General features: G+C 57.9%; 2 protein-coding genes and 2 long non-coding RNA genes across 17 annotated transcripts in view; 1 reads left to right on the forward strand and 3 right to left on the reverse strand.

The window, feature by feature from the left end:
• Window positions 1-9,039: 9,039 nt before the first annotated feature.
• On the reverse strand, window positions 9,040-10,822 carry LOC116452546. Its single transcript, XR_004243536.1, has 2 exons — window positions 10,611-10,822; window positions 9,040-10,220 (listed from the first exon to the last, which is right to left on the reverse strand). It is a non-coding gene; the product is annotated as an uncharacterized LOC116452546 (long non-coding RNA).
• An 8,764-nt stretch (window positions 10,823-19,586) lies between these two features.
• Window positions 19,587-25,804, reverse strand: AAR2 (AAR2 splicing factor). The gene is made up of 3 exons (XM_032127132.1): window positions 24,986-25,804; window positions 23,202-23,431; window positions 19,587-20,710 (listed from the first exon to the last, which is right to left on the reverse strand). Exons 1-3 carry the CDS (start codon window positions 25,731-25,733, stop codon window positions 20,543-20,545), a joined length of 1,146 nt encoding a protein of 381 aa, XP_031983023.1. The 5' UTR covers window positions 25,734-25,804; the 3' UTR covers window positions 19,587-20,542.
• A 1,322-nt stretch (window positions 25,805-27,126) lies between these two features.
• On the reverse strand, window positions 27,127-95,159 carry EPB41L1 (erythrocyte membrane protein band 4.1 like 1). 14 transcript variants are annotated; one of them, XM_032126591.1, is made up of 27 exons: window positions 95,079-95,159; window positions 85,896-85,945; window positions 78,769-78,965; window positions 55,865-56,055; window positions 55,118-55,282; window positions 52,863-52,967; window positions 52,744-52,786; window positions 52,015-52,090; window positions 51,348-51,566; window positions 51,173-51,260; window positions 50,742-50,894; window positions 49,929-50,026; window positions 49,630-49,805; window positions 49,139-49,287; window positions 48,603-48,638; window positions 46,694-46,885; window positions 45,444-45,542; window positions 38,550-41,144; window positions 37,908-38,015; window positions 36,256-36,654; window positions 34,805-34,897; window positions 34,314-34,394; window positions 34,065-34,127; window positions 33,051-33,143; window positions 32,147-32,227; window positions 31,157-31,273; window positions 27,127-30,063 (listed from the first exon to the last, which is right to left on the reverse strand). In XM_032126591.1, the coding sequence occupies exons 4-27, from the start codon at window positions 56,036-56,038 to the stop codon at window positions 30,055-30,057; spliced, it is 5,412 nt and encodes a 1,803-aa protein (XP_031982482.1). In that variant the 5' UTR covers window positions 56,039-56,055; window positions 78,769-78,965; window positions 85,896-85,945; window positions 95,079-95,159; the 3' UTR covers window positions 27,127-30,054. The 14 variants fall into 14 exon arrangements, with proteins under 14 accessions (XP_031982482.1, XP_031982479.1, XP_031982480.1 ...); XM_032126588.1 differs by lacking the exon at window positions 78,769-78,965; XM_032126589.1 differs by lacking the exons at window positions 78,769-78,965; window positions 95,079-95,159 and adding an exon at window positions 90,348-90,446.
• Window positions 95,160-119,170: 24,011 nt separating this feature from the next.
• LOC116452539 overlaps window positions 119,171-139,129 on the forward strand; it is a 20,269-nt gene continuing 310 nt past the window's right edge. Inside the window, exons 1-3 of the long non-coding RNA XR_004243534.1 lie at window positions 119,171-119,238; window positions 135,344-135,354; window positions 138,602-138,609. This is a non-coding gene — a long non-coding RNA (uncharacterized LOC116452539). The remainder of the gene's footprint in view (window positions 119,239-135,343; window positions 135,355-138,601; window positions 138,610-139,129) is intronic.

The following is a 139,129-nucleotide window of genomic DNA, read 5'->3' on the forward strand; positions in this document are numbered from 1 at the left end:
TGTGCTGCACACACGGGAGCCGCCCTTTGTGAGCCCCTCGGGCTGCACACACAGCTCGGAGGCTGTGCCTCCTGGGGGCACAGGCAAAGCTTTCACTGGGGTGAAAATTATACCAAGTTTAACATTTTTTATATAACTTTAATCAGGAGTTTTCTTCGCCCTTGGCACGGGGGAACTGAAATTTCTTTTCAGGGCATTGGTGCGCCAGGTGAGGTCTGATGAGTTCAACAACACAGCAGACTGGGAGTAGCACAGCAGATACACAAAAGATAATGACCATTAACGACCATCAACTCCAAACATCACCCCTGGCATGGTCGTAGACACCTGGTCTGGGAAAAGAGAGATAAGAAAACCAAGAATGACAACCTAATTAACATCGAAGGCAAAGAGATTGATAACCAGTAGGAGACCAAATACTGAGAACTGCACTACGTGGGACCAGCGAACACTGAACCATTAGTTTCTACGGGCTTTGACTGTATAAGTACCTGGAAAATCTAGTAGAAGCCATGTGCCATGGAATAATTCTCTCTGCACACCTGGGCAATGTGTGGATGTGATGATTTCTGTGGTACATCCTGGCCGGAATAGAGTAATGCCTTGATTCTCTAACACTAAAAATGTTGTTGGAGGGTTTTTGTTCTTCCCGCAGTTTCAGTGACAACTGGGTGGTGACCATGGAAAAAAAAAATGGTTTACTGCTGGCACACGACAAAACCTTCCATCTCCTTCCATCTCCTTCCATCTCCTTCCATCTCTTTCCATCTCCTCCCAGTCCTGAAGTGTGGGGAGGCTGATGAGCTGAGTCTTGTTAGAGCTGGATGAGGACCCTTGCCACAATCAGAGGAGTTGTCTCATCTTTTGAAGAAGCAGTAAATGTCTTGCTACTGAAGAAGGAAAGGGAGAGGAAGAAAAAAAAATGTAAATCAAAGGTAGCTTTTCCCTTGGGAGTTTAAAAGAATCTTTGCAGGGAACAGTGGATAATAAGGAAGGTGGAACATCTTTTGCTAATGCAGGAGAGCTCTTGACCTACCCGATTCTGCTGAGGAATGAAATGAGTGAGAGCCCCAGAAGGAACATTAGATACACTGGTTATCAGTCTTGTTAAGGAAATCAGTCCATTAAATGAACACACTTGGGCAGTGAGAAGTTTCAGCAGTGCTGAGCATGCAGAGCCCTCTCCAGCGAGCTTGTGCTAATGAAATAAGGCCATTAGAGGCCCCGAGTGACCACCCTGCGCAGCTGGGTAATGTGTTTAACTGCTCCCTGCTGCGCTCACTGCACAGGCAAGGTATCTCAGAAGTCTGTGGAGCTCAGCAGACTCTCAAGTGATGCTTTTTAAATCCTGAAGTGGCTGTCTGAAAAACAAAACAAAAATACTCCCAGACAGGAGGCTGTACTTCACACAAATAGAAAAATCGAGCCCAAGGGGTCACCCAGCAATTCTGCCAGGCTCCTCTCCTCTCCCAAGGTTTGCCAGCTCATCCCTTCTCCATCCTCTCCTGCCCAGGTGCCAGGAATTCACTCCAGGGACATTTGTGGATCTCACAGAGGTGGTCAGGCAGTCCTGTGGCAGGAGCCTGTGTCACTGCCCTGCTCTGGAGCTGCTGACCACAGGTGTCCCTGGAGAGAGCCATCCATGGGCGGAGCAGGGGATCCCACCCCACAGCATGTGTGTGAGCAGCTCTCATCACTCTGAAGGGCAGAGAACTTGCCCAGAGAAGGGTTTCAGCACTGAGTGAACACATCTTAATGTGGCCCCATAAAATCCTCCATCAAACCTTATTAAAGGATAATTCACTTTCTGTCACTGGGAGCAGTCGGGCTGTGCCTGGAGGGAAATGCAGGTTCCTGCAGGACTGCAAAGCCTGCCCTGGTGCTCCATGGATCGGGCAATCCTGGGGGCTGCAGCAGCCAGCCCCTTCCACACCAGCAGGAACTGGGGCACGTGGGAAGCACCGGCTCCCAGCTGGGATGTTCAGGACAGCTCAGGACATGTCACAGCGTTCAGCCATGAGGCAGTGCTCCCAGGGATAACCCTGGATAACAATTCCTTGGAATGACTGGAGTAGGACTGTCTCCTGCTAGCTGTGCCAGCCAGGCACGAGGATCCCCTGCAGCCCAGTGCTCACACACGCGGACGAATCAGGGACACAGAGCTGTTCCTGTAGCACGCGTGCAGAAATTCCAACATCCGCCACCAAAGCTGTGAGGATGGAGCCACCCAGAGGTCCCTCTCCTGCTCTGCCAGCCCGGCTCTGCACAGCAGCAGCTTTCCCTCTCTGCAGGGAGCATTTGTTCCATCTGACCAAATTTTAACAGCAAAGCTGGATTTGCTGTTGGATGCTCCTCGTGGGAACCCTCCCCAAAAAGGCAGAACAAGCAGCCCCTCTGTCCCAGAACACAAGGAAAGGTGTTTTTGGGGAAGCAATAAGAACTCCACCATTAACAGGGCTACTCCTGGAACATTTAACCCACGAGCTTCTAGCCAGGCCAGGGAAGGGATGAGCAAACTGCACAGCAAGGGCAGAGTCCCACAGGGAACTCCTGTCCTGGCTGGCCTGGGGCACCCAACTCCTGAAAAGCAGTCATTGGGAATTCCCACCGTTTAGAATCCCAGAATGGTTTGGGTTGGAAGAGACCTTAAAGCTCATCCCATCCCACCTCCTGCCATGGCAGGGACACCTTCCACTATCCCAGGTTCCTCTAAGCCCCGTCCAACCTGGCCTTGGACACTGCCAGGGATCCAGGGGCAGCCACGGCTGCTCTGGGCACCCTGTGCCAGGGCCTCAGCACCCTCACAGGGAACAATTCCCAATTCCCAATATCCCATCCATCCTTGCCCTCTGGCAGTGGGAAGCCATTCCCCATGTCCTGTCACTACATGCCTTTGTTTAAACAAAGATAATTCCATTTAAAATAAAAAGAGAAAAAAAAATCTTCCCAGGATGAAAGAGGTCAGACTCTCAAGGAAATTCCTGTCCCCTGGAGATCCTTTCCCAACAGACATGGCCACCTTTTCGCTTGCTCAAGTGCAAAAAGAATCCTCAATTCTGCGCAGTCAAAAGAAACAGCTCTTGTTTCGTGCATCGTCTGAAACCTCCACAAATGCACATCTGCTGGGAAGGGATGTCTTTTCCAAACCCAGCTTTTCAAGAATAATATCCTTGACATATGTCTTTTCCAAATCTCTTCTCCAAACCTCTTCAGCCTCCCCTGTGCCCACAGCTATGCCCAAGTTAAGCTTTCCTGGGTACTCCAGGCTCTTCCTTGCACTTCCAGCTGCTCCTCAGCTGAGGGAGGAATCAAGGATTTTTGAATAAAAACCAATGGTGATTTCCTTTTATTTTATTTATTTATTTAGAAGCTTGAAACTTGCTTTTGTATTTACTGTAATGTATAAAAATCACAGCGATTCCTTTTCTGCTGCCCTCCCCCAAATGTGTGCAGGCACAGCCACCACAGCCAGGGATGAGAAGCAGCTTTTGCTTTTAAAAACCAACAAATGTGGCTAAACCTGCCCTTGGAGGAGGAAAAAACACTAAAAATGCTGAAACCTTTAGTATAGAACTATGTCCCGTTTTGGGGAGCCCCGCACATGCCATGGGCAACCAGTGCCCCCCAACCTCCAGCCCAGGGGGTTTGAGGGGCTCCAGGCTCCCTCCCCTTATTTCCCCACTCTTCACCATCACTCCTTTACAAATACCAGCTGATTTCCTGAATTCTTTAATGGCTGTGACGGGAAGAGACATAATTTTTTCCAGGCAGACACAGTGAGCAAATTGCAGAGGGGCACCGCAGGGGCATTCCCAACTGCTGGCACCTCCCTCCTTCCAGGTCAGCCTTGCCTGGCCCTTGTGAAAGAGCTGCAGCTCCCTCATCGAGGGAGGAAACATTCCAGGGTTATGGCTTCAGGGATCTGAAGGCTGGGAGACGTCTCAGCACCCCTGTTAAACATTCCCAGTTTGATCCATGCAGGACACAGGAGGCACTGCCTGCAGCCCTGGGATGGAGCCAAGGGAAGGGAGCCTCGGTTCCTTCTCCCTGGCCCTTGCTGCCTGTGGGGGGTCAGAGTGTCGCCATGGAGAATGGCTCTGTCTGGCGTGGGGCCTTGGGAGAGACAAGACAAAGAGCAGGAGGCGAAACAACTAGCAGGAGAGTTAATGGGAGATTGGGCGAGGAGATTGTAATCGGGGGTCGTTGGAGATGTAAAACCTGTAACCTTAGAAACTGAAATTCTGCAGCTGCTGAACTGTTGGTTTGTAACAGTATATAAAAATGTGCCTTGTACAATAAAATTTGGCTTTGCAAGCACCCGGTGAAGTCCGTGATCAATCAACAACAGATGGTGCCCCGTGTGAGGAGTTTATTACACGCCGATCTGCACATCCGTTGGCGAGCCCCGTGGGACTTGGAGTGCTGCTGAGAGAAGCGAGAAACCTGGCCAGCGATAATCCCTGCAAATTGTAGGTGAGCTACGGAGGATGACATGGGGCTGGGCAGTCCTCATTGGACAGCCATGTTTTTGAACTCATATTTCGTTTACTTTAAAAACATGGAAAGCCTGTACCGTCCCAATCCCTTAAAATGATGCTGCGTTGGGTGGCTTCTAACGAATCAGGGGGAGGAGGGGGAAGCAGAGGTTAAATGATTTGCTAAGAAGCTGTTTGTTAAAAACAATGCATACAGCTTGCTCAACACTCATTGTGCCTACCAAAGCAGAACGAGAAGATAGAAGACTATTGATTAAGGGGAAGAATCTTGACCAAAGATCCTGTTTTTGAGCCTAAAACTAACTTAAACCAGCCTTGAAGTTTGGACTTGGGCCAGGAACATAAAAAGCATGCGCAGGGAAGCAAGGTGAAAAGTTCAGAAGGAGGAAGACCCTTTATTTTGTCCCAGAGACCCCTGCCCACAACTACCAGACGACACTGCGCAAGCGCAACGCGGATGTAAATGACTTTTGGGCTCATTGTAATAGGAGGCGAGGGAAGGGGAGCTAGGTAACGAATATGTATAGGTGTACTGGGAAACTTAATGACTATGGAACTTGTAACCTGATAAATACCAAGCTGAATGCAGCTGTCGGCATGCATGGTTTTGGAGGAGCTATCCCCATGCGTTCCAGTGCTGGAATAAACATACCTACTTTACTACTTATTCCAGTAGTGGAGTCTTTTCCGCGTATCACTAAAGTGCCTGCACTAAACCCGAGCAGCGCCTTTACGTCAGAGGTGTGGGATGAGGTGGGAGATATACTATGGGACCACACTACGAGAGGAGATGAGGCGGCCGCTCAAATGCTGCCTGCCTGGAGGGCGATAATGGAATTAAAGCCCAGAATAAACTAACAAAGAGAAAGCTGCTGCTGGAAGCGGTTCCCCTTCCATGGAGGGGCCGGCGGCTGACACTGTGCTTTCTCCAGCCGCCCCTGTGATGTGTGGAAAAGACTCCAACTATAGCCCAACTATTTTTCAGCAATTTGTAGCATGTTTTGAGTCCAGTACGTCAATAAGTACCAGACGTGTTAACTTACCATTACATGGATGATTTTTTAATTGCAGCTGAAAGCCATCAACTCATGGAGAAAGCCCTAGCCCTTACCACAGATGCTGTAAACAAAACGGGACTGTGTATATCCCCAGAAAAAATTCAAAAGCATCCCCCTTGGCAATATTTGGGCTGGCGCATCAAGTTCCAGACCATTCATCCTCAAGCCTTGAAATTACAGACAAAAATTTCTACACTTCATGATGCACAAAAATTACTCGGGACTATCAATTGGGCACGTCCTCTATGAGGAATTTCAAATGCAGAACTTGCCCCTCTTTTTGCCTTGTTGAAAGGAGATTCTAATTTGTTGTCACCCCGCACAGTGACACAAGAGGCCGCTGAGGCCCTGCAGAAGGTCACTGAGGCTTTGCAGAAAAGGCAGGCATCTCAATATGCCCCAGAACTACCTTTTTGCCTAATCCTTTTGAATCCAGCAAAACAGCCATATGCCTTAATTTACCAATGGGATCCTTCTGCACCAGATCCCCTGCTAATTATTGAATGGGTCTTTTTACCACATCAAATGACAAAAACTATTACCACACAGCATGAAATGTTTGCCACGTTAATTATCAGAGCGTGGAACCGCCTTTTTGCTCTAGCAGGACAAGATTTTATGCAGATATGTTTGCCTGTGATTTCACCTTACTTGCAGTGGTTACTACAAAACTCAGGTGCTTTACAAATAGCTTTATGTGATTTTACAGGTCAGCTTACTTCACATCCGCATGTACACCACTTGCTGACTGTTTCATTCAACTTATTAGCCACACCGAAGCTGTCTGAAGTTCCTCTGCAAGCCCTGACAGTCTTTACTGATGGGTCAGGACTACCACATAAATCTGTGCTTCTGTGGATGGACTCAGACACCCATCAGTAGACACCAGATGTTGCTATTGTGTCAAGTTCCCCTCAAATTGCAGAACTGGCAGCTGCTGTGCGTGCTTTTGAGAGGTGGGATACTCCCTTTAATCTTATCACAGGTTCCTTTTGTGTTGCAGGAATTGTTGAAAGAGCTGAATCTGCGGTTTTGCGAGAAATTACTAACCCATTACTTTTTCCCTGTCTCCAGAAGCTTTTTTTCTTTTAGATAACCGCAAAAATCCTTACTTTGTTTTATGCATGTTTGCTCACACACAACTCTCCCAGGTTTTATTGCAGAAGGTAACCGACAAGCAGACCTTTTGACATTGCCAATAGAGATGTTACCTAATCAGTTTGCCCAAGCAAATTAAGACACTCCTTTTTCCACCAAAATGCTTCTGCCCTGCTACGATCCTTTTCACTCACATATCAACAAGCTAAAGACATTATTGCTGCATGCCCTGGCTCCCAGCGCTATCATTTTACCCCCAGCTTGCATGAAATTAACCCTCGAGGTTTGCAGAGCCTCCAATTGTGGCAAACAGATGTTACACATTTTCCTGAATTTGCTTGCTTAAAATACATCCATTCCTCCACTTTTCAGGACACATTTTCAGGAGTCCTATCTCCATCTTGCCATGCAAGGGAAGCGGCAAAGGATGCTCAATGCCGTTTCTTAGCTGCTTTTGCCTTTCTAGGTGTGCCACAACAAGTTAAAACAGATAATGGCCCTGTGGACATTTCCTATTCTTTGGCTACCTTTTTTGCCTCATGGGAAATACAGCATATCACAGGAATTCCTCACTCCCCCACAGGACAAGCCCTCATAGAACGGGCTCACAGTACACTAAAACGCTTATTGGGGCAACAGAGAGGGGGAATGAAGAGTGCAACACCTCAAGGTAGATTACACAAAGCCTTATATGTTTTTAATGTTTTAAATTGTTATTCAGATAGCAAAACTCTGCCCATAATGTGGCATTTTGGACAGAGTGCAGCAGCCACTGAAATTAAAGCCCCAGTCCTAGTAAAGGACTTGGAATCAGGCAAAGTACTTGGACCTTTCCCTGTTATTACATGGGGGAGAGGTTATGCTTGTATTTCCACAGATACAGGACCTAAGTGGATCCCTGCAAAGAACATTCGCCCATACAGAGAGAAAAGACCAACGCCACCTGAGAGTGACCAACGCGAGGACGGGGAACGCAAAAGCATCGAACACGAGCTTTGATGACCCTGGAGCGATGGTTTCACCTCCCCCTTCATGTTAGACCCACATAGACATAGAGTTTTTGCAGGTTTTAATTGCTGAAGAGGAAAGGGGGAGGTGTGGAGGTTCAGAGTGTCACCACGGAGAATGGCTCTGTCTGCTGTGGGGCCTTGGGAGAGACGGGCAGGCCGCATCTGGCAGAGGCAAGACAAAGAGCAGGAGGTGAAACAAAGAGATTGGGCGAGGAGATTGTAATCGGGGGCCGTTGGAGATGTAAAACCTGTAACCTTAGAAACTGAAGTTGTGTAGCTGCTGAACTGTTGGTTTGTAACAGTATATAAAGATGTGCCTTGTGCAGGAAAATTTGGCTTTGCAAGTACCCGGCAAAGTCCGTGTTCAATCACTGACAGCCGTCTGTCTGCAGGCCTGGCAGGAGCTGTGGCTCAGGGTTTTGGTTCCCAGTGCATGCAGCCCCTCGAGCTGCGGTGGCCAAGGGCTGCTGGAGCCCCTGCTCAGCTCCATGGCAAGGGGAAGGTGCCAACCCTGCAGGATGCAGGACATTCCTGCTGCAGCTCCTCCCTTGGGAACACACGGGCAGGGCAGGAGTGGGACCAGGGCACCCAAAGCAGCGGCTCCACGGATTTTTTCCTCCTATTGATTAACCCATTTGGAGTTCATTTGCATCGAGGCTGCCTTGCGTCATTAGCGCTGTCCTAACGAGGCCCCTGCGCAGTCAGTGCCTCCTGTGCATTAATCCCAGGCTCCAGCACAGCCCATGCTCCCTGCAGCATCCCCGTCCCTGCTCCAGCTCCACCCTGGTTTGTACCACACTTGTCTCCAGGGACAGGCTCCCAAATCCCAGCGCAAAGCAGGACAGGAGGTGCAGGATTCAGGAGTGGCTGTGGAATAGCTGAGCACACCAGGAAGGAGTGGCCAAAGGCAGCACATCCCTTTGCCAGGGCCAGGGCTGCCCCACACGCCACTCTGTGGCTGTTTGACAATTACCAGCAGTAACAGGGGTAAATTATTTCCTTTCTCAGAGAGAGGAATCAAGGAGCTCCACTCCATCTTTTTCCATATTCCAGGAGCTCGGTGCCAGCCAGTCCATCTGCAGCAGCTGGTGCAGGCCATGCCCAGCTGCCAAGGCAGTGGCAGATATAAACATTGCTCCAAACAAAGGTGGTGTGTGTCTAAGAGACCCTGAAAAACCTCTCCCTCCTGGGAGTTGTTGGAGGCACAAATGGATTTCTATTGTGTTATTTCTGAAGAAAGATAAGGGTACAACAGTAACAAACACCAGGAAAACCTAATAAAACCGGAAAAAGACTGGAACTGAACCACAGCGGACAGAGACAGGCAGAATTGCCACAGCAAAACACTGAGCAATTAAGATAAACAGAATTGTCCAATCAAAATTTATAAAGAAATAACATTTATTATGCGACCAAAATATCGGTCTCAAAAGCCACGATCGAGAAAAGCAGCCCCGAGCCTGGGGTCGGAGCTGGGTGAACACGTATAGGTCTGACCTCTATCACACCAGACCTCCCAAGTTCACGAGTGCTGCTTCGGCTGGTTCCTTCTTATACAGTTTTTGGGCAGAGTCCGAATTAATTCTATTCTTCTCGTAATTTTAGCATATTCATGAAGTTTTCTTGTCCCGAAGTTGGGCTGCGCAAAGCCTTTCCTGGGTCTGATGAATTGTCCGTCCTGGGTGATGAGTGGGCCATCTCTGGTGATGGAAGGGCCATCTCTGATGATGGATGGGCCATCTCTGGTTCCTGGAACAGTTATTTTTAGTTCCCGGAATGTGCGATTCCTTTTCAGATAAGATGTAGATATCAGAAGGTGGTGATCAAGTCGTCATGGTGTCAATGTCCCGGTGATAAGATCCAACCCCACCTAGGTGGAATCCTCACTTATTGATTAGATCTGTGAGAGAACTTCTTTCAGTGTTGTGAAATTTTTCTCTCAGCCAGGCTGGTGGAGGGATTTTGAAACTGTCTCTGCATGGTCTTATTACATTTCAGTTTTATACATAATAGCATGAATTACATACTTTATTTATAACACAATGAACAAAAATTCAACTTAGCATTGAGCAGGAAAAGAGAAAGCCCCAAGGAAGAGTTGCTGGTTCAAAAAATAATTAACCCTGAGCTGACTCCAGATTTAAAACCGCAGCACTGCCAAGCTTTCCACACCTTCCCACCTGCCCCCTTTCACCTTGTTTGCTTTTAGAGAACAAGAGCAAGAGCCCCCTGCTCACATGTGACACCACACAGATCGGTGCTGCTCGAGGGCTGCAGGCATCGCTGCCTCGCAGCTGCACAAACCCAACCTGAACTGCTGAACTACACCAGGAGTGATCCCCTGTGCCACACGGGATCATGGGCACCGATCCACCCCAAAACCGGCAGAAGTGGTCTGGCTGCTGCCTTGGCAGTGGGCAGCACGTGGTGGAAGTTACAGGGGAAGCCACGTGAGCCATTGGAGCAAAATGTGTAATTTCTCTTCCCAATAAAAAAAGGGAGTAGTGCCATGCTGTGACAGGAAGGCAGCTCCCCACAGCTTCTGACAGCCCCACAGTCTCAGACAGCTCCCCGCAACTTCAGACAGCCCCCACAGCCTCAGACAGCTCCCCACAACTTCAGACAGCCCCTCACAGCTTCAGACAGCCCCCACAACTTCAGACAGCCCCTCACAGGCTCAGACAGCCCCCACAGCCTCAGACAGCCCCCACAGCCTCGGACAGCCCCCACAACTTCAGACAGCCCCTCACAGGCTCAGACAGCCCCTCACAGGCTCAGACAGCTCCCCACAGCCTCGGACAGCCCCCCACAGCTTCAGACAGCCCCTCACAGGCTCAGACAGCCCCCACAGCCTCAGACAGCCCCCACAGCCTCAGACAGCCCCCACAACTTCAGACAGCCCCTCACAGCTTCAGACAGCCCCCACAGCCTCAGACAGCCCCCACAACTTCAGACAGCCCCTCACAGCTTCAGACAGCCCCCACAACTTCAGACAGCCCCTCACAGCCTCAGACAGCTCCCCACAGCCTCGGACAGCCCCCCACAGCTTCAGACAGCCCCTCACAGCCTCGGACAGCCCCTCACAGCCTCGGACAGCTCCCCACAGCCTCAGACAGCCCCCACAGCTTCAGACAGCCCCCCACAGCTTCAGACAGCCCCTCACAGCCTCAGACAGCCCCTCACAGCCTCGGAGAACTCTCCACAGCCTCGGACAGCCCCCCACGGCCTCGGACAGCCCCTCACAGGCTCAGACAGCCCCCACAGCCTCGGACAGCTCCCCACAGCTTCAGACAGCCCCCACAGCCTCAGGCAGCTCCCACAGCTTCAGGCAGCACATTCCACGTCTGAATTTGCAGGGTGGATGAAAGCAGCAGTCTCTGGTGTGGTGCAGGACAGCCCAGGGGCTCCACACCAGAAAACTCCCCAAGACTGAAAACTCGGATTTGTCCAACATCGCTGAGCCTGTGGGAGCAGGGAGAAGGACGGGAAGAGCAGTTTGGGGGTGGATATGCTCGCTCTGGGCTTTGCACAGTGACTGCAGGATCAGTGCAGCCATGGGGGTACCCAGCTCACTGATTCCCAAGGGATCAGCCTCACCTGGGCTGAGCAGGGCTTTGCTCCACCCCAGCCTGTGGGAGAAGCACAGCTCAGAGGCAGGAATGGTGCCAGTCTGCCCCCTGGCACAGCCGGACAGCTGGACAGCTCTCCCCAGGAGAGGAGGTGGGTGGAGCTCACGCCTCAGTGCCCCTGCACAATGCTCCTGAGCCCAATCCAGCACGGAACCAGAGCTGCAAATCCCACCTGGCTGGCTTGCAGCATTGTGCATTTACACAGTCTCTCTTTTCGCTTTTCAGTAACAACATTCATCTCAGCGGGAGGAAGGGGCAGCGTTGTCATCACCTAAGGCTTTGGAAGGGCAAGAAAATATTCCTCTATTCCATGCTGCTGCTTGCCTTTTACACATACCCTCCTTCCTGCTGACTCCCACCCTCGTCCCCCCCCAAATTTACATCCCCACCTTGTCAACATCCAACAAACTGCTTCCTATGTGCCCACTTCCCTTTTCCCTCCGAGTGTGCAGTGGGAGTGCAGTTGGATTCTGAGCATCTCCACCTGCATTTAGCTGAAGATTAGCTGCTTCGTTTCCTGCCCCACAGAGGGACAGTGGTCCCATGGCCTGGCTCCTCCCCACCTGTTCTGTGGTCTAGTAAGAGATAAAAATGAGAGATAAAGAGATATTAGGGGGCTTATAAAGAGAAGGGACATGGACATTTTATAAGGTCAGACAGTGACAGGACTGCCAGAGGGCAGGGATACATGGGATATTGGGAAAGAATTCTTGGCTGTGAGGGTGCTAAGGCCCTGGCACAGGGTGCCCAGAGAAGCTGGATCCCTGGCAGTGCCCAAGGCCAGGCTGGACGGGGCTTGGACGAACCTGGGCTAGTGGAAGGTGTCCCTGCCCATGTGTTGGGGTTTTAGTTTAGTCTGTTTTTTTCTCTGTTAAAGGAATTTTCTCCCATATGCATGTTGCTAGGGGACAAATAGCTGTACTTAAGAAAGACAAAAGGGGAGTGGGGCGGACCTGGCTACTCCTTTGTCTACACCTGGGTGTGAGTTGAGTTCGCTCTGAACGTCCGGAGAGAGAAGCTGCAGAGAAAGGAGCTGCTGCTTCTTTCTTTTTGGCCGTTCTTTCTTCCTGCTGGAAACAACGCCGGGACCCCAAAAGCCGCTTTCCCTGCCCTGCTGGAGACCGAGCTGTGGCTGCCCTGCTCCGCTGCTGCTTCGAGCTTTCGCTACGCTGTAGCCCTGCTCGCCCTGCCTGCCTGGGCCTCCGTGGGTTTTTCCCATCTGGATACATCTCGTCTGCCACCCGGGATTTGCGTTCGTCCCTGCCATTCCAGCCTGCTGTTCCTGAGAGCCCGGGATCAACTGCCCAGCGGTTTGTGAAGCCTTTGTTCCATCCCTCCCGGGATCCCAGGGCACCGGTGCCGCGTGTGTCCCGAGCTCGCTCCGGAGCGCCCCCTGCAGCCGCGGGGGAACCATCGCACCTGCCCTGCTCACCGGGAGCCGCCAGCGCCCCTGCCGGCTGCGAGCGGAACTGCACCCGAGGGGAAATAGCCTGACAGCCGAGAAGGCTGGCACTGGGTTTGTGTTTGCTGTTACTGCCAGAGTTGTTGTTGTTTTGTTTGACTGGTTATATACATATATATATATATAGTAAAGAACTGTTATTCCTATTTCCCACATCTTCGCCTAAAGGCTCTTGATTTCAAAATATAATAACTTGGAGGGAAAAGGGGTTATATCTGCCACTTCAAGGGGGGCCTCTGCCTTCCTTAGCAGACACCTGTCTTTCAAAACCGAGACAGATCTTGGCGCCCAACGTGGGGCATAAGGGCATTAAGAGATAGAGGTGAAAAAGGAATAACAGTTCCTGGATAACTTTATTTTGTGTGCTGGATATTGGAACCTTGTTAGGCAGCACTATGTGGTCTAGTTTACCCTGGTTCGGGTGGCATGTGGCCGTGGCTATATTCTTCCCCTTTGCAGCTCCTTACTTGAATATGGGTCCTCTGACTAAGGCTACCATTGCTGTTATCCAGCTTGCGTTATGGGTCGAGAAGGTGAGGAATTCATGGGTTTTTAACTTCCTCCGGAATGTGGGCACATGGATAAACAGCTATCACACACTGAGCACATGTTTTTGGGGTTATGTTAACAATGGTACCTTCTGTGAGGAAATGACACCAGGGGAAGTTTTCTCCCAACCCCTCAACCAGTTCTTTGGGCCCACCCCATCAATTTTCGAAGGGTTTAAATTCCCTCTGAATACTAACCATCTGCTGCTGATAGGCCTACTCTATTTAGCATTCAAGGATAAGTTGAGATTGGCTTGGATATCTACCCGGACACCAGCCCCAGAGACTAGAGATCCTACCCCAGAGCCTGATCCTGCCCCAGAACCTGACATGGCCCCAGAGAGTAGAGTTCCTACCCCAGAGCCTGATCCTGCCCCAGAGCCTGACACGGCCCCAGACACTAGAGATCCTACCCCAGAGCCAGAGCCTGCCACAGCCCCAGACACTAGAGATCCCGCCCCACAGACTGATACTGCCCAACAGTCCACCTCAGAAATGGACTACCCAAACTGGGTGGGGGTACTGGCAAAAGGGATGCAGGAGATGTGCCAAGAGATGGGTCAGGTGCGCCAGGGGATATGCCAGGAGATGGGTCAGGTGCGCCAGGAGATATGCCAGGAGATGGGCCAGGTGCGCAAGGAGATGTGCCAGGAGATGGGCCAGGTGCGCAAGGAGATGTGCCAGGAGATGGGCCAGGTGCGCCAGGAGATATGCCAATTGCTAAGGGAATACACCTCCTCAGCTAGTGAAAAACCCTCTCCCTGCCCCAAAGAGGGTGAGTCCGATGGTGCAGCAGTGGAACCCACGGATGTTACAACCATCCAGGCTTCAGCTGAACCACAAGGACAACCACAGCCAGCAGCAGTCGCCCCTGTGCAAAGGAGGAAGTATAAGACCAAATCAGTACGACCAGTCAATGATGATGGGCAACCAGGGCCCTCACAACCAGCAGGAGAGCCAGAGCCAGAAGTCATCACTGAGTCCCTGTCGCACGACAGTCTCCGTGCTATGCGAAACGACATTGTGCGAAGGGGGCGTGAGCCTTATACCACCTGGCTGCTTCGGGTTTGGGACCTTATGGGCACAAGTGTGCAACTGGATAGTGGTGAGGCAAGGTATCTGGGATCGTTGACCCAGGACCCAGGTGTGGACCAGATATTTGTGAGGGAGCCAGGGCCTCTCTCTCTTTGGGAGCGGCTCTTAATGAGTGTGAGAGAAAGGTTCATTCACAAAGAAAGAATGCAGGAGTATCATCATAGAATGCAGTGGAAGACACTCGAGCAAGGGATCCAACAGCTAAGAGAGGTGGCAATATTAGAGGTACTCTTTGGGAAGGATGGACAGCATGATAATGACCCCGATAAGGTCAGGTGCACAGGACAGATGATGTGGAACCTGGCAAGGCTAGGGCCATCACAATACACCACCTTCATTGCAACGATTGATGCTGACAATACCCGAGAAACAGTGGGCTCTGTTGCCAACAGGCTCAGGCATTATGACAGCATGATCAATGGCCCGCTAAAAGCTCATGTCTCTGCTGTGGTCCAGGACCTCAAAGAGGAGATGAAGGAGATGAGGGAGGAGATGAGGGAGGAGATGAGGAGGGTCAGCGTGGCACCAGTGCGAGTCACAGGCCCCCAAGTCAGAGCCCGTCGTCCCCCTGCGAGAGAGAGAGGGTACACCCCACGAGCTGAGCTGTGGTTTTTCCTGTGTGAGCATGGGGAAGACATGAGAAGGTGGGATGGGAAACCCACCTCTGCCCTGGCAGCGCGGGTGCGTGAACTCAAGGAGGGAGGCACTAACCGAGGGGGTTCCGCTAAGGTGAAGGTAGCCTCAGCCTCCCGTGACCGAGCTGCCAGGCACTACAGAAGGGAGGATGATATGTCGGATCCCCTTGAAGGTACCTCGAGCATGTACGCCCAGGGAAAGAATGATAACCAGGGCTAGAGGGGCCCTGCCTCTAGCCAGGAAGAGGCACGGGAGAACCGAGTTTTCTGGACGGTGTGGATCCGATGGCCTGGCACATCAGAGCCACAAAAATATGATGCATTGGTTGATACTGGAGCACAGTGTACTTTAATGCCATCGGGACATGTGGGGGCAGAACCTGTATCCATTGCTGGGGTGACTGGGGGATCACAGCAGTTGACCCTTTTGGAAGCTGAGGTGAGCCTGACTGGGAAGGAGTGGCAAAAGCATCCGATTGTGACCGGCCCAGAGGCCCCGTGTATTCTGGGCATAGACTTCCTCCGGAATGGCTACTACAAAGACCCAAAAGGACTCAGGTGGGCATTTGGGATTGCTGCTGTGGAGGCAGAGGGCATTAGGCAATTGAACACCCTGCCTGGACTATCTGAGAATCCTTCTGCAGTTGGGCTCCTGAAAGTGGAAGAGCAATGAGTGCCAATTGCCACCTCGACAGTGCACCGCCGGCAGTATCGGACAAATCGAGATGCTGTGATCCCCATCCACAAGATGATCCGTGAGCTGGAGAGTCAAGGGGTGGTCAGCAAGACCCACTCACCCTTCAACAGCCCCATCTGGCCTGTGCGCAAGTCTGACGGGGAATGGAGATTGACTGTGGACTATCGTGCCCTGAATGAAGTGACTCCACCGTTGAGCGCTGCCGTGCCAGACATGTTGGAGCTCCAGTACGAGCTGGAGTCCAAAGCAGCAAAGTGGTACGCCACTATTGACATTGCCAATGCATTTTTCTCCATTCCTCTGGCAGCAGAGTGCAGGCCTCAGTTTGCCTTCACCTGGAGGGGCGTGCAGTACACCTGGAATCGACTGCCCCAGGGGTGGAAGCACAGTCCCACCATCTGTCATGGACTGATCCAGACTGCACTAGAAAAGGGTGAGGCTCCAGAACATCTGCAGTACATTGATGACATCATTGTGTGGGGGAACACCGCAACCGAAGTGTTTGAGAAAGGAGAGAGAATAATTCAAATTCTCCTGCAAGCTGGTTTTGCCATCAAGAAGAGCAAGGTCAAGGGACCTGCCCGAGAGATCCAGTTCCTGGGAGTAAAGTGGCAAGATGGACGACGTCAGATTCCCATTGAGGTCATCAATAAGATCACAGCAATGTCTCCGCCGACCAACAAGAAGGAAACACAAGCTTTCCTAGGCGCCATAGGTTTCTGGAGGATGCACATTCCCGAGTACAGCCAGATCGTGAGTCCTCTCTACCTGGTTACCCGCAAGAAGAATGATTTCCACTGGGGCCCTGAACAGCAGCAGGCCTTCGCCCAGATCAAACAGGAAATTGCTCACGCCGTAGCCCTTGGCCCAGTCAGGACAGGACCAGAGGTGAAGAACGTGCTCTACTCTGCAGCCGGGAACAAGGGTCTGTCCTGGAGCCTCTGGCAGAAGGTGCCTGGTGAGACTCGGGGCCGACCACTGGGATTCTGGAGCCGAAGCTACAGAGGATCTGAAGCCAACTACACTCCCACAGAGAAGGAAATCCTGGCAGCTTATGAAGGAGTCCAGGCTGCCTCAGAAGTAATCGGCACAGAGGCACAACTCCTCCTGGCACCCCGACTACCGGTGCTGGGGTGGATGTTCAAAGGAAAGATTCCCTCCACGCATCACGCCACCGACGCTACTTGGAGCAAATGGATTGCCCTCATCACGCAGCGCGCCCGAATTAGAAACCCAAGTCGCCCTGGGATCTTGGAAATAATTACGAACTGGCCGGAAGGTGAGACTTTTGGGTTATCTTCTGAAGAAGAAGAGGAGCAGGTGACACGTGCCGAAGAAGCCCCACCATATAACGAGCTACCAGAGAGTGAAAGACAATACGCCCTCTTCACTGATGGTTCCTGCCGAATTGTAGGCGCTAGCCGGAAATGGAAAGCCGCTGTATGGAGCCCCACACGACAAGTTGCACAGGCTACTGAAGGAGAAGGTGGATCGAGCCAATTTGCTGAGCTCAAAGCTGTCCAATTAGCTCTGGACATAGCTGAAAGAGAGAAGTGGCCAAAGCTCTACCTCTACACTGATTCATGGATGGTAGCCAATGCTCTGTGGGGTTGGCTGGAAAGGTGGAATAAGGCAAACTGGCAGCGCAGAGGAAAACCAATCTGGGCTGCTGAAGAGTGGAAAGACATTGCCACTCGGGTAGAGAAGCTATCCGTGAAGGTCCGTCATGTAGATGCTCACATCCCCAAGAGCCGGGCTAATGAAGAACATCGTAACAACAAACAGGTAGATCAGGCTGCGAAAATAGAGGTGTCCCAGATAGACTTGGATTGGCAACATAAAGGAGAACTGTTCCTAGCTCGATGGGCCCATGATGCCTCAGGTCATCAGGGCAGAGATGCCACCTATAAGTGGGCACGAGACCGAGGGGTGGATCTAACCATGGACAGTATCTCCCAGGTTATCCATGATTGTGAGACATGCGCTGCGATCAAGCAGGCCAAGCGGGTGAAGCCTCTGTGGTATGGCGGGCGATGGTCCAAATACAAGTATGGGGAGGCCTGGCAGATTGATTACATCACACTGCCTCAAACCCGCCAAGGCAAGCGCTATGTGCTCACAATGGTAGAAGCCACCACTGGGTGGCTGGAGACCTACCCTGTGCCTCACGCTACTGCCCGGAACACCATCCTGGGCCTGGAAAAGCAAGTCCTTTGGAGGCATGGCACCCCTGAGAGAATCGAGTCTGACAATGGGACTCATTTCAAGAACAGCCTTATAAACACCTGGGCTAGAGAACATGGCATAGAGTGGGTGTACCACATCCCTTACCATGCACCAGCAGCTGGGAAGGTTGAGCGGTGTAATGGACTGCTTAAAACCACCTTGAAGGCACTGGGTGGGGGGACTTTCAAAAACTGGGAGATGCATTTAGCAAGAGCCACTTGGTTAGTTAACACTCGAGGTTCCACCAGCCGAGCAGGCCCTGCCCAATCTGAACCCCTACAAACAACAGACGGGGATAAGGTTCCAGTGGTGCACATGAGAGGTATGCTTGGAAAAACTGTTTGGGTAAAGTCTGCCTTGAGCAAAGACAAACCCATCCGTGGGGTTGTTTTTGCTCAGGGACCAGGTTGCACCTGGTGGGTGATGCAAAAGGATGGAGAGACCCGATGCTTACCTCAAGGGGACCTTGTTTTAGGGTGAACTACCCATGGCTCTGTACTTGTATCAGTATCAGCATGTATATTTGTATATAATTTGGGTAATGCATAGATTTATATGGTTAAAAAAGTTAAGTTTCATGTAACATGTTAGTATGGGAAAAAATTCGGGGTGGATAATGTTGGGGTTTTAGTTTAGTCTGTTTTTTTCTCTGTTAAAGGAATTTTCTCCCATATGCATGTTGCTAGGGGACAAATAGCTGTACTTAAGAAAGACAAAAGGGGAGTGGGGCGGACCTGGCTACTCCTTTGTCTACACCTGGGTGTGAGTTGAGTTCGCTCTGAACGTCCGGAGAGAGAAGCTGCAGAGAAAGGAGCTGCTGCTTCTTTCTTTTTGGCCGTTCTTTCTTCCTGCTGGAAACAACGCCGGGACCCCAAAAGCCGCTTTCCCTGCCCTGCTGGAGACCGAGCTGTGGCTGCCCTGCTCCGCTGCTGCTTCGAGCTTTCGCTACGCTGTAGCCCTGCTCGCCCTGCCTGCCTGGGCCTCCGTGGGTTTTTCCCATCTGGATACATCTCGTCTGCCACCCGGGATTTGCGTTCGTCCCTGCCATTCCAGCCTGCTGTTCCTGAGAGCCCGGGATCAACTGCCCAGCGGTTTGTGAAGCCTTTGTTCCATCCCTCCCGGGATCCCAGGGCACCGGTGCCGCGTGTGTCCCGAGCTCGCTCCGGAGCGCCCCCTGCAGCCGCGGGGGAACCATCGCACCTGCCCTGCTCACCGGGAGCCGCCAGCGCCCCTGCTGGCTGCGAGCGGAACTGCACCCGAGGGGAAATAGCCTGACAGCCGAGAAGGCTGGCACTGGGTTTGTGTTTGCTGTTACTGCCATAGTTGTTGTTGTTTTGTTTGACTGGTTATATACATATATATATATATAGTAAAGAACTGTTATTCCTATTTCCCACATCTTCGCCTAAAGGCTCTTGATTTCAAAATATAATAACTTGGAGGGAAAAGGGGTTATATCTGCCACTTCAAGGGGGGCCTCTGCCTTCCTTAGCAGACACCTGTCTTTCAAAACCGAGACACCATGGCAACAGTGACACAGGATGGTCTGAAAGGTCCTTTCCAGCCCAAACCAGTCTGGGATTCTATGATCAGCTGTCCCTACTACAGCCTTGCAAAAAGAAAATACCCATCACAATGGAAGTACAAATATATTCTTTTCTCAGCTGCTAAAAGTGCAGTTCATAATGGGAACCCGACCATCACAAACTGTTAATTTTCAGTCACTGTTTTTGAGCAAAACCATAGGATTTCCAGTTATAACAAAACAGGGGATCCAGTTCATGTGGAAATCTGATCCTTTATCTCATGCTGGCTCTGCTCTTTAACACCTGGGCGAGTACAGTCCAGTAACTATTTCCTGTCACCAAACTATCCACGTTCTTTTACACCAGGTAAAACAGTGGCAGCAGCAAATACAAAAGGGTTTAACAGAATGGGAGGAACAGGAATGAGACACTGAGGTGTTGGGTGTACGAAACTGAAGGAATTTTGCCGTGGCTTTGAGCCACCTCCCCAACAGATAAATCAGAGTGAGCACCCCACACAGCAGCGCAACAGTCGTGGTCACACCAGTGCAACACGAGCCCACAAGAGCTGAACTTCAGTTCACAGCCTGGGTTTGGGCTGCCAGAACCACTCAGTGGGCTTACACCCCTACACCACAGGTGCTCTCCAGGCAGGGCATCAGCCCCAGCCCAGCAGGAGATGGGAGCAGGGATGCAGAGGACAGCTGAGTGCAGGAGGATCTTGGCAGTGTTAGATTGAGGGCTGAACTCTGTGATATTGAAAGGTCTTTTGAAGCTTTAATGATTCTGTGACTTTGAATGTGGTGTTATGTTCTGTGAAGAGATGCTGCAGAAGGGCTGGGAAAACCCCAAGGTGTCCGAAGCAGCCACGTGGCAACACTCAAAGTCCTCCAACCTGTCTGGTCTCCTCACAAAGCTCAGCATCCTCCTGGGTTTCCCACATCTGCTTCTCCAGCAGAAAGAGGATCAGCTTCAGAAGCATCTCTTAAGAAGCTGGCAAGGTTGGAGAAGAGGAGGAAAGGGTCATTTTAAAAGCTGTTTGCTCCTGAAGGACCCTTTGTCTCAGTCCACCTGCACACCCTCAGGCAGCTCCACCACCACAGGGGCACAATCATCAGGCTCTGCCTCGAAGTCCCATTTGAATTTCTTTGTTAGGTGAGCCTTGAACTTTTCAGCCTTTTTCCTCAGAGTCTCATCCACAGCAGAGCTGCACGTGCAGGAGAACAGCACCTGAAACAATGAGCAGAGGTCAGGGAGAGCTCAGCCATGGCACCAGCTGGACATCTCCTCCCTACAAAGACACCAGGGAGCACCAGGAGAGAGCAAGGTAAGGACCTACCACCCTGGGACTACCCCAGCTTTGGGGGGACCCAACCAAAGCCCACACCACTCACCTCACAGCCTAAACCCATCCTGTGCCTTCACACCACTGAGTCAGCACCAGAAATGTCTGCACTCAGGTAAGAACTTTGACTGAAGCAGGAGTGTATTGGTAACTGAATTTGTACTGTGGAATTCTGAAATGTGCCAAAGTGTGAGCTAAGGAAAATGTCTTGGCAGAAGGAATTTAAAAAAATTAAAATACTAGTAGCCAATTTCCAGCAAGTGTTCAAAAGGCCAGTAGATAACTGAACCCTTTGTTTCCATGGGTAGAGATCTCCCAAAGCATTTTTTCATATGGTATTACCAAGTCTTTAGGATACAGAGGAAACTTGATGAAAAGGTCTTGAATGTAAGAGAGAGATGGGAGCTGTCTGGAAAAAGCCTGGTTATCCCCAGCACAGCCATTCCCTTGTGCCCAGGGTGCTGAAATCTGGAGGAACCCCTGCCGTCCATCCCCCAAACACAAACCTATTAACGTGTCCCAGATCCACAGCTTCTGCTGGCACCTCAGAGGGAAAGCATCTGTGTGAGTAACGGCACCCAGCCCCAGAGCCCAGCTCTGATCAGCCTGATTCTGCTCCTCCTGAACTTGTGATCCAGAACTAATTTCCATAAAAAGAAACCTCCTCTGGGGAAAACGCAGCCTCTTATTTGGGAGAGACCTACTGAAAGCTGGGTAAAACACTGACAGTGAGCAGCAAAGTCCGTTGCTTTGTGGATGAACATTTGCGTTTTCCTTGCTCGCTCTACTGGAAAACTGCCTCTTTCTAACAGAGCTCTTACACAGCAATGCTGCTGGTATGGAAAAATGGATTAGAAGATTATAGTTCCCACTTCTTCTCAATGAACTGCACATTAAATTAGTTATTTTACCAAGGTTTTTTTTTTTTAAGCACTGGTAGTGCTGCAGTCACTGGTGATGGTGCTCTGCTCTTCTTGCCTTGGATCAAACTCCAAAAATAAAGTTGCTGCTTCCAGAGCTGAGCAGAAGCTGCACAGACAATGCCCTCCCCCACAGCTCTGAGCATCTGCCCACGGCCAGCTGAGGCAGAGAATTCTGATGTCTGCATGAAAAGATGGGGGTAAGGAAAGGCCCAGAGCTTCCCTGGCACTACTGCGGGGAAATCCCATGGGAGCAGAGAAATGGAGAGCTCTGATTGAGGAAGGGCTCAGTCTGCAAGGCTTTTCTTTGGCACTGGGAATGTGGTGACCCCTGCCAGGGCTTGAAGGTGATCCTGACACCAGCACAGCTCCTGCTGAGGGAGTAAGACACAGACTGATGGAGCCCAGGGGTGGACAAGACTCAGGCAGCCAAAACCAGCAATAAGGGTTCCACAAATTCCCCTCAGGGGGAAAGAATGGCTGGTTGCCATATTCTGGGTACTGCTGTGAACTGACAGCACTGCTCTGAGAGTGCTGCAAACAGAGCTGGGCTGTCCAGTCCTGTAGTGGGATGGAAAAAAATCTACCAACAGAATTAAAATATAAACTAAAACCCCCCCGAGACTTGTAAGAATCCCAGTTGAAGCAATGCCTCCCCAAGCATTTTCCCCAGCAATTACACCCAAACACCTCCACCCTCCCCAAAACTACAGGAAGAACTTGGGGTTAACAAGGAGAGGAATGGAACTGCTCCCTGGGAAAGGAGAGGGCACCAAACTGAGAGCACCTGTAACACAACTGCCCACAGCTTCCTGCAGGGCTGGTTCCTGTTGCTCATCTTCATCAGAGTGTCTGCTTTGGGCTTTTTTTGGTAAAGTAAGCCAGTTTGCTGCACTGCCAGCACGGTCACCATCAGCGGGAGTAACTGGTTTCACTGGGGCTGAGCCACAGACCTGCCCCCCCGTCTCAGCAGAAGGAGCATCTTCTGCATTTTGGAATAACCATAAATTCCCTCTGGATAAGAACCTGACTACAGGAAATCCTCGGCTGTGCTAAGGAATGGAAAAGCTTCTTAAATGCTATCAGTGGCCTTAGCTCAATAACGTTCTGCTGCAGCTTCCCTGCACACTGAGCAAACCATTCCAGCTGCCCAAAAATCAGCATCATCAGTCCTTTATGCCAAAGTGTTTTGTGTTGATTTTTGTTTTTAAGAAAGAATGGCATTTTGGAAAAAATTAAACAGAAATCACATTGCACTTGCCCTGCCTCTCTTGTAGCTGTTGAGCTGAACTTCTTGCTGAATAACAGAGGGAAAAAGTGAAAGAAAATCCCTGAGTGCTAAGGCAGGCTCCCATCTCCCATGAAACTTAACTCCTTTGGCAGCTTCTTCCCTAATCTGACGCCCCTTATGCCCTCCCTGCCACTCCCACTTCTCAGGGAACAGCCACAAAGGTACCTGTAAGGTGCTGGTTAAAAAGTTGTCCTGGGAGACAATGTCCACAAAAAAGTCTGCTGGGATTTCGTTGAGCTGGTGATACAGCACGGAAATGAGGTTGATGTAAAGGTCTTGGTACTTCCCTATGGCCTCCTCTGATCGGCACAGGATGTTCAGGAGTCTTTTCCAGTGCTCAAAGGCATCATACACGTTCCCAATCAGGAAGCAGATGAAGGCAAACTGCAGCTCAGCTGTGTGGGTTCAGAAAAGGGAAACAAAACAAAGCACGTAACACTAAACAGATATCCTGGGAACGTGCCCTCCCCAAAGCTCTGCAAATGATGTACAACCCCTGGTTTGGCGTTTGCAAAGTGCATTCATATTCCAAACACTGACCCTGTGCTGCTCTCCAGCTGGAGCAAAGCAGAGCAGAATGGGGCAGGTCACCTGTGACTGTGATTATCAGCACTGGAGAGACTTTACAGACAGCAAACACCAAACCACAAGCCAAACTCAAGCCAGAGCCTGCTGTTATGCTGTGAGTGTTCAGCCTGCCTGTGCTGAGTGCCCAGAGTCACATGGGACTGCAAATGCCACTGTCCTGGATTTCTGGGAGAGGTCAGCAATGCATCAACAAGTGTGTTTGCCTTGTTGAACTAAGAGCCAGGGTTCATCGCAGTGGATGCTTGGCATCGACTGCTTTGCTACCTTTCCCTAAGGTAATTTGTTCTCTTTGCATCCTAAAGTTGTCTTTGATAATTTTGAAAAAGAATAAATTGTATAATGTTAATGTACAAAAAATGGAAAAAGGGACAAACAAAGGCTTATTCTCAACCTGGGTTCCAGCTGGGAAGCTGGGAGGGCTTCTCCCTCCATCCTGCAACAAAACAAAACCCTACTCCAGGACTTCCACAGATGCAGTATTTATTTGCATCACAGGCTGTAAAATAGGCTGGAGAGTAGTTGAGCTCCGGGAGGTCTGGTGTGCCCACAGCAGGGGTGGCACAGCCGGACACTGCCACTATCACCAGCAGCACATGGAGCACACACGGAGCTGCGCCAGGGAGGGACCGGTCACTGCACCAAGAACCGCCAGCTGGGAGGCCCAGACCCCTCCCCAACCAAACAAGAACAAGGGTCTAGGGGTGTCCATCCCCACCTGATGCACCCAGGACTCTGTAAGATCTGTCCACAAGAGGTTCACTTAACAGGTAAAGTGCCAGACACAGGGCCAACCGTGAATGCTGCTTTTGGCTTAATCTGGGGCAATCTGGGCTGCAGCACCATGTCTTCACACCAGTCATGGAACAGAATTACGGAATATCCTGAGCTGTGAGGGACCCACAGGATCATCCAGTCCAACCCCTACCCCTGCACAGGCACCCCAACAACCCCACCCTGTGCATCCCTGGGAGCGGTGTCCAAATGCTCCTGGAGCTCTGGCAGCCTCGGGGCCGTGCCCATTCCCTGGGGAGCCTGGGCAGTGCCCAGCACCCTCTGGGGGGAAGAACCTTTTCCTGATATCCACCCTAAATCTTCCCTGACAGCTCCAGCTGTTCCCTCGGGTGCTCTCCCTGCTCCCACAGAACAGAGATCGCAGCTGCCCCTCGGGAGGAGCTGCAGCCCCCGAGGAGATCTGGCCTCAGTCTCCTCCAGGCAATGGGAACGGCCCCTACGGCTGCTAAAAACTCCACAAACTTCTGTGCTGCACTGAAGAGACACCGCGGCGCGGTGTTCGCCTGCGGGAACAGGCACAGGTTCCACCCTACAGCCGTGGCTTTGCACGGCAATGAGTAGGTGCTCACCGAGCAGGCCCAGCGGCCGGCCGGGGTAGCGCTGCTCCATCACGCGCTGCAGGGCGTAGCTCAGGTCCATGCTGTGCCGGGTGATCTCCTCGGGGGTGGCCCCGTCGGGGAAGGCCTGCCGGGGCAGCTCGGAGAAGCGGATCTGGGTGCCGGCCCGCGGCCGCATGCGGGGCAGCCGGGCCAGGCCCTCGGCGTAGCTGCGGCACTCGGCGCCCAGCGGCGGCCGGCGCTGTCCGGCGCGGTCCCGCGTGTGCCGCCCCGCCGCCTCGGGCAGCACCTCGGCGAAGGCGCAGATCTGGCCGCTCTCGGGCTGCAGCTCCTCGGCCGCCGCCTCGCTGATGAAATTGCTCAGCGACACCCACTTTTTCAGCGTCTCGTAGGGGTAGGGCCCCAGGAAGGGGTCCAGCTCCCGCAGGCTGTCCCGCAGCGCCTCGCCCTGCTCGGGGGGCTCGGGCCGCACGGCCTCGCCCGCGGGGTCCCAGCGCAGCACCCGCACCTCGCGGCGCCGCAGGCTGAGGAAGCGGCCGGAGCGCGGCCCCGCGTCCCGCCCGCCGGCGCCGGCCGCGCTGCAGTGCACGAAGTGCAGCCCCGGCGGCACCATCTTCACGCCGCGGAACCGCGGCCCCACGGCCCACGCGCTGTAGTCGATGCCGAACTCGGTGCCCTCGGGCACGTCCAGCACCACCACGGCCGCGCCCTCGAAGAAGAGCTGCCGGGCCAGCTCGGGGTCCTGCCGCAGGGCCGCCATGGCCGCGCCGCTCCGAACGGCCCCGCCGCCACCGGGCACCGAGCGGCCCTGCCCGGATATCCGGGGCCGGCGGTTCCGGCACGGCGGCGGGAGGAGCTTCCGCGCCGCGCGGCCCCGCCCGACGGTGGGGAGGTGTCCGGGCTGGGCTGCCCGGACTGGCGCTGCCCCGCGGTTGCTCCCGGTTCGCTCTCTGCCCCCGCTCATCCCCGCCTCGGTCCCTTTTCCCCCTCGGCCATCCCCCGCTCCCAGCCCCCAGCCCGGCGCTGTTCCCTTTTGCCTCTCCATGGCTGGCGGCTGCTCCCCACTGGCCCATTGTCCCCAAAGCCGGTCCCCAGTCCCCCCCCCCCCCCCCCCTCCCCCCACCCCCCCCAGCTGGCTACCATTCCCCTGGGTTCCCCGTGCTCCCAGCTCCGCAGCGGGACAGGCGGACAAGAGCCCTGCCTGGGACTGATGGACCGAGAGCTCCCCCGGGATAGACACACGGGGACCCTCACCGTGACACACAGAGCCCTGAGCAGGACAGGCACTGTCCCAACACCCCGTCCTCCCTCCCGGGACAACAGACAGAGTCGTGGTCCCCAGAGAGGGGCAGTTCCCACCACTCCCCTGCATCCTGAGCATTCTCACAGCCACCTTCGCTGCCCACGCTGTGTCCGAGGCTCAGCACCTGCGACACGAAGCTGCTCCCGGCTCCACCAGCCGCAATTCCCGCCCTGGCATCTTCATCTGCCCTTGGTGGGGTGAGATCCCACCTGCAGAACTGCATCCAGCTCTGGGGTCTGCAGCACTGGAGGGACGTGGAGATGTTGGAGTGAGTCAGAAGAGGCCAGAGATACTCCGAGGGCTGGAGCCCCTCTGCTCTGAGCCAGGCTGGGAGAGCTGGGGGTGTTCACCCAGCTGGGAGAGCTGGGAGAAGGCTCCGGGAAAACCTCAGAGCCGCTTCCAGGGCCTAAAGGGGCTTCAGGAGAGCTGGAGAGGGATTTTGGACAAGGGCTTGGAGGGACAGGACACAGGGAATGGCTTCCCGCTGCCAGAGGGCAGGGCTGGATGGGATATTGGGAAGGAATTGTTCCCTGGGAGGGTGGGCAGGCCCTGGCACAGGGTGCCCAGAGCAGCTGTGGCTGCCCCTGGATCTCAGGAGGTGTCCAAGGCCAGGTTGGACATTGGGGCCGGGAGCAGCCTGGGACAGTGGAAGGTGTCCCTGCCATGGCAGGGATGGAACAGGGTGAGCTTTATATTCCCTTCCAGCCCAAACTGTTCTGGGATTCCATGATTTCTACAATCTTCTCTTTAGACAAAGCCCTGTATTTCCATGTGCAGTGCCCCTCATTCCAAGGTTCCCCCTTCATTTCTCCATCCTCTCAGTAGGAAAGAGTCCACCAAGGCCCCAGGCTGATTTAGCATCAAACACATTTATTTCACTTTTATTGAATACAAGAACAGTGAGCACACACGCATACACCACCGAGCACTGAAAAGGAGTATGACCAAAGGGGGAGAGGAAGAACAAGGGAAGAGAAAAGGAGAGTTAGTGAAGGAACAACAGAGTGTTGCAGTTGGTTGGTAAGGTGCTTCTCAAATAAAAATAAATATTATTATTATTATTATTGTTACCGTTATTATTACTCATGCAATCGCAGGCCAGGTTCAGAATGAATTTGTGGGATTGGGTAAAAACAGGCACTCGTGTCTCCCACCCCTTTCCACAGAAAGGCCCCTGGAAGAAAACAAGCAGTGGCCAGCTATCTGAAACGGAGCGCGGTGATGGGCAGGCTGGGGCTGAGCAGCAGAAAGCCACACCTCGCCAGGAGAACAAGCAGTGAGCTTTTTTTCTTTCCTTTTTTTTTTTTTTTCTCTTTTTAGTTTAAAGAAAAAAAATGTTTTGGACACTGCCACCCATGAACACGCTGAGGGAGCCAGGGGCTGCTCACTGCAAACGGAACTCACGGCAGTCCAAGCGCACAGACAGGGAGCCTAACTCTGAAAGGCTGCTCATTCCCACGGGAACCTTCGCTTCCCACACTGTGCACAGCGCCAAAGCAAGTCTGGAGGGTGCCGGTGGCCTTGGCTGGGCTGTGGAGGTGCCCAAGCCAGGTGGGCTCCCCCGAGTCTGAATTGTGCCATGTACTGGTGAACACCAGCATGGCAGGCAGACCCCAGACCCTGGCCCTCACCACCCCTGGCAGCACCACTGCTTGGCACGGCTGGCTTGGGTGCACTGGGAAAACAAAAGAGAAAAGGAGCCTCTTTGCTACTGCCTTAAGTGCTGTTAGGTTCAGGCTGTGCTCTCTGAGGGCGCGTGGCTGGAGCTGGGGAGCGGTGCTGGCACTGGCAGCAGCTCCCGTGCTCTTGCCTTCCATGCCTGCAGGAGAAACCTCTCTGCCAGGAGAAGAGACTCCCCAGGGACGCACTGGTGAGCAACTGGTGAGCAGCTGCCAGGAGCAGCTCCCTCCTGGGACAGAGAGGGTGGGAGTAGGGTCTACCTACGGCATCCTCACGGCTCGGGCGCTCCTGCTCGGGCATCCTGTGAGCCCTGGCAGGAGCTGGCAGAACGCTCCTGTCCCTGGGCACAGTCTGTGTGAGGGGTGAGAGACTAAAGGCAAAATGGTGCAGAATCATGGGCCCTTCTGTTTCTGCAGGAGCTGGAGACAATTCCGAGAAGGAAACCCATTTCTTTCCTTTCCTTTCTGGTTTTGGTTCCAAGCCTACCCGAACTGCCTGGTTCACAGTGTACGGGGCCCTGGGCTTGGCCCACGGTCCCCTTCCAAAGGCAGCCCTGGAGGGAGCCTGTGGCTGAAGGCCGAGCTGGGAGCAGCTCCACTGACACTTCCTGGGCTCTCCCGTGCAGCCTGGCCTGCTGGGGACACTGCAGGGATGGACACAGCACGGTCCCTCCACTGCCCATCCCTAGGCAGGTCGGGGGAGCACTGCCATGGCCCTGCCAGCGCTGTCCCAGCCCTTTGCCATCACACCCCGGGTAGTGGGGGAGGCAGGGCACAAACAGCCCCTCTGCCTTCGACCCTACTACAAAACTCAAGTAACTCCATTACTGGGATCCAGAAACAAAGCAAACCCACCCCACCCACCGGCACGGCTCTGCGGGCTGGAGGGGAGCCATGAGCCCTGCGGCTGCTCCCAACTCGCTCCCAGCTGATCCCGTGGCTCTGGGGGGGCTGGGAGCCCATCCTGCTTACGGCTGTCGGAGCTGGAGCCTTCGCTGCCCCTCCAGGTGACCGCTGCCCCTCCTCACCACCACACACTGCAGATCAGCCAGCAGGACATTCCTGTCGCCCTCTCCCCTTCCCCCCAACCAGCAGCAGCCGAAACCTTCCCCATTCCCTTCTTGCAGGACTCAGAGTCCCACGTGTGATCTAAGAGTCTCCAAATACACCAACCACAGTCAATCCAAGAGTTAATAATTTAAAAATGTCGGCATCGTCTGTACCAGCGCTGTTGAATTATTTCAGCATTGTTCCCTCCCTCCCCCTCCGTTATATAGAATAATATACAGAACTGAAATGCACATCCATATGAAACCCCACAGGCTGCTCGTTAGAGATGAGAAGCCATGTACATATCATTGGCTTTGTTTGAAATGAAACCCATTTCTAAATACCTTCAGAGAACAAGAGGTTGGACAAGTGCACAGAGAAGATAAGGAAGGGAAGGGGAAGAGTTAACAGAACCCCCAAAAAAATGCAAAAAACCAGCATAGAATGAGGAGAAGGGCGAAACGACACTTGTGAATTGGAAAATAACTCTAAGGTCATAACTTGAATGTTTTTCTCTCTTCTTTCCAGAGGTGGGGAATGGTTTTGCTTCTGCTTGTGGTTTTTTACTTCAGTTTGCTTACTTGCTTTGTTGCAAAGCAGTTTTCCTTTTCATTCAGTGTGCAACAAATGAACTCATGATTGTGTGTCCTTTCATGTAACATGCAAGATGGTGGCTAATTGTATTGTTACCGAGATTATTGTTATTATTATGACTTTTTAAATCTGATTTGATCACCAATCCAGGAAATTCTTCAATTTATCTGCAGAGGGTTGGCTTTGTTTGTTGGTGGTGTTGTTTGCTATTCATTTCCAGCATATAGCAGCAGTGCAAGGATGCATTTTGTTTCCTGTTTATATATATATATATATATGTATGTATGTATATATATATATAATATATTTGCTATTCCTTTTTTAAAAATTTTTGTCTCTCGCCATGAACATTGCAGCCAGGATGTCTATGTCTTGCTGACAAATCCAGCATGAAGGCTTCTTCTCCCCTGTTCTCCAGGTTGGAATACAGATGTTGGCTTCCAGGAACATGTTGGTCAAGATTCCTGTGCAAGGCAGATGGGAAGGACCAAGTCACGGAGTGCCAATCCGTGGAGGCTCCTCTTTGGATGAGGGCACTGGATAGAGACTTTGCAAACACTTGGGGCCACAGTTTGCACTTAATTAGCAGGAGCTCTGGTAATTAGCAGGAATTCAGGCACTGGCTGGTGTTGGTGCATGGGGGATGTAAGGGGGAGTTGCTGCTCCCTCCCTTTAAGCCATTCAACTAAAACTGTGGATCCTATGGGATGCAGGAATGTCTGCGCTTGTCTGTGCTGTGGGACAGGACCAGGCAGCTCCACGAGCCTCCCCTGACCCTCCCAGCTGCAGTGCTGGTTGCTTTTCCAGGCTTAAAAGCTGCCAATCAAGACCTTCATACGATAAAGAAATGGAAAATCCCAGTTCCGAGGAGCCTCTCCAGACGCACCTGCAGCCTGGCTGCCGCCAGAGCCCCCAGAACTGTCCCCTGTCCTCTCCACCCCTGTGCCCACTGCTCCCACACAGGGGTCTGGTGGCTGTGCCAACCCAGAGGAGCTGCAGCTCCTGGCTGACAGGCGCAATGGGGTCAAGCAGGGGGTTTAGTGTGGGGCAGGAGTCCCCAAGCCATGGGGAGTTGTCTGGGACTGTGACAGCTCTGGGGTGTCTGCAGGGAGGTGCAAACCTTGTGTGCTGCTGCCTGCTCCTGTGTGTGTATAAAACCTCAGCCTGGGGATCCGAGGGGGACTGAAGAAACTGTACGGTTCTTGCACAGAAATTATCATTTGTGGCAGCACTGGTCTGACACTTTGGCTTTGCAGAACCTGTAGCCAAGCTCCTCAGCCCACCCACAAACCTCAGGTGCCCTCATTCCCTCCCCAGCCCAGGGGGACGAGCAGGTCCTTTCCTTTTCACATCAAATGCCTCAGAGCTGAGCAGGACAGCAGGGTGACATGCACAGCATTGCTTTTGGTGGCATGGTGGTGGCTTCCTGACCACAACCCAGTGGCCGTGCTCAGAGCCACCATGCCAACACCTGTGGTGGTGAGACCAGAGACCATGACCTGTTACACCCCCCTTACCCAGCAGGTGTAAATCACACCTGGCAGCTTCTCCACCTACCTGAGGTTTCTTGTCCCTTTCCTCTGGAGAGGGCTCTGTTTCTCTGTACACCACAGCTTTGGTTACCAGCATGTCAGGGTGCTGGAGTTTTGCCTCTTTGATTGCTAAAGCCAGTGCCTGGAAAGCAGAAGGGTGAGAGAGAGCATTTATCCTCCCTCTCCTGTAATCCTCCCTGACTGCAGCCAGAAAGCAGCTGAGGAGGATTCCAGGGAGCACAGTGGGATTTCAGGAGGACAGGGATGCTGGGGTTCAGAGCTGAACCCACAGCAGCCTGGCAGAAGAGGCTGGAGCCCAGCATGGGAATCCAGCATGACTGGGAATTCATCCACCATTGGGAGCTCTCATGTGCTGCCTTTCTGTGCAGTTTTTCTGTACAGAGGTGCTACTGAAACCTGGGCAAAGGAAAACACTAGAAAAATCTACAGGAATTATCAAATTCATTATGATAATTCCAAAAATTATTTTAGAGCCTTTTAATTACTTTTATCTCTTTACCTTTTTTTCTTAAGCAACAAATCCCGAACGGTGAGGCCACAGGAAAATGACCTTGTGGCCCTAAAGACTTGTGCCAGTCTTTGTTATTTCATCACAAAAGTGTGTCACTCTTTGTCCTCTGACACCGAGGCAGAGGCAAAACACCACATATGGAGAGAGTCAACCTGCAGTGAGATTGTGCTGGAAGAGAGAGGTGACCTGGGTCACTGGAGTATTTCAACAGAGAAAGGGCACCTAGAAATGTGTTTATGGCTGTAAAAAAGTGATGCCATCCCGGTGTTCTGTACTGGGATGTGACCTTTGCCACGGCTTCATGGTGGGACATGGCCTGAGGGGCACTGCACCCATGGGGACCCACCCTGCTGGACAGGTTTGGGGCCTCAGGGGTCAGTTTTTGGACAAAAGGGGTAAACAGGTTCAGCCAGAGGCAGAAACATGCAGTGCTGCATCCAGAGACAGCCAGAATCAGGCAAAGCCAGGGCATCCTGCTCCTACCTGGTCCTGGTCCACATCTTCATCTCCCGTGATAATGATGCGCTTCTCTATCCGGGTCTCGGAGAACCCCCCTTTCACAGTCTGCATGAGGAGAAGGACAGCTCTCACCCCCTGTCCCAGCAGCCAGCTCCAGGCAGGGGGAACTCTGCCACAGGAGCAGGAACAGCACCAGCATCCCCTCAGCAACTGCCCTGTAGGTCAGCAGAGCTCCCACTGCCCTTGGCTCAGGGAGAGCTGTGAGACACAGCTGCCCACAGGGGGAAGGAGAAGGGCTGGGGGCAGGCACCAAGCACCCTCCTGCTGCTCAGCTCCTCACTGAGCTGCTGCTGTCTCTGTAGATAATCACAGAACCACTGAGGCTGGCAAAGCTCTCTGACATCACCAAGCCCAGCACTGACCACGTCCCCAGGTGCCACAGCTACACATCTTTGAAACCCTTCCAGGGATGGGACTCCACCACTGCCCTGGGCAGCTGTGCCAGTGCCTGACCACCCTTTCTGTGAGGGAATTTTCCCAAATATCCAATCTAAACTTCCCCTGGTGCAACTTGAGGCCATTTCCTCTCATCCTGCCCCTTGTTCCCCGGGAGAAGAGCATATATTTAATCTGGGGATGCAATGGCTGTGGGTGAGACCCTCTGCTGCAGCCTCATCTCCTTCACTTCCCACCCCTGGCCTGCCCCTGGCTGGATGCACATCCTTGGCTGTGCCTGCCTGCTGTGGTCACACGTGGCTGGATGGGCACAGCGCACGGAGCACTCTGTGGGATCTCCATTCCCATGGGACAGCGCACAGCTCCGGGCTTGTTGGAAGGAGAGGGGCCCTCTCTGCTGTACCAAGCACAATATAAATCCACCCATGCCCTAGTTCCAGTGGCTCTCAGGAAGCCCTGGAGCTGCTCTCACCTTGGTAACGTGGGTGGTGGTGGAAGTGGAGAGCGTTTCTGCAGTGGCGCTGAATATGCTGGTGAGCACCTCCTTCCCAGAGCTGCCAGAGATCTGCAGGACACGGAGTGGTGGAGTCAGGGGACATCGTGGGGGAGCCCCCAGCGCCAGCTCCCAAAGAGCCAGGACCTTCCCACTGGGATGCACCCACTCAGCCAAGCACGGGAGGGGAGAGCATGGCAAGGGAAAAAGGCACTGAGTCGTGTTTCCAACTGCACCAAGGGTTTGGGGGGGACAGGGAGAGGTTTCCACAGGTATTCCAGGCCCACAGCTGCTGGAAAGGGCCTCTGCAGTAGATAGAGAGTCTCAAGGCAGCTTTTGGCTCTTCCTCACCCTCCCTCAGAGCCACTCTAGACAGAGCTCTCAGGCTGCCTCTGTCTGTGTCCATTCCACTGTGCCTGCCAAGGGCTGGGAAGGCCGGGAAGAAAGGCTGGGAAGGATGCACTGGAACCCCAGCCCCAGTGCCAGCTCTGCTCTCCCTGCAGCACAAAGGGATGAGCCTGGGGCAGCACCTGGTGTTTGGCCAGGCTGGACTCCATCAAAACAAGGGGATGGAGTAAGAAATCCCTTTCCAGAGGAAGGGCCGTGCTGGGCAGGGTGCTTGGTGACCATGACCTCCACTGGGAGTCAGGAGACTTTGTGGGTGGCCTTGGGTGACCCTGCAGGATGCCCAGGGCTGAATGCATCTCAGCCCACTGCACCAGGGACTGGGGTGTTTTTGGGAATTATCCTCCTCAGGCAGGTGCTCAAGGTACGGAGCTGGCATAAGAAAAAGCCCACAGGTCAGGGTCTCCTGACATCTTGCTCTCCAGCCTTGTGAGCATCCTTCTGCCCGTCCCAGCACCAACACATCAGCCAGGTACCAGTGCTGGGGACATGGCACGGGGCCCTGTGGGACCAATCCCACCCAATCCCAGACCCACAGGGCTGCCTTCCCCAGCTTGGCTTGGCTGGTAGCACCACATCCCCCCTCACCGGAGACAGGGAGCGAAGGTCTGTGCTGGGAGTGGCCCCTTTGCCAGCCTTGGTGCCGTGATCCTGAAAGAAGAACAGACAGCCACGTTGGCCCAGGTGCATGGGGCAAACCCAGCAGGTGTCACCCTCCAAAGACACCCCCGGTGGGGCAGGGTCCCCCCAGCACAGCTGGCCCCGGTCACTCCTGCTGGAGCAGAGGGACCGCAGGGGACAGCGGCTCCCCACCCCTGGAGGGCCAGCCCCGCTTACTGAGGTTGCCAGCGGTGTCTCTGTGGTGCCAGCCTGGGCAGTGGTGGTGGTGTCCCTGCTCCCCGGGGTGCCTCCATCCACCTGCCAGGGCAAAGGAAACCAGGTGAGCCTGGAGGTGCCACCAGGGAGTGGGTGACACTTGCAGGAACAGTTTGGCCATATCCCTGCTGCCAGAGGAAGCCAGGGAGGGCCGTGAGGCCACAGACAGCTGTCACCCACTGCAGACGTTCCTGTGTGCCAGCACTGCCTAGTGGCATGGCAGGTGGGGCCAGAGACACTCAGAGAATATCTCTGCGTGGGCTTTAGCTTGTGTTTTGGGGACTTCAGCAAGCCAAGGGTGAGCAGAGGCCCCCAGCCACCCCACAAAGGCCCCACCCTCCCAGCACTGCTGCCAGGGACAGGCTTTGGTGGGCTGAGGCTTTGGGGAGTCAGAGCTCAGCCTCTTTGGGGCTCTGGGGAGCAGGGCCATGGGAACGGAGCCACCACGTCACCTGGGCCATGTCTGTGGTGCTGACCCGATGGGGAGCGGAGCCTTCTGCCTCGGGCTTCTTCACCGTCACAGCGTCCGCTTTTGGGGCTGAAGGCTGCAGGAGAAACAGCACAGAGTCAGCAGAGGCAGGCCCTGGGGCACGATGCCAACAGCCCTGAGTGCTCTGTCCACGGCAGGGCGCTGGGAAGAGATGACCTTTAAGGTCCCTTCCAACCCAACCACTCTGATTCTGTGCTCCTTGTGCACCAGCCGTGGCAGAGCATCCCTGCCCCGCTCCTCCGCAGGTGCCACACACAGGGTGTCCTCTGAGTGTCACACCGAGCCCTGCCTGGGCTGGGCTGCTGCCCTGGGCAGATGGGCACCACCCACAGTGCCCTGTGACCCACACACCCCAAATCAGGCCTGCTGCTCTGTCCCTGGGATTTTTTGGGTAGATTTATAGACACCATGGATGAGGACAAAATGTTCTTCAAAAGCTAAGTGAGATCTACCAGACCAGCTTCCCCCATGTGCTGCAGCCATTTTATTGTGATCTGCACCAGCTCCTGGTGGCTCTGGATACACCCGGGGTGTCGGAGCCTTGGGGAGTGGACACAGGCTGCCAGCACTGCCCTGATGCAGGAAACTGGAGCTGCCAAGGGCTCCTGCACAGGGGATGCTTCACCCGTGCTCAGTACTCCCGAGCCAACAGCGCCCTGCCCACACCGGCCCTGGAGCGGATCCCCCACGGCCACAGCACCGGACACTCCACACCAGGGTTTCCAGGCTGGCTCAGAGACAGCTCCCTGTATTTCTGCAGCTCCTTCCTGGCTTCAGGTCTGGACTAACCTCAGCAGGTCTGGACTAACCTCAGCAGCCCTGGCCAGCGCTGGGGACTTACCTGCAGGGCTGGAGGCTGCCCTGGGCTGGCTGGGCTGGAGGCGGCCCTGGCCCAGCACAGAGACAAGGCCACATGGAGCTGGGGCTGGTTCTGCTGTTCCGGCCCCTGCGTGCACTCAGCCCCACACACATGCACATGCAGTTTTGTTAGCCCTGCTGTGATCCCTCCCAGCACAGAGTGACCCTCCGTGAGCGGCTCCACGAGGCCAAGCCCTCCCGGCCCCAGCATGACCAGAGAGGTTAGTGGGCAGCACACGGCTCTGCACTACACAGACTGGTCACTGAATTCATGCAAGACACGAGGACAGCCCCGGTGGTTAGTGCCACGTGCCCTCCCTGCGGTGCGCATGCTGCCACGGGCGGGACAGCCAAACGCAGGGACTGAGAGGTGACAGTGACTTCTCCTGGTTAGCAGATGCACGAAGCACGTGACAGAGCCATGCAACACAGAACACGTGCAGGAGCAGGGGGGCAGCCAGCATGCTCCTCCAAACCCGCCGGGAGTGCCGGGCACAGGGGACACGGAGGCACGATGGCACCGGGCCAGTCCCAGTGAAGGGCGTCCCTGTGTACCTCTGGCTGGGAGACATCTGGGCTGGGCTGGGAGACCTTATCCCTGCCTTTGACATCCACTTCCAGTCCGGGAACTACTTTGTCAGTGTGCTGGAAGGAAACCAGGCCTTCGTCCTCTGTTTCGCTCTTGTCCTTGTCCAGCTCGGGCAGGCTCCGGGAGATGTCCTCAAAGGCTGTGCCGTGGAAGTCCCCGATGACGGTGAAGTCCACCTCCGCTTCCAGGCTGGAGGTCGAGCTGACCGTGATGCTGGAGCACTTGCGCTCGATGGCCAGGTGGTTGTCCTTCAGGAACACCGAGTCCTTCTCCTGATCGGGCTCCTCGTCGCCAGTGTCGCTCTCGGGGGCCCTGTGCCGGGGCGGTTTCACCCTCTCCTCGGGGCCCTCCCTCACGCCCGCTCTCTGAAGGAGACACAATCGTGGAGAGACGGGGCCCGTGAGCACCGCGGGGCAGCGCCGGCGGGGACACGGCGGGAAGGAGAAGGAGGAGGAGGAGGAGGAGGAGGAGAAGGAGGAGGAGGAGAAGAAGGAGGAGGAGGAGGAGAAGGAGGAGGAGGAGAAGGAGGAGGAGGAGAAGGAGGAGGAGGAGAAGAAGAAGGAGGAGGAAGAGGAAGGCTGCAGCAAACATCCACAGAGTAGAGTCAAACACAACTCAAGCATGGAGACCGAAACCTTTCTGACAGCAGCGGCTTTGCTGGGGGAGAGAAGGCGACTCAATTGGATTGTGCCGAAAGTTTGGTGGCAACAAATCATCTCAAAAAGGCTCGGTCACACGGAAAAAAAGCTCGGCCAGCTTGGAGGCACTTCAGTGCACTGGTGGAAGCAGATGGATGCAAAACAATGGGTCTGATAGGAGACATTCAGAAAGAGCTCAGACGCAGGGCTATCGGATGTCAGTGACTCAAAAAAAAACAAACAAGGGAAAGAAAGAGAGAAGAGTTTGAAAGGAAAGGGCCCATCAGCCAGGCACGGTGAGGGAGAAGCAAAGGAGGGTGCCAATTCCACTGAGGAGGAGTGAGCCAATTCCACTGAGCATCCTGCGGAGCATCACCCCGGGGGGAGGTGCAGCCCAACAGCTGCCCTGGGGTGAGTCTGCCCCACCGACACCACCTGCCCCTCCAGAGGCCTCAGGTGAGTCTCAGGGTGACCTGGTCAGTGTAATTGACAGCACGGCCAGAGCCAAGGGATGACCTCCCTCCATCCACTCTTCTCCAGACACGGACATACCTCTCAACTCCGCCATCGGAGGGGACGTGTCCCCTTGCCACGCTTTGCCATGAAGCCATGGGAAATCTAGACCCAGTTGTCCCTTAGGAACAGCTCAAAGCCCATGATGCCAGAGGAAACCCCACGATGCCAGAGGAAACCCCACCTCCTGGCCTCTGCTCCGAGCGTTTGCAGCCAGAGCCGTCCCCCCACGGCCGGGCTGTGCCGGCACATCCCTCCCTCAGCACGGTGGGAGGTTGAGAGGTATGGGGGAAACACAGGGTGTCCAGCAGCCCCGGAGGAACACGCCTGCAGACACGTGTGGGGGTGTGTGTCTGACCAATACATACAGAGAGCCCTGCAAGGGGAGCGGAGGAGCAGCACAGCCCTGGCCGCGGGGCGAGCGCTCGCACTGCCGGGAGAAGCACTTAGCAAAACAGCACGGAGACCTGCGAGACCACTGGAACAGCAGCCTTTACATTCTCTTCTTTCAGGCTGGATTTTACTGATGGGTCACATAAATCCTTTTCTTCCCCACTTGGTTCCTGAGATTTGCTCTGGATTAGAGAAAAGGGTTAGTCGGAAGGAAATGAACTCTGCAGGAGTGGCTCTAGTGCTCACAAGAGCGAGGGAAGCTGCTCCATCACCCGGCCACCAGCTTGCTGAAGGCAGGGCAGGGTGGGAGCTAAGCAAGAAGGGGCATCAACCAACGTAGAAAATGCAGGGGTGAAGCTGGAAGCGTGGGCACGCCGCTGCCGGGGCTGCGTGCCCGTGACAGTCCCAGCTCCTCCAGCCACCCCCCGGCGCCCTCTCCTGCTCCCGGCCATGGAGCTCGGGTGCCCCTCCTGGGTTCAGCGAGCGGCATTCTCCAGGGAGGCAAAATGTTGGGGGGGCGCAAAACAAAAGCTGATGAACCGACTGGGCAGCGGCCGCGCATGCAGCCAGTAAAGCCCGACCACACACACAGACAGAGAGGACAGGGATGCAAAGCGCCTGCTGCCAGTCAATGGATGTGTGAGGAGCCACTGGACAGGAGCAGAGCCACAGAACATGCGCACGAACGTCCTGTCCGGACGGTTCAGTGGAGTTACCACGGCCTCGGCCAGGGTGAGCTCGCAGCCGGAGTCGGGCGAGGCCAGGTCGGCACTGTCTTCTTCGTGCTCGGGGTCAGCAGAGACATTTTCCTTCAGGGAGCAAGGCTCGGAGGTGTCTCCTGAAGCAGCCCCTTGCCCGAGGGCCAAGGAGCCCACACTGGACACAGGTCCCACTGCAGGGGGTGAGGCGAGGCCGGTGCTCAAAGGCACGTCCTTTGCCAGATTTGTCCTCCCCGTGGCTGTCACCGGTGTCTCAGCTTCAGGCACACACTCCTGTCCCTCCTGGGCCTCCCTTCGCTCCACTTCACTTTGCTCAAACATCTTGATCTTGGAGGCCACGGAGGTTTCCCTGTAGCTCTCGCTGTCCTGCTGGTTTCCTGGGGCCACGGTGGCACCCCCGTGCTCCTGGGACACAGCTCCTGCCAGCCCAGCCACGCACACTGACACCCCAGGCTCTGCTGGATGTGTTCCAGCATTCGATTGTCCTGCCCCGCCTTCATTCCCCAGGGCAGAGAGCTGGCATGTCTCGCTTCCTTGGCACAATCCTGCTGCAGGGGACTGGAAGTGTGGGGCATCAGCAGCTTCTCTGGGAGGAGACTCATCCTGCGGTGGCTGCCCCAGGGCCAGGTCACTGTCCCTGCTGCTTTCTCCCACTGTCTGGCTCCCACCCTGTGGATCTTGTCCTACATTAAACTCCGAGTCCCGGTGTGGCTCTTGTGCTGTGGGATCTGCAGTGTGGAGAGGCCCTCTAGCCACGGGGCCCTCTTTGGGCACGTCTCTCAGAATGGTCTCAGTCTGGTGTTCTGCTTCTTCTGCCTTGGGGGGCAGCTCAGCCATGCCAAGGCTTTTGTCATGGGACAGTTCTTCCATCCCAGAGCCTTCATCTCTGGTCGGCTTCCCTGACCCTGAGCCCTGGAAGAGCTCTTTGATCACGGGCTTCTCCTCCTGTAGTGGCTCTTCGGTGGCAGGGACATTGCTCTGTGCTGTGACAGGGTCCATGTCCTGGGCCACCTCCCTGCTGGCCGGGTGTCTGACCTGGATCGACTCTGCTGCAGTGCCTGCGTTTTGGGGTGGTTCTCCTGTAACAGGACTTGTCCCCTGGTGGGGTTTCCATGAGGCAAATCCCAGAGTTTGGGATTGTTCTTCAGCTTCAGGATCGGTGCCCCTGGGTAGTGCCACCTCCGTGGAGGAGCTCACACCCTTGGGCATGGCCACCTCTCTGGCAGGGCTGGTGCCCAGGGACAGGTCCGTGCCCTGAGGCTCCGTGCCCGGAGACAGCTCCGCAGGGACAGGGCTGGGTTTCTGGGGAAGGGGTGGAGGGACAGGAGCACTGGGTTTGTCCCCCTCTAACCCCATGGTGTGAGCGTGGCCCTGCCGAGACCCAGCTGGTGAAGGAGGCGACTTGGGCTCTATCTCTTCCATCTGAAGAACCACTCTGGCACTTTCCTCCCTGTCACTGTCTGCTCCAACCCTTCCCGAGAGCCCCTCCAGTGCTGGGCAGATGTCTGCGGACCGTGCTGGGCTCCCTCTGTGCTCCCCAGCCCTGGGGCCATCCCCTGCCAGCCCACACGGCTTCAAGCCTCCCACTGGGCTCTGCAGCTCCGTCTCCTCTGGTCCCACCTCCCGGGAACACGGTAGGGCTTCACTTCCCGTGGGTGCTCCCCCAGGCAGCGCAGCACCAGGTGCCTTCTCTGGCTGCAGGGACAGCTCTTCCCACCCTGAGAGGGGACGTCCCCCCAGGCTGGTCCCATCACAGCCCATCCCGGGCGGCTCTGGTGCTCCGGTGGGTTTTCCAGACACTATCCTGTGTTGGTGACTTGCTGAGGAGAGGGGTTGGAACCCTTCTGCAGGTGCCATGTGCCCGGATCCCTCCCCAGATGTGTTTACTGGGGCTTCTGGTCTTTCCTCCAAGCCAAGCCACCCAGCAGTGCCCAAGACCAGGTGTGTTTTACTGTCCTTCTCCTCCCCCTCTGGATCTCCTAAGTAGATGATCCTCTGGGTTGCAGAAGTCTCTGAGCTGTCGTCGCCAGCCTTCACTTTAATTTTCAGGAGCTCTGGGGCCATGGGTGGCACTTTGGCCTCCTGCTTCCTGAAGGCTGCAGAAGCACGTTCTTTGGAGAGCACCTCACCTTCTCCCTGGCAAAGCTCTGGCTCCAAAATCTTGGTCCTTTGCCTCTCTTCAGGCTGCTGACAGGGCTTGGGCAGCCCTGGCTCCCTGGTGGCTGTGCCTTTGCCCGGCTCCTGGGGCTCCCCCTCCGCGCTCTCAGCGAGCGGATGTGCCGCCCCTGGGCTGGGCTCCCCCCTGCTTTCCTTCTCATAGAGCTCATCCTCCCACACGGACTCAAAATCCTCGGGACTAGCAATCATTTTGGCTCTCTTCCTCGTATCCGAGGCTGCAGCTGCTGGCTCTTCCTGGCCTGCCACGTCCTTGGCTTTCCCTGCCGTCACCTCCACTTTCATCAGGCTCCCACTCGTGCTCCCCTCCGAGGTCCCTGCATGTGCTTCTTCCGTCTTGGCTCTCAGAGTTTTCCTCAGAGCTACAGCTTCCAGCCTAGGGGCTTCTCTCTCTATAAATACCCAGTGCTCCGAGCCCTGTATTGCAATTGGAGCAAGAAGAGTTAAACGCATCAGACACCCCGACCCCGACTGCTGCTGGCACGAGTGGCACAGCTGGTCTGCCTGGCACAGGGCTGGCTACGTCATCGTCATCATTATCATCATCATCATTGTCATTGTTATTATTATTATTATTGTTATTATCAAAGCCAGAGTTGAGGCTCTGTACAAAGAGCCTGGAACTCATTGATAGAGAGAGGGACTGCAAGTAAGGGGCTGATGCCACACTGGGGACTGAGCCAGTGTGGCCTCTCTGGGGACAGTGCTTTGCTCTGGCTAGCGGCTCTCGGACACACCTGAGGTACCTGGGGCTGGGTTGGTGGCACAGAGTGGGAGTGAAGCTCCCAGCAGACACAGTGACAGCCACTGGGGTCTCTGCAGAGGCAGGGGCACACAGCTGGCTGCCCCCTTGTTTTCAGCTGCCTCTGGCAATTCTCAGGGCTGAGATTTCATTGGAAGCAAGGCCCTGGGTTTTGGGTAGCTTCACTCTCAGCTTCATCCATGTGCCCTAAGAATGGGTCAGGCTGCCACGAGCATGAGTAGGGAAAGAATCCACCTGAAGCCATCAGCAAGGCCCTGTCCCTTTCCTACCATATGCTGCAGCTCAGATTCCCCCAAAGGCCATCCCTCCTTTCCAGCTCATCAGGGACATCTCCTCAGAACCCAGCCATGCTGAAAACAAGTGTTGAGAAACTGTCACCTGGGAAAGGTTCCCTGTGAAGTGTAAAAGACCACGGGCTCAGCAGCAGGACCAAGCAAAGGCCACGGAGCATCCTGCAGCATGGACACAGCGAATGTCACCGTGCTGCTGGCAGAGGACACCAGGTCACTGCTGCCAGGGACACCTTGTACATCCACGTGCTCATCCTGTACGTCAGCTAAAGGCCTCAGGAGTGCCAAGGACAAAGCACTGCTAAAATCCAGCTGCTTTTGGAACAGCAGGTAGGAAATAACTCATGGGAAAAGAGTGGCAGGAGAACATCTGCACAGTGAGGCAGCTCAGCCACCCCTGGCAGCATGTGGAGAGCAGTGCTGGGGCTCCCCGTGGGACTGGCACTGCCCCTGGCACAGCCTGCCTGGCACAGCCTGCAGCAGGGGCGAGGACGGCCCTCGGGGGCACCAGGATGCACTGCAGGCCCGGGCAGGGGGCTGCCGGTCCGCTCCCAGCTCCACCCAGGACCAGTGATCCATGGAAACGTGAGCCTCGCCCCATGCCGGGGGCCGGGGGGAATGTTTAGAGCAGTTGCACCCAAAATGCACACCTAGTGTTTGATACTGGAGAAGGGGACACGGGGGGCAGAGGGGAGCAGAGCCAGAGGGAGGGAAGGGAAGATAATATTAGAGGAGAGAAAGAAAAGAGGAAAGCCAGTTACTAGTGGAAGAGCTCCCGCAAGGAAATCAGAAATCAGTGCAAGCCCCCAGCAGAAAAATGCCATTCCCAGCTGCTGCCTTCTCTGCCAGGTGCCAGAGGAAGCAGAGCTCCGTTGGCAGCTGCCCCAGGCTCTGCCAAGATCCCCTCTGCCCCCCAAAATCCCCGGGAGCCTGCAGGGAAGCACCCGGGGGCTGCGCTGGGGCACAGCCCCCAAGAGAACACCCACCCCTGAGGGCAGGGAGGCGCCAGCTCCTCGCAGTGCCAGGACATCCCCGGGGATGGGCAGCAAGGGCACCCTCCTCCTCTGGTGCCAGAGGGATCCTTGGCAGGGACTCTGCCCTGGCCAGGCAGCCCCGCTGAGCAGCCTGCAGGGTGTGCAGGAGACCTGACCCCAGCCCGAGCCTCTCCCACGGCCCCTTACCCTGCCCCAGCTGCTCCCCAGCTCCCTTCCTCCACACCTGCCTCCAGCGCAGCTTCTGTTCCTTCCCAGCCCACGGACATGGGAGCAGAGCCCGTCAGTGCCTGCCAGGGGCACGGGGCTGCGCCGTGGTCGTTCCCGGCTGGGTTTGACCCGTGCCAGCAGCACCACTGGCTGGGAGGCTCCGTGGGCTGGTGTCTGGCATTCCCTCAGCACTGCCTCCTTCTGCTCAGCAGCCAGGCTCAGCCACCACACCCTCACTTTCCTGAGGGTGCAGCAGCTTCTCTCCTGCTCCTGCCTCTGCTCCTGCTCCTGCCCTGCTGTCCCACTGCTGAACCCGTTCCCAACCAGGACAAGGATGGACATGTTGTGGGCACATGTACAAATCTCCTCAGCAAAGCCCTCTCATCCCTCTTGTGAGGCTGCAAACCAGAGTCCAGAGGAGACCTTCCCTGGGCAAAGGGAATGAGTTTCTTCAGGCTCCTCCTCTGAGTTAGGGCCCAAGAGAAATGTTGTAGATCAAAAAGTCTGAAGCCTGGAACATGTTCATCCATGACAGGACCTCTTCACCAGACAGGAAAACCCCAAAGCTTCAAATTTATTTCCAGACCAGCTCCTTCCTTCTCCTCAGACTCTTGAGATGAGCACAGCCCAGCTCAAGGGACATCCGGCTACTCCTTGGTGTGATGTGAACTCTGCTCTGGAGGGCTCAGTGCCAGCTCCAGCCGCAGCTCAGGGCAGCCCTTGTGTCTCCAGAGCCTGAGGGCTCTGGGGGATGCTTGGAGCCAATCTCTGGATACTGGGGCACATCCCCCAGGGAAGTGGGGCACTCGTGAGCCCTGCAGGTCAGTGGGCTGGAGGATGGAGCCACGGCAGAGCTGCCTCTGAAGGGATGATGCTGGGAAGGCTCTGTCCAGAGACCAGCCCTGACTTCCCGAGGGAAAAGTGACTTTCACACTTCCCTGCCGTCCCTCCCTCCCTCCGCATCTGCTCTAGGGACAGGAGCAACTGGGACACTCCTGCTGTGGCCTAGGCAGCACAAGAGACAGAAAGAAAAGGTGACAGCAGGGAGCAGAGACAGCCTCTGCCCCGCCAACGGGGGCCACAACCCCGGAGAGCCCCGGGCACGCAGGAGGCTTCTCCCCTGGGCACCCTTCAGTGCCCCTGGTGCCCTTCTCTGCTCTGGGGGAGACCCAGCTCACCTTCGGGGAAAGCACGAGCCTCAGGCAAGGATAATGAGGGGATCTGAGATGGTGGGACAATACACTCTCACAGCCGGACAGGCTCCTGGCACTGCCCAGCCCAGCGCTCCTGTCCTCCAGCAGGAGTGGGGACAGAGGGATGGAAGAGCCTGGGGTGACAGACCACGCAGCCATGGGGGCATTCTGGCAGTGATGAGAGCTCCAGGCTCTGCAGTGTGCCATCCTTGTGCCATCACCCTTTGGGGCCATGAATCTCTCATGGAGACTGTGGGCTCTGGCCTGTGGGGATATGTGGGGACATGCCAGCGCTGAGTCTCAGGCACAGATGCCTGGAGAGAAACCACTCGTGAGGCCACCTTAGCACCTGCACCCCAGCTCAGGCTGGGCACACCAAGGGCAAGACTGGCTCAAGAGATGTGTGTGCACCTCACAGCTGCTGCTTCTGCCCTCCAGCTCTGAAATACTGCAACGTGCCAGCGTGGACCAGGAGATGCTGCTGCTCTGTTGAAGGTGCCATATCCTTGCTGAAGCCCAGGCTGTGCCCAAGCCCTCCCTGACACCCATCCTGCCTCCTGGGGACTGCTTCAGCTGGCCCAGGTTCAGGCTCCTGCCTGTGCTAGTGACTTTTGCATGGACTGAGGGGCATCCATGTGGAGCACGAATGTGCCCAGCCTGTCCCCCAGCCCTCTGCCTCTGCCCCTCCCTGGGGTGCTCAGGCAGGACAAGTGTCCCAGCACCGCGTGTCCCTGGGGCCAACCACACCAGAAGCAAGGCTCAAACCCCAGCCTGCTTCTGCTCAGTGAAGGCACCACCCTCGGCTGTCCCCTGCCCTGATCTGAACCCGCACACAAGGGGTGCTGAGAGCTCACAGCCCTCACGCCGATGGAGCGTGACCTGGCTGTGCACAGGCAGGGTCCCAGGATGCCTCCAAGGATGCTTTGTCAGCGTGCCTGGGCCTAGGGAATTCCAGCTGCAGCCAGGACAGCCTGAGGCTGCTGGCACCAGGCCACCAGGCCACCCCTGCCTGGGGACCCTCAGCACTGGGCTCCAGCATGGCCCCACAGCAGCACTGGGAGCTCTCTCCAGGACCACATCCCAGAGCCCCGCAGGAACAGCCAGGGGAGAGGATTCACCAGCAGCCCTGTCCTGGGAGGAGTCCTGCCTGTCACCAGAGAGGGGACCCACCCACGGGCAGCTCTGCTCAGAGGGCACAAGACCCCTCAGCAGGCTGGAGACCCCCACGGTGAGAGTGAGGGGTGGGGGGGAGAGGGGATGGTGACAACCTCAGGAGAGGAGACAAGGCTTTTCTGCGTGAAAGACTCCATGCTTAGGGAAGCTCCATGCTCAGATGCAAAATCGTCTAAGGTGTCCTCTTCCATCATCTGTGCCAGCACGGAAACCCCAGCACCCATGGGGAGAGAGAGAGGGAGACAGAGACAGAGAGAGACAAAGAGAGAGAGAGAGAGAGAGAAAGGGAGAATTTGAGAAGGAATGAAGGAACAAAGGGTGGGTGGGTGGATGGATGGAAGGATGGATAGATAGATGGACAGAGGTCACAGCTGTGCCAGCTTTAGATGCTCCATTCATATCTCTGCACCGGATACATTCCATGGTAAAAGCAATGTGGGGGAAAGCCCCTTTTCCTCTCCCCAGCCGAGCGCTTTGCTGAGGGGCCACAGCCCCCCTGCAGCCCCCACCTCCGGGCAGGGCTGGGGGGGCCCAGCAGGAGCATGGGCACATCCCGAATTCCCTGCAGAGCCTGTGCCCTGTCCATGGCAGGGGGCAGCCAGGGCAGAGCAGCCCCACGAGTGGCACCCACCCTCCCGGGGCCACGTCCCCTGCTGCGGGCACAGCACTGGCTCAGAGCCCCACAGGGGACAGCAGGCAGGGAGGGTCCCTGGCAGGGTCAGGGCATCCAGGCTGGCAGTGGGGACACTCTTGTCGCATGCTGACTGCACAGAGCCCAGCTGTGCCACGTCCACACCCCTCCAGCACCGGGGGCTCTGTCCTGGCACCCCAACTGCAGCGCTCTCCTGTCGCCCCCGTGGTCCCAAAGGCAGTGTGCAGAATGCCCAGAAGGGAGGATGTGGGTGTGGGATGCCAGCGTGGCACCACTTATCTTCCACCTCCTCCCACCACCCAGGTTCCACTGCTGAGAGCACCACGGGGCACCTCTGCACAGGGGCCTGGTCCTGCTCTGCCAGGGACACCCCTGGGCAAGAGCTGCGCTGGCACTGCCCCACAGGCTGCCCGTGACAAGGGTGAGCAAAACCCCACCCTATGGGCCACCAGAGCCACAGCCCACCTCTCAGGTAGCCCCAAAACACCTGCAGACAAGGGCTGTTGAGTCCCCTGCCTGGGAGATCCCCCCCAGCAGTGAAAATGGTTCAAAAACTTAGAGACAACACCCCTGTCCCCAGCACGTCACTCCCACCGTGCTCCCTCAGGGCAGCACCGCAGCAGAGCCCCCGAGCTGAGGGACTCCTCCCCAACAGATCCTGATCCTCTCTGGAAGAGAAGCAGCAGAACAAACCTCAGTGGCCTTTTCAGGGGTTCCCTTTGGTGTTTCATCCTCGTGCTTGGGTGAGGAAGAGGCTGGTGAGGAAGGCAGCCTCCTGTCCCGGTCCCTGTGAACCAGTTTGCTGTTGGGCTCCTTCAGGGTCCGCTTCAGCTCATTGATGCTGGCCTGATGCTTCAGCAAAACATCCTCTGGCTTGTCTAAAAACTTGGGAAGGAGAGAGGAAGAGAGAGGTGGTTAAAGCATCAGCCAAGTCCAAAGAGATGAGCAGGGGCACTGGGAGGGTTGGCTTCACACTGGGCTGGAATTTAGCCAAATGAGGAGCGCAAATGAGGAGCACAGTGGAGCACCCTGGCCTGCAGGCCTCACTGTAGGAGAGGGAGCAGGTCTTTCACTGCAGGCAGCAGCAGAAGGGCAGCACGGGGCCGAACGTGTGTGGCATCTCCAGGGCTCTGCGTCCTCCTGGCTGGAGACAAGCTAAAGCCTCCTGGAGGGGAGAGTGGGCTCTCCCTCGGGATCAGCAAGGAATGGGGCCCTGCTGGAAGCACCAGCAGCCTGTGCTGCTCTCTGATGCCCGGCACAAAGGGAGCCCAGGCTCCGTCCCAGAAGGGCAGGCGAGCGGCATTTCCAGCAGAGCTCCTCCAGAGCAGGCCCTGACAAAGGGGTGGAGGTCCAGGGCTGGGCAGGGATGTCCAGCACGGATCCAGGCCTGGATCCCCGTGGAGCAGCCCAGGGTGGGGTGGGTCTGATCTGCTGTGGAGAGAGGACAGCTCAGAGCGCTCAGGGGAGAGGGGTCAGGTGTCGGAGCGTGGCTCGGTGAGGGCACAGGCGCCGGGGTGGCCCCCTCGTCCCGCCGCAGAGGTGGGCAAACCGGCTCCCAGTAGGAACCTGGCTTCTGCCTCCAACCCAAACCCAAAGCTCTCCTGAGGTTCAAAAGGAGGCCCATAAACACCTCCCCGGTACCTCCTCGGCAACAGAGCAGAGACCCGTGAGAGTCCCAGGAAAAGCCCCACCGAATTTTCCAGCACAGCTCAGGAGAAATCCCGCCCTGGCCCCGCATGTCCGAGCTGAGGAGGGCTCAGGTGTGCCCACCTCTGGGCTGGGCGCAGCACATGCACATGCAGTGGGCAAGCGATGAGGCGGGCGGGGGTCGGGGCTGGTGCCCACCCCTGGCGGGGCTGCACTGGGTGCTGCCAGCGTGGCCAACTCCATCCCCTGGCCGTGCTCGCTCCCGTTGGCAGCTCCAGCCGGGATCTCTGCTCACGGAGGGGAACCCCCGGGGAGCAGCCCTGGATTTGAGGCCAGGACAAATGGTTCCTGAGGGGCCACCGCAGGCACAGCTTGTGCAGGGAGGGCTCAGCCTCCCTCTCTGCTCGGCCCCTCTCAGGGCGGGCGGGCAGGCACAGGGCTGGTGCCAGTGCTGGTCCCCCTCAGGCAGCTCAGAGCCTCTTGGCCCCTGTGGGGGTGGGATGGCAGCCACAGCGTTTGGGGAGCCCCAGCCCAGCTCTCGGGGGGCTGCAGGAGAGCTGGGCAGGGGGGATGAGGCAGTTTGGGTCAGGCAGGAGCAGAGCGTGGTCGGGTGCCAGCAGGAGGATGGGACCAGCTCCACAGGAGAGGAGACACACGGCGAGGACACGGCGGGGTCAGGAACACGAGCAGAAGCCAGGTCATCCCAGTGGGCCAGGGGCTCTCCTGCCCTTGGGAGGGCTCTTGCTCACAGGTACGATCAGGACCACCTTACTTAGTGGGATAGAAGATGCCACAGCTGATCCCCAGCTGTCTGTTCCTCGGGCTCCTCCAGCACCCAACCCCCGGCCCGGTGCATCTTGTATTCCAGTAAATAGGGTGCCACATGGACTTGTTTTGGGAAGGATGGACAATATGATGCACCAATGAGGACTAAGATACTCCAGAGAGAGAATACCTCCTGCTTGTGCCTGGGGGTTGTTTCGTGCTCCGGCTGGCAGCAAAGAGAGGGTTAAAAGTAACCAGCAGGGTCAGTTGAGGGCACTTGTCACAAACACCACAGTTAAGTTGATGGGCTGGTAGGGACCCCCCTCCCCTCCCAGCATGGGGCTGAAATGGGCTGGGACAGCCCAGGGACCAGGGCAGGAAGGGGTGGGCTGTGCCCAGGCAGTGGTGGGCACTGATGTGCTCAGCCTGTCCCCATCCCCGTCCCTGTCCCAGAACCGGGCTGCTCCCAGGTCCAGCCCTGCCAGGGGATGAGCCTTGAGACCACCTGGAGGGCTCTGGGGAATCCAAGTTAAGCTGAACCCCTGTGACAGCTCCACTTCCACTGGTGGGGCCAAGAGCCACATGCCAAGAGTGCCACCAGCCTGGGGCACAGCTGACAGCGACAGGGCTGCAGGGACCCTGCCCCGAGTGACCCTTCCTGCCTGTGCCCAGGCCCTGCCTGCCGACCCCTCCACCCCCACCCTCCTCTGCCCACCTCGGCTGTACCTTCAGCTCCTTGATCTTCGTTGGGGTGGTCACCTCCTCATCCTCCGTCTCAGAGCGTCTCCTGCTGCCAAACTCACCATCCTCATCCTGCTTCTCACCCTCGGGCCCGGCGTCGTGGTTCTCGCTGACGGAGGCTGGGCGCGAGAACTCTGCCCACAGGGAATAGCCGGGTCACCCCAGCCCTGCCACCCCGCTGCTGCCCCAGCCCTGCTGCCCCTGCCAGCTCACACCTGGGGCAGATGGTCCCAGGAGTCGCAGGGCACAGGGGAGGGGGTGATGTGTCCCCAAGCTGCCTGACCCCGGCCCTGCCATGTCCCCACAGTGTGAGCTATCCCTTGGGGAGGGGACAGCCCCTGTGCCGGGGGATGCGGCTGGGGACAGCCTCCAGAAGGAAGCCTGATGCTGCTGTGACCCCGCCCAGCGAGGCCGGGCAGCTTCCCCTGGTTGCTGGCAGCAGAGCAGGGTCCCTCCCTGTCCCAGGGGGGCCGTACCTCCGTCCAGGCTGCGGGACATGGTGTAGCGTTTGCTGGAGGAGCGCTCGAAGAAGGGCGCGGGGCGGTCGATGAGGGCGCTGGCCTGGCGCGTCTGCGCCTGCGTGCGCCCGCTGTACCGAAACTTGGAGCCCATCACCAGGAAGCCCTTGGGGGGTGGCTCTGGGGACACCAGCCTAGGGGTCACAGGGGTGGGATGGTGTCAGCGAGCCCCGGTCAGGCCCCCCATGCGCACCCGCTGTGGCAGGAGCAGGAGCGTGCCTGCCTCCGGGAAAGGAGGCCTGGAGAAGGTTCCTCACCTGAAGAAGGTGTGATGCTCTATGCAGACCTTCCAGAGCCTCTTGGCCGAGCGGTGGTTGGGCAGCTTGAAGCCAATGGTGCTCTCAAACTGTTCGTACTTGGGGGAGACAGAGACAGGCTGTTACAGGCACATCCTGCCCTGGGGGACATGGCAGGACAGCACCTTGCCAAGGCCCTCGGGTTCCCCTGGCAGGAGCCATAACCGTTCAAAAAAACCCAAAAGTCTTCTTCAAATCTGTGCTGGGATGGTCCATGCCCAGCAGCATGCCCAGCAGGGTGATGGGATACACCCCACACCTCTGGCCGAAGCACTATCCTCAGCTGCAAATGGCTTTTCAGTGCAAGGTAAATTCCCTCAAGAAACAGAAAGCTTTTACAGCTGTTTTGGTCTGAGGGCATCACTCCCAGGTGTGCTGTCCTTGCCCTCCAGCCTGCTGGAACACGTGGGTGGAAATGCATTTTCCCACCATAAAAGAGCGAAAATAAAGTCTGAAAATTAATGAAAAAGCTTCCTGATTATTTTTTGTGAAGATGTGACAAAAATGGCCCTCAACCCCCATTCCTGGGCAAGCTCCCTGGCCAGCAGGGTCACGATGTCTGTCAGGGATGGGATCCCGGGGTCCTTCAGCTGCTGAAGTCACGAGAGCACATGGAAGAAAATCCATGCCACAGGAGATGTGCTCTCTTGGCCAGCATGGTCATAAACGTGGGATCCTTGGAGCAGAGGCTGGAGCCAGGTGAGGAAATCCTCACCATCAGCCCCAGTGCCTCAGGACAGGCACCTAGGGGCTGCACCAGCACCTGGCACGCACCTCCCCCGGGCGAATCTTGATGTAGAAGTTGCTCCTCTTGTAGGAAATCTTGAGGATCTTGGGCCAGGCGAAGCGGTTGATGCGCAGCCGGTCCCTGTAGATGAGGAGGCCGTTGGCGCAGACGCCCAGCATGATGTCGATGCCCTCCGAGTCCTGGCGGAGGCAAGGGGACAGGAGGGGACAGCTCAGCAGCTCAGCAAGAGCCAGCCCGGCCAGCAGTGCCACATCCTTCCTGCAGAGTGCTGTGGGGGCCTGGCTGGCAGAGGGGGCACTGAACCCCAGGCTGGTGGAGGTTGATCTCCAGAGCTTCTCTGGTGCCACCCAGAGCCAGCCAGAGCTGTGCCAGGAGCCTTCCCTGTGGGAGGAAGAGTGGGCAGGAGGCAGGAGCAGGCTGGCAAGGGGCAGCGCTCTGGCAGCCCCCAGCCCCGTACCTTGGCATGGTGCAGGTCCACCCCGTACATGGAGAGCTTCTTGGCGTTCTCCAGGAAGTGGATCTCTGCTTCCCCGGGGGTCATTCCCCTGCAGGGAGACAGAGAGGGGGACACGTGGCCGGGCGCCCCAGGGGCGTGGGGCAGCTGTCCTGTGCTGTCCCCTCCCGGGGCTCACCGGTAGGTCTTGTGCAGCTCCATGATGCGCTCCTCCAGCTCCCGCGTCTGGTTGGGGGCGAAGCGCAGCTCGCTCACGTAGTTGCCCACGTGCTCCTCGGTGTCGTGGTCACCCAGCTCGGCCTGGACGGCGTAGGAGCCCAGCAGGGCGTGGGTGACGAAGGAGCAGGGCAGGCGCCCCGTGATGATGTCGGCACGGAGCTGCAGGCACAGGTAGTATCTGCAGGAGGGGCACAGGGTCAGAGTGCAGCAGGGGAGCAGGCTGGGGCTCCCCAGGAAGGAACCTGGTGCCACCCAGGACAGGCTGAGGCTTCCTGGGAAGGTCTTTGACCCCCTGGAACAGGCTGGGGCTCCCCAGGAAGGAACCTGGTGCCCCCCAGCACAGGCTGGGGCTTCCTGGGAAGGTCTTTGACCCCTTGGAACAGGCTGGGGCTCCCCAGGAAGGAACCTGGTGCCCCCCAGGACAGGCTGGGGCTTCCTGGGAAGGTCTTTGACCCCCTGGAACAGGCTGGGGCTCCCTAGGAAGGAACCTGGTGCCCCCCAGGACAGGCTGGGGCTTCCTGGGAAGGTCTTTGACCCCCTGGAGCGGGCCGGGGCTCTCCAGGAAGGAGATTTGTGCACCCTGCAGCAGGCTGGGGCTCCCTGGGAAGGAAGCCCGTGGTCCTCACCTGGTGATGTCCTCTGTGAGCTGGGCAGGGTCTGGAGGGTAGAACTTCACGGTGAAGGCGAAGTTCCAGGGCCCACCTGGGGAAGGGAGAGAGCAGCTGAGGACAGCACCCGCAGGGCTGCACACAGGGCACAGGAGCAGTCGTGTGCCCACTGAGGATCTCGCTGCTCCCTCCAAGCCTTGCACAGGGCAGGGGCCAGGGGGCTCCAGAGGCTGCGGGGGCACAGCCCTTGGGACTCCAGCAAGGCTTGGTGAATCCTCCCCAAAGAGCTGGGGACAGCAAAGCATCACAGCTGCAGGAGCCACGAGCTCCGTGTCCCAGCTAAAGCCTCCTGTGTTCCAGAAGGTGACACCCTGGGCTACAGCTCTACTGCCACCCCAGCAAGGCAACACCACGGCAAAGGCACCCCAGGATCTGTCCCAGCAATGGCCCCTCACTCTCCCCCACCCTCCCTGTACCCCCTGCACGGGGCAGGTGGTGCCCAGAGCGGCACCAAGTCCCAGCCAGCTCTCCAGTGGCACAGACAGGGTCCTTTGTCCCCCCGCCTCTCACGAGTAAGAGAAGAGGTGGGTAACAAACAGCTGAATGAGCAACAGTGTCCCTGTCCCAGGCCAGCTGCCAAAGGTCCCCTCCAGGGCAGGTGGGGAGGTGACCTGCCACAGGACAGCCACACTGAGCCATCCAGGACACCCCAGGGCTGGGGAGGATGGACCCTCCCCGGGCACTTACTGCGGATCTGCTTCTTGATCTCCTTGGAGGGGTCCAGCCAGTTCTGGAACGAGGAGACAGCAGGTTAGGGGAGCCCCCACCTTGGAGGGGGTGGCTGCAGAGGGACCCCCCGTGCTCACCTTCTGGCTGTCCGAATCACAGAAGGTGAGGCCGAAGTAGTCCTTCTCCAGGAGGTTGAGGTGCTCGCACACCATGTCAAAGAGCACCTGGCCCCGGGCGTGTTTCTGTCGGAGACATGGACAGATGATGGTCAGCTGGTGCCTTGGGCTCCTGGACACCCTCCAGGTGACCACCAAAAGGTGCTCTCACCCAGCATGGGCTTCACCACGTTCCATCCCTGCAGCCCTGGGACCACCTGGGTGTCCCCACAGTGGTGCCAAAGGGTGTCCCGGGGCTGCAGAGATGGGGCACCACTGTGGGGACACCCAGGTGGTCCCAGAGCTGCAGGGATGGGCTCCTGGTGGCAGTGGTGGCTGGGTCCCCAAGCACAGCATGACAAATGAGCCACCAAGAGGCAGGGCCATGTGCAGTGATGGAGAGCACCCATGGTATCAACGAATCCCAGAATGGTTTGGGCTGGCAGGGACCTTAAGGATGGTCCAGTTCCACCTCCCTGCCGTGGGCAGGGACACCTTCCACTGTCCCAGGCTGCTCCAAGCCCTGTCCAACCTGGCCTTGAACTCCAGGCATAGGAAGTGGATTCCCCTGAACTCCCCTTCGTTACTGGTGGCACCAAGGCACAGGCTTGCTCATGGCCACGGAAGAACAACCCTTCCCAAGTGTGTATCTCCCCTATTTCCAGCCTGGCAGCTCCCATCTCCCCTCTCCAAGGCATCTACTTACTGAAGCACTGCCACCAGGTGCCCCCAGGATGGCAGCCCAGGGCACCAAGCAGCCCAGCCTGGGCTCCTGCTGCCCTCCAAAGTTTTTCCAGCAGCTGCCATCACCCTTCCTGGGTGTCCTCCCTCCTTCTGACCTGGATTTGAAGGCAGGGGCTCACCCACACCATGTGCTGGGGTGTCACACTGAACAGTTTGACTCTCCTGTTGGATTTTACTGAATTAAAGTTTAATTAAAGCACATGGCCAAGGCACAACTATTCCAACAGGGTCTGCCAGAAAGAAAGAAGAAATGCAGCACCAGCATTCCTACCCCAAACCTTCTCCTCTGTGTCCCAGGTGGCTTTTAAAGAGCAGCTGAGCACGTCCTTGGGTGATGTGGTGAGGGGCATTGCTCTGCTCTGCTCTGCTCTGCTCTGCCAGCACCTGTGGCCTGAGATTCTCCTGCCATCCCAGTTTGGTTGGCCAGTGCTGCGGGGAAAGCCAGGGAAAGATGACTCTGCCAGGGCTCGTGAGCCCCTGGGACACTCCGCTCCTTTCCTTCTTCAGGAAGACTTTCCTCCTGGTGCCAACCCATCTTTCCACAGCTTTGTGACCAATTTTACTGCTAAAGTGACAGCACAGGGACCAAAGGCCCTGCTCCCCTGCCATGGGCAGGGGCCAGACCCCCCAGCCAGCCTCGGGTTGCTCCTTGCTCCCATCCCCTCTGTTCATCAATCCAGGCAGCTGAGCCCTGGGGCAGGCAGGACCCACACACAGATCTGCTCTGTGCTGCCAGCAGACACCCCTGTGCCCCTGGCCACAGCCAGGGCAAAGGCCTCTGTGGCAAAGGCTCTCAGATCCCTGACGTTCAGGCTCCTGAACAACCTCAGCTTTTCATTTTTAAGCAAAACTGTCAGTCCTTAAAAATGTCCCTCCCTCCCTCCTGCCTCATGGTGCAGGTTGGAGCAGTGCTGCCTTCCCAGCCTGGGGACAGGAGACAGCAGCAAGTGCTGGAGATGGGAACAGGGGCTCCTGGCATGTCCTTCAGCTCCCTGCTGCCTTGTCCCCGTGGCAGGGCCAACACCAGCCCCAGCTCCTGAGTGAATCCTGGGTGTCCCCCAGCTGTCCTGGAAGGGAGAGGTGCCCGTGCTGATGGTGGCTGAAGCAGCCCTGCAGCATCTCCCAGTGTTCAGGTGGCCACTGCCAGCTGTGTGTCCCCTGTGTCCCTCCCTGCAGCCACTGCCAGGTGCCTGAACTGCTGGGCAGAGCTCTATCCCCAGCCATTAAGCTTCTGACTTAGACACTGTTTTCTCCTGCCAAATTTGGTTTCACTAGGCTGAAATTCCCTGCAAGGGTCTTTCTTTACAGATTTTTAATTCATTTTGAATTTTCAGCTTAAATGGCTGTTTCTGGGGGTGTTTTTTTCCCTAGGAGAGAGGTGCTACGAAGCTGTCCTAGGAAGAGTCCTGTCCTTGAGGACTCTCTGGACTGGGCAGGGTCCCAAGAGTGTCTCCTCCTTGGTGCCAGCACAGGCCCCCAAATCTGGGACTCACCTCCACCTCGCACTCATACTCGGAGGCATCGAGCAGGGTCACCCTGCACAGGGCACTCTTCACTTTCTTGGTGGTTTTCTGGGGTGACTTCTGGGTCTTGCTGGGAGTTGTTTTGTCAGAGAGTCCATCGGTCTCGCTGTAGTCCTTGTCCTCCATGTCTGTGCCCTGGAGCGGGGATGCACAGAGGGTTACCTGGCACCGCTGCCACGGGGACACAGGGCACAGGGGCAGGCTCTGCTCAGCACAGCGGGGCAGCTGCTGAGGGGCAGTCCCCAGCGCAGGCCAGTCCCACCAACCCACACTGCCAGCACAGCCCAGCTCCCTGGAAAATGGACACCCGGGGTCAGTTCAGCACCCAAATCCTCCCTGCCCAACCACCAGTGCAGCAGCTCAGCTCCCCAGCAGCTCCCCAGCCCACACCGGGCGCAGCCGGGCTCCCAGCCCCGCCCGGGCCAGCTCAGCTGGGGACACGGGACCACCGCCACCCCGTCCCCGTGCCCCGGCCAGCAGTGCCATCCCCACCCCGCTGGCACTCGGGGCTGCCCCGGCTCCTGCTGCCTGTCCTGCCCGCCAGCAGCTCTGCGGGCAGCTGGGGCAGCGGGCACAGCCCCGGCTGAGGGGCTCCTCCCGGGGATGTCCCTCTCGGGCACCGGGGACGTGCCCCCCTCAGCGGGCAGCAGCGAGCGGTGGCGCGTCCCCTCCAGCGCGGCTCCTGCCCGTGCCCCGGCCCCGGCCGTGCCCGCTCACCGGCTCCATGTGGCGGGGGTCGGGCTGTGCCCCGGGCTTCTCATTGGGGTCGGTGTCGCGGCCGGCGGGGCTGGGCGCGCCCGTGGGGCCCTGGGCGGCCGCCTCCAGCTGCTGCTGCGGAGCCTCTTCCTGCGCGTTCCTCACCTCCGAGCCGGGGCCCGTCTCCGTTGTCATGACCGCCGGTCACCGCACTGCTCACCGCCACCGGGGGAGAGACGGCAGCTGTCAGCCGCGGCTGCGGGATGCTGCCCGGGCAGCCGCCGCTGGGATGCCCTGGCTGCTCGGGGAGGCTGCGACAGGCTTGGGATGTGCCCGTCTCTGCCTCACAGGGATCCACTGCCAGCCCCCGGCTCCCTGTCTGCTCACAGATCCACTGCCAGCCCCCGGCTCCCTGTCCGTGCACAGATCCACTGCCAGCCCCAGCTCCCTGTCCGTGCACAGATCCACTGCCAGCCCCAGCTCCCTGTCCGTGCCAGGAGGTGGCTTTGCAAAGGGCTGGTGGCAGCAGCACAGAACACCAGGATTTCATACTCTGAGCTGGAGGAGGAGAGCCAGCAGTAGGGAGGGACACCGGTGACAGGGAGCCACCAGGGACAGGGACCCACCAGAGGCATGCACGGGCTCAAGCCCCATCCCTGCACTCACAGCAGGCAGTGAGGCTGCTCTGACCCCCTGCTCCCACACCCTGCACCCGCCGGGATCTGCTCTTGTGTTCTCTAGGAGTGGGAGGAAAAGCCAGGCGGTGAGTCAGGGGAAGGCTGCACTGACACAGGAAATGGCAAACACGGACAGCTCCACAGCTCGCATCCGGGCTGGCTGGTCTGCTCCCCTCTGGCCACCCCAGCAGCAGCAGCACGCTGGGTTCCCACGGCCAGCGTGGGACCCTGTGGATTCCTGCCTCCAGCCCCAGCTGCCTGCAAAACAAACCCAGGCCAGGAACAGCGAGGGGAAGGCACTTTCCAGGCTGGGATGCTCAGCAATGTGGTTTTGGAACCATTACGGTTTGGAAACCTTTTATGCCAACACAGCACAGGCTGGCAAGATGTCCCAGGAGGGTCCACGCTCCACAGGTCACGGAGCACCCTTTGGACCATCACCCACTCTCCACTCAGGCTGCTCAGGCCCTGCCAGCTCCCCACCAGGCCATGTCCAGCTGTGCAGGACCTGCTGGGATCATCCCCACCCGAGTCCGAGGGCTGTGGCTGCACAAGGGGGCTCAGTTGGAGCATCTATGACCCTGTGGTCACATCACCCACCCTGCTCACAGAGCAGCCACACCAGCAGCCCTGAGCAATGCCTGCAGATCCTGTTCCAATTCCAGACCCTGCCATGGGCAGGGACACCTTCCACTATCCCAGGCTGCTCCAAGCCCTGTCCAACCTGGCCTTGGACACTGCCAGGGATCCAGGGGCAGCCACAGCTGCTCTGGGCACCCTGTGCCAGGGCCTCACCATCCTCACAAGGAAAAGCTTCTCCCCAGTATCCCATCCAACCCTGCCCTCTGGCAGTGGGAAGCCATTCCCTGTGTCCTGTCCCTCCAGGCCTTGTCCCCAGTCCCTCTCCAGCTCTCCTGGAGCCCCTTTAGGCCCTGCAAGGGGCTCTGAGCTCTCCCTGCAGCCTCCTCTCCTCCAGGTGAGCACCCCCAGCTCTCCCAGCCTGGCTCCAGAGCAGAGGGGCTCCAGCCCTGGAGCATCTCCATGGCCTCCTCTGGACTCACTGCAGCAGCTCCAGGTCCTTCTGATGTTGTTCCCCAGGGCTGGAGGCAGCTCTGCAGGTGGGGTCTCACCTGAGTGGGGCAGAGGGGCAGAATCCCCCCTCACCCCTGCCCACGCTGTGGGGTCAGCCCAGCACAGGGTTGGTTTCTGGGCTGCCAGTGCCCATGGCTGGGTCACATCCAATTTGTCACCACCAGCACCCCCAAGTCCTTCTCGAGGGCTGCTCTCCACCCAGCAGCCCCAGCCTGTGCTGGTGTGGGGCTGCCCTGACCCAGGTGCAGGACCCTGCACTTGGCCTGGCTGAACTTCATGAGGTTCACATGAGCCCACTCCCCCAGCCTGCCCAGGACCCTCTGGATGCCCCATCCCTGGAGGATCCACGCTCAGGCTCAGCTGTGGCACCCCCGCCCTCACTGTTACAAAGCAAACCCATCCCACACCACAGCTCCTGTCCCACTGCTGCCCTTCAGGTGTCCTCAGCAGTGGGAAGATGTGAAACCTTCCCAGGAAAATGACTAAAACTGGCTCTGGGGGTGGAGGGAACGGAGAGGAGGTGACGGAGAAGACAGGGAGTCAAGCCTACGCCTTCCGCCGGATTCGCAGCCAGGAGACCCCGGGAACATTCCCCTCCCGTGCCTGTGCTGGCTGTGTGGTCACCACAGAAGCCTCAGCTCACACCCAAAGGCCCAGGATTTCACCCCCTTGTCCCAGGGCCACGTCCTCCTGGCCATGACAGGCTGGACAACCAGCCCTGAGCAGCATCGGCTCCTCCTGACAGCCCCCACTGCTCGGCCAAGGCCACCAGGAGCCTTCAGAGGTCACCAGTGGTTTGTTTTTTCCACAGAGGAAACAGGGCTGCTGTTTTTCCACTGCAAATTCAAGCAGTTGCTCGCTCCCAGCCCCAATCCCTGTGCGGATCATTCCCAAGCGCTTCCGCTCGGATCTCAGTGTGTGAATTTTTAATCAACGTGAAATCTCTAAAATGACAACTTTGGGCCAAAAACATGCTGAGCTTTTCTCTTGACATTTCTAAACTTTCTTCCAAACTCCTTTTCCCCCGCCGTGATCCCCGAGGAAATGAGGGGGTTTTTAAGGGTAGCAAGCTGGGAATTCATCCCACCTCACTTTTGCATCTTGAGCTCCAGTTCCAACCTTCTGATGGTGGAGCCTGATCCAGGGACTGGCTTCCAGCTGAAGCCAGTGAGAGCATGGCACAGCAGTGCCAGGGGGCAGAGCTCTGGGAGGGAGCCTGGCAAACGCCCAGGGACCATCTCCCTGCTCCCAGGGCAGGGAATCCCTCAGGCTCTGGCCTTGCAGCCGTGCTGGGGAGGCTCCGGTCCCTGGACGGGGTCATTGCTGGGGCCAGGAGCTGACTGAGGGAGCCAGGGCTGGCAGGGGCACGGCCCTGGGCACAGCCCCGCTCAGCTGAGCCCTGCAGCTGCACGGCCCCGATGCAGGGACCACGCTGGCACAGCCACAAGGGCCACATTCAGGAGCTGTTCCCAGCTCGCCCTGGGGCTGAGTGGGGAGGCCGGGGCTCCTCTAGCACTGCTGCTCACCCCAGTGCTGCTGCAGCCGAGGGTCAGCCCCAGCCTGGCAGCACCAAGCCCGTGGGGACGGTGGCACCAGCAGTGGGACGCTGCCACCCTCCATGGCAGCCTGGTCGCCTGGGGCTGTGGGAGGACACCAAGGCTGACATGTGGGAGGACCACCAGCACCCTCGGTGCCAGGCTGCGGGTGCTCAGCACCCTGGGGGCACCTGCAGGCTCTGTAGGGACCCGAGCAGCACTCACACTGCTCGTCCCAGCCCTTTGTCCCTCTGTCTTGCCCATGGCCTTTCCCATGGCTGCAGAAGGAGATGCTGCCCTGGAGCAGCTCTGTGCCGTGGGCAGGAGCTGTCCCTGCTGGGAAGGGGCAGCGCAGCACGGACAGGGAGCAGCGGCCATGGAGCCCTGCCCATCCCACAGCACCTTCCATGTGCAAACAGCTCCTGCTGCCCCACAGAGCCCCTGGAGTGGGGGCCATGGCTGCAGAAAGGACACAGGTCCCAGCGTGCTGCCCAAGGGACAACTTCACTGAAGCACCTGCTGTCACAGACCCGTAGAAGAGGTTTACACCCCAACTGCAGAGAACCTGATGGACACCACATCACTTAATTTCTTTCTAAACACTTCCCACAGCAGGAGCAGGACCCATCCCACTGGGCACCAGCCTTCCCACGCTGTCCCAGCCCTTCCCAGCACCCAGCCTTGCTCGTGCCTGTCCCACTGGAGCAGCTCCCGTGCTGAGGCTGTTGGAGGCAGGACACAGACCCCGAGACCCTGCCCTGTGCAGAGCAGCAGCCAAAGGGCTCCTCCTGGCACCCACAGGCCCTGGTGCCCCGTGCCCAGTTTCCAGCGAGGGCTGGGGGATGTTCTCCTCAGGGGAGAGGGCTGGAGCCAGAGGGAGCTCCAGGCTACAGAGCAGGCACGTGGGAATGGTGACTGCAAAGGAAGCCTTAGCAGGATCAGAGGCAGACCTGCTTGTCATGCCTGGAATCTCCTCCCATCATCTGCCTGCCTGCTCCTCCTCCCCTCGGTGTTTTCCTCTTCCCCTTCAAGCCGGAGTGTGGATTTCCCAGCTGCTTTGCCCCAGCACCTTCCCAGCACATCCCAGCTCCAGCCTCTGCAGTGCTGCTCTCCCAGAGCCTTCCCTTCCCTTCCCTGCAGGCTGCTCTCCCCCTCCCCTGCCCAGTCACTCCCAGCTGCCGGGAGTTTCCAAGGCTGAGCATCCTCCTTTTCGCCTGGGCTCCCCCGTACCCCCCTCACTCCCTGCAGAGGCTCTTGCCCACCCATGAGGCTTCACCTCTGGAGCATCTCGGTCACAGACAGGCAGCAGACCCTGCTGAGTGCCCAAACTGGGCTCCATAGAGATGGGTGACAACCCAGTGACAACCCTCACCCTGCCAAGGGCCCGTGGGGCTGAGGGTGGCATCGAAGCCCCCATGACACGGTGGGATCACACTGGGGGACAGATGCTGCCTCGGAGACAGACGGGCACGGGGAGCAGCCTGCGGGGGTGGCAGCGGCTGCGTGGCACGGGGCAGGGGCCAGGTACCTGCCAGCCTCCAAGCAGAACGGAGATGCTCAGCAGGGCTGTGGCACCCCGAGGGGGCAGGGGCTGAGCTGGCGGGGGACAGGAGCACAGGCAGCACCTTGCAGCCATCCTGGAAACCTGAGGGGAGCCCGGCGGGGAGTCCTGGGTACCCAGGGACACAGAAACAGCAAACAAGGAAAGCAGCCCCAGAGCCCCGGCAGCACACAGCACCCTGAGCCCCAGTGCCACTCCTGAGCCCCAGTGCCACCCCTGGGCCCTCACCCCCTGGCACAGGAAATCCCCACACAAATCCCCAAACTGCTCCGCAGTGCAGCCCAAGAGCTCTCCTGTGCTGCTCTGCAGCAGGGCCAGAGAATCATATGAGCTGTTTATGGTGAGGGGGGGATCAGAAACACAGGGCATCCCCTGCTCCTGGGGACTGAACCCTGATCTCCCCACGGGGACTGGCAGGGGCAGAGCTCTGCAGTGTCCCGAACTGTAAAAGCGCCCCGTCATAGAATCATAGAACCGCCAAGTTTGGAAAAGACCTCTAAGATCAAGTCCCACCGCCCCCATCGCCGCCAGGCTCCCGGAGCCGCATCCCACCCGGCCGTCCCCAGGCACCCGCTGCTGGCTACAGCCCGGGCCAGCAGCGGCAGCGGCGGCGGCAGCAGGGCCGAGCATCGCCCTACCTGGGTGCCAGCTCCGCCTGGCTCCGGCGCGGCTCATCCCGCCGGGCTGGCGCTGCGGCCGAGGCAGCGCTTTCTGCAGAGCCGCCCCTTCCCACGCCCCGCGCGGTGACGGACGGGCGGATGGATGGATGGATGGATGGATGGATGTGCACTGCAGCCGCAGAAGCAGGGAGCGGGGCTGCCGGGCTGCCCCCCAGGCGTGCCGGGGGCGTCCCCCGGGGGTGCCGGTGCCAGCCCCACCGCCTCCCGTGCCCGCAAACACCTGACTCATCCCGGCCGGGCGCTGCTGCCGGGATCCTTCCCCGCGCCCGCCCGGCCGGGAGGGAGAGCTCGGCTGCGCGTCTTTATGCCGAGCTGAGCTGGCACTGCCCTGCACGGCCCGGCCCCCCGTGGGTGCAACCAGCACCGCGCTGCCACCAGAGCCCGGCACCCGCTCGCCCCAGGCAGCGGCGGCTGAACAGAGGCTCTTTCATGGGCCCTGTCCGGGGTGAAGTGCCAGCGTGCCAGCCGGCACATCCCTGTCCCCGGGGCACACGTCCCCTCCTCGTGCCCCGGGAGGGACAGCCCCACGGAGCAAGCACGGGGAGGACACTGCGGGGGTGCTCGCACCCCACAACGCAACGGGGGGGTCCCCCGGAGCCCAGCGCTGACCCCGGCGGGCAGAGGGACAGGTCCTGCAGGCGGTGGGGACACCCAGAGCACAGGCAGGGGCTGGGGTATTCTGGCCAGGTGCGGGCAGCCTGCGGGAGCAGCAGTGCCCAGGCAGGACCCACCAGGTCTGGCACACGCTGATGGAGTCCCGGGCATGCCGAGCCATCGGGAACCCAAGGGGACAAAGCACAAGTCTGGGGACGTGCTGGGAGACTCCCGTCAGGCTCTGGCTGTCGGGATACAGGCACCCACTGTGTGGGTGACCATGCTGGATGCAGAGGGAGAAACCCCGCCTGCCCAGTTGCTCACCAGTATGAGCTCCCCAAGTGGTACCCATGGGTTGGGATGCTCATGGACTGTTCCCCGAGCTGAGAACATCAGCTCTGGGGGAACCAGGTGGGCAGGGATGGGGTCACAGCCCCCACAGCCCTCCCTGAGCCCTCCCCGGGGCTGGGCACCTTCACAGGGACTCACAGGGACTCCTGAGCCGCTGAACTGGGACAGCCCCGGGGGTCCCAGTCTCAAACACAGAAGCCTGCAGCCGGGAGAACCAGTAATCCCACACTTCCCAGTGAACTCGTACTCCTCCAAAATCCTTGCCTGGTCTGCACCCTCATCCAACACCTCAGCAGTGCAATCCCCACAGTTCAGGCCGGCCAGGGGCCAGTGGGGCCTGCAGCTACCCCAGATCCTGCAGCCCCCATGGGAGCACTCACCGTGCCTGGGCAGCCTCAGCATCCCCGAGGGCACTTCCAGCCCTGAATATCTCCCCGTCCCCCTCTCCAGGAGGGTGCAGCCACTGGGGCTTGGGGCTGGGGGCTACCAGTTCTTGGCTGCTCAGCATCGGTCAGGGCTGGTGTCACCCCCAGCTGTACAGAGCCCCTGGGTGGCTCCATCATGCAGCCTAGGGAAAACGAGGGCAGGAAGGGTCTTCCCTCCATCCCTGGCAGGAAGCAATGATGGACCCAGAGAAAGGGGCTCAGGCTCTGGGGTGCCAGGCTGGAAGGGACCCGGAGCATCCACTACCCACTAACTGCAGAGGGGCCTGTGGAAACTCGGCTCCAAAATCTTCATGGAAAGGGTGGTCTGGCACTGGCACAGGCTGCCCAGTGCAGTGGCGGAGTCACCATCCCTGGGGGAATTTAAAAGACATCCAGATGTGGCACTTGGGGACATGGTTGAGTGGTGGCCTTGACAGTGCAGGGTTAAGGTTTGGACTGGACACACAGAATCCCTTTCCAACCTCAGTGGCTTCATGACTGGTGAGACCCCCAGGGTGCACAAGCTACAGCTTTCAAAGGGGGTCCTGCTGGCACTTGGGCCTTGTAGCATCAGCACATTCACTGTGCCCATGGAGCACCGCACTGTGCCCTGCTGAACCCCTGCACACTGCCAGAGGCCACTGCATTGTGCTCGAGAAGTGGAACACAGGCTGGGGGAGGCTGCAGGCACCTCTGGAGGTCACCTTGCCCAGCCCCCTGCTCCGTCAGGGCCACCCAGAGCCGGCTGCCCAGGATGTGTCCAGGTGGCTTTTGAGTCTCTCCAGGGATGGAGACTCCACCACCTCCCCGGGCACCTGCACCAGTGCTCGGCCACCCTCCCAGTGCAGAAGTGTGTCCTGAGCTCGGAGGGCCCCTCCTATGTGTCAGTCTGTGCCCGTGGCCCCTAGGGCTGTCCCTGGCCCTATCCTCTTGGCACTCCATGGATGAGCTCCCACATTTTCTCTCTAAGGAGAGGCACATGAACCCCTTGGGCTGGCACAGGCCAACTCAGGCAGCACTTTGGAGGGGGAGGCAGGGCCCAAGAGACCTTCACCCATGTTCCAGTGCAGGGATGGGGCCAACAGAAGGACATCAGCCATGGTGCCACCCCCCAGAAGAGCCCCCCCGAACTGCCATGGTGACAACAGGCTCAGCGAGGACCCAGCTAATTCCTGAGTCATCCCATGGAGATGGGCCTGGGCCTGATCCTGCACCTCCTCACCCACCAAGAAACCACACCAAGACACCTCCCAGAGGAAGGAGCAGCTTGGGGACCCCACAGGTGCCCCCCCGCCCCCAAAAGTGCCCTCCAAGCAAGCACTGAGCCGAGCTCCTGCACAGGCAGTGCTGTTGGAGAGTCCTCCCTTGCTCCTGCTGACCCCGTGGCACTGTTTCCTCACATCCCTGTGGTCCCACATGGCACAGGAGGGCATTGCCTGCATCCCCCACTGCCACCCTGAGCACGATTTGGTGACTCAGGCCCACAGCAGGACACAGCTCAGTCCTGGAAGAGGTCAGGGCTGAACTGGGCTTTGGTTTTAGTTCAGTGTCCCAGGAAGTCCTCAGATCCCAGCAGGGGATACTGTGGGGGCAGAGGGCTCTCGTCCCTGCACCATCACCCTGGCAAAGCTGCCAGCCATCCTTTTGGAGGCATTTGGGAACCTGGAGGAAGGAAGAGAGCTGCTGATAGAGCCTCTGACTTCAAGCACCAACATGTTCCTCATTAAGCGGGTAGAAATAAAGCTGGGGTGGAGGGAGGGGAGGGCCGGCAAAGCCGATCCCTGCTGTGCTGGAAAGGCTGGAAAATCAATTGGAAAACACCCCCCAAACTAGCCCTGGGCACATCCCTCCCTGGACCCTGGCATGGCCACAGGGCAGGAGGGGAGTGCTGGGGGCACTGCAGCCCGGGGGGAGGAAGGGCTGGCACAACAGCGGGGACAGGGCACTGGGCCCCGGCTGCACCAGCCCCGCTCGGGGCTGGCTCTGGGCCCACGGGGCACGATGGCTCTCCCTGCTCGGGAAGGGGACTGCCTCGTGCTGGGGGACAGGAACATCCTCCCTGTGTCCCCTCCCTGAGCTCACCCCATCCCCACAGGGGAAACTGAGGCACGGGGGGCTCGGTCAGAGCAAGGCAGCCTCCCTGCCCCTCGCCCTGGCAGGGGTGTTGGCATTTGGCACCAGCCTCATCCTATACCCAGCTGCCATCTCAGGCCCCCGACAGGGAAACACCCCATTAATCCTTGAGGGTTTAAATCCTGCTGAGGGCTCATCATTCCCTGCAGCCTCCAGCCATCAGAGGCACCTCGGGCACCCCAGGCACAGCCGGTCACGGGGAGACACCGTCCCCACACGTGTCCCTGCTGCCCTCCCTGTCTGAGCACGAGAAGGGAGGATTTGGGAGGCCAGGGGCTCTGGCATGGCACAGCTGATCCACACCCACACCAGTCATTTCCCAAAACACCCCGCTTGGACCACTTGTCCCTGTCAAGGTCTGTCCTCAGCACCCACCTCAGAGCTCTCACTGGAGGCTGCTATTTGAATATTTGTGGGGTTTAGCCCAATTCCCCATTTTTGGGATGCCTGGCTCACACTTTCTGAACATCTACAGACACCAGAGTAGCCTTCCCTCTGGTTCCTCCCCACCTAACCCTCTCCCAGCCATGTTTGTCACAGAGAGGGGACCCTGTGGCTGCTCAGCCATGAGCCCCATTTCTACCACTGACAGACTGAAACAGGACCGGGACCCTGAAAAACCCCGGAGTGTCCCCAAATGAGACTAAATAACACAAGCATGTGCAACACAGCCCCCCTGCCCATGCCAGGATCCCACACCACACCAAGCAACAGGGGCAGGGGCACCGACTCATGGGCAGGACAGGAACACCAGGGAGCAGCCTGTCCTTGGGGAAGACCCACAGCTCCAAGGAGAATCCGTAGGGCAGACGAGGAGGAACCATCTGCCGTGCATGGAAACATCCCCCTGGTATCCAGGATCCCGGGATGCTGCAGGGAAGGACACAGCCCCTCTGTGGGTGCCTGGGCAGGAGAAGAAAGAGGATTTTCAGCTTTTTCCAAGGCAAGGGCAGCTCAGAAGCCTCAGGGGTGCTCAGGCCTCGCAGGCAATTATCAAAGATAAGAGACAAATGTTTTTAGGGGAAGGGATGCAAGAGGGATCAGAGAGGGGAGAAGAAAGAGCGAGTGAGCTCAGAGCTGCAGCAGGCTGGGAGCAGCACACGAGATTCCTTTATCAGCTCTGACCTTCCTTGTAGGGGACACCCCGGGACACAGAGGGGACTTGGGTGCAGAGGAGAAGGGACCTCAGTCCTGCCCCAGGGCTGAAACTGCGCTGCAGGGAACCCCCCAGCCCCACACAGGTGCCCCCAGAGCTGCCCACACCGGGGTCCTGTCACCTGCCCCCACCCCAGAGGCAGGACATGCTGTGCCATGCCCCAGGTCCCGTGGGACAGGGGTGTCCCACTGCTCCGGGAAGCCTGCAGGGCCTCCCACAGCAGCCAGGCTTGCTGCTATCTCTCCTTGTGTTTTCCAGCTTATCTTGGACAGTGCTCCAGTGCCTGGGGTCCCCACAACCCCCGGGACTCTCCCTGAAGCAAAGCTCCCCGGGAGCTGAGACAGGGAAGGACCATGGCCAGACATCGCCCCGGGGCTGCCCCACAGCAGCCTTGGCACAGATGGATGGCAGGAGGCTCAGCCTGGAACAACCTTTCCTACCCGCCTTTGGCTCCAGCTGCTGAGCAAACACTTCCCCAGTCTCCCTTCTGTACGAGCTCACAGCAGCAGCATTGGTGCCCCCACAAAGCCGGGCAGAATCCTCTGGCATCCAGGTGCCCCGACACTACAAACACCCAAACTGGGGCTGGACTGGGAACTCCTCAGTGCCTTGCAAAATGCAACCAAAGAAGCAAATCTCCCCAGGGGCTGTGCTGGCCGGGTCCAGGGCCCTGGCAGGCTCCTGCTGGGGGGAGCAACCCCTTCCCCAGAGCAGCTCCTTGTGTAGGACAAACCTCAAGGGCACAGAGGAGAGGAGCCACCAGCCCTCCCCACCCTCCGTGGAGGAGACAGGGAGGGGACAGGCCATGCCACCCAGCCTGGAGGAGCAGGAGTGGAGCTGCCCCCTGCCCACCTCGCCGAGCCCCACATCAGCTCCCCACATCCCCCAGGAGCTGGGACCCCTCAGCCCCAGTGCTGCTGCACAAGGTGAGAAGTGCCCACACCCCGTGCTGGGGAAGGGATTTACTCCCATTCCCTCCTGCTTCACAGCCTTTAGACGTTCCTGGCTGCCTCTGAGCAGCCATCAGCCCTGCCCAGGCTGCTCTCCCTGCCTGTTTGCTGCTCAGGATGTATTTATAATGGATGGCTTATCCCCATTAATGCAGCGTCACCACTGCACAGCCAACACACCCTGACCCCTCCCTCAGCCTGCACAAACCCCAAAGTCCCCGGACAGCACCCACCCCTCAACCTGAGGGTTTGAAGCTCTCAGTCCCCGAGTCCTAAAGCACACGTGTGGCTTTGCTGGGCTCCAGCTGCTGCAGGGAAACTGGAACTTGGAATTTTCCATCCTCTGAAGCATCTCACAGATACACAAAAGGACTAAAAAGGTGTCAAAGGAGATTGAACAGGAGCCAGGAATAGCATCCAGGGAAGGACCATGGCCAGACATCCCCCTTGAGCCGGTCCACAGCAGCCTTGGCAGAGATGGATGGCAAGAGGTTCAGCCTGGAACAACCTTTCCTACCCGCCTTTGGCTCTGCTCTGCTGAGCAAACACTTCCCCAGTCTGCCTTCTGTACGAGCTCACAGCAGCAGCATTGGTGCCCCCACAAAGCCGGGCAGAATCCTCTGGCATCCAGGTGCCCCGACACTACAAACACCCAAACTGGGGCTGAACTGGGAACTCCTCAGTGCCTTGCAAAATGCAACCAAAAAAAAGCCCCCACTCTCAGGATCCAGCTTGGCACAGGGCACCTGCTCTGCAGAAGTCCTTCAGAAGGAAAGCAGGGGCTGGGAAGCACCGGCCTGGCCACGCACTGAGGCTGGAGAACAGCCTCTGACCCCACCCTGAGCTACAGCACCGAGGATGGGCCAAGGCCCTGAGAGCACTGTACCTGTGGGCAGTTCTCATGGCTCCAGGGGACGGTATCTGAGCCCAGAAAAGACATGGAAAGATGCCCAAATAAGATTTTTGAAGCATAACAATCGTGCTTGGGTTGGTTCAGAATAGCTGAATGGATTTCAGCCTGGAGAAGAGAAGGTTCTGGGAAGAGCTTAGAGCCCCTTCCAGCACCAGGAGGTGCTCCAGGAGAGCTGGAGGGAGACTGGGGACAAGGGCCTGGAGGGACAGGACACAGGGAATGGCTTCCCAGTGCCAGAGGACAGGGAGGGATGGTATATTGGGAATTGAGAATTGTTCCCTGTGAGGGTGGGCAGGCCCTGGCACAGGGTGCCCAGAGCAGCTGCGGCTGCCCCTGGATCCCTGGAAGTGTCCAAGGCCAGGCTGGACATTGGGGCTTGGAGCAGCCTGGGACAGTGGAAGGTGTCCCTGCCCATGGCAGGGGTGGGATGGGATGGGCTTTAAGGTCCCTCCAACCCAAACCATTCTGTGGTTCCATGATTTACAGTGGTGCCAGACGTGCTGGAGCTCCCTTGGCAGGCAGAACACATCTCCCCATCTAAGAGCTGCTGTACCTGGCAGCCAGGCTCGGGAAACGCTGATAAGATGAGGGAAAACATCTTCTCCAGCTCCTCCCGCGCTGCCCTCCTTCCAGCCCATTAATCCCCGCTGCAGCAGCCCGTGGCTGTCTCTCACCGCCGTGAATCATCGGCACCAAACGCTGACTCACAGAGGTGAGCGAGGCTCCGGATGCGGCTGACGCGGGAGCCCCGGGCCCGCAGCCCCCCCTGCGCAGGGAGACAACGCTCCAAGAGGTGCTGGAATGCACTCGGCTCCACACAGGGAGCAGCTCCATCCATCCCGGCCCGACGAGCCTTGAACGCTCCGTGATGGAGAGGAGAGTGGATAAGGCCACAGGGATGCTTCAGGGCTGGAGCCCCTCTGCTCTGGAGCCAGGCTGGGAGAGCTGGGGGTGTTCAGCTGGAGGGGAGAAGGCTCCAGGGAAACCCCAGAACCCCTTCCAGAGCCTAAAGATCACTGGAAATAGAGAGAGAGAGATTTTTTACATGGAGAGAGAATGACAGGACAAGGGGGAGCTGTTCCAAACTAAAACAAGAGAAATTCAGATCAGATGTTAGGAAGGAATTGTTCCCTGTGAGGGTGGGGAGGCCCTGGCACAGAGTGCCCAGAGCAGCTGTGGCTGCCCCTGGATCCCTGGGAATGTCCAAGGCCGGGTTGGACGGGGCTTGGAGCAGCCTGGGACAATGGGAGGTGTCCCTGCCCATGGCAGGGGTGGCACTGGATGGTCTGTAATGTCCCTTCCAACCCAAACCAGTCTGGGATTCCATAAATCCTCTCCTGCACCACCACCTGTGCCAGGGCTTTATCTTCCTCAGCTTAGAGAGTTGTTCTCCCTCTCAGCAAACCTCCCTCCAGATGTGGGCTGTTGTTGTTGTCCCTGCCTTGAGCAGCCAGGACAAAGCTCCTTCTGCCTTCCCACTCTTTGAAGCTCTGCAGCTCCCCACCGTCCCCAGGCCTCCATGACCCCTCCACAGACCAGCCCTGCAGGGATCAGGTGGCAGTGACAGCTCCATCCTGCACGGAGAAGCCAACAGCCCTGGTGGGTCACAGAAGCCCTCTGCAGCCACCATCCGACCAGCAGGACCTGACTCCACCCCAAGCACCAAGTGCCTGCTCAGCTCCATCAGGCTCTGGCCTTGGTCCTTCCCAGGGCCGATCCAGAGGCTCTCCAAGAGCAGCAGGACTCCAGAGCCCTGTGGAGCTGCCCAGGGAGGACCCTGCAGCCCCAGCAGCTCCTCTCTGTCCACCTGGGCAGGGGCACTGAGCGCTGCCGGGGCCCAACCCGACACATTCGGTTCCTCCTCCCGCCTGCAGGGTCTTGGCTGCTCCCTAAGGGAACGGACCCTGCAGCTGGATGGCCCCTGGGCTTCGCTCCTCCTCTCTGCCTGGCTGCTGCAGGTCCCCGTTAGCTGGGACAGCACAGCTTTGTGATCACAGCACCGAAATCTGCCCTCTGGTGCAAAACTTCCTCTGACCCCTCATCCCTGCATACTTCTCTCAATCCCCCTCTGTTCCCTCCTCAGGTCCAGCTATTCCCCCAGTGTTGCTCAGGTCAGTCACAGAGGGGTATTTCAGCCTCCCAGTCTTTTCCCAGACAATCACAATCTCTCCTGCTGTTCTCCATTTACAGTGAGCAGTTCCTGCTCGCCTCGCACCGCATCCCCTGGGCACCTCGATTCCTGCAGGAGCACAGGGACACTGCGGTGCTGGGACAAGCTTTGCTCCTCTCCTGCCACCACCATCCACCTCATCCCACCCTCCCTGTGGCCGCCGGGTGCCTGCAGGCATTGTCCCTCCATTCCCTGAGCCTCACCCCACACATCCCTCCCTGTCCGCACACACGCGCAGGGTCACGGCCACGCTGCCCCAGTCCCCTCCAAGCCTGCTCCTGCCCACGCCTTGGCCAGGAGCCTTGGGAAGGATGTCAGAGGAGGAGAGCACGTTGTTCTCCTGCCCAGCAGGATGCTATTGAGCTCAAAAACATCACACCGGGAACATGAAGGGCAGTGAGAGCATTCCCTCTTCACCTTCAGGTCCCCAGCCTGTGAGCAGGTTCCACACCAGCCCAGGTGAGCTCTGTCACCTTGTCCTGCCAACCTGACCTCAGCTGTCTCACCCCATGGCAGCACAGCACCGGGAAGCACCAGCTCCTCATCTCGAGTGCTGTGTCCAGTTCTGGGCCCCTCACAAGAGAGAAATCAAGGGGCTGGAGTGTGTCCAGGGATAAGAACAGAGCTGGGGAAGGGGCTGGAGCACCAGGAGCAGCTGAGGGAGCTGGGAAAGGGGCTCAGCCTGGAGCAAAGGAGGCTCAGGGGGGACTTTGTGGCTCTGCACAAGTCCCTGACAGGAGGGGGCAGCCGGGGGGGTCGGGCTCTGCTCCCAGGGAACAGGGACAGGAGGAGAGGGAACGGCCTCAAGTTGCACCAGCAGAGATTTAGATTGGATACCTCGGAAAATTTCTTCACTGAAAGGGTTGCCAGGCATTGGAAGGGAGCTGCCCAGGCAGGTGGTGGACTCCCCACCCCTGAAGGTGGTCAAGAAACGATTGGATGTGGCACTCGGTGCTACAGTTTAGTTGACAAGGTGGTGATCAGTCAAAGGGTGGAGCCAATGAGCTTGGAGGCCTTTTCCAACCAGAATGGTTCTGCAGTCCAGGAAGGGAAGAGCAAAGAGGTCTGAACCTGTCAGTGGAGGAGATCACCATGGACTGAGCATGGGAGGCTGCTCCCAGGGAAACTGCAGGGACACGTCCACTCCTGTCCCTCTGGCACAGAGGATGGGTCCAGCCCAGAGCCTGCCTGACCAGGGAGTGCAGGAAGGGCTCCTCCAGGCTGGCTGGACCGGCCCCTTCCTGGGGACAGACCCTGTAGGGCTTTGCTGGTGACTCCAGACACCTTTGTCCAGACAGGTGGGTGCTGTCCTGCCCCGAGCCAGCATGGCAAGCTTGGGCTGTTGAGCTGGTGTGCTCAGTTCCACTGACCTGACCTGGAGTTCCCCACGGATGCTGAGCCAGGGAAAAGGAGCCAAGCCCAGGCTGAGGCACCAGTGAAGCAGACAGAGCAGACAGCGGCTCATCACTGACACAGAGTGTGACAGCCAGGCTGGAGCTGCCAAGCAAAGAATTGGGTCAAGGGGGGGAAAAAGAGGAGAGCAAAGGCTGTAAGGGTGGGATGATCTCATGGGAACACACTCACACGAAGGCAGTGATCCTGTGGGACACCTCCAGAAGCTCTGGGATCCACCACCTGAAAGGAGCCCATGGCGTGGGGGTCTCCCACCTCCCTGCAGCCAGCCCAGCCTTAATTGACATGTGTTGAATGTGTGTTTGGGCAATTATGGATTTACATTATGTCAGCAGCTGCCTGGAGCCCAGACATCTGCTCGCTCATCATGCCCGAGCCAGGCAGCGTGGAGACATCTGACCCTGGAGCACACGGAGCTGCCAGGCAGCAAAGGGCCTCCCCTCCGCAGGCTCTGTGCTCCCCTGGCATCATCGCCTGCAGGGCACAGGCAGTGACCTCCTGCCCACGCTGCCAGCCCCTGAGCCGGGGTTAATAGAGCAGCCTGAGCTTATTCCACAAAGCTACACCCTGGAAGTGGAGATCAGCATCCCTGCAGCTCCAGAGGCAGCGTGCCACATGTCAACAATGAATCATGAGAAAGTTGGGGGGAGGAAAAGAAGCCACCAAACTGACAGGGAGTCGTCCCCCGAGCCAGGCAGCGATGGCAGCTCACCATGACACAGCTGCCAGAGAGCTGCTGAGAGCAGCCGGGGCAGAGCCCATCCCGAGAGACCAAATCCTCCTTCCAGCTTGCTCTGGCCCCAACCCTTCTGGCACCAGGAAAAACCAGGGAAGAGGAGCACGGCTTCTGCTGCATCCCAGGGGGCTGGGCTGAGGCACCTCCTCCTCCTCTGAGCCTGCCAGGATGCGAAGGCAGCGTCCTCCCTCGCACGGCGGGACACAGTCCTTTTGCCAGACCTGGGAAGTTTGGGGCTGCTTTAAACAAGGTTTCACTCCTATCCTTTTGAGTGACACCTCCCAGCTGAGAAAATAAGTCCAGGAATGAGTTGCTGTGTCCCCTCAGAAGCCAAGAAACACCTTCCACAGCCTCATTAAGGCTCAAATGAAGATGTCCCAGCTGGTGGGCGGGAGAGCCGTGGGTCAGGCCCTGCAAGCACCCAGTGCCTCTCCAGATGGAAGCACAGCCCAGACACCATGGAGCAGGGAGAGGGAAGAGCCAGCACACTCTGCAGCCCCCAGTCCCCCCTGGTTTCTGTCCCTGCTCCCACCAGAGCAGGAGGGGACCAGCAGCAGTGCCACAGCCACCGTGTGCCACCACTGAGCCTTGGAGTCACAGCACCGTCCTCGGGGCACACCACGTCCTGCCCACTCAGTGCTCTGGGGGCTTTCCTGCTTTCCTTGGCACCCACGGGCCCCCCCATCTCACCTGCAAAAGCCAGGCCCTATTGATGCCCTCAGCCACGCCAGGGCACCTGCCCAGCAGCTCCACAGTCCCACAGCCCCTGGAGGAGCCACAGGCATGATACTGTTCCAGAGCTCTCCAGTTCCAGCCCAATTCCCTCACTCTCTCCCTGGGACTCAGCAGCACAAGCAGAAGTTCCTCTCTGTCACCAGTGGTGAAAAACCATCCTCTGCTCCCAGGCAGAGCCTTGGCTCCGTGAGAGCCATCCCTGCTGCTCACCAGTACCCTCCCTGACTGGGGACCTTCATGTCAGCACAGCCACACCTGCCTGCAGGCTCACAGGGACCCCAAAACTCCGCCCAGAGCACAGGATCCCATAATCCCAGAGTGTGGCACTTGGGAGCAGCAGGTGCATCAGGGACAGGTCCTTGTGGCAGGATCCAGCAGCAAACCAGGCATTCCCTGTGCCTGCACAGCCACCAGCAACCCCACCCCACTGCCTGATCCCTGCCCACTGCTCCAGGGAAGAGCCCAGGGCTCTGGAAGTCCCTTGGGGCTTCCTGCACAGCCAAAGGCTGCCCAGCTTGTCCCCTCCATCACTCCAGGCAGCCCCGTAAAGCCAGGAATGTGCCTCTTCCAGGGAAACACCGACCTTTCAAAAGGCACGGCTTGCACGGTCAGCAGAGTAGGGAGCGCACCAGCAGAGGAGAGAGGGGAAATTCCTGATCCGACAGCACAGCCGGGGCTTTCAGCTCTTCCAGCAAAGTCCAGCAAGGAGCACAGGCTGGACAGGAGGAGGCTGGGGAGAAAGCAGGTGCTCAGCACACAGCATCCTCCAGTGCCGTGGCACGTGGTGAACCAGCCCTGGGGAGGCACTGAAGGGCTAAAGCCACCCCCAAAACATCCTCCCCGTCCTCCAGGCACAGAGAAGGCTCCTTCCCACCTGCAGGGTGTCACCTGAGCCAAACACCCTCCCAGTGCCTTACAAGCACCCGGCCTTGGGAAGGGCATAAAGAAACAGGAGCTAAGGCCACAAGGTACCCAGGCAGGGTTGGGGTCACCCTGAGGGCCACCCAGCCCTCCTGTACCAGCCTGAGTGTCCCTGTCCCAACACAGCCAGCACCTAAGGAGGGCCCAAGGCATCCAGGCTCCCTGGGCACAACTGTCCCAGAGGGGAAAGCTGCTCCTGCAGCACTCCACAGCCAGCCCACCCACACGCCCAGCCCGAGGGCTGCAGGGTGTCTCACGGTGCAGGAGCCTTGGGGCTCTCCACTTTTGGCCCTGCTTCCCAGAGCCAGGCAGGGAAGTAGTGCTGAGGTGGGAATCCCAAGCAGAAGGGTCAACAGAGCTCCAAGACATCTTCCTTCCCCAGGGAAGGGTTTCAGTGATCTTGGGCAGAGAAACCCCAAACCAGGGTTTGGTGGTGCCCAGAGACACCCTGGGGTGCTCTCCTGCCCCAGGACAGGGTGGTGTGGGCAGCATCGTGGAGGGGAGGATGTGGGAATGCCAGAGCAGGCAGGCACGGCTTGGGCAGGGATGCGCTGGGAATGGTACCCGGGAAGCTCCACCTCTGCCGGTTGCTTAGCGACCAGCATCCCGCAGGAGCCGCCGCCAGCAGCAGCCCTGCTGCGGACACGGGGCAGCCCAGGAACCGGCCCTGCTGCGGACACGGGGCAGCCCAGGAACCGGCCCTGCTGCACACACGGGGCAGCTCAGGAACCGGCCCTGCTGCGGACACGGGGCAGCCCAGGAACCGGCCCTGCTGCACACACGGGGCAGCTCAGGAACCGGCCCTGCTGCGGACACGGGGCAGCTCAGGAACCGGCCCTGCTGCACACACGGAGCAGCCCAGGAACCGGCCCTGCTGCGGACACGGGGCAGCCCAGGAACCGGCCCCGCTGCACACACGGAGCAGCCCAGGAACCGGCCCTGCTGCACACACGGGGCAGCTCAGGAACCGGCCCTGCTGCGGACACGGGGCAGCTCAGGAACCGGCCCCGCTGCACACACGGGGCAGCTCAGGAACCGGCCCTGCTGCGGACACGGGGCAGCTCAGGAACCGGCCCTGCTGCGGACACGGGGCAGCTCAGGAACCGGCCCTGCTGCGGACACGGGGCAGCTCAGGAACCGGCCCTGCTGCGCACACGGGGCAGCCCAGGAACCGGCCCTGCTGCACACACGGGGCAGCCCAGGAACCGGCCCCGCTGCACACACGGGGCAGCTCAGGAACCGGCCCTGCTGCGGACACGGGGCAGCTCAGGAACCGGCCCTGCTGCACACACGGGGCAGCCCAGGAACCGGCCCCGCTGCACACACGGGGCAGCTCAGGAACCGGCCCTGCTGCACACACGGGGCAGCTCAGGAACCGGCCCTGCTGCGGACACGGGGCAGCCCAGGAACCGGCCCCGCTGCACACACGGGGCAGCTCAGGAACCGGCCTCGCTGCACACACGGGGCAGCCCAGGAACCGGCCCTGCTGCGGACACGGGGCAGCTCAGGAACCGGCCCTGCTGCGGACACGGGGCAGCTCAGGAACCGGCCCCGCTGCACACACGGGGCAGCCCAGGAACCGGCCCTGCTGCGGACACGGGGCAGCTCAGGAACCGGCCCTGCTGCACACACGGGGCAGCTCAGGAACCGGCCCTGCTGCACACACGGGGCAGCTCAGGAACCGGCCCTGCTGCACACACGGGGCAGCCCAGGAACCGGCCCTGCTGCACACACGGGGCAGCCCAGGAACCGGCCCTGCTGCACACACGGGGCAGCTCAGGAACCGGCCCCGCTGCACACACGGGGCAGCTCAGGAACCGGCCCTGCTGCACACACGGGGCAGCTCAGGAACCGGCCCTGCTGCGGACACGGGGCAGCTCAGGAACCGGCCCTGCTGCACACACGGGGCAGCCCAGGAACCGGCCCCGCTGCACACACGGGGCAGCTCAGGAACCGGCCCTGCTGCGGACACGGGGCAGCCCAGGAACCGGCCCTGCTGCACACACGGGGCAGCCCAGGAACCGGCCTCGCTGCGGACACGGGGCAGCCCAGGAACCGGCCCTGCTGCACACACGGGGCAGCCCAGGAACCGGCCCCGCTGCACACACGGGGCAGCTCAGGAACCGGCCCCGCTGCACACACGGGGCAGCTCAGGAACCGGCCCTGCTGCACACACGGGGCAGCTCAGGAACCGGCCCTGCTGCGGACACGGGGCAGCTCAGGAACCGGCCCTGCTGCGGACACGGGGCAGCTCAGGAACCGGCCCTGCTGCACACACGGGGCAGCCCAGGAACCGGCCTCGCTGCACACACGGGGCAGCTCAGGAACCGGCCCTGCTGCACACACGGGGCAGCTCAGGAACCGGCCCTGCTGCGGACACGGGGCAGCTCAGGAACCGGCCCTGCTGCGGACACGGGGCAGCCCAGGAACCGGCCCTGCTGCACACACGGGGCAGCTCAGGAACCGGCCCTGCTGCACACACGGGGCAGCCCAGGAACCGGCCCTGCTGCACACACGGGGCAGCCCAGGAACCGGCCCTGCTGCGGACACGGGGCAGCCCAGGAACCGGCCCTGCTGCACACACGGGGCAGCCCAGGAACCGGCCTCGCTGCGGACACGGGGCAGCCCAGGAACCGGCCCTGCTGCACACACGGGGCAGCCCAGGAACCGGCCCCGCTGCACACACGGGGCAGCCCAGGAACCGGCCTCGCTGCCCACCAGCCTCCCCTCCCCGCTGCAGCACCAGGAGCTGGCTCCACCGGGATGTGCCCCGCTGCACCCCACAGCTCAGCCCCACCTCGGCACAAAGGCCTCCAGCAAAGGGAGCAGCAGTCTAAACGAGACCCTCCCACCCCAGGTCCAGCTGCTGCCTCCAGAAACTGATAAATGCTATACAGGGCAAGGAAAAGGACACATGGGAACACCTCCAGCCCTTCTGAGCCCATCTCAAGAGCCAGTCCAGCTGACTGGGATCCCAGAATGGTTTGAGTTGGAAGGGACCTTAAAGCCCATCCAGTGCCACCCCTGCCATGGGCAGGGACACCTCCCACTGTCCAGCCTGGCCTTGGGCACTGCCAGGGATCCAGGGGCAGCCACAGCTGCTCTGGGAATTCCATCCCAGCCCCTCCCCACCCTCACAGGGAGCAATTCCCTTCCAATATCCCATCCATCCCTGCCCTCTGGCAGTGGGAAGCCATTCCCCTTTGTCCTGTTTCTCCATCCCTTGTCCCAAGTCCCTCTCCAGCTCTCTTGGAGCCTCTTAAGGCACTGGAAGGGCCTCTAAGGCCTCTCTGGAGGCTTCTCCTCTCCAGGCTGAACACCCAACAGAAGCCAACATCCTCCAAACACCTCAAAATTCATTTTCATGGAAGAAAATGCTACGAGTTCACAGAAGAAGAGCAGCAGGTCCATAAATGAAACAGGCAGGAGCTCAAGGGACAGAGGTGCTCTTGCAAATGTCTTTTTGGGCCCTGCTTGCAATTTATGCTGCTCTTCATCTCCCTTCCAGCTTACCTGGCTGCAAAGAGGAGCAGGAAACTGCTGTATTAACCATGGAAAATTCCAGCTGGAAAACAGACCTTTGAGGGCTTCCTAAAACTACCCCCAGCACTGGTGTCTCTAGCAGAGCTCTGACCTCTCACAGGTCAGAGGTACAGAGTAAATCCAAGCTTTCCCTTTGACTCGGCACCCGAAAATCCGACTGATCACCAGTGCTGCAGGAAATCAATGCACCCACCAGCACATGGAGGCTCCCACAAGCTTCCCACCCTGGCACTGCCCCCTTGCACCCTGGCACTGCACCCTGGGCATTGAGGAGCCTGAGAGAGCTGCAGCTGGCTGCTCCCCAAAGTCCCCAGCTGCCCCCACCCCCAGCCAGGGCACCCATCCCTGCTGGCATATGGATGTGCTGGGGCACAGCATCCCACACTCCCTCACCCACCAGCAGCATCAAACCCTAAGGTTTTTCAGGGAAGTGGAGGAGAATATCTTAGGTGGGTTATTTTGGGGTTTTTTTTTTAAGATATGGTAAGGAGATTTTTTTTTTTTTTGCAACAAAATGCCTATTGCTATGAGGGTTTTAAACCAAAAGAAACATCCCAAAAATCCATTCTTTCCCGAGCACAGGTTCACCAAGGCTCAGGGGGCTGGTCACAGGCCCCAGCAGGGCCAGGGCAGCCCCGAGGAGCCCAAAAGGCTGCTCTGCTGAGCCCTATGAGGTGCAGCTGGCACCAGCTTGTGCCAGAGACCGAGGTGCTGACACCTCTCCAAGCGCTGCCTTGATCCAGGCCTGACACCACAAACAATGCCTCTGCTTGGGATTTATTCCATTTGCTTTGTATCACTCCCAAAGACAAAGCTGAAAACTCCTTTTTTGCCCCTGCTGAGCTGACAGTTCAAGCCTGACTCAGCCCTGGCACAGGCAGCAGCGGCTGCAGCTCCATCCCCTCCCGGCCTCCCCTGCCCACGCTGTGCCCTCAGAACCCGGCGGCTCCAGGCCAGGTGTGCCCCCAGCTCTGCCATTCACCCAACGCTGTCCCCCTGCCCCGCTCCCGCAGGCTGGGGGGAGCTGAGCTGAGCCCCTCCCACACAACCCCAATCCCGACAACCAGCCCCAATCCCGACAACCAGCCCCAATCCCGACAATCGGCCCCAATCCCGACAACCGGCCCCAATCCCGACCCGTCCCAGGGCCAGCCCCGGGCGAGGCACGGAGCCCCCGCTGCAGAGCTGCTCCAGCCTCCAGTGCCCCCATCCAGCTCCCTCCAAGGCCTCCCCCCACGGAGGGTCCCCCATGCCAGCCCCTCCCAGGCACAGGGAAGACATTTTCTGGGAAGCAAATATTGCTGCTTTTCCCTCGCTCTCCCCCAGCCCTTCCATTTTACCTCCTGGACAACCCTGCGCACAGCAGTTGTTCTTCCTGGCTGTTTAATCTCTCCCCAGCTCCCAGAGGATGTTCGCTCAGTGCCCGCAGAAGCTCAGCTACCTTTGATGTGTCTCAAATTCTACCCCCAGGCAGGTGACAAGTATTCAGGGAACTTGGACAATTAAATGACAAGAGAAGGAAGGGCTGCAGAAAAAGCTTAAAAACATAAAAATAAATAAATAAAGGGGAAGCAAAAAGCAAATCGGAGCAAAGCTTCCCCTCCCCACCACACCCAAGGGCAGAGCCCGAGGAGGGCAGAGCCTGAGAGAGCCACCAGAACCTCCTGCTCTGAGAGCAGCGTCCTAACCCAGGCACCCTGAGCCCTACCTTGGGAGCAGGGATCCCACAGCCAGGATGGGAGCAAGGATCCCACAGCCAGAATGGGAGCAAGGATCCCACAGCCAGGATGGGAGCAGGGATCCCACAGCCACAGCCAGAATGGGAGCAGGGATCCCACAGCCACGATGGGAGCAGGGATCCCACAGCCACAGCCAGAATGGGAGCAGGGATCCCACAGCCAGAATGGGAGCAGGGATCCCACAGCCAGGATGGGAGCAGGGATCCCACAGCCAGGATGGGAGCAAGGATCCCACAGCCAGGATGGGAGCAAGGATCCCACAGCCAGAATGGGAGCAGGGATCCCACAGCCACAGCCAGAATGGGAGCAGGGATCCCACAGCCACGATGGGAGCAGGGATCCCACAGCCACAGCCAGAATGGGAGCAGGGATCCCACAGCCAGAATGGGAGCAGGGATCCCACAGCCACGATGGGAGCAGGGATCCCACAGCCACAGCCAGAATGGGAGCAGGGATCCCACAGCCAGAATGGGAGCAGGGATCCCACAGCCACGATGGGAGCAGGGATCCCACAGCCACAGCCAGCATGGGAGCAAGGATCCCACAGCCAGAATGGGAGCAGGGATCCCACAGCCAGGATGGGAGCAGGGATCCCACAGCCACAGCCAGGATGGGAGCAGGGATCCCACAGCCAGAATGGGAGCAGGGATCCCACAGCCACAGCCAGGATGGGAGCAAGGATCCCACAGCCAGAATGGGAGCAGGGATCCCACAGCCATAGCCAGAATGGGAGCAGGGATCCCACAGCCAGGATGGGAGCAGGGATCCCACAGCCAGGATGGGAGCAGGGATCCCACAGCCAGGATGGGAGCAGGGATCCCACAGCCAGGATGGGAGCAAGGATCCCACAGCCAGGATGGGAGCAGGGATCCCACAGCCAGAATGGGAGCAGGGATCCCACAGCCACGATGGGAGCAGGGATCCCACAGCCACGATGGGAGCAGGGATCCCACAGCCACGATGGGAGCAGGGATCCCACAGCCACGATGGGAGCAGGGATCCCACAGCCAGGCTGGGAGCAGGGATCCCACAGCCAGGATGGGAGCAGGGATCCCACAGCCAGAATGGGAGCAGGGATCCCACAGCCAGGATGGGAGCAGGGATCCCACAGCCACAGCCAGGATGGGAGCAGGGATCCCACAGCCAGGCTGGGAGCAGGGATCCTACAGCCACAGCTGGTCTGGCCCCACCACAGCACATCCCAACACAGGAATTTGTGTCCAGGGTCCTGGACCAGGGACCAGCCCTGGGCAGAGGCTGGCACTGCTCCTGCCCTCCCAACTGAACTGGGAAAGCTTCAGGCAGGAGCAGGAACACAAAGCCAGAGGTGGCTCCAGCTCAGCCAGTCCACTGCAGCCTGAGCCCTCTATCCCACCCAGCCTGGGCTGGCACAGCACCGTGTGCCGCTGCTCGCCAGTCCCTGGGCACCCCTTGGGCACCTGAAGGTGGTCCGTGACTGGTCCCTTCTAGAAGAGGAGAGAAGCCTGGACTTTCCAAGAGCTAGGCCTGCCCACCTTGGTCACCAGGGGGATGAGCTGAGTGGTGGCAAGGCCACCTGCCTCCCCAGACAGCATCACCCTGCTGGGGCTGGCACAAGGGACACCCTTGGCGATGGCTCTGGAGCCTGGGCCCTGCCCCATGCCACAAGCACCCACAGCCACCCGACTCTTCCCAGCCTGCCCTGACCTCAGGGCACCATCCAGGGCACCCACAGCCACCAGGAGCCACCGGTGAGGGTGCTCACAGCACCAAGGCCTCTTGGCACACACATGGCTCAGCACTGTGCCCCTGCAACAGCCTCAGGGACTGTCCCTGGGGCTGTCCCTGCTGGCAGCCAGGGGTGGCACAGTCCTCCCCGCACGGCCGCAGCATCCGCCACATCCCACGGCTCTGTCTCCCCGGCAACCCGGGTACCTTCTCACTCGCAGCTGAGCAGGCTTGTGCACAAAAGCTGAGCTGAAGCCAGAGTAGGATTAGGGCAGCCCTCTCCTTCCCTCATCCTCCCGAATTCAGCCATTCCCAATTTCCCATCCAAAACCCACCACGAAGCACAGCCTCGCAGTGAGGAACAGGCTGCTCCTGCCCACCCCACCTGCCCCCACACCAGTGGCTGCACTGGCAAGCACTGGGATTCTGGCTGGAGGAAGGTGGGACCTGTGGAGCAGGTGGAGTGACAACACTGCTCAGCACTGGCTCCCTTGAGTGACAGCGAGCACACGGGAGCTGGGCAAGCATCTCCAGGTGGCACCACTGGCAACCAGACCCAACCTCCCACTCCACCCAGCAAGCCCGGTGGCCTGAGGCTCTTACAGCTCCTCCACAGTGCAGAGCTCCCTTCAATGCCCCACCAACCCCCCAGCATCCCACCAAGCATCCTGCCTGCTGCACAGGGGCTCCCAGAGAAAGGAATGAATGGCAAGGGCTGTGGGAAATGGGCTGGAAGAAGCCAGAGAGGTGCTGTTGGAAGATGATGCCCCAGAGCACAGCTGCACCAGGGCCAGGTGCTCTCCTGAACACAGTCCAGCCTCTGCTGCTCCCCGGGGAGCAGCCCACAGTGGGCCTGCTCAGATGCTGCCCACAGCTCCACATCCCCTGGGCCCTGCTGTGCCAGAAAAGCTGTTAAAACACCACTCCCGGGTGGCAAATCCTCCTGCACAGGGATCTGAGAGCAGACAGCTCTTCCTCTCCACCCAGCCCCACAGAGATCCCCAGTGCAGCAAGGCAGGAGCCAGCCCAGCCCTCAAACCCTTGGCCAAGAGCCGTGGGGAGGGTGGGACAGCAGGTGGGAACAGAGCTCTCCATCACCTGCCGAGGGCCTGGGCGAGCACAGGGCCACCAGGGCAGCAAAGCTGCACCTTCCCAGGAAAGCCCCAGCTCCTGTTGCCTGAGCAGGCAGCCCTGCATGCCAAAGGAGTGGCAAGATCCCAGCGTGGCTCTGGGCTAAGCAGGCTCCAACAGCCGGGCACAGGGGTCAGAGTGGGTGGGCACCCCAGCCCGCCCCGCCGTGACCCGGCACAGGGGAAGCCCAGCTCCTGAGCGCTGTGATGCACAAGAGGTTAAAGGGTGGGCCAAGGCAAGCAGGGGGTTGGCCAGCAGCCAGCCTTTCCCGAGAGTTTGACGGAGCTGGCAGCTCCCCCAGGCTTCAGGGCCCGCATTGCCACATACCACAAACCTGTTTGCTCAGCCCAAGCAGCTGGGATGGCACAGAGCAAGGCTCGTTGACCGAGGCATGTCTTGCAGCCAGGATGGGCCCCAAATCAAGAGGAAAGTGCAGCAGCAGCCCCGGGGCAGGGCGGGGCAGGGCCAGGCAGGGCACTGCCCTGGTACCCGCAGGCAGCACTGCCAGCTCCCACTGGCTGTGCCATGGCTGTGCCAGGGCTGTGCCAGGGCTGCCAGCCCTGCCAGGGTCCTGCTGTGGCGAGTGGTGAAGGGCAGGGAGCACAGAACAGCCTCATCCTCCCAACTACTCTGTAAAACAGCCCGACAGCCTTTCTGAGGCCAAAGGGGATCCGTGCAGTGTCCTGGGCCAATTCCTTTTACAGGGACTTAATCCTGCCCAGGCTGTTGAGGGGGCACCTCAGCAGGGGCTCCGTGCCCACCTGAGCTTTGCAGGCGTTAAAAGCTGCCCGTGAGCAGAGCTGTGGGACTGAACCCCCCAGTGACACATCCCGACAGCCCCGGGGCTCTGCCTGGGGCACGGAGTGGCCGTGCCAGGAGCTGGCCCTGCCCTGCTGACCCCCCGTGCTTTTTGGGATGGGGAGTGACTGTCCAAAAGGTGCCACAGCCAAGCAGAGCGGTCAGCCCAGGCAGGGGGCAGGACCAGCAGCCCTGCAGCCATCCCTGCCCTCCTGCTCCAGCCCTCACGTGGGGATGGCAGCAGAGCACAGCCCTGGGATGTTCTGGTGCAGCAGGGGAGGGACACTGAGCCAAAGGCTGTGATGGCAGCAGCCAGCGCCCTGCAAAGCCAGTTCAGATGCCACTGCCCACTGTGGAGCACCAGCAAGGCCCCTGGGTGGCACTCCAGGAGCAGGCAGGGGTGTGGAGCCCTTGTGGAAGGGCCATCACCAGGGAATGCTCTTCCCCTGCCCCTGACTGGCAGAGAACTGCTCCCATCCTTCCTGCCCCCAGAGGAAGGCAGAGACCACGGGTTCAGCTGCCTTGTGCTGGGATGTGGCAGCCAGGGGAGATCAGCTGTGCAGGAACACAGGGCCAGACATCCTGGAAAGCAGCGGGTTGGAAGAGGAGAGGAGCTTGAGGAGGGGAGCTGCACCCAGAGCAAGGGGAGCCACCAAAAGGAGCCCAGTCCTGGCACAGGCTCAGCCCTGCCTTCCCCATCTTCTCTGCCTTCCAAAGAAAGGGCCAAGCACTCTCCCCCCCATCATCATCCTCTGCTCTGCAGTCCCACAAGGGCCCTGTCTCTGTCTAAAGTGGTGATAAAGTGTCACTTTCCCCAAGGTAGTGGTGACACCATGTGCACCACTTCAAGGAGGATGGGGTAGCTCAGCTGGAAGGGACCCTAACCCTAACCCTACAGTGACCATCAGGCCAACGGATTCCCAAGGAATCAGCCCCTACCCAACCCCAGCAGCCAGGAGCCCTGCCCAGGAGCTGGGATACAGCAGCAGCTGTGCGGGAGCTGCTGGAACCCAGAGACAGGAGAAGCTCATTGCCAGCATAACCCCTGTGCCACGACCTCAGTGCAACCAACCCTTCCTGAAGCAGGGGGACACCTCCCTGGGCACACAGCAGCAGCTGGCCTGGCTGGCCCGGGCTGTGCTGGGAAGGATCTGCTTGCCCAGACCTGTGGGGGAGTTGGGACCTGGGGGTGACCGGCACAAGCTGGGAGAGCAGGGACACAGAGCAGCTCTGCTGCAGCTGCCCCAAGGCCCAGCACTCACGAGATACAAGGGGGAACTGTGAAGCCAGAGACAGCCAGACCTGGGCCACTGCCCCCCAGCTGCACCTGGGCCACCAAAGCCACCAGCAAAGACAAGGGGTTGGCTGGGTACCAGGGGTCACCATGGGGATGGCACATGTCCTGCTCCTCACACCACCCCAGCACGGGGGACCCCAGCAGGGATTTGCACCCCATCCAGGGGCAGAGCTTCCTGGGGCGTTGCCCAGGAGCAGAACACTCCCACATGGGTGCCCAGCCTCCCAGGCAGCCTTCCTGGTACAGAGCCCAGCACAGAGCCCAGGGCACCCTGACCCCACCCTCGAGGGACACTGAGGCCATGCAGGAGCACATGAAATCCACCAGTGACATTGGGCCTGCAGCTCTGCCTCCACCAGCTCCACTGGTCACCCCACTCCCGAAGCCCTGCCATCCTCCTGGCTCTCCCTGCAGCCCCGGGCACGGGTGGAGCTGGCATCTCACAAAGCGCCTGGAGGAGGAGAGCTGGTGAGAAACTGCTCATGAAACGTGGAGACCTGCCCTGCTCCGAGCCAGAGCCAGCTCTGGCCCTGAGGAGCCCATCAGAGCAGCCCACCACAGCCCTCAGCAGGGACTCAGACCCCCTGCCCACATCCACACCCACAGTTATGGAATATCCTAAGTTGGAAAGGACCCACAGGGATCATCCAGTCCAACCCCTGGCCATGCACTGACACCCCAACAACCCCACCCTGGGCATCCCTGAGAGCTCCTGGAGCTCTGGCAGCCTCGGGGCCATGCCCATTCCCTGGGGAGCCTGGGCAGTGCCCAGCACCTTCTGGGCATGGAACCTCTGGATGAAGAACCTGCACCCATTGCCTCGTGTGGGCAGGAGCCAAACCCTGTGGGCAGCAGGGTCTGAGCCCTGTGGTGCACACTGCCACACACTTCTGTCACCTGGGAAAGAGCCAGGACAGCGGGGTGCAGCTGTGGAGCGCCTCATCCCAATTTTCAGACAAGGACATCATCCTCCCACCTCAGCTCAGGGTGAGGGTCGTGCTGCAGCCCTGCTCTGCCCAGGCTCACATCACTCTGCAGGTCAGAGAGCCACAGCCAGAAGCAAGACCTTGTCCCCCCAGCCAACCCCAGCCCACACGGGCCCCTGGAAGCAGCTCACATCTGGTTTCACATGGATGCCGCTGAGCTGTGCAGTGGGGCCCTGGAATGGAGCAGCTCAACCAGCTGGAGGGACCCGGGGGTCCCTGAAAAGGCCTGGACCACAAGCCCTCGACTCTTTCAGGCATCACAGCAATTGAATTCTGCAGCTCAGATCTTTCCCGTGCTTGGCTCCCAGCTGCCCGGCAGTGCCGGCCTTCCCGGGATGCGCCTCAGGCCAGCTGTGCCCAGCCCCGTGAGCCCAGGGACCTGAGCCCTGGGCAGGGATCTGCAGCCAGCAGAACACCACTGCTGGTTTGCTGCCTTCCTGAGAGCCTCCACACAAAAGAGACCATGGAAACCCAGAGGAGGGAAGCCCAGCGCTGAGTGTGACATCCCAAAGCCGCTCCGTCGGCGCACAGGGATTTGGGCAGCCTGCAGGAGCCTTTCTGTTGGCAAAGGGGCTGTTGCCCGAGCCCCAGCTAAACCAGGCAGCAATCCCAACACAAAGAAAGCCACCACAAGCCCAAGCCTAGCAGTTTGGTGTTTTGGTGGGAGCAGGCCAGATTCCCAGGGGTTCCTGGCAGACGAGCCTCTCCCTGCAGCACCTCTCCGTGCTGAGCAACCTTTTCTGTGCAAAACCCACTCAGCCTCATGTGGGATGTGGAAAGGAGAACAAAAGCCTTCAGGATAAACTCACGCTGATTCCAGGAGCTGCTCTCAGCACTTGCCTTGGGCACGATTCACAACCTGCAAAGAAGAAATCATATTTGGTTAGAAAGGAGGGAAAAGCCCTTCCCAGAGATGATGGCAAGCGCTCAGAAGGACAGCTACAGCTGTCACCAGAGGGTGCCTGCCCGGCTCCGGCGCTGTGCTTGGATTCCACACAAATCTCCCTGCTGGAAATGGGAGCTGTGGATTGCTTTAGACGTCGTTTCGCTCTCCTGATGTGCAGCCAGCCCCGCTCCTTCCCAGAGAACAGCAAATATTTACTACGGCAGTGCTGCAGAGCCCACACAGCTCCGAGTGCCACCGGATCCCCTGGGCACGGCCCAAGGTCTCCTTTCAGGCCATCTGTGCCTTCGTCACTGTCACCCATCCTTGTGGCTCACGGTGACACCGAGGGCAGCATCTGGTCGGCAGGGCCTTGGCTGCGGGCCCCGGTGCGGGGCAGTGGTGCGGGACCCCCGGAGCCAGCCCCGCTCCCCTGGCCATGGCAGCGTGAACAGGGACAGCCCAGCCTGCAACAGCCCCGTCAGAGCCACTTTGTACATGCTAACTGCACCTGACAAGGGAGAGAATCTGCCCGGCGGCACTGCCGTGTCACGGAGGAGGAAACGCGGTCTGGCACAGCAGGTACACCTCCCGCTTTTCCAAGGGTTAATTTTCAAACATCCTTGGACAGGCAAGGCCCAGCCTCCCCCCGGGCAGAAGCAAAGCAGGCCTATGCAAAGCTCCCACCCCTCCCATGGATTCAGCAAAATCCTTTCACTCTGCACAAGCAAACATCAGCTGTGTGCAGCCGACAGGCTGCCCTGAGCAGCACCGACCCACGGCAGCTTTCCCAGGAGGCACAAAAGCTGCTGCGCTTTTCTTTGGACCGAGACAGAAAACTGATGCAACAAGGCTGTGAGCTTCAGCACCTCCAAGGAAACAAGCCCACCCCTGAGCAGGTGATCAAGAGAGATAAGGTGAAGAGGAGGGGGTCACAGCCATCACCTGCGCGGCCCTTCCCTGTGTCCGTCACCCTGGGGAAGCACAGGCAGCGTGTCGCCATGTGCTGGTTCTGGGTACACTCCCGTACACCCCTGCCCAGCGGGCACAGATTCCCTCCCAGCCGTGTGGTTTTACTGGCTCAGCTGTCCTGGGGTGTGGGGAGCAGGGCTGGGTGGCCACGCAGGGCACCCCTGTGCCCAGCTCCAGCGCTGGTGGCACGCACAGCCCTGGTGGCACGCACAGCCCTGGTGGCACGCACAGGCACCGCAGGGTCACTGTCACGGGGCCTGTGCACTCCCACACCAGTGCCCAGCACCCGAGCATCCCAGCGTGACTGCCCACGGACCCAGGGATGCCACTGGCGTGCAGGGGCTGCTGTCCCATGCCCACACCACTCCATCCAGAGCCCAGACAAACCTCCCTCTCCTTCACCTGCCTCCTCTGCTCATGGAGATGCCCCTGGCTCAGAGGCTCAGGTGATGCCTTAGGTCTTAACTTTTATATTTTTCAAATCCTGTACTGCCTAGTGTGTAACTCTGAAGTTTTTTGTGGCCTGTTAGCTGCTGTTCTCTCATGCTGGTCAGGCATAACAAACCCTCTCTAGGTTTGCTCTCCAAGGACACCTTGATTGTTCCAGGCCCCAAAATGTGAAAACTAAAGCCTGAGAAGAGGAGGGGCAAATTGGGGTAATTACATCATTAACTGAAATGATAATTGGAGAATTAACCCTGATGTGCAAATGGACCAAAGTGTGAAGAACCCATGACCCAGCGTCCATCTTGGGTGGAGTCCCTTGGAGCCTTTACACTCCCAGGGTGTACCTTTGAAGGCCCTTCAGATAAATACCTGCTTTTATTCTCTTAGTCTTGTCTAGCCTCTGTTTTCAGGCAGCCACTTCAAGGCATCACAGGAGCTAGGGCAGACCAAGAGACCCATGAGAAGGGCTCTCTCTCTCTCCAGCAGGACACATGGGTACCCCAACAGAGAGCTGACCCCGGAATGGACTCCAATACCAGCAGCTGCTGGCCCCAGCTGCAGACACAGGTCACACAGGGGATCTGTGGGATTCTCTCCCCACGCTGGCACAGCCTCCACGGCCCTGCTCGTTCTCTGCTGAGCCCAGTGATTTCTCTGGGTACTCCACACTGCTTCCAGGTTTATGTGCTTGGATTTCTCTTCTCCCAGCTCAAGGGGTGTCGATAGATGCCCGGCAGAGATGGGCAGGCAGGTGCAGGAGCAACCAGCTTCCCACACATCCTGAAGGAGGAGTATGGCTCCAGTGGCCCCAGCAGCCAGGGCTGCGCCCAGGGCTGCACCCCGTGCCTGCTGCGAGGGAGGAGGGAGGATGCAGCCACCACAGGCAGTGGCACTCGGCACTCCCCAGCCTGCCTGTGCTGACACTGCCAAACAAAGCCCCTGCACTCCCCATCAGCCCCAGAGCAACCCTCCTGCCCTGGGAGAGGCCGCAGCCCCGGGGCTGCTGTGCAGCCTCTGAGCTCTGGCCATTTTGGGATGTGAGACACTGCATCAATTAGGATCATTCTCAGAACGCTTCATTAATACACCAGCAGTGGGAGCAAGGCCTCCCCCAGCCCTGTTTGCTTCTGCCCACAAACAACAGCTCCCCATCACGCTCCTGCGAGCAGAAATCCACGCCAGACTGCGCCACGACCTCCTGCCACACAGCTCTGCCGGTGCCGGGCTGGTGTGGACAGCCTCTGAGCCACAGACACTGCCCCGGGCTCACAAACATCCCACAGTGACCCACATTGTCACCACCCCGTCATCACAACCAGCCAGCCTGCCCTGACAGGTCGGCGTGACGCTGCCTGGGGACAGGCGCTGGGACGTGGTGGCACACGGATGAAGGCACTGCTGGCTGGGCTTAGGAAGGAGCCCTGCACTGCTCCAGCTCCCTCAGATTCAGACCAGCACCTTGCAAACCTGCTGATGGGTCCAGCCAAGGGACAAGGACTCGTAGTGTCCAGAGCAGGAGCACACACAGGGCAGGGAGCACTGCTGGAGAGGAGCCCAGGAGACACGGAGGAGTCCATGGACCACGCCAGGGACCAATCCATGGACAACACCACCGTGGCCTTCCCATGCCTGGCCAGGGTGGGACTGAGCTCCAAAGCTCCATCAGCAGCATGGAGGTGGCCAGGAGTGCTGACAGTCACCCTGTCCCCAAAACAGGGGGAGCTGCACCTTCTCTACATGCCTTCCCTTGGTCACGCCAGGTCAGCTGCATTTCTTACAGACGGGTCTCACACCAGACCAAGGTGACAAGCAGGGATTTACTCATCCCATGGAATTCCAGAACGGGATTGGAAGGGACCTCAAGGCCCAACTCGTTCCATCCCCTGCCATGGGCAGGGACACCTTCCACTAGAGCAGGATGCTCCAAGTCCCATCCAGGCTGGCCTTGGACACTTCCAGAGATGTTATGCTACCATGGCCACCATGCCCTACCAGCAGGAAGCATTCCTTGGTTCCCTGAAGAACAGCCCTAGGGAATTTGCAGAGGTAACAGGGATGTGCATACCCAGAGCCAGCTCAGCCCTCACAGGAGGCTTCTCTTGTTCTGGCCAGCTCACTCCACAGGACCTTCATCTATCAGGACTTGAGTAAACCTCCTAAAGGGAAACATTGCTGAGAATTCGGGCTGGAATTTTCCCCTGCCAAAGTTCACCATCAACATTAGTCTGTATCCTTGTCAAAAACGGCGCCTTCCCACAGCGAGCAGCAGCCCCAGCTGTCCAACCACCCCTCTCCCACCTCGAGCCCTTTGCCACATCCCTCTCAGCATCACCAAAGCAGAGCCCCAAAGCTTTGTCAGGCACCACGAGCCCCGCACTCCGCAGGGGGCTGCCAGCACAGACACTGCCAGCCCCAGAGTGCTCCTCATTACAACACCCGGCTGCTTCCCTCCCGCACAGAGCAGCGTTTCCCACGGCATCCAGAGAGAAAAACCTGCAGGACCCCCCCGCCAGCACCACAGCCCTTCATGTGTGGCCACCTGGGGATGGTCCTGTTGGGCTGGGCCAGGGGCTGGTCCACCCCCTGCCCTGCCTCCAGCCCGGCCAGGATGTCTCGCTGCTGGCACTCGCCCCAGCCAGGCCGATTAGCTGATTACAAAGCGGAATGTGTCATTTCAAACACACAATCAGATTTCCCGGCCCTTCTGCCCATAACAAAATGTCTCGTGAAATGGCTCATTCTGTTCTCCCATAGAAACGTGTTTCCCTTCAAAAGCCTGATACGAGGAGAGGAGGGGAAAAAAAAGGAAAAGGCAAAGCTAAAAATATCATCCGAAAGATACCATGACAGCAACAGATTCACAGGAAAATGAGGTGGGAAGGGGGCTGTGAATGTGTTAAGATCCTGTTTAATCTCTCCCCAGCCACCTAAAAAAATTCACCGAAGGCAGAAACGATACCTCAACATTTCCTTTGTGCGAGAGCTGACTCCACCCTGTGTTTTCCTCTCCATCTGATGCTTGGGGAAGGATACCAGCAGACATCTCTGCTGCTGCCAGGCAGCGAGGGGCCCCGGCAGTGGGTTAGTAGGAGCAGAGGGAGGAAGGAGCCGGTGGGAGGAACCTGGCAGCAGGGCTGGGCTGTGAATCCCCATTCAGCATCGCCTCAGACGCAGGATGCGCTTTGCACTGGCGCAGCACCTGCTCCTGTCCCCACCTCAGCCCCTCGCCGAGGAGCAGCGGCCCTCAGGTCCCAGGAGGGCTTGGGGATGGCAAGACCCAGTGAGGTGGGCCCAGGGTCCAGTTACAGCTGGTGGGCAGCAGGCTGGGCACTGAGAGGGGGATGGAGCAGATCCCGACCTGTGGCCACATTTCACTGCCACAAAGAGGGCAAGTGCCTGACTGAAACTGCTGACCTGCTGGCAGCCACAGATCTGCCGCTTCAGCCTCATTTGTCTCGTGTTCTGAGCACAATAGGTCAGCCCAGTGTCCCCTTGGCGCCGTGATCCCGCCAGGCCCGGGGTGCTGTGCAGCTGCTCCCGGCCACGGCAGCTCCTGCGTGAGGCCGGCCCGGCCCGGGGCCCTGCTGAGCCCACAGGGAGCCAGGATTGCCCTGCAGGGAACAAGACATAGACCATCCGCAGGAGATGGAGAGAAAATCCCCTTCCAGAGCATTATCATCCAGATTTTAAGGCTCTGTCTGCTGCTCCCACACCTGGGGAGGGTGCAGGAGTGGGCTCAGGGGCGTGCACACACCTGTCAGGATACTGACAACTCTGAGCTGCATCCAGAGCCCCCTCAGCTGTGTACTGGGACAAGCAGACACAAGAATTTGTGCCAAATCACCCATCCAGGGCTCTGGGATGTCTGTCCCATTCCACACAGTCCCACCACTCCCTGCCCAGTGCAAGGAGAGCAAACCTTGATTCCTGTCCCAGTCATACCAAACTTCAGCCCAACAGCTCTTCTTAGGACTGGATATTAGGGAGAAATCCTTCCCTGTGAGGGCAGCCAGGCCCTGGCACAGGGTGCCCAGAGCAGCTGTGGCTGCCTCATCATTGGAAATGTCCAAGGCCAGATTGGACATTGGGGCTTGGAGGAACCTGGGACAGTGGAAGGTGTCCCTGCCCATGGTAGGAGAGTTGGAATGAGATGAACTTTAAGGTCCCTTCGCACCCAAAGCCACGATTCTATGGCTGCACACATCCCCAAAGAGTTCATCCCCTTGGAGCAAGGCAGGCCAGAGGGAGCAGCTGTCCTCCAAGACAAGGGCCATCCATGGGGCCAGGGGCCAGCACCCAGCTTTGCACCAGGGACACGCTGTGTGGGGGAGAGCTGCTGCAGGAAGCAGCCACTGCTGCCACACTGGAAAACGTGGCTGCCCAGATTTCCTCCTCTTCACTTGAAGACACACTTAGGTCCTGGACAACCCACAAGCTTCCACTCAAGGGCTGGAAGGAGAGGAAGGCTGGATCTGCAGCCACAGGGAAGCACTGCAACACGTCCCCATCAAAGACAGTCTTCTCCCACTACACTTTCCACCTCCAGACAAGAGGATGATGAAGGACCAGACCAGGAATCCTGGCCAGCAGCAGTGATGCTCAGTCTTAAAGACCCGAATGGCACAGGCTAGGAGCTGGAAGGGGTTCCCAAGGGAGGCTGTCCCCCAGCTCCCACAGACACAACTCCTTCCAGGCTCAAGGGACAGCACAAGCTGGCAGTGCCTGTGAGTGCAGGCTCACACCCCACATCCCCCCGCAGCAGGGTCAGGGCCAGCCCCGCTGCTCAGCACCACAGCACAGGCTGTGACAATCCCAAACCTGCTGACTCAGAGTCACCGACTGCTCCAAGAAGAACAATGAGCCACGCAGCCATTGCTGTCACAGCCTCAGCGCCAGCTCATTTTAGGTGCAGCGAGAGGGTCGGGTATTCGTGGCTGCACAAGTTCCCCTGCGCAGGAGCTCCCAGCACCCGGGGACTTGGGAACTACCACTGTTTTGTGTTTCTCCTTTGGCAGAGGGAGCTTCAGGCTCAGCTCAGACCTCCAAGTGACAGGCACCGCATGAAAGTCTACTACACGCAGGCCTCGCAGCCGCCCACGCCGCTCTGCGCGGAGCCGAGCCCGTACTGAGCCCATTTCCTCGCGCACACGCGCTCCCCATCGGCGGCCCAGCTGTCACTCGGCGCCGGAGCACCGTGCCCAGGGGAAGGAAGGCAGCAGGGAAATAGCCCAAGTGCACAGCCAAAGAGAATGAAGGCAAAGGACACTCCAGTGATGTCTGTGAGTCTGAGCAGGAAGCTCAGAGCAAGGCTGGGAAGAGCCACCCCCTGCCCTTTAACCGACAGGCCATTCTCTGCAGCTTCCTAATTTAGAAATCCTAATTAGTTATGGGAAAGATTTCTTCTGTTAGGGACAGAATTAGTCAGGCACCTGACTGGTCTGCGTGTGTCTGAAGGGCTCCCCTAGGAAAGCAGAAGTCCCCAGCAGTGCTGGAGGGAGGGGAAGGCAGGCAGGACTCCCAGAGCGACGCCAGAGGACCTGCAGGACGAGGGCTCGGTGCTGCCAGCAGAAAGCCTTCATGTTAGTCTGTAAATCAGTGAGGGATCCAGCTCCTCAACAGGAGCAAGGTCATCACCCAGAGCTTACCAGGGAGCTCAGCTGCCTGCGGTAAGAAAATGGGTTTTTAAGATTTTCCCTATTCTATGCTGCAGTGACTTCTTCAGCCGAGCCAGCCATCCCTCCTGGCCACAAAGACATCAGGCGCCAGGAGACACTTCCCCTGGAAGGTTGTGGTGGTGGTGGCAACCACGGCAGCAGCCCAGGGAAGGGGGCCCAGCATGCGCTGTGTCTCCACTGCACAGGGAAGGCACCAAAGCCTTCCCCTTCCGCACGCCAGGAACATGGGTTCTCTGCTACACTCATACCTTTAGCCCAGAAATCTGATACTGGACTTCAAAAACCCTTTCTAGACGCTTCCTCCAGACCAAGACATCTCCCCTAAGAGTTCTGGAGAATGCACACATCTCAAAATTTGATAAAGAATTCTGGACAGTTCCAGGCACAACATCCACAAGTAGCCAAAGCAGCAGGGGAAGAACCCATCCCCTGCCAAAGGCAGCCAAAACCAGGCTCTGCACCCCACAGCCCTGCCCAGGGCTCTGCTGGGAACGGCTGCGTTGAGGAAAACAATGCCCATGGCACAGGGGTGGTGGGAAGAGGAGGGATGGGGATCCTCCCCTCCCAGTGGGGCTCACACCCCACAGGAGACAGCTGCACCCTGGTCCTTGACTCCAAACATGGAGGTCATCCCTGGGTAAGGAGGGAATGCTCTGGACCTGTCCCAGCTTCCAGAACATGCCCTGCATCCCTGCACGCAGCAGAGACAGGTCCTCATGGAGAGCATGGCTCGAGCACCCCGGGGAGCTCCGCGGATGGGCTCCGTGCCTGCCGAGCCAGACTCTAAACCAGCATCATTAAAGAGTAATTAGTTCCCTTCTTGTGAGGAGCATCACCCAAAGCCAGACAGCCTTCCCTCAGCTCCAAACTTGCCCGATGGCAACAAGGACACGCAGCTGAAGGCCACCAGAGCCGCTCGCCAGCCATGGTCCAAGGGGCCTGACACAGCCAGAGCCCTCCCGTGGATGTGGAGACCCACAAGGAACAGACCAGAGTAACAATGTGCTTCCCACACCCCGAGTTTTTCAGAAGCAAAAATCTCTTTGGACAAGTGTAGCATGAGAAAGCTGGAGGGAAAGTGCCAGCTGAGTGCAGGAAGGAGACGGATGCATGGGCTGGTCTCTCTGGGGATGCTGGAGAAGCCACACCTCATCCACAGCAATGGAGAAGGGGCTGATCAGGAGTCACCTCACACCATCCACAGCTGAATGAAGCACAGCTTTGCTATCGCCTGCAGCACACTGTGACTGGCCAGCCAGCACACCCAGACCATTGTTTGCCCACAGGAGGGTCGCCACCGAGACAGGCTGAGGGCTGGGCACGCCAGACGGAACAATACCCCGGGAAACAGCCAGAGAGACAGTGATGGGAAATACAGAATCCACTGATGGGGAAAGGGCCACGCAGGTCCTCTAGTACAATCTCCCGGGTAACCAGCCTATGGAGAAAATGCTGAGCTCAAGGATACCTCCAGAGCCCACCTCCTGCCATATGACGGTACTCCAAAAATAACCACAGAAATATGCGAGGACCCATTCCAAGTTGTTCCTGGCTCTCTCCACATTCTCCCTCTAATGTAAATCGTCTCCCTCAGATCACAGCCCGGCAGTTCAATGTGTTGCCGCAGCTCGGGGCTACGGATCCCCGGGGCTACGGATCCCCGGGGCTACGGATCCCCGGGGCTACGGATCCCGGGGCCCGCCTCACCCCGCCCGCAGGACCCGGCTGGCGCTGCCGCCCCCCGCACCCCGCTGCGCTCCGTGGCGCTGGGAGCGCGGTGCCCCCGCCGAGCCGCCGGACCCCGCGGGGACCCGGCCCGCGCCCCGCCCGCAGCATCCCGGCAGGACGCGGAGCGGGATGCGCCGCTGCTGCCGGCAAGGGAAGGGAGGGGAAGGCCCGGCTCGGGGCAGCTTTCCCGGCGGCGGGGCTGCAGCCCTGCCCGCCTCCCCCTCGCAGGCGCCGCGCCGCACCTGGGGCTGCCCGGCCCCGCACCCCCGGAGCCCCCGGCCGCTCACCTCGGCTCTGCCCGCTCGGCTCGGCTCGGCTCGGCTCCGTTCCGCCGCCGTGTGCCGGGCGCGGCCGCCGCCGCCGCCCGCAGCCTGCCCGCCCTGCCCGTCCGTGCCCGCTCCTGCCCCGCCGTGCGGCGGGCGCGGCGCAGCGCGGGGCGGGCCGGGCGCGGTGCGGCGCTGCGGAGGGGGCGGGCCCGCACCGTCCCGCACCGCCCCGCACCGCCCCGCACCGCCCCCGCCGCGGGAGCCGCCCCCGGGCTGCGCCGGGGCTGCGGGGGCTGCGGGGGCTGCGGGGATTGCGGGGCTGCGCCGGGGCTGCCTCCGTCCCCGGAGCACCGGGGGCCCCCGCGGGTGTCCCCACGCGCGTCCCGCGTAACGCCCCCCCCGCCACGGACGGGGTCCCGTGGAGGCACCCGGTACTTTCTGTCTCCTCCCCAGGGCCCCATCCCTGTTGAGCCTCCTCTGTCACCCCATGCAAGACACCCGGCGGGTCCTGCAGCTCCCAGGGGTGCCCGGCTCTTCCCGGAGCATCCCGGGCTGTCCACCCGCGGCGTTTGGGGGGCACACCCGTGAGCCGGGCCCGGGAGATCTCCACATCAGCAGCTGGCCAGGCTCGTGCGTTTTGGGGATGTCAGGGCAAGCAGCCCCCCCAGGAGATGCAGACAGAAAGGGGAGGCTATTCTTTGCAAAATAGTGTGCACCCACAGTACGGATGCATGGGCGCACCGGATGCACAGCAGGGATGCCCTGGGGGCACTGGGATACACTGGGGGCACAGCAGGGATGCCCTGGGGGCACAGAGATACACTGGAGGCACAACAAGGATGCCCTGGGGGCACAGGGATGCACTGGAGGCACAGCAGGGTTGCACTGGGGGCACAGAGATGCACCGGAGGCACAGCAGGGATGCACTGGGGGCACCGGGATGCACTGGGGGCACAGCAGGGATGTATTGGGGGCACAGAGATGCACTGGGGGCATAGCAGGGATGCAGTGGCCACTCTGCTCTTGGTGGAACCCCTGAGTATGGGGTTGGCTCTCACAGACAGGAGCAGGGAGGCTGCATGCTCAGCCCTCTCTGCCTCCCCGTCTGGCAGACACTGAGCAGTGAAGGCCGGAGGGAGGTGACAGCCCAGCACCAGTTTCCCCATTCCCAGAGCCTGTGGCAGGTCCCAGCTCGGTACCCAGTGCCCTCTGCCCGTGTGCACCCTGCAGGACTCCGAACAGCACCTCGTGCCCTGGCTGCCCTGCAGGGCCTGGCTTTGCTCCGTTACCTGGTGCCACAGCTGCCCTCGGTGACTCTCCCGGTGTGAGGGACAGAAAAGGCCTCCAGTGGTGTGAGGAAGGCCAGGGGACACTTCCCAGCAGGGCAGCTCCCACCTGGCTGCCTCTGCTTGTCCTCTGCAGCCAGGCTGGCCTGGGGCAGCTTGTCACAGTGTGTCAGCACACGGTCACCTCCCTGGCAGCAGTGGGTGCCAGGGCTCTGTGCCAGCTGCCTCTGGGTGCTGCTCCTCAGCTTCCTCCCCACCAGCCCCAGGGAAACCTGCAGTTCCCAGTCCCACAGGGAACCTAGTCCCCCAGCACCACGGCTGGGCCGGAGCGCTGGAATGAGGCGGGCTTTGTTTTACTGCTTTAGAAAGTGCCTCCTTTATTAGCCACACTGAGGCTTTTTCCCTGACAAACCACATACCAGCAGAGAGTACCAGGAACAAAACGAGGCTGCATGGTCCAGTGGTTCGAGCCAAGGCAGCGATGCCAGCAGGATTGTGGGCTCTAATCCCCTGCTGAGCTGTTGACTCACTGTATAAACTCAGGCAGGTCCTGCCGCTTTGTGCTGTGGAGAAGCCCAGCTGGAAAGTTGGGTAAATAGCAGGAACCTCTTGGAAAAAAAAACCCACCCCAGTGCATGGGAGCCAACTTGAGGGAGGGCATTCATTTACAAATCAATATTCCAGCTGGCTGTTGAGATCCCCTGTGCAGGCACAGCTTTCCCTCCAGCCTTCCACTGCTGCACACCCTTAAGGGACAGAGCTGAAGAGGTGCTTTGCCTGGTGCTGGGGTGGCTGCCCTGCAAGGGACAGCATTTGTTGCAAGGGACACCACTGGTGTGAATTTGTAGGGAATTTATACAGCAGAAAAGCTGCACTGTGTTGTTGAAAAAAATAATTGCAGTTGTGTGCAAGCTGCTGTGACTGTCTGCATTCATCTTCCAGGCCTTCAAAGGGAAAACAGTGATGGCTGCTCAGGGGTTCTGTTGCACTCCAAGGGAAAATCTGGGCAATGTAAATGTGAATTCACCCTTTCAAGTGGATTTGGGTCAGATAAGTCAGTGGCTGACCGCACTGGCAGCGTTCTGAGCACAGATATCCTCGGTGTCGCTGCCCACCACTGGGAACATCCCCCTTGGGAGGCCAAGGAGCTGGAAGAAGAACATACAGAACAGATTTCCCCAGTGAATCCTTCACTCCTCTTCTCACACTGGTGCAAACAGCCCAGCCTGTCTTCCACTGACCACCAAGCTAAAGCCTGAAACTCTCCAACAGTCCTGAAGGCGTGGAAAATGCACCTCTGCCTGCTGAGATGAGGGAAAAGAGCTTCCCTGGCAAAATAATCCCCTGTGAGCTCTTGGTGACCCCAGCTGTGCTGGACTCTCTCCTGGCTATTCCATAACCAAGAAATGAGCTTTCCTGCATCCCTGTCCAGTTCCTGCTGCAGTGATGGGAGCAATGGAAATACCTGTCTGGCCACACAGGGCAGGGAGGGGACAGCAACACATCTCTTTTCCCCCAGAAAACACCAAGGAAGTGGAAACTTTACAAGGTCTTCAGGAACTTAACTGAAAATGTAAAGATATTTCAAGAAATTTAAAGGCAGCTAAAGGAGCTGCCATGTTTTCAGGTATTTTTTTCAGATGAATTGAACACATTTCCAGAAAACACAGGTGTTTTAAACCCCAAATGCAGCTGTCACTCAGCTGGTGGAGCTGCCCTTGTCCAGCGTCCACCCTGGTTTTCCATGGGTGCACAAGGGAAGCCTTGGAGCTTCCTGCAACGTCCCTGTGAGCCCTGGGGAGCTCCATGGGAAAATCTCCCTCTTTTGGGAATGAGGTAATTTTTGCAACCCAAGTGAGGATGTCCTGACCAGGTTCCCATTGTCCAGCAGAATCAGCCTGGAACAACACAAAAACCCCACAAATAAATGAGGACTGGCATAAATTGCAAAGGGCTGGCAGACGCTTCATGGTTCAGTGTTAGGACAGATTTGGCCATCAGGCTTTTGCCAGGTTTTAGCAGCCCAGGAAGCCATCCTGGGAAGGAAGCATCGAGAGGGTAGTGGGCAGCAGGGGACAGGGGGATTCTGCCCCTCTGCCCTGCTTGGCTGAGATCCCACCTGCAGAGCTGCCTCCAGCCCTGGGGTCCAGCATCAGAAGGATGTGGAGCTGCTGGAGTTCAGAGAGGCTGCAGAGATGCTCCAAGGGCCGGAGCCCCTCTGCTCCGAGCCGGGCTGGGAGAGCTGTGGGTGTTCAGCCTGGAGAAGAGAAGGCTCCGGGGAGACCTTAGAGCCATTTCCAGTGTTTTAGGCTTATAAAAATGAGGGAGAGCAGCTTTTTACACAGGCAGATAGTGACATGACAAGGGGAGAAGGTTTGAAACTAAAAGAGCAGATATTTAGATTGGATGTTAGGAAGGAATTGTTCCCTGGGAGGGTGGGGAGGCCCTGGCACAGGGTGCCCAGAGCAGCTGTGGCTGCCCCTGGATCCCTGGGAATGTCCAAGGCCAGGTTGGACAGGGATTGGAGCAACCTAGGCTAGTGGAAGGTGTCCCTGCTCATGGCTGGGGGTGGCACTGGATGGGCTTTAGGGTCCCTTCCAACCCAAACCAGTCTGGGTCTATGGTTCTATCTCCTTGAGAGCCTCCAAGCTCTTTCCTTCCAGCAAGTTTTCCCCTCTCAATTTACCTCTGCAATGACTCTGGCCTGGCTTTATGGGAAGGAAAGCAAAGAGGACCAGCACATCCTCCTCTGGAATGTATTTCTACATGGAAACCTGCTTTTTGTTGAAGGAGATAGATAAGAGGGGTGCAGCTTGGGGCCCAGCTCCAGAGTGCAGCTCTGGAAACAAATCTCCAAGGAAGAGCACCTGTGAGCCCTTGGAGCTCCACCTTTCAAGCTCAGAGCAAACTGTTGATCAGCCCTCGCACTCTGGATGTTGGCAAAGCCCATCTCCAGCTAGCAGCCATCCCTGCTGAGGATCCTCCACAGACACAGGGATGCAGCAGGAGCTGGAGCAGGGCTGTGTTGAGGTGAAGGAGGCCCTGCCTGGCACAGGGGGACAGAGCTCGGGCTACAGGGCTCTGCAGAGAGGTGGGGGCACCCAAAGCCTTTATTCCCTAAATCCCAGCAGCATGGAAAGAGGGGTGTGCATGTCTGTGCCTTTTGGGAGGAGGTTATTTTGGGAATCCCCGCCTGAGCTGCTGCTGGTGCTGATGCTCTGCGATAACAACTTTTCATGCCTCTTGCTTGTTTATGCAGGGCATGAAAAGGCCCTTTGTGCAGCTTGGGGAGCTGGCTGCCAGCTGGGATCAGTGAGACGCTCCCTGTGCGCTCCTCAGCTCCAGCCCCCTCGGCAAAACCCCCACAGGAGCCTTGGGGGTGCCCACGGGCAGGAATTGGCACCCCACAGAAGAGGGGGCACGGCTGCTCCAGCTCCTGGGCACCTCCTGCCCTTCACACCTTTGGGTGGTGGGAACACTCTGGGGAGCTCAGGCAAATGTTTCCACCCAAAGAAAACATTTCCAGCTCTTGATGCCATCTTCCTCCGGGCTGTTTGAGTGGGATCCCAAGCTCAAAGAAGTCCCTGGGACAGATGTCATCAGGGACTGTCACCAGGTCTGGTGATCAAGCCCTTATTATCCCTGCATGTCTGGAGCCCTGAAGTCTTGGGGGATGAGCAGACACCTCACTGCCTTCATCCTTTGCTTCCCAAGGGTTCCCAAGGACCTTCTCCCCAAGTGCTGTCAGTGTCTGGCTTTCAGACCGTTGGGATACTGCAGATAGTTATGCACATGGTGGAAAAATAGGAATAAAAGGGGCAGGAAATGCATTTTTTTAATTAATCAAAGAGATTAATAACCCGTGTCACAGTTAGGACACATCCCACCTGCTGCCTTGCATCCTGCCCACTGCAGTGGGAAGCATTGGAGCACCCCTGCGACACTGGGAGAAAGGAATATTTGCCCCCAAGACCCAGGGCAGGGTGTGGGGTCCCTGACGCCACCCAGCACAGCTGTAACCAGGGACACAGAGAGCATTGGTGCTGCGAGCTGGGGGCAGGTGGGGTCCCTGGCACAGAGAAAATATTGGCCAGGGGTTCCTGCTGTGCTGTGGGGGTGTGAGGGGCACGAGGAAAGGGCTGGGCAGCTCCTGCTCCAGCAGCAGCTCCAGCCCCTGCTGCATGTCCTGAGGCCACTGGATCCGCTCCCTCCTTAGCCAGGCTTCCTGTGCTGAGCAGCTGGATGGAATCCTGGGCTGCCCATCCCTGCAGAGCAGCAGTGCCCTCCTGGCTGGGGCTGCCAAGCCTCTGCCCCAGACTGCGCCGGGCAGAGCAATGGGATCTCTGTGTCTTCCCATCCTGAGGCTGCCAGGAAAGTGCAGTTCTCCTGAGGGAGCCCCTGGCACAGGTCTGCCATGCTCTGATTCAAGGGAAGGCTCTAACAGCTCAATTAACTGCCAGCTTGGAGACGGCAGGGTCTGAGCAAAGATGAGGGACACCAGCCTGGCCCCTGAGAGCAGCCGAGCCCCCCCAGCTGAGCCCAGAGAGAGAGGGCAGGGAAGATGGAGAACAAGGTGTGAAGAGAGGAGTGGATGCGGTGACTTTTGCTCCTTTAAGGCACCCTGCTACCATTACCCCCTGCCCCTGTCACCCCTCTGGGTCACATCTCATCCTCTTGCACGGCTCCTGCATCCCTCATGCCCCGGTGAGAAGGGTGCTCCTTAACACTGCCTGTCCTGCATCCCTCAGTTTCCCTCCCAGAGGAGGCTGCAGTACCAATTACAGCAGGAACCCCGGGACCCCCAGGTCCCCCCACGGACCTGGGGGACTGCACCAGCAGAAAGTGGCATTTCTGCCCAAGAACCTGACTTTGTGCTGCCCAAGCTCTTCCTTCTCAGTGCAAACATCTTGAGACTGTTTGGGTTTTTCTATTAAGAGTCACAAGCATGAAGGGAATGCCTGAAAAAAAATTAAAAAAAAAAAGAAAGAAGCCATCTCTTGTGGATTTGAGATGCCCAGATACAGCCCCCAGTGTCCCAGCACACGGAGCCAGGTGAAAATCTTGGCTTCTAGCACTGCTGGGCACAGCACCAGAGGTGCCATCCCTGCAAGTGTTCAAAAGGTGTGGGAATGTGGCACCTGGGGACATGGTTTAGTGGTGACCACAGTGCTGCTGGTGAGTGGTTGGACTTGATGATTTTGGAGTGTTTTCCAACCTCAGTGACTCAGTGGTTCAATGAAAGGCAGGAAAATTGGAAAGCTGAAAGCTGGAATGGCAGAAGATAAATCAGGAGAGGGTCAAGAATGATCTAAGGATCTGCTTAGGTGGAAAAGTCACCCAGCCACGTGGAACTGCTGCAACCTGCACAGCCAAGCCTGGAGAACTGTCCCCCAGACTCCCACGGGGCCCAGGGCTGGTAGCTGAGCTGGCCCATGGGGGGACACTCAGCCGAGGAGTGATGGTCACCTGGCCACAGCCTAAGGAAGTTAATGACCTCCACTCTACGAGCAGCATCCCAGCCACCATTTAGCTCTAATTACCAGCCTAATTACTGGGTCTTGCTGCACGTGTCGGGTTACAGAGTGCTGGATAGCATGAGCCTCTTCCCACGCTGGGTCCTGTGGCTCCCACACACCTCTGTGGGCATTCTCCTGGGGAAACCCAGTGAGCTGGAGCTCACTCTGCTGCTGCCAGGCGGGTTCCTCTGCCCCAGGCTGGGCTGGCAGCTCTCCTGGACCTCTTTCAGCTTCATACTTGATGACTGTAAATGTTTGTGGGTTTAAGACGCGCTTGAGACTCAGTTTCATACAGGAAGGATTTGGAATCGCTGTAGGAAGGACAATACTTTCTTTCCCAAGGGTCCCCAGCAGTTTGTGCTTCCTACCTGGGTTCCATACCCGGGGAAGAGGTGGGCACAACTCCCTTCTCAGCTGCTGCAGAGAGGCAGAGAAGTTGTTGGGATGTGGATCACAACGAGCAGAGGCTCCCTCCAGTATCTTCAAAGCAATCAGTGGTTGTTGTGGTTACTGATGGTGCCTTCCTGGGATGTCTGCTGAATGAAGGGAATCCAGGAGAAGTTTCCCCCTGGATACAACAAAACCACCAGAGCTGAGTGAGGGCTGTGATGCAAGGATTTGTCAGGGACAAGAAAGAGGACTCTGGTCTGGGATCAGCACATGGGGAGGGCTGAATAGCTTACAGAAACCTCTGCTGAAGCCACATTTGGTGCTAAACACTCTGGACTGAGGTCTGGATGTTGCCATGGTACTCCTGGGTTTGGATGCAGGAGTCACATGGTTCCCATTTCTCACCAAATATCGCAGAGAATGTCAGAAATTCACCCAGAGACTGGGCAGAAGCAGATCTCAGTGTCCCAAGTGGAGCTATAGGGTGGGCCAGCCTTCCCTGAATGAAAAAAGCCTGGTCTCCTGTGTTTTCCCAAGAGCCACGATCACACTGCTGGCATCAGCGGGGCACGGGCAGGGCACAGGCAGGGCACAGGCAGGCCAGGCAGTCTCTCTCCTTGATGGGCACCTATCTCACTCCCCTCTCAGTCCCAGCTGCTCTCCAGGTGCTGAGCTCGTACTGCTCTGTCCCAGCCCTCTAGAGTACCAGCCTTTGGCCCCTGCCTGATGGAAACCAGAGCTCTGCAGCTCTCGGGACAGAAGAGCCTCTCCCTGACACCCAACAGCAGGAGGGAGCACCGGGACACGAGGGAGCCCTGGAGCAGCCAGGTCCAAACCCAGCTGGATCGGTGCTTCCGCTGTCACTGCCAGAGGAGCTGCTGGTGCCAGCAGCAGGAGCTGTTCCTGCTCCCTCCATCCCTGCTCTCTCTGGAGCAGGCAGGGTAGATGCTGACGGCTGGCTGGCCCCTGGCATCCCTCCCCAGGCCTGCCCCTCTGCCAGTGCCTTCTCAGCTGCCTCCCAGTCCTGGGAGAATGGCCTCGGTTCTGGCCTCTCCGAGGGACTCGTGTGCCCCAGCCTGATGGGATACTCGTCCTGCCCTGGCACACAGGGTTCGTTCCCAAATGGCTGAAGCCCTGGTGTGGTCGGGGCGCCTGGGAACTGAGCCCCAGCATCACCTCTAGAACCTGACCCCTCCCCAGTGCTGGGCAGTTCATCCCACTTCCCTGCTCCCAGTGCCTGGGAAGGTGTGGCAGGACAGTCCCTCACTGCTGGACGTGCTGGCCACGAGCGTCTGGCAGCCTGGGGGGAGTTCACAGGAAAGGCCCGAGCCCATATTGCTAAATTACAGCCCTCTCTTCCAGAGAGGATTTGCAGCCAAATTCCCAGTGAGAGGCTCGTGGCTGTGCCCCCTTTACTGGCTCTGCCCCACTGCTGGCTGTGCCCATGGGCAGGAGGGCAGCTCAGGGATTAAACCAGAGCCCAACCCTGGCTGGGACCATCCCCCTGCCAAAATCCAGGGAGCAGCTCTCTGCTCCTTCCCATGAGGTAAGGGAGACCCACTTGTGCTTCGCTCCCTCCACAGGGCCTCGGGCCACCAGGACCATGGAATCAGCGGGATCCACGGGCAGGACACAGCAGGGAGCTCTGCACCTTCACAGGGTCCCTGAGCCACGGGGTCCCTGGCGTGTGGGGCTGGTACAGTGCTGTGCCATCGCCTCCCCACTGTTGTCTCCGTCCCAGACATCCCTGAGCCTAGCCTGGAGGTGGCCTCTCAGTGTGTTGATCCCGAAAAAGCTCTGCTCCCCACCTCCCCAAGCCCAGCCACCGCAGCCCCTGGCAGGATGCTCTTGGTGCCTCCCTCTCCTGCAGCCTCAGCCCGTGCTGTCTCTCCCTGTGGGGCCCAGTCCCACAAGCAGCATGAGAAAGGGGAGGTCAGGTCCTCAGCGAGGCTTCAGTGAGGACACAGGACCTTTGGCCTCCTCCTCACAACGTCATGGGACAAGAGGAGCATCCGTGCAGGGCTGCCACCCCACTGAGACATGGGAACACAAGCCAGCAGCTGAGCAGAGGAGAGAAGTCAGGGCTGGGGAAACAAACCCCGTTTTGTCCCAGATTCCTGTTTCCCTGGACTCCGAGCAACATCCACTGCAGCCTCTGGCATGAGCTGCCCCTGACCCCACGGCCGAGGGCACCGAGAGCAGCGTCCCTGGGGCTGCCAGGGCTCAGCCCCCCACATGCTGCGAGAGCCCTTCCAGTGCTCCACAGCCCATTTCCCTGGCCCAGGCGCCCTGGCAGCAGCACACAGCGAGATCTCAGCCTTGTTACCGCTCATCACATACAGGGTCCTGAATAATATTTGGAAAATAAAGATCTGTGCAGAGCCAGCCCCTACCAGGGATGTCCAGCACCCAGCTGGAGCCTCTCCCAGCAGCACAGGACCAGGCTTGATGGTGGGGGCCTTTTTCAGGGTGTTTATTTGTGGTGCTGAGACCTCCAGCCCCCTGGCAGCTTCAGCTGATGCTGGTGGATGGGAGCAGAAGTGAGGAGGAGGAAAGGGGCTTGTGGAGCAGTTTGTCATGGCACTAGCTCTGCTCTCTGGCCAGAGCTCCTGTGGTCACCATGGCCTTGTTTGACCCCTTACACACAGTGCAGGGCTCACCAGAGCTCCCCCAGCCCGATGGGGTGGCAGCTGAGCACAGGAAAGCAGGGATCTGCCAGGAAGGACCGGAGCCACGGAGCCTGCACTGCCGGCTGGTCCCCTCCAGGCAGTGCTGGCAGAAGCCAAGGGGCCACGTGCCCTCAGCACAGAGTGCACCGGGCAGGGCACTGAACCTCTCCTGATCCCGGTCCTGCCCCAAATGCCTTGGCAGAAGGGCTGGCAAGCCCAGTGCTTGGGTGGCCAGTGCTTGGGGCTCAGTGACACTCCAGGCAGTCACTTTGGGGAGGGACATGGGTGTTCAGCACCTCTGTGGGTCAGGCCATCTCTGACCACAGCTGTGAGGTGCTGGAGCCTGGACAGGAGCCCTGAGGGCTCTGCTGCAGCTGGGGGCACAGGGACACCAGCCAATGCTGACGCCAGCAGGGTGCTTTTGGGACGTGCTCTTGTCTTCCACAGTGACACAGCTGGAGATCCCCAGTGCCAGTGGCCAGCTGGGTGCAGGGGCAGCTGCTCCATTCTGCGCATATCTGCCCAGCAAAACCAGTGTTTGAGGGATGTCCATCCCCACCTCGTCCCTTGGGATGTACCCTGCCAGTAACTCAGCCTAGAGGGGTCCTCGCTTAGGGCCTCAGCATCCTCAACACGTGTTCTTGAGCTGTCCTGGAGGGAACCAGTGCCCTTTCTCCAGGCCTGGGATCAGGGAGCTGACGGCCAATGGTCACCAGGAGTGGGCAGCTCTGCCAGACTGGTGCTGGAGGTGCTCCCCAGGACAGGCCCAGATGAGTCCTGGAGCAGACATAAGCACCAGCAGAGGACTGCCAGAGATTTCCTCCTAGCACAAACTACTTGGCCTGGCTTGTGGGAGCCCTGGGGAACTCACCCTGTCCCCTCAGCTTTGGTGCTTTGCTTATAAGGCACATTTCCAGCCCCTGCCCACGTGCCAGGGCCGGGTGTCCTGTGGGCAGCCATGACCCTGTGTGCACTGACCCTGCTCTCAGGTGCACTGACCCTCACAGGTCACCAGAGGAGAACAGCCCAGGCTGGTGCCCTCCTCCAGCACCACCTGGCTCCTCACTCCCCCATCCCATCGCTGGCACTGCTCTCCAGCCCCTGCAGACACACGGATGGATTTGGCCAGAGGAGGTCGGTCAGTGGCTGGTGCTGGGGGAAGCAGCTGGTGAGCTGTGCTGAGGCCAGGACTGTGCTTTTCTGTGCTGCAAGGGATGGAGCAGGCTGGAAAACCCTCCTTATTGCTGGAAAATGTATCTGCGAGCCTGGGACAGGCATGGTGACACCCCAGCAGGTCACACTGCCTGCAGCTGCACTGCACAAGGATCCAGGGATCAGGCCTAGCCTGGAATGCATGGCCCACCTAGAGCTGACACCCCAGAAGGGACATTTCCTGGCAAAAGCTCTTTGCAGGCATCCTTAGAGATACCACTGGGAATGCCAGACCTTGAAGAGCAGCCCCAGCTGGCACTGGAGCAGAGCCAGGCCCTGCCACCTGCTGCTGCGGGCACGAAAGGCAGATGGGGCAGAGGGACTGGCAAGACAGGAACCCTACAGGCAGATGTGGGACAGCCTGTCCTGGGAGACCTCAGAGTCCCTTCCAGTGCCTGAAGAAAGCTGGTGAGGGGCTTGGGACAAGGGCCTGGAGGGACAGGACACAGGGAATAGCTTCCCAGTGCCAGAGGGCAGGGAGGGATGGGATATTGGGAATTGGGAATTGTTCCCTGTGAGGGTGGGCAGGCCCTGGCACAGGGTGCCCAGAGCAGCCGTGGCTGCCCCTGGATCCCTGGCAGTGCCCAAGGCCAGGCTGGATGGGGCTTGGAGCAGCCTGGGACAGTGGAAGGTGTCCCTGCCCATGGCAGGGGTGGCACTGGATGGGCTTTAAGTCCCTTTCCAACCCAAACCATTCCATGACTCTGTGATTCCGCAGGAGAACAGGGCCCAATTTCTGACAGCTCGGTGCTGATTTATCCTCCAAAGGCAGAATTTCCTTCACAAAGCCCTGTTAGGATTAGCTGCCATGATCCATGGAATCCTCAGCTGCAGACAGTGGATGTTCCCTAACTGTGTGAGCTCTTTGTGGCTGTAATTGCTGGGATAAATACGAGCACTTCATTTCTATTAAGGAAAGATTTTAGGACTAAAATTAGCATTATCATCTCTTATCAAATACTGATAACACCCTTTCCCAGGCCAGCCTTTTTCCATGACAAGGCTCTGAACAGCAAAGCAGCAGCTCCCCGCTGTCACATTTGCAGCCCAGGCCCTGCAGCCCAGGAGCAGCTCAAAGGAACCGAAATCAGCTGGAAAATGACTCTCAACCAGCCTTGCTAAATTGCCATGAAAATTTAACCACCCGAGCGCAAAACTCCTTTGCCAGTTTGCTTTTTCCATCATGGCAGAGAGGATGGGAATCAAGTGCTATTTTTACACCCCAGACAAGCCCAAAGGGACACAGTTCTGGGCCCTGCTGCTGTCACCCAAGGGCAACACCAGCCCCTCTGCTCACGGGTCCCAGGGTCACCACGTGTCGATGGCTTGTCCACAGAATCACAGGACCATGGAATGGTTTGGGTGGGAAGGGTCCTCAAAGACCCTCTAGTTCTGACCTGGGCCACCAATGGCCACCAGTGAAACACACCCAGGGCTACAAGGTATCCTCCCCCTTGGCTCTGTTCCCAGCAGAGCCTGACCCTCTTTTAAACATCTGAACTCCTGGGCAGCAGCTCTGCCTCTGGAGACAGCAAGTGGAGACCTGTGCCCCCCCAGCCCAGCGTCCCCCACCAGCTGCCTGCACACTGAGACTGAATTCAAATCCATGGAAAAGGGTTTGAGGCTCCTTGAGTGTATCAGAGTGCCAGCCCTGTTCCCACTCCCTCTGGAGAAGGGGACAGCTGGAATTCTGCTTTCCAGCCCAACGGGGTCCTTTTCCTGAGGACAAACAGCGAGGTCCCTGCAGGAGCCCCCATCCTGAACTCCATCAACCTAAGCTTCTCCATCGTGGTTGCTAGAGCTTGAGAGGCTTCACTCAAAGTCCAGAGTTTTGGAAATGCACTCCCACAGATCCTAAAAGAAACACTTTACAAGGGAATCGTGATGTACTAGTTTGAAAACAAACCAGTGGGAGACACCAAGTCAGAATAACAATTTAATGGAAATTAAAGAAAAGGAAAAAAAAAACTAAAAGAAAACACTGGTTCAAACTGACAGAGTCAAGATACAACCTGAGTCCCTGTTAGTCAGGGTGGTGGTAGCAGTCCAGCAGAATGGTGGCTGCAGTCCTCTGAAGCGGTGATCCTGTAGAAAAAGGGTCTGCTCTTCCTCAGAAGGTCCAGTGGTGGCTATGTAGCTCCTGTCCTCTGGAAATCCAGTGGAAAGGTTGTCTCTGGTGTTCAGAATCTCAGATTATATCCACGATGGGATGCTTGGTTCCTCCCTCTGGGTGGAGCATCTCACAATGGGGTCATGAGTCATGAGGCCAAGTGTTGATTGGGCTCATTAACAGAAGATAGTTATCTCTGAGTCATGTGGCAGGACAATGATGGGCCATTAACAGAAAGATAGTCTGGGGGGAGGAGGCAAGGAAACACTGCCCCACCTGATTTCAACAGCTCATGAGGATGGTGATAGAATACACTGCAACCCAGGACACGTGAATATACTGCTTGATTGGATGCTGCTGAAAATTCATGTGTGGGTTTGAGATGCTGTGTAAGGGATGGGCAAGCTGGGCTAGAGAAGGGTGTCCCTGCCCATGGCAGGTGTGGAATGAGATGGTCTTCAAGGTCCTTTCCAACCCAAACCATTCTGTTATTCCATGATTTTGTCCTCTAAGTGAACCTGGCCCCTGCTCTGCCCTGTGCCACAGCTGTGGCTGGAGCTGCTCCTGCACTGGCCGGACATCTGCAAAGTGGGCACTGGTTCCACCTGGCACAGAGAGAAGTTCCCCAGATACCAACTGGCCCTCTTGGTTTTTGTTTAACCAGGAGGTGAATGTTGATGGGCTCCCTGTTTGCCGGGAGGAAAACTCCTGGAGGTTAACCATTAACTGGCAGCTGGTAGAGGAGAGGAGGAAAGGACCAGCCTGGGAGGCTGGAAGCTCTTGGCCTGTGTGTAAATCCCATTTAGCCTGGTCAGACTGTAACACCGACAGGGAGACAAGCAGATCTTGTAAGGCTGAGCACCCAAGGGAGCCTCCAGAGAAGGCAGGAGGAGGTGGGGAGGGTGGGCAGCCACGTGCTCACAGGTCTCCACCCCAACCCCAGCTCCCAAGGGACCTCAGGGAACATGCACCAGGGAATAGTTCTGGTCTTGGGGACTTTCACTGCAGGGCCTCCCATATCCATGGATATCCATATCATGGATGGGACTTCCTGGCTCTCTGTTCTCCAGGTGATGCAGCTGGGGAACCTCAACTGCAGCCCTTGTAGGGCCAGGGCGGGAGAAGAGCTGTCACAGTGGGTCCCAGGCCAACTCAGTGGCCCTGGTCTGGTCCCTGATGGATGTTCACATGTGCTGCTGTGCAAGAAGGGAATTTGGGGATGTGGGAGAGGGCATTTGGGGTACACACAAGCTCTCAGGCCAAGAGCCTGGCTCTGGGAGGGCTGGGGCTGGGGCCAGGGCCAGGGCCAGGGTGTGGCTGGCCTCTGCCTGGGCAGGGTCCTGGTGACTGAGCACACTGTTGGAGAGGAGGAGCAACCCCAGCCCATGTGGCTGCCACAGCCGGTGCGTTACGGAAATGGGTAAAGATGGCAGAATCTGGCCAAAAGGTTGTCCACTGCACTGTTCAAATGTTCAGGTTGAAAGAGGGTAAAACTTCCTAAAAGATCATGGCCAAGGGCTCAGTGCTCCAGCAGGGATGGTTCCACCAAGGCTTTGGTGCCCAGCTGGTGGAAAAGCAGTGGCTGTGATGGTGCCTGAAGGGCAGAGCGTGGCTCTGGGAGCGCAGGACGTGGTGAGGTGCTCCTTGGGGAACACACAACCCCCCTGCTTCAGCCTGGACAAGGCAACAGCTGGGAGAGCCAGGAGAGGTTGTGATGCTTTGCACACACCAGGGCATCACACTCACAGGGCCTTGTGAAACTGCAGGAAAGAGTTTGCCCCAAAACACCACCCTCAGCACCCAGACGAGTAGGAACATGTGGAGATGGTCCTTGGGAAGGAGCAGACTTTGCCAGACCCCAGTGGCTGATCTGAGGGTCTGTGCAGAGCTAGGGAGGCCCTTGCACTGGGAGAGCTTCAGACCCAGCCCCCAGGGATCCCCTGGGGATCCTGGCACTCACCAGTGCCCTGGTGAGAGCAGAGCTTTGCTCCCAGAACCCACTGCCTGCTGGAAAACCCTTTGGATGCTTCCACAGCCAGCAGCCCTTAGGGACACTCACGCTCACCAGAGCTCCCTCCTCACCACACTCATCCTGTGCCTTTGCCAGGGGGGATCCTGGGCTGGCCCACGAGGATGGATGGGCAGAGGTGGCACAGAACTGTGTGCCTGGTACCCTGCAGAGCCAGCAGATCCCCTGGAAATGGGGGTTAGTCCCACTGGAATGTCCATGGGGAGCACTCAGCCCCTCTCCGGGCAATGCTCCCTGCCACTGCCTCTCCGGGAGGGATCCATGGGCAGCGCCGCTGTCCCGGCAGTGCAGAGGGCCTGGGGACACGCTGCCGTGCCCATGGAATGGGAATGGGCTGGGGACAGCCGGCACCGTCCGTGTGACACCCCCGAGCGTGGGGCTCGGATAGGATGCAGCCCCTGGCTCCGCTCCTGTCCCGGAGGGAGGCAGGAAAGCAATTCAAATGGAAATGCCGTGCTGCTGAATTAAAGAGCTGGTGTGAGACAGAATGGGAATAAAGAGGGAGAGACTAGAAAGGAGGAGGAGCACAGCTGGAGGGACGGGGAAGATGAAAGATGCAGGAGGGGTGCAGCAGAAAAGGGATGACGCAGGAGATGCAAAACAGGCGTGGAGAGACAGGAGAGGAGAGGCGGGAGTGGCAGAGGGACGGATCACAAAGGGGAGAACTGGAGCTCATGGAGCTGATTTTCCATTCAGCGGCACAGCTCACCAGAACAGCTTCCACCCTCTGGCACAGGGAAAACACAGGGAGGCAGCAGGTCTGGCCAGGAGTGGGACAGGAGCCCCCACTGCCTCCCCTTTTCCCTGCTCCCAAGCCTGCAGATGGGTGCTTGGGGCGGCTCTGCCCAGCCCATCCCTGCCTGGCCCTGGTGCACCAGGGTCCCCCCAGGGTGTCTGGCAGCCCCAAAGTGGTTGGGACTGCAAGGAGCTTTGGAACACCTAAATCCCAGCCAGCCTTTGATGCATCGTCATGTGGCACAAGGAAAAATCTCCTTGCAATATCAAAATCCACCCTAAATATCTCTAGATGCAAATTAAGCCAATTACTGCAAAAAATACCCTTGGTAGACCTGTGAATAAGTGATCACTAATCCCTTTCTAGTGATTTTTTGCATTTTAGAAGGCTGTTCTCATATCCCTGCCCAGGCTTCACCCTGCCAGACCCAGATTTGATTTGTTCTTCCCCTTCTTGCAGCTCATGTTTTTCAAACTTCTAACCAAGCTTGTCAGCATCTCCTCTGGACTTTCTCCTGTTTGCTTCCTGCTCCTCATGATGACCAGCACAAATCTCTGGCTGAAATACCCCCCAGGCCAAGCAGAGCAGCACTGGGGCTCTCCTTTGTTGTGGCTGCCCCATCCCTGGAAGTGTCCAAGGCCAGGCTGAACGGGGCTTGCAGCAGCTTGGGACAGTAGAAGGTGTCCCTGCCCACGGCAGGAGGTGGAACAAGATGAGCTTTATGGTTCCTCCCAACTCAAACCACTCCATTGTTCTATCCCTGCCTTACTAGGGCCACTTCACTGGCCATGCCCAGCCTGTGCTGACTTTGCCCTGGCAGCAGAAGGTGCCCAGCCAGACCAGCCATCACCAGGGTGTGCAGCAGTGGCACTGGTCTCCAGCCAGAACCTCTGCATGAGGGTGGTGCATTGCAGGTCGCCTGCTTTGCATTTGTCTTTGCTGAACTGCACGTTACCAATTCCGAGTCATTTCTCAGCAATTCAGTTTTATTTTACATTCTGCTCATGTCCTTTGAAGCAGTTGCAGCCCTTTGTGATCTGTTTTTAATTCAGCATTTTATAAGCAGGATCACTGTTTCATCAACCTTGTGGTTAATGAAAATATTGACCAGGACCTGCCCCAGGACAGACTTGGCAGGACCTCACTGACCACGACTGCCCAGGCTGGCAGCACCTGAGCAGCCTCACCCTCAGTGCTTTAACCAGCTGGGACTGTGCTCCATCACCTGTGCTTCTGGAGGAGCATTCCCACTCCAAAAACCCATGGAAGCCAAGACATACCATATCTCCTGCTTCCTGTTTCCAGCTGGGCTAAATCCCCGTCAGTGATGGACACTTGTACCAGTTTGAAAGCAAACCAGTGAGAGACCTGAAATCAGAACTACAATTTAATGGAAAAAATTAAAATAAATAAATCAATGCAATAGTACAGAGACACTGCCAGAGTCAGGACACAGCCCGGCACCTGCCAGGCAGGGCACTGGGAGCAGCCCCATTAAATGGTGGCTGCAGCCCTGCTGAAGTGATGGATGTGGCTCTGCTGAAGCCGTGATCCTGTAGAAGGGTCTGGTGTTCCCCTGCAGGTCCAGTGCTGCTTATGGAGCTCTTGTCCTCTGGGAAGCCAGGAGGTCAGGGCTGCCTGTGCTGTTCCAAACCTCAGCTTACAGCCAGGCAGGAACGCTCGGTTCCTCCCCCTGGGCGGAGCATCTCCCAGTGGGTTGATGTAACTTTAGGGGCCATGCAGTGAGGCTTGGTGGCCCATTAGCAGAAGATATGGCCTGGAGGGAGTTATCAGGGATGTGTCATGGAAGAGATAAAGAACCCTGCCCCAGCTGGTTTCAACAGCTGGTGATAGAATGCTCGATTTTGGTTACATCTTACACTGCAACCTGAGACAACGCTGGCTTGGTTCAATGTGTTGTGTGATTGGCAAATCCCTGCTGCCTGTTCCTCATCATACATTGTCCTTGAGAGGTTTAACATGTGCTGTGTAATAATTCCATTCCATATCTCTGCAGGCATCAGTGTCAGGCTGCCCGGTGGATTTCCCCACTCCCCGGTAGGAATACAGGCTGTGCTTCCTCCTGCTCCACTCACTCCACAAGGACCTCACCTGTGCCTGTGTGTTTTCTGAGGTCAGAGACGGCTGGGACTGGTTCCTCAGGTATGCCAGGCTAAACTTTATTAGATTTTGACAATTTGAATATTCCCATGCTCTATTTTTCTCCATTATTCTGTTCTTGCTCTTGTTGCCAACTGTAATCTGGTCAGAGCGAACCCCTCTGTAAATATTTAAAGCACAAAGGTGCTGAACAGTTCAGCCATCTCATGTATCACCTGGCATTCCCTTCTCTGTCCCACTGCCTTCATCAAGACTTTCCTGGACAGACAGATTTATATTTTCTTAGGCTTATCCATCTAGCAGAGAGAGCAGAACTCATTTCTTCCTTGCCCTGCTTGATTTTTCCCTCGGTACTTGTGCTTTGCTCTGTGTTCATCTTTGCACATTCATCCTTGATGTGTAGAAATTCTGCACTATTCCCTTTTTCCAGGCTCTGCCTTTTTCCTGACACAGCTGGCCTGTGCTGTCACACCGAGCCCCTGTGATGTTCTGCTCCCAGGGGATGTTCCCAGCTCTTCCCTGTTGTCCCCATTGCTGCTGGCGTTGGTCTGTGCCCTGCTCAGGTGTCAGGAGTCTTCACCACGCTCCCTCCTTCAGCCCTGTTCAGGTGCCACTGCACCCTCCCACTCTTCCTGAAGGCTTTTATTAAACTTTCTTATTCCTCCCCCTTGGTTTTTTGCCATCAGCCCTTTCAAACAGGATATAAACCTCTCCTTACTGGACAGAGGCACCGGAATCCTCGGATGCTCCTTCATTCTTCATCAAGGAATCCTGTTCTGCCCAGTTGTGCTGGGAAGGGAACCGAGCCTGAGCCTCCCTCCTGCACCTCTTCCACACCTGGATGAATTCACAGAATCCCAGGCTGGCTTGGGTTGCAAGGGACCAGTGCCACCCCCTGCCATGGGCAGGGACACCTTCCACTATCCCAGGCTGCTCCAAGCCCCAATGTCCAGCCTGGCCTTGGACACTGCCAGGGATCCAGGGGCAGCCACAGCTGCTCTGGGCACCCTGTGCCAGGGCCTGCCCACCCTCCCAGGGAACAATTCCTTCCCAATATCCCATCCAGCCCTGCCCTCTGGCAGTGGGAAGCCATTCCCTGTGTCCTGTCCCTCCAGGCCTTGTCCCCAGTCCCTCTCCAGCTCTCCTGGAGCCCCTTTAGGCCCTGCAAGGGGCTCTGAGGTTTCCCTGGAGCCTTCTCTTCTCCAGGTGAACACCCCCAGCTCTCTCAACCATTCGTTTACCCCAGCAGGGCTGTGCCTGGAGCTCAGGGAATGGCCACACACGGGAGCACAAAACCTTTTGGAGCACGGAATCCCCACCACTGCGTGGGGCAGGGTGGGGTGGGCAGCTGGGGGTGTCCAGGAGCAGTGAAGGCTTGAGCTGAGCAGAGGCACATTGTCCTTCCCGCACAGAACTTCCTGCACACAACTCATCCACATTCCAAAAAGGGAAACAGCAGATCTTTTCATTAAGTGGAACACTGCAAGGAACAAAACAGAAGTGTCACTTCTGGAAAAGGAGAGCAGGTGGGGGGTTTTGATGTGCAGTCAGCAAGTGTTGCCAGGATGGGAAGAGTTGCTGTAGCTTGACAAGCAGATCCCAAGCATTTAATATGGGTCAGTTCAAAGTGACACTTCTGTGTCTCTGGTGCTGTGCTGCCTCACCAGTGCCAGCAATCCTCTGCTCACTCCTGAAGGCATCTCCTGGGCCCATGGATGTGCTGAGGGGAGTGCCAGGGATGCCAGGCTGAGCTGTGGCCATCAGGAACATGGCAGCTCAGCTGTGGCAGAGCAGAGAGAGCAGCACCCTGGGCTCTGCGGGAGCTCACCAGCCCTTGGCAGGTAACAGCAAGGTCAGGGATGCCGGGAAGCACCAGGGCAGATGCTCTCTGGGGAGATAAGCAGTTTGGCAGGAATTGCTCCTGCAGGCCACGCCAGCTGTCGCTCATCCTCAGGGATCGTTATCCCTTTGGATTTGTGCACGAGCACATATTGCTCCTGCGGCTGCCAGGCCAGGTTTGAAGTGCTGCTGTACAGGAGGTTTGAAATCTATCTGGCACAGGGGAAGGGAAGTGTCCCGGTGTGCTCCCTGCGTGCCCCAGGAGCCTCTGGCTGATGGCATCTGCTGCTGGCACACCCTCCCCACCTGGGAGTGACCCTGGGCAGTGTCTGAGCAGCCACTCAGACTGGTGGGCAGCGCAGGATGAGGAAGGAGCGCTGATGATGGTTCAGGGATGGATCTGATCCATCCTGGAGCCTCCACATGCCAACGCGCTGCCCACAGCCTGCCTGGGTCACTGGGCAGATCTGGGGAAAAAGGCAGTGCCAGGGAGCAGGTTTGCCTTTCCCTGGGCCATCCAGGCAAGGTGCCCCTTGGCACAGGGATGGGACTGCTCAGTGTTGTCCTTCATTTTCCAGAGGCATCAGGAGCTTGCAGGGAGCAGCAGGCAGGGAAGGCGAGGAGCAGGCAGCACCCAGCAGTGATTGATGCTCTTCAGACACAGCTGGCACGTACAGAACGCTACCCCTGGGCTGCAGCCCTGGTCTTCCACGGGTTTGAAGCTACAGTGAGGGCTCACAGGACAGGACTCAACCCTGGGTCAGTGCCTGGTCCCAGGGAGGCGCAGCTGATGGAGAAGGAGGCCACTCTTCTCCCTGGCTGTGGGGTCATGCTGGCCCGAGGGGGCTGCCAGGGGCTCAGGGCTGGGGTGTCCTGGCAGCTGTGCAGTGCTGGGCTGTGGGTGAGGGGGAGGACATGCCTGTCACCTGTGGGCCCCCACCAGCCCCAGGGCTCAGCCTGGGTGGTGCTGAGCACAGGGAGCCACGGCAGGAGCTGCGTGCCCATCTCTCAGAGGGCTGGAGCCGTGGGTGGGAGCTCTGGGGCTGCCAGAGCCAGCGCCTGCTCTTTTGCAGGTGGCGATGCCTTTTTGTGTTTCTGACATGATTGCACCGGCGTAACAACACTGACGAGGCTTTTTTTGACAGTGCTTCCTGCTTGTGCTGATGGCTCTCCACCCCCTCACTGCAGATGGATTTAGGCTGCACGGATCTGGGCATGATGCTTGGGAGGAATCCCTGGAAGTTCTGCGCTCTGCCTGCCAGCCCAACCCTGCCTTTGCTGGGCCACATGGGCTCCCTGCTCCCAGCACAAGGGAGAGGTTTCCACAGGTCTCTGTGTCCTTGACACCCAGAGGAATGACCATATTGTTGCTCCAACACTTTCTGGTCCTTCTCTCTCCTCGTTGCCCCCAGTCCTGGTGCTGGTCAGCGTTGCCATGTCCACACGCTGAGCTGGTGCCGAGTGTGTGCTGGAATCCATGTGCCTGCTTGTGCTGGAGTAACCGAGCACAGAGGCTTCCCCAGTGGTGTTAAAATGCCTCTCAGGATACCAGGACGATGCCTGTTCCATCCAGGCACCCTGATGCACCCCAGTGCACACTGCAGTCCGGCAGCTGGGGGAAAAGGGGCTGTGAGCAAATTCTGCCCATGGCACCAGCCCAGTGATGCAGCACTGAGGACTGGTCTCCCAAAGCCAGAACCTCTGGCACCTGGGCAGAGTGTAGGAAGCTGCCCAAACAGAGTGGGATGTATTTTCTGCTCCCCAGTCCATGACTGGGGAGCTACGGGGCAGTGGCAAACCCATTCCCACTGCCTCACTCCTCAGCTGGGCTCCTGCAGGCTGCAAAATGCAGGTCCCATCCCTGGCTGATCCCTGCAGGGCCCAGCTTTGCCATGTCCCACGGATGGCTGATGGAGCCACCAACAGAGAGGCAGAGGGAAGATCTTCCCTGGGGAGTGGGGCAGGGGAAGGGCACTGCTCCCTCAGGGCTTTGGGAAGGTGGTGCCAGGTGATGCCAGGAAGCTGCTCACTGGTCCAGCCTGGCCTGCACATTCAGGTCGTGGAGTTTTGGGGGCACTCAAGGCTGGGGGTGCAGCTCCAGCCTGCTTCCAGGTGAGTGAGACTGGGATGTCTGATGAGTCACTCCTTCTGTAGGCTCCTCTCCAGACTCCTCCCGGGCAGCTGTGACATCCAGGGCACGGGGAGCAGGGACAGCCGTCAGCGCAGCTGAGACATCTGGAGAGAGCTGATGAGGATGGGCAGGAGGCTTGTCAGCCCTCCCCAGCTCGTCCCTGTGCTGCCATCCCTCATCCTACCCTTTCCCCCTGTGCCAACACCTCCTGGGATGCACAAGCTGGGTCCCCACACTGGCACTGCAGCCACACCCCACCTGGAGAGCTCCTGTGAGGATGTGACCGCCCGGTCAGGCCAGTGACACAACATCTGCTGCACATCACATCTGGCTCAGCAGGACCTGGAACAGGGGATGTGCCCCAGCAGAGCCTTGCCAAGGAGCTATGCCAGCTACTGGGCTGGGCAGGGTTATGAAAACAAGTAAAGATCTGGGTTATGAAAGTAGGTAAAGCAGAATCTGGCCAAAAGCTTGTCTGCTGCAAAGTTCAAAAGCTCGGGCTAAAATCATAGAATCAAAGAGTATCCTGAGTTGGAACAGACCCACAGGGATCATTGAATCCAGCTCCTGGTCCTGCATAGGACATCCTAACATCCTGTGCCCGGGAGCTTTGTTCCTCATCTCATGAGGAAATGAAGAGCTCGGGTGGAGCGAAGCAGCAAATACCGGGGGTTCCACCTTAGCACCCAGCAGATGACAAGACTCTGAACTTTTGACCCTGGAAGAAGCAGAAAGCTATTCCCAGATCCAATTGAAACCTGTGAATGGGATGCAGAGTCAGAACTGAGGTTGTGTGAGTGCTGGCACCTCCATGTGTCTCTGGGGATGTAGGACTCTGCTTCCAGGAACCTGAACCTGCTTTTCTCCAGAGTCCTGCACCCACACAATTCTCTCCTTCCCGTCTCTCTCCCATCTTTACCAGGTTCTCCTTGACTGCTGCTGCTTCCTCTCTCACTGCTACCTCCAATCCTGCCCGGAGCTCCTGGGGTTAACACAGAAATAACAAACGCACCATTTGCTTGTGATTTCTGTGGGTTTAATGTTTAAGCATTTGTTCTATGTGGTGTCTCTTAGTTTGGGTTGCACTTAGCAGTCTTGGTGATAAGATAAAAAAAATCTTTATGTGGGATTTTCTAAGTTTAGAGAAACCCAAACACTACGAGACATGAAAGACAGGCTGAGAGAAGCGCTGGGTGGCTTGGCTGGAGGCCTCCATACTCAGATCCTCTTCTGTTTTCTTTCCTTACCATCCTCCAGCATCTCCCTCCTCGCTGCCTCTTCCCCTGTTCCCACCTCACTTTCCCATTCATCCCTTTCCTCCCTGGTTTGCTGGTTTTCTTGTCACAAGTTTGGCCTGAGCTGACAGCTGAGGACAGAGAGGAAAAGGTAAATACCAGCCTTGCTCTTGAGTCAAAGCGGGGTTTCCCAAAGCTCTGAAGGCAAACAAAGGCAATCTCCTCAGAAATCTGGGTCCTCCCTCCTGGCTGCAGTATCTCCAAGAAACGCTGGTTCCTGGTGCCCTTCCCGAGGCACAGCCAGCCAGGTCCCCCTGCCCCCTCGCTGCTGCTCCACTGCTGCTCCCAGCAAACCCCCTGTGGGACCCAGCAGCCACCAGCCCTTCCTGGACCACAGTGGCTGGAAGCTGCAGGTATCCAGAAATCCCAGCATCCTGAGGGCCCTCTGTTTCTCTGTGTGTGTGTCCCATTCCCTCCCTTCCCACAGCCAAGCACTGGGTCTCCTCTCGGTTGTTTCTCCCGTGGAAGGAGGAACCACCTCCTCCTCCTCCTCGCCTTCACCTTCTCTCCGTACCCTGGTCCCTGCACCATCTATTTAGAAGCCCGGTGGTGCAGCAGCAGTGGAGCCAACTTTTAGAGAATTAAAGCTTTCCCAAGTCACTGAGGTCCTGGCGTGTGATGGGAGCTGCAGGCTGGGAGAACCCCCAGTCTCAGAGGTTTGGTGGTGCTCGGTCTGGGTCTGCAGCCCCACATGCAGAACAGGTGCCACCCAGGCACTGTGAAGCGCCTCATTAACACTCATTAAGGTGTGCCCATCTCCTGTGAACCAGGTATTGCCCTGAACACCCCCTGCTCTCCCAGCCTGTCTCCATAGCAGTGGTGCCCCAGCCCTTGGAGCACCTCTGTGGTCCTTCCTCCTTTTTTCCCAGTGCCAGGAGCCTCCCGGAGCCTGCCCAGCCCTCCCTCATCCATCAGCCTGTGCCACTCTCAGAGTGAGGGAGGAGAGGGAGCGCAGATGGCACGAGGAAAACAGCAACACACACAATCTGGCCAGGGAAAGCTGATGGGAAGCAGAACCCCCAGGAGAGCGGAGCAGGGCGGGAAGTGCAGGTCTCTGCACCGGGGGGAGTGGCACAGGATGGTCCCCAGCTCGCAGCAGCTGCACCCAGGACACGTTTCTGACATCGGTTCTCAGCTCTCCAGACCTCCAAAGGGTCTGGCTGTGTGAAGGTTGCTGTGTTCCAGCCAAGAGAATTTGTGCTGCGGCATCTACTGATGGTAAAACTGAGGCTGAACCCCCAGCTCACTTCCCCATCTGTGCTTGGGGTCTCCACCAGGAAATCAGGGCAGGAGACACAACTCTGCCTCCCTTTAAAATCCCATCTAGGCTGTACAAACCCTGCATGTTCACAGCCCATACCCCAAAGGGAGGAGCACCAGGGTGTTCCTCTCCCCGGGGCTGTGTCCCAAAGCAGGCGCTGAGTGTGCCTGGGGAGGCGGCCTGGGCAGTGATCACGTTCCCAGCTGCAATACTGGGAATGGAGCAGTGCAGCACCCTCGGCATAAAGCTGCAGCCTACTCAGAGAAGGCAAAATCTGGCAGGAAATTACAGGCATTCCAGGAGCAGACACGCCGTTTGGAGCACGGCCATGTTTGAGCAGCTATCAAAGCTGTCACAAAACAGGGAAGAGTTAAATATGAGACATGAATGAGAGTCCAGAGGGAGAGGGAAAAGAGAGGGAGATGGGAGAGAGGCTGAGCGCCAGACGTTGGCTGTCAGAGGGGTTCCTGTGCATGGGAAGTGCAGTGACACAGCCAAACAGAGACTGGGAGCAGGGTGGGAAGGTCCAGTTGGGAGCCAGGAGGTGCCAGGCCGAGGGTTGGCCTGGCCCGTTTGTTCCCTTGGCACTTAGCCAGGGTTTTAGTGACACTCGTTGGGTTTTTTCTGTGAATCCCTGCATCATTCCATGGATGGGAAGGATGCCCTTGGTGAGAAACCAAGGAGAGGAAGCTGTCCTTAGTGTGAGGGGGCAGCAGGAATGTGTGGAGCTCTGCCCTGAGATGGATAATGAACCAGGGAAGTGAATCTGGGCTGGGAGGCAAAGTGATGTGGGGGACAGAGTCCTGTGTGTCCCCTACAGACCCCTGGATCGGGAAGCAGAACACAAAGCTTTCTTCAGACAGCTGGAAGAAGGGTCCTGTTTGCAGCCATGGTCTTCTCAGGAGACCCTAACCACCGTGGTACCAGCTGGAGGGCAGCACAGCAGGGCACAGGCAATCCTGGAGGCTTCTGGAACACTCTGGAATCAATTTCTTAGCACAGGTGGTCAAGAAGACAAAGAGGGAAAACCCTCTGACGGATCTGATACCTAAAAACTTGGAAGAACTGGTGAGGGGTGTGAAGGATGAGGTGGAGAGACCACGGCATGGTGGAGTTGAGAGTCCTGAGAGAAGGGAGCAGAGCAAAAAGCAGGATCACAAACCTGGACTCAGGAGAACAGACTTCAACCTCTCGAGAGATCTGCTTGGAAGAGTCCCACGGGATGCAGTCTGGGGGAGCAAAGGTGTCCAGGAGACACGATTCCTTCTCCACTCCACCCTGTGTGAATACAAATCCAGCTGTGCTGGGATGGGGTCAGGACAGCCAAAGTCCACCTAGAGCTGAGGCTGGCAGGGAACAAGAAAGAGAGCAAGAAAGGCTTCTCCAGCTACACCAGTGGCCGTGAAGGAGCTGGAGGCACTGGAGCACCTCTCCTCTGGGGAAAGGCTGAGAGAGCTGGGACTGCTCAGTCTGGAGCAGAGCAGGCTTGTGAGGGATCTTCTTAATGGATAGAAAAACTGAGGCTGGGTGCAAAGGGGACAGAGCCAGTGGTGCCCAGCACGAGGACAAAAGGCAAGACAAAAACTGAGACATGGAAAATCCTTCCTAATCATCAGAAAGAGCTGTTTTACTGTGAGGTGGCTGAACATAGGAGTGGGTTGCTCCGAGGTGCTGCAGAATCTCCATCACTGGAGCTGCTCCAAGCCCAGCTGGAGATGGCCCTGACCAACCTGCTCCCCTTGGCTGTGCTTTGGGCAGGAGTTTGAGTCACAGAATCATTCAGGTTGGAAAAGCCCTTTAAGGTCATTGAGTCCAACCAACACCACAGCACTGCCAAGGTTGCCACTAACCCGTGTCCCCAAGCGCCACGTCCGCAGGGTTGTTAAATCCCTCTGGCAAATGGGAACCACCACTGTCCTGGGCAGCTGTGCCAGTGCCTGACCACTCGTTCTGTGAAGAAAGGTTTCATACTGAAGAGTTCCAGCATTGCCTTCCAACCTCAGCAGCTCCGTGGATCTTTACTGAATCAAGTGATTGTTTAATGTCACCAGACACATAAAGAAAGGGCTGTAGGTCCTCTGTGGAAGAGGCCACACTGCTGGAGGTGTTCCCAGCTGCACGTTCCATCCCTTCAGCTCTGCTGATCTGTGGCTGTGGTGAGCAGGATCCCAACTCCAGCCTCCCCTGGAGAGATGGATCCGTGTCCTGCTGCCAGCACAGACCCAGCCCAGCCGCGCTGTGAGCTCCAGGCTGTGCCATTCCAGCTGTGTCATTCCAGCTGTGCCATTCCAGCCGGGACACGCCCCCTGCAGAGGAGCCTCCCTGTCACACGGGCAGTGGCAGCAGCGTTTCCAAAGGCTCTGCGAGAGGTTTTAGGCTGCCTTCAGCCGAGCAGCTCGGGGATTGTTTTCCTTTTCTCTCCCTGCTCCAGGGCCTGAAAAGGATTGAAAATAACCCCAGAACACCCCAGTGAGGTTCAAGGGGTGTGGAGGGAGCCCAGCTCAGTCTATCATACAAGTGACTCGTGTTGGATTAAAACAGTGCAAGTGTTGACCTGAGTCATGCTCAGAGCCGGGGTGTGGAAGGGCCAGGGGGGTTCTCAGAAAGGCAGGACAGCTGAGGAACAGGGCACAGTGCCAGCAAGGAGGGAAAAGGGCTCTGATGCCTCCGTGTGCACTCCCAGCTGGAGAGATCGGTCCTGGGCAGCTGCTCTGAGGCTTGGGAGTGACCCTGGCCTGGGCAAGGAGATGGGCTAATGCTGCACTGACACAGCAAAGACACCGTGGATGGAAGTGAAAAAAACCCACAATCCAGTCCAGCCAGATGTGCCAGAGCTCTGGGCTGGGAGAAGAGGAAATGTAGAGGTAATTAAGGCCCATAAAAGAACATGGAAAAAGCCAGATCCGTCTTAAACGAGGGCAAAGGGGGTTAACTGCAGTCATTAAGGGGAATACTGATGAGAAAAACAGGGCACTTTGTCCTGTTTGGATTTCATTTCTGCTCATAGCAGAGTTTAAATCAGCACATGTCGGTGGGATCTGCTGCCCTGACATCCCCTCGTGTCCCACCATGGGGGGAAACTGAGGCACAGCAAGGGGCTGGTGCAAACACTGTTCTCACCTCCTTGAACCAGGCTGCCCACAAGGCCAGGGCGCTCAGGGGTCAGCAGGAGCTGCTCTGTTACATTCGCTCTCCTCCTCTCTCACAACAAGGAGGGTGACACAGGGGCTGGAGCAGCCCAGTGCTGCCAGCCCTACCCAGCTTCTTCAGGGCAGGAGGGCAGGGCCTGCTCGTGTCCTCCCACCTCTTTGGGATGATTTAGGATGATCCTAAATCCCTGCAGAGCTCTGCACCTGCCAAGGTCCCTCCTGTGCAGATAAAGGAGCTCCTCCCAGCCTAGGATGGGGAACACCCCACTCTCCTGTTGCCCTGGGCACAGTGGTTGGGAGACAGGAGTAAAACCAGCTATGACCAGAATATCCTGATACCCAAAAACTTGAAAGAACCGTTAAATCTGTGATTTTAACAGCCTTACAGAGTTTTCTGGGCTGCTGCTTTTCCAGCTGGCTCTCCAAAGGCATGGCCTCGGGCCCCAGGCACGTGTGCAGCAGGGTTCAATCGTGGTGCTTCCAGCTTTCAAGAGCTCCCAAGTCAGAGGCCAGGCTCTCAAAACCAGGAGTTGTTTGGAACAGAGAAAGCTGAGGACCTTATTAATTCCTCTCCTCATTTCTAAGACTCCAATTTTCAATCACCTCAGAAGTTGGAGAGCACAAGCACTGGAGTCTTTTGCTAAGGAAAAGCCCTCAAGGTGAAGTTGAGCTCTGTGTTTCTCTGGAGAAGCACAGACATCATCAGCTGGCTTTGACTCTGACTCCAGCTCTGGCTCCTCCTTGCCTGGAGTTTCACTTGTGTGCACAACTGACCCAGCCCTGGGTTTGAGAGGTGACGTGGCGACAAATCCCCTCTCCTGTGCAAGGCCAACAGGAGCTGAGCTGGTGCCACCAAGGTCCCTGCTCAGCTGCATTCCAAGAGCTGACCAAAGCAGTCCAGCAGGTCAGGTTGGAAGAATGACTCCCTTTGACAGTATCCCATCAATCTGGGTAAGGGATCACAGCTTGCCCTTCGTGTGGATGGTTGTGAATCACTCACTAGTCCCAGGGAAGTTTCGATGTGCCAGAGGAGCACGTGCTGTGCACAGAAACAGCTCCAAAATCAACAACCAACAGCCTGGAATTCATCAGTTTTGCATCCTTGGGGGTCTCAAGCTCAGGAAAAAGCTGTGAAGGGACCCCCCTCATATGCAGGCTGAGCAATTCAGGGTGCACTGAGAATAATCCATGTGCAGGGAAGCTTTTATCCTGACCTCAGGTGAGGAAGTGGCCCCCAAGGGCTGGCCGTGCTGCAGAGTGAGGCCCAGGGCACAGGGTGACAACACTCAGGGGCCATTTCAGCTCTGCAGAGCAACTGAGCAGTGCAAACACCATCCCCTCTGCCTGAAGCAGGGTGAGGAAGAGGAAGGAAGGAAAACAGCTGGCTTGTTTTGGTTTTTTTTTTTTTTTTGGGTTGAATTCTTTCCTAAATCAGAAGCTGGGTCAAACAGTAGAAGACTGGAACGTTCATTTTGCAGTGAAATGGGGTAAATTTTGCCATGTGGAAGGCAGTGCACAAAATCACAGTGACAGGAAGTGCTCCCTGAGAGGGCTGGGTTAAGGAGGTGTTGTGCATTAAAGGCTTTGAGAGGATGAGCTGCTCTGAAGAGCCAAGTGTTGCTTTCACTCCCTCTGCTTCCCCAGGCAGCAGGGTTGTCATCTGTAGCTGTGTTTGTGCTTGTCCTCTGGTGCCTGATTCCTGTGCTGCTCATGGCTCAGAGCTGGATGCAGATTTTCCCCAGCAGCTCATGTGGAGTGCCCACAGCTTCCCCTGGAGCAGCTGGGGATGGCCAGTGCCAGCATCCTGTCCCTGGGCTCTCCAAGCTGGAGCCAAATCTGTGCTGGGGCTCTGGGGAGCTCCATCAGTGCTCCTCTGCCAGCAGAACCCGCTGCTCCTGTGGGCAGAGGAGCCTGGGAAGCAGCTGGCAGCTCCCTCCTCCCCTGCCCCAGCGGTGCCAACCCCCCCTCACCTCCCCGGACACATCGGAGCTGGCATTCCCATTGGAAAGGGGTCTCTGCAAGTGACAGCAGGGTTAAAGCAAGGCTTCCTTTCCCTGTGCCCAGGCTGCTCTCCAGAGCTTCTCTGTGCCCCTGCCTGGGTGTCTGGCAGGCAATTTGCAGATGCAATGAGCAGGCAGAGAGCTGCCAGCACCACAGCTCTGCTGGCTCTGTGCAGGGAAAACTGCCTCTGGAAAAACCAGGGCACCTCCAGCCTGCCCCCTGGGTGTGCAGGGATGCAGGTTTAGCTCCAGACCCATCACCCCAGTGTGGCTCACTCCTGGGAAGCACTGCTGGCTTTGTTGGAGCCCTGAGCCCCTGGAAAACGCCTGGTGAGAGCTCATCCAGAGGGGAAGATGAGGCAGGAGTGAAGTGACTTGGCCAAGGGATGCCTTGAACCTCATATCAGGTTCAAAATAATGTGTGGATGTGGCTCTTGGGGTCATGGGTTGATGCCTTTTCTTGGTCTTAAAATCAAGAGTCACACACGGTTAGAAGGGGAAAAGGGATTTTACCTTGGTATTTATTTTTAAGGATCCTTAGGTGTACACATCCAGGTCATGTGCATCAAGATGTACCCCACTGAGTCTTTCCCTGTGTCTCTGTGTCTCTCTCCTCCCATGTGTTTCCGTGTGTGTGTGTGTGTGTCCCCCCAACATTGGGTATAACATTATAGGCTTTTCTAATTAGCACATCTATCAAAGATTCCCCAATGAGAGGCTCAAGTGAGCCCCCCCTCCCCAAGGAACCTTCCCCTGGATTGTTCTATCTTGGTTTACAGAACATGTTCTGGAGAGGACCTTGGGGTCTGGGGCACACTGATCCCTAGCTACGAAGCTTCTAAAATGTTGAGTCTCTTAGCTTAACAAACAAGTCTAAGAATGTGGAGAAAAAGCACTAGGAATACAGAAGTTGTAAAAGGTATAACAGGGGTATAAAAGAAAAGGCAAAAATCTTCATGGCATCAGGTTAGTGGTGGACCTGGCAGTGCTGGGTTAATGGTTGGGCTCGATCATCTTAGAGGGCTTTTCCAACTTTAATGATCCCATGATTTGATGGGGTTTGAGTTCCTTTCTAGCCCAGCCCCCCCCCAAACACTCAGCATTAGCCACACTGCAGCAGAGCCCCCCTCAGCCCAGCCTCAGCGCTCTCCTTCCTGACAGGTGAGAGGAAAGGAATCCCTGGGAGCCCTGGAAGGGAGCGAGCACGATAAGCAAATCCTGGTTGTTAACGTGTGGGGTTTGCTGTGTTTTCCTTCTCTCTCATGGTGTGGAGGGATTAGCACCAGCCAGATGAGAGACCTGCCCAGCCCAGCCTGGAGCTCACTTCCAGCCAGGATGATTTTGGACAGACCAGCACCTGTCTGCAGCACCCTCCAAAAGAGTAACAAATAAGGAGGGGCGGGAAGGAGCTGCTGTTGAAGCGTTTCTTGCACAAAGAGAGGCTCTCTGCTGACACTGCCAGACCCCCACAGCCGTGTCCCCACGTCACCCGGGAGTGCTGCCAGCGGGATGGCATTCCCACAGCTCCTCACAGCCTGCCAGGCACGCACAGAGCAGGGCCCCGCGTGGCCCCTGCCCCGGCACCCCGGAGGGACACGTGCCACAGGGCAGCATGGCTCAGGACACAGCAGAACACAACCTGGAGCTCTGGGAATGAGTTGTTTGGGCTCTCTGAACAGCACGTTTTGTTCTCAGCTGGTACAGGGGCTCTTTCCCAGGGATGCTGCTACTGTCTCCCAGGGCTCCCAGCAGCCTTTCCAACCTGCCTCTGCCACAGCAAGGTGGGGGGGGGGGGAATATTTTGTGTGAAAGCCAAGCTCTTCAGCAGCCTCCAGGATCAGAATCCTGGAATGGTTTGAGTGAGAAGGGATCTTACAGGTCATCTTGTTCCACCCCTCCTGCCATGGGCAGGGACACCTTCCACTGTCCCAGGCTGCTCCAAGCCCCGTCCAACCTGGCCTTGGACACTTCCAGGGATCCAGGGGCAGCCACAGCTGCTCTGGGCACCCTGTGCCAGGGCCTGACTGTCCTTACAGGGAAGAATTTCTCTCCAGAGACCAATCTAAGTCTACACTCTTTGAGTTTAAAGCCATTCCCCTCTGTCCCATCAAGCAGCTCCAGCTGGGATCGGGAGCCCTGCAGGGACCAGTGCAAGAGGGCAGCGCTGTCACCCCCTGACCACAGACATCCACCATGGTGGGACAAGCTCGGGGCAGGGCTGGGGCTGGGATTCCTGCAGGGATCAGGGTGATCAGCCACGGCAGAAAGTGGGAATTGCTCCAGGTGTACAGGGGCAGGCAGGAGCTGGGGTGATGCCCCTTCCCACCCTGGCTCCTCTCAGAGCTGACTGGTGCTGTCCCAGCACCAGACTGGGAGGCCACAGTCCTGCAGGTGCTACACACATGACACACAGGAGTTTTTCTGTGCAAGGTGAATCTCTCAGGATAGGGCACCAAAGGCTCCTTTCCTGTTTCTCCACCTTGCAGCTGCTGCTGTGAAGAGCAGGAGCATCACTTGGTGTGTGGGGCTGCACCAGGACGGGAAGAGACAGCCCTGGCTGTGCAAGGGAGGTGGCAGGGAGGCGACACCAGGAGCCATGAGCAGGGACAGAGCTGGGGGGTCTGGGGGTGGGGGCAGAGGTGGATGCCAGCTCTGCCCATGGCTGTGCCCCCCAGCCCAGGATAACAGGGTGACACCCAGGCTGGGGGGTCTTGTCAGCACCAGAGCAAGGCCAGTGGCCCCTGGTCCCAGCTGTGGAGTTATCCAGACACCCGCTGGGAAATGAGTGGCAGTCCCAGAGCTCAGAGCCTCTGAGCCCCTTTTGGGCTGTCTCTGCCCATTCTCAGTGCTGCAGGCTGCCAGGAGCAAAGGCAGCCTAGTGAATGCTGTGGCACATGTTAATCCTGTCCTTTCCCCTCTCCTTTCCTTTCTCCTTTCCCTTCCTTCTGCACCCACCCTTTCTGGTGTCCCTACAGCCCCAAGCAGCCGTGAGATTTCCAGTGCAGACTATACTGGTGCAAACCCCAGCTGGCTCCCTCGGAGCAGCCCATGCACGGCACTCAGGGCAGGGTCTGGGCTTCTCCAGAGGCTCCCAGGGATTTCCCTGCTCTCACTGACCTTGCAGCCCCTTGGCTGCAAACAGAGGCAAGACTCATTGTCCCTGTTTTACAGGGAAGGAGCCTCATCTGGGTCCCCAAACTGAACCTGGCTGCAGTCTCCCACTCTGCCTCTTTGTCAGTGTCAGAAGAACATGGCACAGCCCAGCTGGAATTGTACCTGGCCAAAGCAAAGCAATGACTGCAGACGCTCAGATCCATCATCCAGAGCCCATCCCTGCAGGGACCAGGCCCTCTGAGGATCTCTAAATGCTGAGGGTTGAGGAGAGAGTTCAGGCAGGAAAGAAATCAATAAATTGTCATTTTAGAAGCATGTCACAGTGGGAGAAGCTTCCTCATCATTTGGGCCCTGCAGGACAAGAAAGACCTTGAAGGGCTGGAGTGTATCCAGGGGAGGGGACAGAGCCTGGGAAGGGGCTGGAGCACCAGGAGCGGCTGAGGGAGCTGGGAGGGGCTCAGCTTGGAGAAAAGGAGGCTCAGGGGGGACCTTGTGGCTCTGCACAACTCCCTGACAGGAGGGGGCAGCCGGGGGTGAGTCGGGCTCTGCTGCCAGGGAACAGGGACAGGAGGAGAGGGAACGGCCTCAGGCTCGGCCAGGGGAGGTTTGGATTGGAAATCAGGAGGAATTTCTTCATGGAGAGGGTGGCCAGGCATTGGCACAGCTGCCCAGGGCAGGGCTGGAGTCACCATCCCTGGAAGTGTTCAAAAGCTGTGTGGATGTGGCACCTGGGGACAGGGGTTAGTGGTGGCCTTGGCAGTGCTGGGGTAAGGGTTGGACTTGATCATCTGAGAGGGCTTTTCCAACCAAAATGATCCTGTGAGTTACTCAGGACTTGGAGCCTTAGGTGAGGTGCTCCCAGAGCTTCCAATGGCCCTTCAGATTGGTAGGTGGATGATGACCTCTCTCCAAGGAGCCGCACAGATCCCTTCCCTTCCCTTCCCTTCCCTTCCCTTCCCTTCCCTTCCCTTCCCTTCCCTTCCCTTCCCTTCCCTTCCCTTCCCTTCCCTTCCCTTCCCTTCCCTTCCCTTCCCTTCCCTTCCCTTCCCTTCCCTTCCCTTCCCTTCCCTTCCCTTCCCTTCCCTTCCCTTCCCTTCCCTTCCCTTCCCTTCCCTTCCCTTCCCTTCCCTTCCCTTCCCTTCCCTTCCCTTCCCTTCCCTTCCCTTCCCTTCCTTTGTTCTGGGCTCTGGCCGAGGTGAGCCGGGATTGTGACACCAAAACACGGTCCTTACGTCCAAGTTCCTCTGTCCCTACCAACGGAGAAAGGCTCTTTGTTCCTGACGATGGAAGCTGCTAATGAAGGCTTTAATTACCATGTCTGGAGCAGGAGGGGGAGCAGGAGCCACTCGCCTCTTTCCGAAGTCCCCAGGCAGCACCGGGAGCATGGAGGGAACCTGGGCCCCTTTTGATGTGATAATCTCGGGTCTTAGCAGAGGTAGAGAGGCAGAGACCTGTCCCGGCACCCAGGGCTGCTCCTCCAGCCCTCACCACCGCTGTCCCCTCTCCTGCCACCTTTGGACACGATGGACACGGGACAGGACAGGGATGGACACCTGCCACGAGGCCTGGGAGCTGCAGAGGACCTGCCAAGAGCTTTGTGGAATTATCCAAAGGGAGAGAATTGTCCCAGGCAGGATAAACACAACAGCATCCAACCTGTGCACAGGGTCACAGGCAGCCCCTGCAACACCTGGAAACCACACAAGGAAAAGCCCAGATATTTCCCACTCGGAGCCCCAGGAGAGAGGGAAGCAGGACCACCATTTTCCAGAAAATTCTGACACTTTGAAATTCTTCCAAAGGCGTATGGGTAAAGGAGGGAGAAAAGGCACATTCGTATTTTCATCCCAAAAAATCATTTTGGAAGTGTGTATCCTAAAAAAGTTGGTACATTTTCTTCTGATACTTTAAAATGTTACACCATTATATAATTCACAATAGAAAATATGCTCTTGGAATAAAAATGTGCCTGAAAGGAAGGATTTTTAAAGAACTTTTCTCAAAAGCAGAAGTCACTGACATGGACAATTCATAAAGTCTGATTTCAGTGAAACAGTGAAACAGAAAATGTTCTGGAGGAAGGTATTCACTCCCCCTGGGTGAGCCGGGCTACCTCAGCCCGAGGTGGCTCTGGGCGTCTCCTGTGCCCGGAGTGAGGGGGAGCTGCACTGTGCTCCCTGCAGCTGCGCTGTTCCTTCATTTTTTATACGATTCCTCCCAAACCAACCATTTCTCTCTGCACAGCATGGGAGGGGCCTTTTGGTCTCATTGCAATATGAGAAACACCAGAGGAAACGGTCTCCAGTTCATGGGGAGAGTGGTGGGAGAAGGTCACAGAGCGCGGAATATCCTGAGGTGGAAGGGACCCACAGGATCATCCAGTCCAGCCCCTACCCCTGCACAGGCACCCCAACAGCCCCACCCTGGGCATCCCTGGCAGCGCTGTCCAAACGCTCCTGGAGCTCTGGCAGCCTCGGGGCCGTGCCCATTCCCTGGGGAGCCTGGGCAGTGCCCAGCACCCTCTGGGGGAAGAACCTTTTCCTGATATCCAACCTAACCCCATCCCTGACACAGCTGCAGCCGTTCCCTCCAGCCCTGTCCCTGGTCCCATGGGAGGATGGCTTGAGGCAGAGGGACAGCAGAGCCTGAGGTTGCTTGGCAGCAGCCGGAGTGGCAGTGGTGGCAGCGGTGGCAGTCACATCAGCTGCCACAGCTCACTGTCAGCAAAGCAGCTCTGGAAAAGACAGTGGCACTGGAATTTCTCCCATGTCCTCACACCAATAAAGAAGCAAGTTTGGACTTTTGTGAGCTCCAGGTGAGCCCCTCCACATCTGCCAGGGGAGGAGGGGCAGAGGTTTCCATGGGAAGATGCTGGGCATGAGGAGCCAGCTGCCCTGGCACACTGAGGGCAGGGAGGCCGGCGTGGCCCTGGCTCAGGGGAAGGAGCACCTCTGCCATGTTCCTATCCCCAGCACAGCCAGCACCAGTGGCACCCACTGCTCCAGCACCCTGGGGAGGGAGGGGACAATGGGAAAAGCCCCAGGAGGGGAGAGTCCCACCTTGCTTTCACCAGCACCACAGAACAGACAGGTTTGCTTCTCTTTATTTTCCAGTGAAATGCTGAGGGCTCATGGCTCTTTCAGGGAATGTGTCAGGAAACAGAGAACGAGGGGTTCGTGCACACAGCCCCAGCTGGATATCGCAGCAGCGACAGCCAGGGCTGCACTGGGCACAGGATGACCATGGGCACCTCAGCAGGTGAGCTCTGGCCTGTTAAAATGTAAAGGAACAGCAAAATCCTATAGCTCCACATCCCAAACTTCAGCTCCAGAGTGTCTTAAAGGCTTAGAGACAGCAGGAAGGAGAAAACCAGCCCGACACCATGATCCTTTTCTAAATTGTATCATATCCCTGGGTATTACAAAATGTTTTGCCATCCCTGGAAGTGTTCACCAAACCCTGGAAGTGGTCAAAAGGCGTGTGGATGGGGACTTGGGGACATGGTTTAGTGGTGAACACAGCAGTGCCAGGTTAATGGTTGGACCTGATTGTCTTAGAAGTCTTTCCAAACTGAAAGATTCCGTGATTCTATATTTGAGCCAATTACATTTTCACTCTTTCTCCTGATGTCTGACTCAGACTTTGAGAAAATGTAATGCTGGCACCACTGGAGGAGAAATAAGACGTGAAGATAATTTTAGGTTCCAAAGGAGCTGCTTCGAATGGCTGTGATTTTGCTTTCAGCCAGTGCAAAGAGCCGGACTTACACCTTTTGTTAAATAATGCATCTGGGATGGTGCCTGGGCTGCAGGGAGAGGGCTGGCACACAGCCTGCCCCCTTACACCCTGCTCAAGTGCTATTGAGTGGCTTCCAGGGGATTACAAGCCGGGAGTGGGCTTTGTTCTGGCTCCCGCACAGCCCAAGATGTCATTATTCTCCAGGAGAGCCGCTCTGCAGATGGAGCTTTGTGTTATTCCATGCAAATAGTCCCCATCGGGAAGTACCTGCTGCTCAGAGCACTGAATCGAACACTCACTGAGGGTCACGGCCATTCTCTGAGACACCTGGAACATGGCAAAATCAGTGAGAAACAGAAGAGCCAGAGGGCAGCATGCTTTGGCATGGAAGCACCCCTGGCTGTCACCTCTCTCCCTCCATTGGCCGAGACCCCGGAGCCCATCGCTGACGGCGACTGTCACACCTCAGCAGGTGACACCGGGAGTGCTGTGCCTGCATGTCCTGCCCACCCTGACACCTGCCAGGCTCCCCCAACAGGATTCAAACACGGCATTAACTTGCATCTTCCCGTAGAATCAGCCCCCAAACCACCTCACTTAGAATTCAACGTGAGGAAACGAATCAATGCCGACGTGACACCTCGGGTTTTGTGTCCCCCCTAACAGTGCTGACAGTGCTCCTGGAGGGGAACATTCAGCTGCTGCCAGCAGCCCCTGGGGAGGGCGGATTTAGCAGCAGGGTCGTGCTGATGTTGGCAGGTGAAACAGCTCCCATCATCCAGCTGCCTCAGGAAAAACCAGAACCGGCTCCCAGCATCGGCTGTGCTGGTGAAGTGAGAGCAGCTGTGGGCAGGGTGTGCGTGCCAGGGCTGGGGAGATCCCCCCGGCACGCACTGCCAGCCCCGTGCAGTGCTGGGCACCTGCTCTGTTTTTCCCCCAAACGCTCTGAGATACAGCTACAAAACCCTCCACGGCTGCCCACACACCACAAACACACCCCACCGCTGCTGGCCCTGCGGCAGCCCCGGCCCGCCCTGCTGTGGGACAGGTGGGGACACAGGCTGGCACCTGCGCCCTGGGAACCGCCCATCAGCCAGGACAGCCCGTGGCCACCTTCCTCCTGGATACCCCTGGGCCTGTGGCCCTCTTCCTCCCGGATGTCACCCACTCCTGCTCATCTCTGCATGGGTGGCACAGCCCACTGCCCCCCATGAGAGGAAGGTGGTCTCTTCCCAGGTGCTGGGAGCAGCCCAGGACCCAGCTCTGGGATGTGGAATGAGCTGAGATTGCTGCTCCCCATCACAGCATCCCCCTGGCACGGCCACCCAGGGGGCCACAGCTTCCCTTGCCACGGCACAGGGCTGCCAGTGGCCATGAGCCCCCGTGCCCAGTGTCCTGCTGTGCGAGCCCCCTGTGCCCGATGCCATCACTGTCCTTTCCATCAGCTCTTCCCCGTCGGCTCCTCTCAGCCCCCTGTGGGACTGCAGGAGCTGCAGAGCTCTTCTTCTCTCCACCCTGCACAGGGCAACAAAACCCCAAAGAGCTGGAGAAAGGGGCTGGAGGGCCAGGCTGGGATGCCATGGCCATTCCCAGGGATCCCCAGCACGGACTGAGCTGTCGCAAGGCCCCCTTGGGGTCTGTCAGCACTGGGGTCACGGGGCTGCCTGGCCATGCAGCAATGGATGGGACACAGGGCCGTGTCCCAGTGCCATTAGGAAGGCAGAGTTTAAGGGGAGGTGAAGGGTGCAATGAGGAAATTGGGGTTAACCTCATCAGTTGGTGGGTATCATGTATTAAAAATACATCTATTTCTGATGATGATGCCATGAAGATTTTTGCCTTTTCTTTTATACCCCTGTTATACCTTTTACAACTTCTGTATTCTCAGTGCTTTTTGCCTACATTCTTGGACTTGTTTGTCAAGCTAAGAGACTCAACATTTTAGAAGCTTCGTAGCCAGGGATCAGTGTGCCCCAGACCCCAAGGTCCCCTCCAGAACACATTCTGTAAACCAAGATAGAACCATCCAGGGGAAGGTTCCTTGGGGAGGGGGGGCTCACTTGAGCCTCTCATTGGGGAATCTTTGATAGATATGCTAATTAGTAAAACCTATAATGTTATACCCAATGTTAGCGGGGGGAGAGAAGAGAGACACAGAGACACAGGGAAAGACTCAGTGGGGTACATCTCGATGCACATGACCTGGATGTGTACACCTAAGGATCCTTAAAAATAAGTACCAAGGTAAAATCCCTTTTCCCCTTCTAACCGTGTGTGACTCTTGATTTTAAGACCAGGAAAAGGCATCAATGAGGGCTCTGCCCAGAGGGATATTTGCTGTGATTCACACACAATCCCAAAAGCCACGGTGAGATGAGATGCAGTGTCTTTGTCTCACACTCATTCAGCAGCCCCTGATCTGAGGAGGGACTGTCCACCCTGCAGGAACAGAGACAGGAGTGGGCACTGCCCCAGTTTTTTAAGGAAAGCTGCTGAGCTACTTAAACCTTGACCAGCTGGAAGGGCTCACACAAACAGGGTGATCTCCTGGAGCACAGGTGTGACAAGGAGCAGCTGAGGGAGCTGGGGGGCGCTGAGCCTGGAGAAAAGGAGGCTCAGGGGGCACCTTCTCGCTCTCTCCAACTCCCTGTGACAGGAAGGTGCAGCCAGGTGAGGGTTGGTCTGTGCTCCCAGGGAACGAGGGACAGGACAAGAGGAAACGGCCTCAAGTTCTGCCAGAGAGGGTGTTAGATTGGGTATTAGGGAAAATGTATTTATTGAAAGGGTGATCAGGCACTGGAATAGATTGTGGAGTCACCACGCCTGGAAATGTTCAAAAAAATATCTGTATGTGGCACTTGGGGACATGGTTTAGTGATGGGCTTGGCAGTGCTGGGTTAGTGGTTGGACTCGATGATCTTAGAGGGCTTTTCCAACCTAAAAGATTCTGGGAGAGAAAAAGAAGTACACAAAGACCCCCAGGAGCATCTCTCTGTGGGGCATCACAACAAGCAGTGACCACCTGTAGCAACAACTGGACACCGCTCTCAGGGATGCCCAGGGTGGGATTGTTGGGGTGTCTGTGCAGGGCCAGGAACTGGAGTTGATGATCCCTGTGGGTCCCTTCCAGCTCAGGATATTCCGTGATTCTCGGAGCTGCCTCACCCCAGCACCGTTCCTGCACAGACACCTTGGGAAGGGACACGGCTGTGGCTGCTGGGAGTGAATGGCAAGGACAGCTCTGGGCCACCTCCCCAGGCGGGCAGGGAGTCCCTCTTGCCCTGGGCAGCAGCTGCAGCCCATAAACCCCTCAACCCTTATTTTGTGTTGAGGACAAAAGCCATCAACAAAGTCCTAATTAAAAAACAACCACCAAGCAAAAAGCACAGCTAATTGCTTTTTGACTGCAGAACAAAAGCTGCTCATCTGCCTAATTACACTGTGAAAATGAGAAGAATTTAAACAGGAATTATAAGTAATCACAGAAGCAAAGAGAGGAGTGAATGCCTATGGAAACCTGGATGCAGGGCTGAGCACAAAAAAGGCAGCAGCTAGAGGAGGGGGATGACAAGGAAAGTATTTAAGGCTCATTAGAGTGAGCTAATTGGCTGCTCCTCAAGTACCTCCCTGCTCCTGCACTCCAAGCACCCTGCGCATCCTGGTGAATTGAAGCTTCCCAGTACCCCAGAGGCGTCCTATGGGTTAAAATCGTGGTCTCTAGCAGGTGGGGAAACGCAGGAGTCACTCTCCCACCGAGGCCACCAACCCTCGGGTGCTGTCCCCACTCGGGCAAAAACACACTTCTCCCACCTCCTCTGAATCACAGCTGGATGCTGCGCAGGGAGGGAGACCGTGCAAGGTCTGAGGGCAGAGCTTCCCCATGGCTGGATGCTAAAGGCTCCCTGTGGGTTCTGCAGAGGTCAGGTTCACAGGATATCCCGAGCTGGAGGGGAGCCACATCAAATCCAGCTCCTGGCCCTGCACAGGACACCCCAACAATGCCACCATGTGCCTGAGAGCATTTTCCCACTGCTCTTTGAACTCTGGCAGGTTCCTGTCTGGGCAAAGGGATGGAGAGCCCCGAGGAGAACCCAAGCCCTGCACTCAGCTCCACCCAAGCCTGGGGCTGTGCCGTGGCCCACCGGGGTGAGCTGAGTGGCCTCTCTCTGAGAGACAAAAGGAAAGGAAAAAGTCATTTTGTTCTGAGAATAATCAGCGGGGCAGAAAGGAGGTGGGGAAACAGGAGGAGGAAATCAGGTTACATGGAAAATCTCAGGGTCCTCACTGGAAAAACAAGGCCTGCACGGAGACAGCGGTCAGGAAAGCTGGAAACAGTCAAATTAATGTTTCCTTAGAGGTAATTAACCTGCAGAGCTCCCTGTGGAGGAGGGAGATCCTTGAATCAAGCACCAGGATGACACCCCGTCATCCCAAGGCCCTGGGCTGCACTTGGACAGATGGGTACCAGGAGAGCAGGGACACAAAGGACGCCCTTGGGCCGGAGGTTTTGCTCTCTGGTGGTTGAAGCACCGGAGTGGGACAGCCTGTGGCCACCCTGGCTCGGTCACCTCGAGATGCAGCTCCCACAGCCCTGGAGGGTCGGGCAGAGGCCACACAGGAGCTGGGCTGGGGAGGGCTCCCAGCAGAACCTGCCCTTTGGGCTGAACCCCCGCTCAGGTCCAAGCCAGACGCAGAGCCAGCGTTAGGCCCAACATTTAATCAATCCTGTTACTCCCACCTGCAGTGGAGGCCAGGAGAGCTCTCTCCTCGGAAATGCCGCGTGTGAATCTAGCGTTCGTTTCTTATCCGAGGGACTGGCGAGGGAGGGACCGGCAGCAGGAGGAAAGCAAAGCCAATGGAAATGACACAGCCACAAGCTGATGTCTGAGCCAGCCCCGCAGCAGCCTCAGGTCAGAGCAGCCCAGGCTCTGCCACGTCACTGTCAGACTTGGAGGTGCTGGGAGATGGGAGAGCCAAAAGCCTTTTGTCACCAGGGTTTGTCAGCACAGCTCTGTGCTCTGTGTAGGAGCTCCCTGTTGAAGACACCACCTGAGGCCACCAACCCACCAGGGACAGACTCTGCCCAGGAGCCCAGACACAGCCTGGCATTCTGCACCCAGCAGAGGAATCATGGAATGGTTTGGGTTGGAAGGACATTACAGACCGTCCAGTGCCACCCCTCGTGCCATGGCAGGGACACCTTCCCCTATCCCAGGCTGCTCCAAGCCCCGTCCAACCTGGCCTTGGGCACTGTCAGGGATCCAGGGGCAGCCACAGCTTCTCTGTGCCAGGGCCTCACCACCCTCACAGGGAGGGATTTCTTCCGAACATCTAATCTAAATCTCTCCTTTTTCATGTTAAATCCCTTCCTTCCTATCACTATCTGCCTGTGTAAAAAGTCTCCCTGGTGCAGGACAGTGCATCCCATGCCCATCCCCATCCCATGCCTTTCCCTATTTCTCCCATTCCACAGCTCCAGCCCTAAAGCCTCACAGGGAGCCCAGACACGGCTGTGGTGCTGCCAAGGTGCCCTTTGCTCCAGGAAGGTCTTTTCCCAATACTAATGATCCCACCTTTTGCAGACAAATCCCGACAGGTTTCTAAAAGAAAGGAATTGCTTGGATACGTCCCAGACCCAAAAATAGTGAGAGGGAATTGGCCAGCCTGCAATTAAACATTTTTCAGTGCTAAAAGCAGCATCCCCAGATCTGGGATGATGGCATTATCCTACCTTGAAATCCCTGGTTTGCAACATGCTGGAAAACACCAGCTGCACCAGGGGATGCCTTTCCAAGGGCCGTGTCCATCAGGTGGCCAGGGAGGTCCCTGTGCCCGGTGGCACACCCCAGCCCCATACGAGGGGTCACTCCAGTGCCACCAGTGGAGGGCCCAGCACCCAGCCTGTCCCACCAGCAGGTGTGTTCCACTCCTGGAGGAACATTCTGACCACTAACTGCCCAGCTGGCAGCCCAATAAGCTACAAACTCCTTTGTGCACAGAAACACAGAATCATTAAGGCTGGAAAGGACTTCTAAGATGGTCAAGTCCAACCCTTAACCCAGCACTGCCCAGACCACCACTAACCCATGTTCACAAGTGCCACATCCACACACTTCTGGAACACTTGCAGGGGTGGTGACTCCACCACTGCCCTGGGCAGCTGTGCCAGTGCCACCCTTTCAGTCAGTGGCAGCTTTTGGAAATCCTGACCTACCTGGCTATGCCCAGATACCTCTGTGGTGGCCAAAAGTAAGAAGGACTTGAGGGCAATCATGTCTGAACCGTCAAAATCTCATGCCTCCCTCAAAATCTCCTGCAGTGCTGTATTTGCCTTCAGTCCTCAGCAGGAGGCAGGTGCTCTGCTCAAAGGACCTGGAGAAGGACGACCAACACACGAAGTCACCTCTCCCCTTGCCCCCAGGGTTGACGTGGCTCTGGGCACAGGAGAAGCACATCTGGGATTGTCTCAAGGGAAAGATGCTGGAATGCAGGATGGGTGTCCATGAGAAGAAATGTACATTTTTCTTTTGAAGAGGGTTTTTCTTGAAGAGGAAAGCAAAGATAAAAGTGAAGATAACAGCAGCCAGCAGCCAGGCTGTGGGCAACCCTCTCTGAGTCCCTCTGACACCCTGGGTGCAACTCACACCTCTACTGGAGGATCACTGCTGGCTGCAGTTCTCCCAGGGGGGACATGGACATGGAAAAGCCTCGTCTCCCTTGCTGCTGGGACACAGCATCCCTGTGGAGATGCTCTTCAGAGGCAGCCTGGTCCAGCTGTGGCAGCTCCAGTCCCATCTCTGGCAGAGAGGCTGGGAGCCGGGAGAGCCGGAATTGCCAAAGTCAGCGAGGGAAGTTGGGAGTGGGATTGTGGGGGAGCCTGGGGGGCTGGAGGAGCTGGGAGAGGGAGGATGGGGCAGCTCAGGGCTCTGGCAGGGGGTCACCATTAAGACTCATCCGTCCTAATCTGCCCCTCCTTATTCCTGCTGCCCCAAACACCGGGATTCGGGTTTACCTCGGGCAGCAGCGATGCTATTGCTCATATTCCTTGGAAATGTGCTTCTGCCTCAGCGAAGCAGCCCTGGTTTACGTAAGCAACCTCAGGGATATTTGCAGGAGGCAGAGGCACTCGAGCAGGCAGGAGGTGTGTTTTGTAACACTGCACACTCTGCAGGGAGCTGGGGATGCAGTGAGGGAGCGGCTGCCAAGCGAGAGCCAGAGCTTCAGTGCCGCTGCTGCCGTGGCACTGCCGGGGCCTTTTCTTCAGAGAGACCAAGGAACAAGGGATGGAATCCTCCTTGCCAGCTTGTAGCTGCGCAGGATGGCTCTGACAGGGGAGAGCCTGGCAGCAAGAGCACAGGGGCTGTCACAACCATGAAACCTCAGGGTCTGTCTGACACCTGGCAGGAGTATTTATCCACAGCTCGTGGAGCTCAGGAGCCAGAGCCAGAAGGGAATTACCAGTATCAACCCTCCTTG

This window comes from Corvus moneduloides, chromosome 17 (assembly GCF_009650955.1).
Source record: "Corvus moneduloides isolate bCorMon1 chromosome 17, bCorMon1.pri, whole genome shotgun sequence".
NCBI lineage: Eukaryota > Metazoa > Chordata > Aves > Passeriformes > Corvidae > Corvus > Corvus moneduloides.

Excerpts from the sequence above, each read along its gene's own strand:
- EPB41L1 (XM_032126588.1), bottom strand. The coding sequence starts at position 56,038 with ATGACAACGGAGACGGGCCCCGGCTCGGAGGTGAGGAACGCGCAGGAA. Across the intron at positions 51,567-52,014 it reads CTCACAGAGGACATCACCAG|ATACTACCTGTGCCTGCAGC; the intron begins GTGAGGACCACG and ends CCCCTCCTGCAG. Across the intron at positions 32,228-33,050 it reads CCACCACCCACGTTACCAAG|ACTGTGAAAGGGGGGTTCTC; the intron begins GTGAGAGCAGCT and ends CTCCTCATGCAG.
- AAR2 (XM_032127132.1), bottom strand. The coding sequence starts at position 25,733 with ATGGCGGCCCTGCGGCAGGACCCCGAGCTGGCCCGGCAGCTCTTCTTC. Across the intron at positions 23,432-24,985 it reads CCGGCCGCTGGGCCTGCTCG|CTGAGCTGCAGTTTGCCTTC; the intron begins GTGAGCACCTAC and ends GAACCCACACAG. Across the intron at positions 20,711-23,201 it reads TTTTAACCAGCACCTTACAG|GTGCTGTTCTCCTGCACGTG; the intron begins GTACCTTTGTGG and ends TCATTGTTTCAG.